A 122,113-nucleotide genomic window follows, 5' to 3' on the forward strand; every position below is an offset into this window, starting at 1 on the left:
TGAGGCAGGAGAATCCCTTGAACCCAGGCGGCGGAGGTTGCAGTGAGCCAAGATCGTGCCAACTGCACTCCAGCCTGGGCAACAGAGCGAGACTCCATCTCAAAAAAAAAGATGTGTTTGGCAGACAGGGACAGGAAGGGCAGCACATGAAGGAAAGGTGCTCAGGCATGATACTACAACTGCAAGGCATATTTAGCCAGCTGCAAACAACATGGCAAGAATGGAAATGACAATGGATGGGCCATTAGGGGAGAAGGTTACCCAGCAAGACCAGGCTGGAGAGGTCAGGTAAGGCCAGATTGGAACCTATGCAAGACAGTGCCTGCTCAAGTTCTACCTCCTCACAAAATTACAAGCATGAAATAAGACATAGATACCCAGCTGTGGCTTAGTCCATATCCCCAGCCATGTCATGACCCATATACGCCCAGTCCAGGTCAAGGGAGAGCACGGGTTGGCTGTCCTCAGCACTTGACCCATATCACATCTGGAGTATCATATTTAGGGCCTCAGTGACAAATTAGGGGGCATTGGTGAGGCAAAAGAGTAAATCTCATCCCTGTTACTCTGTTTTGGCCACAGGCAGATGTCTAAAAGTACGATTTCCGGCTGGGTGCAGTGGTTCATGCCTGTAATCCCAACACTTTGGGGGGCCAAGGCATGGAGATCACTTGAGCCCAAGAGTTTGAGACCAGACTGGGCCACAAAGTGAGACCCTTTCTCTAACAACAACAACAACAAATATTTAAAAATTAGCTGTGTGGGCCGGGCGCGGTGGCCCACGCCTGTAATCCCAGCACTTTGGGAGGCTGAGGAAGGTGGATCATGAGGTCAGGAGATCGAGACGAGCCTGGCCAACATGGTGAAACCGTGTCTGTCCTACAAATACAAAAATTAGCTGGGCTTGGTGGCATGTGTCTGTAGTCCCAGCTACTTGGGAGGCTGAGGCAGGAGAGTCAGTTGAACCCGGGAGGTGGAGGTTGCAGTGAGCTGAGATTGCACCACTGCACTCCAGCCTAGGTGATAGAGCGACACACCATCTCAAAAAAAAAAAAAAAAAAAATTAAATTAAATTTTTAAAAAATTAGCTGTGTGGTGGTGTGCACCCATAGCCCCAGTTACTCAGGAGGCCAAGGTGGGAAGATTGCTTGAGCCAAGGAAGTTGAGGCTGCAGTGAGCCATGATTGCACCACTGTACTTCAGCCTGGGTTGACAGAGCAAGTCCCTGCCTCAAAAAAAAAAAAAAAAAAAAAAAAAAAATTGTGATTTCTCAATTGAAAAATGTAAAAATTGCCGGGCACGGTGACTCACGCCTGTAATCCCAGCACTTTAGGAGGCCAAGGCAGGCGGATCACAAGATCAGGAGTTTGAGACCATCCTGGCTAACACAGTGAAACCCCGTCTCTACTAAAAGTACAAAAAATTAGCCGGGCGTGGTGGCGGGTGCCTGTAGTCCCAGCTACTCGGGAGCCTGAGGCAGGAGAATCACTTGAGCCCGGGAGGTGCAGGTGGCAATGAGCAGAGATCGTGCCACTGCATTCCAGCTGGGTTACAGAGCAAGACTCCGTCTCAAAAAAAAAAAAAAAGTAAAAATCATATAATCATATGCATCGCTCAACTCAATTCCAGGCAAAGCCAAATGACAATGCACCAGTGAGTCACCAGTGAGATTGCATTTAAAATCCAGCAGCCTCAGAGCCAAGACCAGCCTTGTGTAAACAGAGTTCAAGGAGGTGTGAAGACAGTGGAGTGAGGTGTGCCGAGGCCAGCCGGCCTCTGGGCTCAGGGTGGGCTGTCCTCTGGGGGGCCGAGTGCATCTGCTGGACTGAAGGCAGAGTAATTTTTTCATCTCATCCAGGAAAAGAAAGAAGATACGCAGCAGAGGAAAGGAATGGAACATTATCCCTCCCCACCTTACACAGGGGAGTGGTCATCTACACTAAAGCAAAACTTCCTTATCATAGGAAGACCATTTTCCTTGACCTTCAGGCGATTTTATAGTCATCTCGAAAGGAAAATGAAACTCAACTCAGGACTTGATTGAACACAGAGAATCCACTAGGATGCAGTATTCCTGCCCACTTCTCTGGGAAGAAAGAAGCAAATGATGTAGGTCTTTTGGCACTGTTTGCTTAATTATAAAGAAATTATTTTGCAAGCTGGATACTGATGCTTTATTTGAAACAGGTGTGGCCGGGCGCGGTGGCTCAAGCCTGTAATCCCAGCACTTTGGGAGGCCGAGACGGGCGGATCACGAGGTCAGGAGATCGAGACCATCCTGGCTAACACAATGAAACCCCGTCTCCACTAAAAATACAAAAAAATTAGCCGGGCGCGGTGGCGGCGCCTGTAGTCCCAGCTACTCGGGAGGCTGAGGCAGGAGAATGGCGGGAACCCGGGAGGCGGAGCTTGCAGTGAGCCGAGATTGCGCCACTGCACTCCAGCCTGGGCGACAGAGCGAGACTCCGCCTCAAAAAAAAAAAAAAAAAAAAAAAAAGAAACAGGTGTTTAGATGGTGGCATTTGTGAATTCTTTATCTTTTGTTCCAAACCAAAAGACTAAATAAATAGCAAGTATGGGTGGAAAAAAAAAGCCTTCGCCGGGCGCGGTGGCTCATGCCTGTAATCCTAGCACCTTGGGAGCCCAAGGAGGGCGTATCACAAAGTCAAGAGATCAAGACCTGCCGGGCGCGGTGGCTCACGCCTGTAATCCCAGCGCTTTGGGAGGCCGAGGCGGGCGGATCACAAGGTCAGGAGATCGAGACCACGGTGAAACCCCGTCTCTACTAAAAATACAAAAAATTAGCCGGGCGCGTTTGTGGGCGCCTGTAGTCCCAGCTACTCGGGAGGCTGAGGCAGGAGAATGGCGTGAACCCGGGAGGCGGAGCTTGCAGTGAGCCGAGATCGCGCCACTGCACTCCAGCCTGGGCGACAGAGCGAGACTCCGTCTCAAAAAAAAAAAAAAAAAAGAGATCAAGACCCTCCTGGCCAACATGGTGAAACCCCGTCTGTACTAAATATACAAAAATTAGCTGGGCGTGGTGGCACGTACCTGTAGTCCCAGCTACTTGGGAGGCTGAGGCAGAAGAATCGTTTGAACCCAGGAGGTGGAGGTTGCAGTGAGCCAAGATTGCACCACTGCACTCCAGCCTGGGTGACAGAGCGTCTCAAAAAAAAGACTTCAAAACAGTATGGAACTATGGAACTGGATGCCATCCAAGAATACTGGAAAAATACACTCTGACTTCTTTATGCAGTAGAGCTAGGCTTTTCAAGATACAGGAGACCAATGAGAAGGGTTTTTTAGGCCAGGCGCAGTGGCTCATGCCTATAATCCCAGTACTTTGGGAGGCCGAGGCAGGCAGATCACCTGAGGTCAGGAGTTGGAGACCAGCCTGGCCAACATGGTGAAACCCCATCTCTACTAAAAATACAAAAATTAGTAATCCCAGCTACTTGGGAGGCTGAGGCAAGGAGAATCACTTGAACCTGGGAGGCAGAGATTGCAGTGAGCCGAGATTGCGTCCCTGCACTCCAGCCTGGGCGACAGAGAAAGACTCCATCTCTCTCAAAAAAAAAAAAAAAGAGAGAAGTGTTTTTTGTTTGTTTGTTTGTTTGTTTTGAGATAGAGTTTCGCTCTTGTCACCCAGGCTGGAGTGCAATGGCACGATCTCCGCTCACTGTGACCTCCGCCTCCCAGGTTCAAGCAATTCTCCTGTCTCAGCCTCCTGGGTAGCTGGGATTACAGGCACATGCCACCACGCTCAGCTAATTTTTGTATTTTTTTTTGAAACAGAGTCTCGCTGTGTCACCCAGGCTGGAGTGCAGTGGCACGCTCTCGGCTCACTGCAACCTCTGTCTCCTGGGTTCAAACAATTCTCCTATCTCAGCCTCCCGAGTAGCTGGGGTTACAGGCACCTGCCACCACACCCAGCTAATTTTTTCATTTTTAATAGAGATGGGGTTTCACCACATTGGCCAGGCTGGTCTCGAACTCCTGACCTCAGATGATCCACCTTCCTCGGCCTCCCAAAGTGCTAGGATTATAGGTATGAGCCACCGCGCCTGGCTTAATTTTTGTATTTTTAGTAGAGATGGGATTTCATCATATTGGTCAGGCTGGTCTCAAACTCCTGATCTCAGGTGATCCGCCCACCTCGGACTCCCAAAGTGCTGGGATTATAGGCGTGAGCCACCATGCCTGGCCTCAAAGTATTTTTATAATATGAACGCAGTAGGTCCTTATAATATCCTTAAAATATGGTAATAATAGCAATGTTTAACATTTGTAATAATAATATTTAACACTTTACATCCTTTGCATGTTATCCTCAGAATAACCCTATGAAGGTAAGTACTATAATCACCTCAAAACTGAGAGAAAGATAGGTTATGTAATTGCCCAAGGTAATTCAGCTAATAAGTGGAGGAGCCAAGATTTGAATACAGGCACTTGGCTTCAGAGTCTGTGTCCTTAAACCACTATGCTATCTGCCTTCCAAATATTATCATGCATTATATCAAAGGAGGAAATTGAGACAGTGCAGTTTGGTGACTTGCCTGACCTCACACACAGTCCCATTACATCATGACTAAGAGACAGAACCCAGGTCTTCCCCTTGAAAGCCAAGCCCCATTAGAGTGTGGCAGTTGAGATTAGCAGCCATTTCTACTTTAGATGGCTTTCCTAATAGGAAGGATTGCAGAGGGTGAGGGGTTGAGTCCAGAGTGGGAGGCCAAAGGCTTGCTGATATTTGCCTTGAGAAGACAATGGCTACCTTTACGTTTAGCAGCAGAGGGTAGATGAAGCTGTGTAAATGGGAGCTGCTTGGTGAGCTGACCCTGGAAGCCAGTCCGCAGGAACAGGGGCTTGGCAAAGGTTGGGCCAAGGGAGGTGATGCTCCCTTTGCCTCTCTATGAAGACACCCAGCAGCATATAGGGAGAGAGGGTGCAAACACATTATACTGCCACCACCCCCCCAGATGCCATCTGCCCCATTCCACTACTGTCCAGGAAAGGGCAAATTCACTCTTCCTGCTGCCTAGATCAGAAGCCCCGTCTCCTGCCTTCCTTTTGGAGCACTCCAAGAGAGCACAGCTCCCGATTTCCACTGACCTATCAAATGGGCTGAGGGCCACCTCCACCTCTGCCAAGCCCTGTTCCACCCAAGGCTTCGCCTCAGAGTCCCCTCGGATGCCACAACTCAGACACTGGACCCACTCAGAAACTCTGGCTCAGAGAAGCAGGACTGTGCTCAAGGTGAGGCTCAGGCTAGGCACTTCCCCACTGTGGGCTGGTAGGGGTTCCACTCACTAGCTCTGGCCAATGAGAACTAACTATTTCATCAAGGCTAGGTCTCCCTCATTTCAGGGCCAGCGGCCTGATCATTTCAGATGTCTTCCCCTCATTGTCCTTAGTGGTCTTTGCTAGGATTCAGAATACTGTCAAGTTGCTTTGTGAACTGGTGGTATGTTATCTGCCCCTAAATATCATGACAGAATGGGGTTGGCAGATCTAGTTCTGGTCACCAGAGAAACCAGAGTTCAAGATGGAATAGGGGGAAGGATAAAACTGTTGCTATTCAGAAATGATGGGATTGTCTATGACTATGTAAACACACTAACGAATCTATGAAAGAACTCCTACATGACTTTGGCACTGTCACAGGATAAAAGGCCAGCAATTAAAAATCAATTGTATTTTTAGCCAGGCACGGTGGCTCATGACTGTAATCCTAGCATTTTGGGAGGCTAAGGCAGGTGAATCACTTGAAGTCAGAAATTTGAGACCAGCCTGGCCACCGTGGTGAAACCCCGTCTCTACTAAAAATACAAAAAATCAGCCAGGTGTGGTGGTGTGTGCCTGTAGTCCCAGCTACTTGGGAGGCTGAGGCACAAGAATCACTTGAACCCAGGAGGCAGAGGTTGCAGCGAGCTGAGATTGCGCCACTGCAGTGCAGCCTGGTGACAGAGCAAGACTTTGTCTAAAAAAAAAAAAATTGTATTTCTATACACTAAAAATGCACAATTAGAAACCAAAATGAAAGGATGGGAGGGAGGAATAAAAGCTAAGATGCTGGCAGTGATCATTTGTATGGAGTTTACTAATTTACAGCATTCAGTACTTTCACAACAGCCTAGGGGAGGGAGGAGGGAACTCAGGAGCTTGGGGGAACACCTGCATCCTCACTCCAGCGTGTTCTGAAATGCCTTTTGGGGATGCTGCTTCAAGCTGTGGGTGTTGGTGAAAGGCTCTTCAGGGGGTTCTGATCACTTCCTGAGGAAGAACCAGCCTGACAGGGAGCCTCAGCATCACCTGGGAACCTGTCAGAAATAAAAATTCCTCCCACTTAGGCGGAAGGTAGGGTTTAGCAATGTGTTTTAACAAGCTAGGTGATTCTGATGCACACCTATATGTTGTTCAAACCAGTGACTTCCTGTGACAAAGGCACAAGGGCTGCTGGAGGTTTGTGGCACCCTCTGCTGGTGACCAACTGCAAAGGTTGACTTCTGAACCAAAAAAAGGTTCTCATAACTCTAGTTTGTCAGCCTGTGCATTAAAAAAAAAAAAAAAAAAAATTAAGCAAAGAAAAGTTAAAAATTCTGCTGCCATTCTATCCAGGGCTGTCTCATTCCGCTGCAGCACTTCTGAGATCATGCTGTATTTTCCTTTGGCTCTGCTGCAGCTTTCGTCTCCTTGCACATCCTTCAATTCTTCCATGCTCCTAATAAAGCACCCAGAAGCACTTGATGAATCCTTCAAGGATAACATGGTCCAGGGCCAGGCAAATTGGCCTACACAGAAAGAGCTGGGTGGAGGAGGCCTTCTTTGCCTTGGCCTACACATGTCACTCCAGCTACAATGGAGATGTGAGGTGGGAATGTGAGTCACTCCTCTGCACAAAACCCAAATCCACCAATGGCTTCCCATGTCACTTGAAGCAAAACTTAAGTTTTCACCAGGACCTTCAAGGACTGTATGACTAGAGCCTAGTTACTTCTCTAAGTTCACGTTCAGTCACTTTTTTTTCTTTTTGAAATGGAGTTTTTGCTCTGTCGCCCAGACGAGTGCAGTGGCACGACCTCGGCTCACTGCAACCTCCACCTCCCAGGTTCAAGCGATTCTCCTGTCTCAGCCTCGTGAGTAGCTGGGACTACAGGTGCCTGCCACCACACCTGGCTAATTTTTGTATTTTTAGTAGAGACAGGGTTTCACCGTGTTGGCCAGCGGGTTGCAAACTCTGACCTCAAGTGATCCACCCGCCTCGGCCTCCCAAAGTGCTGGGATTATAGGTGTGAGCCACCGCACCCAGCCAAAGGTAGGTTTTTAATTAAACTTCCTGCAGCGAGAAAGACTAAACACCTGGAGAGGGGAGGTGACTCTCAGTAAGAGTGTTAGGTGGGGCTGGTACGGGATTTGGGCTTGTGTTAGGTGTTCTTAAGGAAGGTTTAGGAAAGCAACCAAATAGGGTGCTGCTCTGGCCTCAGCACTTTCAGAAAGCTGGGGCAATTCGGAATCTTAATTCTTATGAAGGAACAAATAATAGTTGCCCATATTAATCAGGAGAGGGGTGCATGGCTATTTTTGTGGCTGCACGGTGTCTTTATTGCCATTCAGGCATGATTGTGAGTGAAGAGGATCCATTACAGCCAGGCAGGGTTCTCATCTGACGTCGATACTCTATAGTATTGCTTATGTTCATTAGGAGAATGCCACTCTACCCAGGTCAATTACTAGTTGACAACTGCCAGGAACGCTTTTTTTTTTTCTCATATATGTGTTTATTGTCTAGAAAGTAAGATTCCTGAAGGCCCGGGCTTTGTTTTGTTTACCACTGAACCACTAGCACTTAAACAGTGCCTGGCATAGAATAGGTACCCAATAAATGTTTAATGAATATTCTTTCAAAATGTCTTCCATAGCTCAGATCCTACACATCTAAAATGAAGCCCTCCACAGGTAAAGCTGGGTCTTTGGAATGTCTTCCAGGTGATGGTAGGGCCAAAAATAGCTACTGCAGGCAAACCAGTATCAACATTACTCTTTATAGAACTTTAAAACAGAGAGCAGCTGAGTCCTTTGGGCTTTCCCTTGGACCAGACAGGACTTAGCCTCCTACAGGTACTCAAGGAAGACAATGATCAGAAAAAATTGTTACTTTTCAATGGCAAGAGATGGCCAAAGTAAAGACTATCTTAAAAATTAAACAGGAGAAACACTCCTCAATCTGCTAAATCATCTTCCTGGCTGGGCACAGTGGCTCATGCCTATAATCCTAGCATTTTGGAAGGCCGAGGTGGGAGGATCGCTTGAGGCCAGGAGTTCAAGATCAGCATGGCCAACATAGTGAGACCCCCATCTCCACACACACAAAAAAAGATGAAAAAGTATAATTTGAAAATCATCTTTCTTTTCCCACTCAACATCTTATAGTCATATAGTCTTTAATCTATAGTCATATAATCTTTAATAAAAGTCATAGTTGGCAGTTTCCAGAAAGTTTTACATATCAACCAATTTGTCACCACTCCACCAATTCCTTATCATATTACTATTTTAAAAAAACTTTTTTTTTTTTTTTTTTGGGAGAGAGAGTCTCACTCTGTCCCCCAGGCTGGAGTATAGTGGTATGATCTCGGTTCACTGCAACCTCCACCTCCTGGGTTCAAGCAATTCTCCTGCCTCAGCCTCCCGAGTAGCTGGGACTACAGGCGCACGCTGCCACCCTGGGTAATTTTTTTATTTTAGTAGAGATGGGGTTTCACTGTGTTGCCCAGGCTGGTCTCAAACTCCTGAACTCAGGCAATCCACCCACCTCCCAACGTGCTAGGATTACAGGCATGAGCCACTATGTCCTGCATCTTAAAAACACTTTTGGGCTGGGCATGGTGGCTCACGCCTGTCATCTCAGCACTTTGGGAGGCTGATGTGGGCAGATCACGAGGTCAGGAGATCCAGAACATCCTGGCTAGCACGGTGAAAATCCATCTCTACTAAAAATACAAAAAAATTAGACGGGTGTGGTGGCAGGCGCCTGTGGTCCCAGCTGCTTGGGAGGCTGAGGCAGGAGAATGGCGTGAACCTGGGAGGCAGAGGTTGCAGAGAGCCGAGATCGCGCCACTGCACTCCAGCCTGGACGACAGAGCGAGACTCCATCTCAAAAACAAAAACAAAACAACAACAACAAAAAAACACTTTTGAAGATTACTTTTGTAGCTAGGGAATTAAGATACCATTTTAAAATCTATAAATTTAGGCCAGGTGCAGTGGTTCATGCCTATAATCCCAGCACTTTGGGAGGTTGAGGTGGGTGGGTCACCTGAGGTCAGGAGTTTGAGACCAGCCTGGCCAACACAGTGAAACCCTGTCTCTACTAAAAATATAAAAATTAGCAGGGTGTGGTGGCAGGTGCCTATAATCTCAGCTACTTGGGAGGCCGAAGCAGGAGAATCACTTTAACCTGGGAGGCAGAGGTGGCAGTGAGCTGAGACCGCGCCATTGCACTCCAACCTGGGCAACAAGAGTGAAACTCTGTCTCAAAAAACTAAATAAATAAAATAAAATCTATGAAATTGGCAAACATAAAAAAATTCTGTAATACATTGCTTTGGCAATGGTGTCGATTAAGTAATTCTCCTGCCTCAACCTCCCGAGTAGCTGGGTCTATAGGTGGGCACCACCACGCCCAGTTAATTTTTGTATTTTTAGTAGAGACGGGGTTTCACTGTGTTGGCCAGGCTGGTCTCAAACTCCTGACCTCGTGATCCACCTGCCTCAGCCTCCCAAAGTGCTGGGATTACAGGCGTGAGCCACTGCGCCCAGCCCCTCCTGCCTTGTTAAGATATATTAAGATATTCAATAATAGAAATACCCCCATCTAATCAGAACAGATTCCCACTTCAGTTAAACCTTCCCCAGAAGCTGCGTTAACTCAAGCCTACATCCTATCCTTTCCAACATCTTCCCACTGAGATGCCCCACAACTCCCCATGGTGTGTATTCTCCATTATAACAAACAATAAACCCAACTTATTCAACTAAGGCGAGTCCTTCATCCTTGGCTGGAAGGCACTGGAACATGTTAAGTGAAATAAGGTATGAAACCACGTGCATATGTACATATATATGTATATGCTACAATTGGAGTAAAATAATGTAAACATTTAAAATTTAAAAAATATGTTTGTAGGCCAGGCGCAGTGGCTCACGCCTGTAATCCCAACACTTTGGGAGGCCGAGACAGGCGGATCACCTGAGGCTGGGAGTTCGAGACCCACCTGACCAACATGGAGAAACCGTCTCTACTAAAAATACAAAATTAGCTGGGCGTGGTGGCGCATGCCTGTAATCCCAGCTACTTGGGAGGCTGAGGCAGAAGAATCGCTTGAACCTGGGAGGTGGAGGTTGTGGTGAGCTGAGATCACACCACTGCACTCCAGCCTGGGCAACAAAAGCGAAACTCTGTCTCAAAACAAAACAAAAACAACAACAACAAAAAACCATTAGATACAGACATTCACTTCATAATGTGACCCGGGGCTCCTAAAGCTGGAATATGAGCAGGTCGTGGTGGTTCTGTATTTCTGGCTCTCACAGGAGCCCCATGAACTGAGAACATACAGCATTTAAATGTCATGCTACTCTACCAGAAGCCTTAAAACTATCATTTGGGCATCTTCAAAGTTCCAGCTAAAGGTGGCAACTGAGCTCCTCTGAGGCACTCTCTTACCTTAGCACCCTCATCTTAACATCTCCATGAGCAAGGCTACAGTACTTTCATAAATTGGCCCTTAATACAACCTATGTGGTAGGCACTTTTTTCCACTTAAATAAGGTTAAGCGGAGGTTTGAAGAAAAACTTTGTCAGTGTCAGAAACACAACTCATACCCAGGTCCTCAGAGTCTAAACCCAGTGCATTTTGTACTCCACCCAGCTCCTTGTGGTCTCTTCTGGACTATTTTTCCCAGAGTTCTCAAAAAGACTAGCTGGGCCAGCACTACAGAGGCTACATATTAGCAGTGATCAGGAAGACACGTTCAGTTGTGCGTCAAGCAGATATGGTCCTGCACCTGTGACAATGCTTAGCATTTTAACAACTCCACAGTTCTGGACTAAGTACCACAAATTTAAAGTTGCAGAGCTCAGTCATTTGCTTGTTTTTTGGAGACAGGGTCTCACTTTGTCACCCAGGCTGGAGTGCAGTGGCATGGTCTCTGCTCACTGCAGCCTTGACTTCCCAGGCTCAAGCGATCCTTCTACCTCAGTCCCCCAAGTAGCTGAGACTACAGATGTGCACCACCACGCTTGGCTAATTTTTATACTTTTTGTAGAGACAGAGTTTCGCCATGTTGCCCAGCCTGGTCTCGAATTCCTAGGCTCAAGTGATCAGCCCACCTTGGCCTCCCAAAGAGCTAGGATTACAGGCCTGAGCCACTGCACCTGGCCAATCATTTGCAAAAACTAAATTCATTATATAAAAAACTGAGCAGCTCCATTAATAATGCAAAGACATTTAAATAAGAAACTGCAATCCAACTTTCAAATGTTTTATTTTTAGTGTTTTTAAACATTTTAATACAACAAGGATATAAAATAATATATATTAGTTAAATCTGGATTTAATTTAGAATCAAGATATTTACTTATGTACAAACACTGTGCTTCAAGGTATGGCTACCACAGGAACTTTCACATCTTCAAGTAATACTAGTTTCTCTGTGGATAGAGAGACATTTAGGTAGAATTCACAAAACAAAACATGTCCGTTTTAGTCCAAGCTAATTTTGCTTCTCCCATTAAGTACCAGTTTCCACTTTCTTTGTTCCGTATCAGAAATACTTCATTTTTCTAATAATACATAGATCCTCTGAATAAAACTTAGTAAAACTGAACATTTTTAAGATGACATTACTAACTGATAATATTGCTTGGCTATGTTCAATTCTCCAGACAACCCAGTCCTTCAGATTGAAAGAGACCTGAAGCAACAATGAAATTAACATAGTGTTCTTTCTCTTCCCATATCAGGCACAAACCTTCCTTATGCTGAAATATGAACTACACTGAATAAAAAGTTCTTTGGTTAATTTAGGACAGAATGTATTCTAGAAACCAGAATAGCTGAAATATGGCTTACAGATTTCAGAGATATTTGTACAGAACTTGAAGCAAAGTAATTGGTCACATTTTAGTTATTTGAAATTGGTGGCATTATATACGGGTGGGGTGAGAAGGGGGGTCCAAAACCTAGTTTCATACTAATTTTAGTCATTCAGAGTTACTCAAAGACAGGGAAAAGAAACAACCTACTCGGTCTCTTTCCATTCTTATTCATCACCTGAAGCATTACGACCTTTGATGTTACTAACAATTTTCCTCTATAGCAGTATGGGGTAATTCAGGCTAAACCGCTTATAAACACAAACGGTTAAACTGTCAAGTTGGCATTAAAATGGACACCTTTGCTGGCTTAGAAACTGTCTAAATGAAACCAATACTGTTTAAGAAAGCAATTGGACTATTCTACAAGACAGCTTTCTTGTCTCAAATGCCTGAATACCTTAAATAACTGGCAAATGACTATATTATCATTACCTTTATTATGAAGAAAACCTAAGTCTATAAAAGACTATCAAATAATTACATTTATTAAATTAGAGCGTTTAAAACAAGAATGTGGTTAACATTCTTAGGCAATTTAGATCTAGAATCCTTTAAAAAAGCTTACTATGAAATTAATGGTGAAACTGCCTTTTGTTGAACATAGTCAAAGCAAATTAGTGTTATAAATATGACTTTGTGAATACATGAGTAATACTTTCCAAACAGATGTTTCTAAAACAGACTGTTTCTTATCAGCTATAAAAGAATCTGGCTTCTCTGTTTCCCATTTACAAATTATAGGATTTCTGGAATTCTTAGTAAAAACACACAGGCAGGGACAGGGCATGAAAGACCACTGCTCACAGACTAAAGAGTTACATTCCCTGCAGGTCTCTTGGTCCAATGGGTTCTGGTCTCTCAGTCACTGACTTTTTCTTCTGAATAGCCCACATTATTATTTAATTTAATTAATTAATTTATTTATTTATTTGAGACGGAGTCTCGCTCTGTTGCCCAGGCTGGAGTGCAGTGGCACGATCTCAGCTCACTGCAACCTCCGCCTCCTGGATTCAAGTGATTCTTCTGCCTCAGCCTCCCGAGTAGCTGGAACTACAGGCGTGGGCGCGCACCACCATGCCCGGCTAATTTTTGTATTTTTGGTAGAGATGGAGTTTCACCGTATTGGCCAGGCTGGTCTCGATCTCCTGACCTCGTGATCTGCCCGTCTCAGCCTCCTAAAGTGTTGGGATTATAGGCGTGAGCCACTGCACCCGGCATAGCCTGCATTATTTAACTGACCGGTTCTAAGGCTAAGTTCACTACTTTCTGATTTCAAAGGATACAAATAAATAGAGCTAGAAGTTCTATTTTTGTCCTAGCAATTCTGGTCACAGAACTATGGAGAGGATAGCCACACAAATAATTCTTGCAGCACAGCCACGAAAGGTTCCCCCCAAATTATTTGGTGTCAACAGCAAACCTGTCTCCTTCAAAACCTCTTACTCTCTACCAACTCTTCAATTACCCTTCAATAACACTACCCTGCCTGGTCTTAAAAAAAAAAAAAGGAAAAGGTTAAAAAAGGCAACACTGCTCCCAGGAACATAGAAAATGCATCGAAGACTTGCAACATAACCTCCAATTTGCATCCCCAAACCAAAAACCTTTTGGTTCCTTCTATACTAAAGTCTCTATGATGATGTAAGCCTCTCACAAGTCTGCAACTACAGAACCAAATACAAGGTCAAAAAATATGTAGACCAAAGCCATGTAGCTTCTCTGCCTAGCCACATTCACAGATAAAATGTAAACATAAATACTATCTTCACTGTGGTTTAGATTTTAACCAGAAAAAAAATATGAAGAAAAAATTCTGGAAATTTCTGGACAAAACAAAAAGCAACTAAAATATAGGTTTCATGTTTAGGTAAAACTGAAAATAATTTTGTCTCAATGTTTTCCAAGAAAGAGATGATTAATTTATGTAAACACTGCCTTATAATAGTTAAAACAGTAAGTTATAAACCTAACTTACATTTTTCTCACAACATATATGAGCAAGTGCAAGGCTGAACAGTTATTTTACAATCCCCATTGCAGTCTGTTGTTAGGTACTCTCAATGTCAATAGCTCTGCAAAGTTAGTTGCATTTGATTTTTCTATTTGGTCCTAGAATAGAATTTATATGAAAGAAAGAAGACCGAGGTTAATAGCTATTTAACTTTTTGTTATTGATTGATTGAGACAGGGTCTCACTCTGTCACCAAGGCTGGAGTGCAGTGGCATGATTACAGCTCACTGTAGCTTCCTTGGGCTCAAGTGATCCTTCTGCCTTAGCCTCGCATGTAGCTGGGACCACAGGCATGCACCACCATGCCCAGCTAATTTTCTAAAAAACTTTTTGTGGGGACGAGGTCTCACTTTGTTGCCCAGGCTGGTCTCGTTTACCTGAGCTCAAGTGATCCTCCTGCCTCAGCCTCCCAAAGTGCTGGGATTACAGGCATGAGCCACTGTGCCCAGTCTAACTTGTTTTTTTTTTTGTTGTTTTTTTGAGATGGAGTCTTGCTCTGTCAGCCAGGCTGGAGTGCAGTGGAGTGATCTCAGCTCACGGCAACTTCCACCTGGGTTCAAGCGATTCTCATGCCTCAGTCTCCCAAGTAGCTGGGATTACAAGTGCGTGCCACCATGCCTAGCTAATTTTTGTAGTTCTAGTGGAGATGAGGTTTTGTCATATTGGCCAGTCTGGTCTCAAACTCCTGACCTCAAGTGATCTGCCTGCCTTGGTCTTCCAAAGTGCTGGGATTACAGGCGTGAGCCACTGTACCCGGCCATGTTCTTAAGAGAATGGGTCTTGCTGTGTTGCCCAGGCTGGAATGCAGTAGTTAGTCATAGCCTCAACACACTCCAGCCTAACTCCTGGCCTCAAGCAATCCTCCTGCCTCAGCCTCCTCAGAAGCCAGGACACTACAGCCTTGCACCACTGCACTTGGCTTAACATTTTAACATTAATGTTGTCATAGAGTTTTTTGAACCCTTTCCCAAAAGCCAACATCAGTGCCTCCCTAGCTAAATTCAGTCTGTTCTGTCACTAGAAAAATAATAGTAACACATCTTTTGACCTCAAGGGTCAAACCACTCTAACTGGCATAGGAAACATCCTTTACTTTTCATGATTATGCAACTCCTTTACATGTTGGCATTTTGTTCCTAGCATGTAACAGAATCAGCAATTTAAGATATCAGATTCTGAGGTGTGAGATTTAAAAGCATAAAACTTGAACTGCCTCGCAGCATTTCTCAAGTGAGAAATAAATAATGTTCACAGCAGACACAAATTGGGGTCCTTCAGCACTAGCTGAGACTTGTTTGCATAATTTCCTTTCCTACCCAATTCATTTGGGCTTCTATGTAGCTTATACAGGGGTGGAAATGAGACTCAAAGTGCAAAAATAAAATATTTCACCCAGATAACAAAGGAGCAAGCTTCTGATAAGCAGCCTAATTTTAGGCCTCAGAATGCCAGCACCTTTTCTAAGTTTTTGTTTTAAAATGGAATGTAAAACCTAATTATTATTCCCAGCAGCTAAGCTCATTAGTTGGGGTTTAAATTCCAATTCCATAACCATCCTACTGTCATAACTATTGTAAAAAATCATTAAAAATAAAGTAACAAATGTTATCACAGAGGTGAAATTACTTAAAGTACTATATTTCTAGTGTTGTAAATAGCAGCTAAGTTATATCACTTCCTGACTGCCAAATTAAGACTAAATACAAAGAAGGTATATACACCATTATATTTAAAAGTAAAAACACAACTTTTTTCATATCCAAGTATGTCTGAGACTGTTTACTTCCAACGGCCAAGAATGATAAATTTCAAAAACCAAAAAGTTGTATTTTGCATGCTATAAGTTTCTTTTCAGGAGAAAACAATTCTTTGCATGCATACCTCCCTACTTAACGACAAAAGAACTTTATCTAACATCTGGTAAAACACTCCTATTTGGCTTATTAAATAACACCATTAAAAAAGCATAAAATTGGACTGTCATCTACTATAGCACAGAGTTATTCTGGGTACCTATACTACTAACATTAAGTCCATTTATTTTTATGGATGCAGCCATTTTTCCCTCATGAATACTTACTGATGGTTACACTGAACCCTCAGAACAAAACAGGCACTGCATCTTTTGTTGCATCTTTGGTGAAAAATGCCAGCTCTACATTTGCATTGAGGAGACCAATGGCATCCTAGCCAGTACTCTGTCACGTCATCTATGGCCTCTTTCATTCTCCTTTTATTTCAGGCATCCTGGTATGCTCAGTATACATAAAAGATGGTTCAGAAGGTAAAAACTGTCAGTAAAACAGATCATGTCCCAGCGTGGCATAGTTTTAAACTGACACAGAGATTAGTCCAAAGAACAAGTACTGATCACTTGGTAGGGTTCTTCTAAAGATAGTAAGTAGCTTCAAAACATATTATTTCTTGACTAGAGCCTTACTGGAAATCAATGAAAATTCCTCAATCAGCAAACTGCTCAAGTTGACTTGTTTAAAGTTCAATAAGCAAATACTCAACAGGTAAGGGTACAGCCTAACTTCAATCACAACATTAAGTCTTCCTAAAGAGAAGGGGCAGAAAACATCTACTTAAGCTTTCTGTTCAAACAGCTACATAAGGACTCTTGATTGTTCTTGCTTGCTTTTTATAATCATAACTTTGCTCAGAACAGAAAACTTTACTTTGTCAACACATAAGCCAGGCATCTAGGAACAACCTAGGGGGAGAATGCAAAGTTACTCATTTTCAACAACTATTATATATTTAGTCACAGATTCATTAGAAAGATAGTCTTCATCCAATTAGTCTTTTCATTATTGCTGGTTTTGAAAATGGCCAACAATATTCATTAGGAACTGTGCCATTAACATTGCATTCAAAAAAAGAGAACATGGGAAACCAAATCCTTGCTCTCCTACTCTGCTGATATGCTCTGGTATTGGCCAGAGTATGGTAGTACAAAAAGAGTCTTGTTGTTATATAAAAAGCAATAAACACATCAATGGAATAATGTTCATGGGCAGCCAAGATGAAGAAGATTCCAAAGAGGTTGAGAACCCAGGATAAAGTGTGCAAGAAATTCCAGCTTCTTGGTGTATCTAGGAAAAGGACAGAAAGATCATTTTAAAGCTACATTCCTTCCAATGCTGCTCAGTCACATGTTTCTCAGGTCAGGCTGTTTTGCCATTCTTCACAGGATCTCACACCCTCCCCACAGCCTTCACTGCAGCTAGTTATCTAATATGCATAGAAGCACTAAAAAGATACTTACATTCAGTGACAAAGAAATTCAGCATAGTTAGGACGACTGTGTGGCCACTAAACATGTAATCTCCACATGTGTGAACGCCAGTCAGGGTCATACCAAAGCCACTCCAAATGGCAAAGGCTCGATGTAATTTCTCCCATACACTGCCATATATCTATAAAGAAAAGTTAAGAATTAGTGCTTCAAATGCTTAGGGAGGTGGGAACTTCCCAACATCCATTCCCATTGAAATTCAAATGCTGAATAACTTAGAAATAAGATCTAAGCCAAAGCAGTTAGGTCCTCAGTCTAATGAATTCCAGGCAGACTTCAAGACTGGGTGGGTAAAGCTTGGCTGTACTCAGAAATATTTTGGTAATTAAATGAAATCAGGCTGGGTGCAGTGGCTCACGCCTGTAATCCCAGCACTTTGGGAGGCTGAGGTGGGCAGATCACCTGAAATCAGGAGTTCAAGATCAGCCTGGCTAACATGGCGAAATCCCATCTCTACTAAAAATACAAAAATTAGCCAGGCGTGGTGGCGCGTGCCTGTAATCCCAGCTACTCAGGAGGCCGAGGCAGGAGAATCACTTGAACCTGGGAGGCAGAGGTTGCAGGGAGCCGAGATCGCGCCACTGCACTCCAGCCTGGGTGACAGAGTAAGAGTGTGTCTAAAAAAAATTAATTAATTAAAAATAAGTAAATAAATGAAATCACTGTAACATGAACTCCTTTACTAGGAGTTCCTTTATAATAAAAAGTTCTCTATAACACAAAAACATCTCAAAGTTTTTAATCCAATATCACAGTAGTATTTGCTTGGCTATTCTTGCCAGTAAGACATAGGCTATGACAGACAGAGATCAATGTCTCCCTTTCAACATCCACTCTCCCCTTCTTCACTGGTAACAGAATCCCAAATATATTGAGGCAGCAATGAATTCAGCCACAATATTGCCTTTCCCAACCTCCCTTGTAGCTAGGTGTGGCCACATGACTAAGTTCTGTACAATAAGATCTAAGTAGAAGTGTTAAGGGTTTCTGGGAAGGCTACTTATCAAGGTAAGAGACAACAGTTTTGAGGAAGTCTTTTCTAACTTTCTACCTTCCCTTCTTTTAGTCTACAACTCAGACTCATTCAACTGGAGGTGAAACTCCAGCAACCATCTTGGACCACAAAGTGGCTTTGAGGCTACAAGCCAAGTATTGTGATAGCAGACCAGAAAGACAGAAGAATGATGGGGTTTTTTTGGATGACTTCATAAAATTATCATACCAGACCTGGTGTACCTACCTTCAGACTCTTTTTTGAGAGAGAATAAAGCATTGTGTGTTTACTAAACCATAGCCACTTTGAATTTCCAGTTATCAACAGCCAAACCTAATCCCAACTCCCACATATATGCCTAAAAGAGCAATCCATTTTGAGGAAGACTTTGAGTGATAGCTGCTTTACAAAAGAGGGGCAGTCACTACTTTAAAAAAAAAAAAAAAAAGGGCATACTGCTGGGCACGGTGGCTCACGCCTATAATCCCAGCACTTTGAGAGGCTGAGGCGGATGGATCACCTGAGGTTGGGAGTTCGAGACCAGCCTGACCAACATGGTGGAACCCGTCTCTACTAAAAGTACAAAAATTAGCCAGGTGTGGTGGCACATGCCTGTAATCCCAGCTACTTAAGACTGAGGCAGGAAAATCTCTTGAACCCGGGAGGGGGAGGTTGTGGTGAGCGGAGATTGTGGCACTGTACTCCAGCCTGGGCAGCAAAAGCAAAACTCCATCTCAAACAAACAAACAAACAAAAAACCCCAGCATACTAATATTATAATAATAATACAATTTAATAATAATATAATAATGGTACAAAAAGGTGCTAAAATTTTATGTGCATTTACTATGTGCAAGGCGTGCTGCTAAGTGCATTATGTGTTATTGCATTTAATTTCCACAGCAATCCTATGAAGTGATTTAATTGTACAGATGAGGAAACTGGCTTAGAAAGGTCACATAGCTAGTAAATAACATAGGCAGGATGTGAACCCAGGGAGCCCAATTCCAAAGCCCTGTCTTCAAGATTCTATCAAATATGACCAAAATAAACAACTTCATAGATACCACAATCTCATTAGGAATCTCACCTGCTGATTATACACTACCCAGCTTTCCCTTTCTGCCTCATTTGAGGGAAAGAGAGGAAGAAGAATTTACTGTTAGAGAGAGAGAAAGAGAATACACATGGGTTTGGTTCTTCCGTGATCGCTATGAACATGGGCTTAGAGATATTACTCTTGAGAAAGTAAAAAATCACGTAGTAAATAAAGAGAAGGGACTGCTACGAAAATGATTCAACCAAGGATAGGAAACTAGTGATGCCAGTCAAAAGGTGCCTCTCCATCCTTTCCCATCTTAAATGTCCCATATATTCTTCCAGAAAAATAAAAACTGAAACACAACAGAGCAGAATGAAGAGGATGTTTTGATAAGAGAAGGTGTAGAAATATGCATTAAGTGTTTCTAAATTTCAAAAATAGACATGTTCTTGGTTCTGTCCTCAAACCCCTTACTTCTGGGAATGCAATTTCAAGCAATTAACTTATTATAATGAAAGTACCTTATGGAATTCACTGTAAGGGATTTGATTTCAAGTTACTATCACTTTAACTTTCTATTTATAACAATTGCTGCAAATAATACGGGTCAGTAAGTAGGTTATATTATAATTCAAAGCAATTAGCAGTATTTAGGTCAGATTGGAGGAGAAATATCTATATATAACCAACTGATAAAAACAGTCATTAGAGACAGAAAAAGGGCTGTTTATACCATGGAGGGATGGTATCTAATTTATTTTTGCAGCATATGTTGCAGCCCTATGCACATATATCCCTCTCCTCGGCGGCTGTCCTACAATTAAATCCCTTAGCTATGGAAAATTTTCTCTTTTCAGTGTAATAAGCTTATATTTTTCTTTTTTTTTTTTTTCTGATACGGAGTCTCACTCTGTCACCCAGGCTGGAGTGCAGTGGCGCGATCTCTGCTCACTGCAAGCTCCGCTGCCTCCTACGTTCACGCCATTCCCCTGCCTCAGCCTCCCAAGTAGCTGGGTGCTCGCCACCATGCCCGGCTAATTTTTTGGTATTTTTAGTAGAGATGGGGTTTCACCGTGTTAGCTAGGATGGTCTCGATCTCCTGACCTCGTGATCCACCCGCCTTGGTCGCCCAAAGTGCTGGGATTACAGGCGTGAGCCACTGTGCCCAGCCTATATTTTTATTCTTTAAAATCTGTCCTGGCTGGGCGTGGTGGCTCACGCCTGTAATCCCAGCACTTTGGGAGGCTGAGGTGGGTGGATCATGAGGTCAGGAGTTCAAGACCAGCCTGGCCAAGATGGTAAAACTCTGCCTCTACTGAAAATACAAAAATTAGCCGGGTATGGTGGCGGGCGCCTGTGATCCCAGTTACTTAGGAGGCTGAGACAGGAGAATCCCTTGAACCCGGGAGGCAGAGGTTGCAGTAGGCCGAGATTGTGCCACTGCACTCTAGCCTGGGCGACAGAGAAAGACTCCATCTCAAAAAAAAAAAAAAAATTTAGCTGGGGTGTGGTGGTGTATGCCTGTGGTCCCAGCTACTCAGGAGGCTGAGGCAGGAGGATTGCTTGAGACCAGGAATTTGAGGCTGACAGTGAGCTATGATCATGCCACTGTACTCCAGCCTGGGCAACAAAGCGAGAATCTGTCTTAAAAAACCAATGACTAAAATAAAATAAAATCTCCCCTAATCAACTAGAATACTATTTGGGTGAAACTCTTCACACCATGTACACAGTATACTATTTTGGAGAAACTGTGCACACCATGCACAGAAACAAACCCAAAATAAATTAAAGTTGTAAAATATAAAAAAATAAGACCATAAAAGCATCAGATATTATCTTTCATCAATCAGAATGGCAGTGCTGGCAAGAGGGTAAGAAAGCTGACATACATACATGTTGGCAGTAGTGAAAAACTCATCTTTTCAAGTGTGTATTTTAGCAATATATATCACTTTTCTTCTTTTTTTTGAGATGGAGTCTCGCTCTGTCACCCAGGCTGGAGTGCAGTGGTGTGATCTCAGTTCATTGCAACCTCTGCCTCCCAGGTTCAAGCGATTCTCCTGCTTCAGCCTCCCAAGTAGCTGGGATTACAGGTGCCTGCCACCATGCCCAACTAATTATTTGTATTTTTAGTAAAGATGGGGTTTCATCATGTTGGCCAGTCTGGTCTTGAACTCCTGGCCTCAAGTGATCCGCCCACCTCGGACTCCCAAAGTGCTGGGATTACAGGCATGAGCGACCTCGTCCAGCCCATATCATATTTTTCAATGTGCGTGTCCTTTAATTCTGTAATTTTACTTTCAATAATTTATCTTAAGAGATAACTAAGTGCAAAAGCACAATGTACAAGAATGTTTACTATAGCACTGTTTATAAATAGTAAAATTTTGAAACAATAAAAATGTACATCATTTGGAACCTGGTATCCACAATGGACTACTGTTAAAAAGATGTAGTTCCTTTTAGAAAAAAGTAAACAACATACTATTAAATGAAAAATAGGCTACAGAGGCTGGGTGCGGTGGCTCACGCCTGTAATCACAGCACTTTGGGAGGCCAAGGCGGGCAGACCACGAGGTCAGGAGATCGAGACCATCCTGGCTAACACGGTGAAACCCTGTCTCTACTAAAAACACAAAAAAATTAGCCGGGCGTGGTGGCTGGTGCCTGTAGTCCCAGCTACTCAGGAGGCTGAGGCAGGAGAATGGTGTGAACCTGGGAGGCAGAGCTTGCAGTGAGCAGAGATCGCGCCACTGCTCCAGCCTGGGTGACAGAGCAAGACTCCATCTCAAAAAAAGAAAAAAAGAAAACTAGGCTACAGAACAATGTTTGCAATATAACCCTGTCTTGTTTAAAAAGTATCTATAAAAACTTACATGAAGACCAGGCACTGTGGCTCACACCTATAATCCCAACACTTTGGGAGGCCAAAGTGGGTGTATCACCTGAGGTCAGGGGTTCGAGACCAGCCTGGCCAACATGGAGAAACCCCCTCTCTACTAAAAATACAAAAAACAGTCAGGTGTGGTGGTCCCAGCTACTCGGGAGGCTGAGGCAGGAGAATGGTTTGAACTTGGGAGGTGGAGGTTGCAGTGAGCCAAGATTGCACCACACTACTCCAGCCTGGGCAACTGGGAAAGATTCCACCTCAAAAAACAAACAAACAAACAAACAAGCAAACAAACAAAAAACTTATACGAGTGTGTAAGTATGCTTAAAAACGGTCTGTGTGGCTATACACACAACTGTTAACTGTATTATTTATAGGGTGGGGCAAAAAAGAATCAGGTAAATTTTTACTTTTTAATATATACATTTCTATATAATTTGAATTTTTATAATAAAATATAATTTTATAATTTGCAAAAATTACTTTTCCTTTTTGGAAAAAGAAAAAAAGACCTCAAAACAGCTTTTACCTTAAAAATAAAACATTTCCTTTACATGAAATCCTGTGTCATATCAACCCTTCCCCCTTTCTTACTGGTCAGTCTAAGCCTTCCTAATATCAGGAGAAAGTTTTGTCACCCTTCAGCTCAGGAGTATATTTTTAGCTCTTGATCTCGTTTGGCTGCTTAATCTTCCCTTGTTGGCATTTCAGCTATGATATTGCAGCACAAGAAGTGAACTTGAATGCTGTTACAAACAACATTAAAATAACTACAAAGGTGTTAACACATACATTTATTTGAATATGTGAAAACACAGAATTAAAGCACAGAGGCCTAGAAAAGTAGGGTTCTTTTGTCCAAATTTGTATATAATTTGGACAAAATTATTTGCAAATTTGTATATAGATTTTACCCAATTTTGTACATAAAGTACAGGCGATTTTCAGAGTCTTATTTTGTCTCCATCTGCATAATTTATTCTGTTTAACCAGGAGATGTCTATAGTAAACCAAAACAAAGCCACAAAGAATAAAATGAAAACCAAAAGTCAGCCATTATTTGTTTATCTCAGAAAGAGTAAAGTTTAGAGTGATGAGTATGTCGTCAAACTGTAACTTTTTCTTTCTTTTTTTTTTTTTTTTTTTTTTTTTGAGACGGAGTCTGGCTCTGCCGACCGGGCTGGAGTGCAGTGGCCAGATCTCAGCTCACTGCAAGCTCCGCCTCCCGGGTTTACGCCATTCTCCTGCCTCAGTCTCCCGAGTAGCTGGGACTACAGGCGCCCGCCACCTCGCCCGGCTATTTTTTTTGTATTTTTTAGTAGAGACGGGGTTTCACTGTGTTAGCCAGGATGGTCTCGATCTCCTGACCTCGTGATCCGCCCATCTCGGCCTCCCAAAGTGCTGGGATTACAGGCTTGAGCCACCGCGCCCGGCTTTTTTTTTTTTTTTTTGACACGCAGATTCACTCTTGTTGCCCAGGCTGGAGTACAATGGTGCCATCTTGGCTCACTGCAACCTCCGCCTCCTGGGTTCAAGTGTTTCTCATGCCTCAGCCTTCCGAGTACCTGGGATTATAGGTGCCTGGCACCACGCCCAGGTAATTTTTGGTGTTTTTAGTAGATTGCACCATGTTGGCCAGGCTGGGTCTTTAACTCCTGACCTCAGGTGATCCACCCACCTCAGCCTCCCAAAGTGCTGGGATTACAGGCGTAGACACAGCGCCTGGCCGGCAACATTTTTTAAGGAGTGAGGAGGACAGTGAAGGAACCAGAGCATGCCATATGAGAAACTTTGAAAATGCTGAGGATGGTGGGAAAAGGAAAATGATAATTGAAAGAAAATTTTCTTTCTTTCTTTCCTTTCTTCCTTTCTTTTCTCTCTCTCTCTCTCAATCTCTCTTTCTTTCTTTCTTAGACAGAGTCTTGCTATGTTGCCCAGGCTACAGTGCAGTGGCGTGATCTCAGTTCACTACAACCTCCACCTCTCAGGTTCAAGCAATTCTCCTGCCTCAGTCTCCCGAGTAGCTGGGATTACAGGCGTCCACCACTGAGCCTGGCTAATTTTTGTATTTTTAGTACAGATGGTGTTTCACCATCTTGGCCAGGCTGTCTCAAAATCCTGACCTCGTGATCCACCCGCCTTGGCCTCCCAAAGTGCAGGGATTACAGGCATGAGCCACCAGGAGTACAGTGGCACAATCTCGGCTCACTGCAACCTCCGCCTCCCGGGTTCAAGTAATTCTCTGCCTCAGCCTCCCAAGTAGCTGGGATTACAAGCGCCCACCACCACACCCAGCTAATTTTTGTATTTTTAGTAGAGACGGGGTTTCACCATCTTGGCTAGGCTGGACTTGAACTCCTGACCTCGTGATCCACCCGCCTCAGCCTCCCAAAGTGCTGGGATTACAGGCATGAGTCACCATGCCCAGCAGAAAGAAACTTGTTTTCTATAGCTCCATAACATAGAACAAGTTTCAACAGAAATAACAGGGAGGTAGAATCTGGCTTAAGACTTTTACCAAATTATTTCTATATATTTTTTTTGTAGACATTGCAGATACTAAAAAGCACATTTTAATAGTATAAGCAAAATGTTAGCCCTATTGCATAGTGTGCCATTAACCCACCAAGAACAAGAATGAAAAAGAAGGTAGCAGGCTACCTTTCCAGTACACTGCAGGTGTTGTCCTGGCACGGAGAGGGAGGTCACAAACATGGTAAAGCAGCGAAGCAAGAATACAGTTCCCATCAGACTACAGAGCCTTCGCAGAAGTATTGACCTGTAAACAGATCAACCAAAAACGGGGAAAGATCAGAAGAAAACAAACCAAAAAACCCCAGGTATCAAATATTTACTTCAAGGAAGAGCAAACAGAAAAATCACTAGACTCTTTGAAGAGGACAGAAATCTTAAAGACCATCAAAAGCATCACTGTCCAATAGAATTCTCTACAATGATGGAAATGTTCAATATACTGGCCAAGAAGCTATTTATATACCATGTGGATCTTAAGGACTTGAAATGTGGCCAGTATGACTGAGGAACTGAAGTTTTAAATTTTATTTCATTTTAGTTAATTTAAATTTTGCCATAATGAACAATACAGACCTAAATTAGATTCTAAAAGCATCATTTCAATGATAAGAAAATATGGCTAAGAGTCCAGGCATGGTGGCGCATGCCTGTAATCCCAGCTAGTTGAGAGGCTGAGGCAGGAGAATCACTTGAACTAGGGAGGTGGAGGATGCAATGAGCCAAGATTGCGCCATTGCACTCCAGCCTGGGCAACAACAGCGAAACTCCATCTCAAAAAAGGAAAAAAGAAAATATGGCTAAGAGAAAGTAAAAGAGTTATACAAGACAGAAGACAAGTAAGCCTGGTGTTAGTCCTATTACTGAAAATTGCTCATAAATTATTTATAAGAGATAAAGTTGGCTGGGGGTGGTGGCTCGTGCTTGTAATTGCAGCACTTTGGGAGGCCAACGTGGGAGGATTGCTTGAGTTCAAAAGTTTGTTTGACAACAGCTTGGGCAACATAGCCAGATCTCATCTCTACAAATAATTTAAAAATGATGTGGTGGTGCACACCTGTGATCCCAGCTACCTGAGAGGCTGAGGTGGGAGAGTTGCTTGGGTCTCGGTGTTGGAGGCTGCAGCGAGCTATGATTGTGCCACTGCACTTCAGCCTGGGTTACAGAATGAGACATGCTTCAAAAAATAAAAATAAAAAACAAAAAAAAGGAGGTAAAGTTAAACACCTGTGATTCTAGGGAATTTTTTGCTCATTAATAACTGAAGGCTAGGTGCAGTGGCTCATGTCTATAATCCCAGAACTTTGGGAGACCAAGGCAGGAAGAAGGATTGCATGAGACCAGCCTGGGCAACACAGTAAGACCTTGTCTACAAAAAATTAGTCAGGCATGTTGGTGTGTACCTGCAGTTCTAGCCTGAGGCAAGAGGACTGATTGAGCTCAGGAGGTCAAGGATGCAGTAAGCCATGATATATCACTGCACTCTATCTAGCCTAGGTGACAGAGCAAGACCCTATCTCCAACAAAACAAAACAAAAAAACCCATTGTAAATTGGTTAATGATAGTAGCTATCGAATACTCATTCTAACTTCTCTTAAGCTATAAAATACTAAGTTAAAAAAATTTTTTTATATCAAGTATATATCAAACAAAAATTCTGAATAACTGTCACTTGGGTAATCATGAACTGTACTGTGACAACACTAGTACTGTTAGACTAAGATTCCTGAGGACAGGGACCATGTATCACATATTTTTGAAATGATCCTTCCACCCTCAGAAAAAGCACTGAACACAAGGCTAGGTATGTTTCAAGCATTATGTGCACTCCTGGGATGGAGCCTAGGAATCTGCATTTTAACAAGCACTCAGGTGATTCTAATGAAAGTGGTACAAACACTTTGAGAAACACTTTCTTTGACTAAGTAAACATTAACACTTGGATTTAACAGGTTACCTCTATGCTTTATTAAACCTACCAAGGTTTCCTGAAGGTAAACTCCAGTTTTGAAGAGTAGATAAATTCAAATTCATGAGATCTTGTGAGGCAAAGTTAACCAGAAAGCAGCAATGATACACACATTTTAAAACCACCTCTGGTTTTACGCAATCCAGAATTTAAAATATTGCTACAAAACAGGACAAAATGGGAGAGAATGAGGCTCAATGTGGCCTAAAAGTGTGATAAGAATAGTAACCACCGACCTTTCTTTCCACCTTCAGAACACTGAAATAACTGCTACTTAGGACCTAAAGCTCATCACTGTGGTTTACCTCAAGCACTTCCTGGTGACAAGAAAGGTCAAAACCTCAGGCAACTACCCTTGTTCCTCTCTCCAGTGTTCCAAAAACAATGGACAGCAGAAGCTACAATTTTTTTTCTTTAAACAATCTCAAAAGCTCACATATCTATAATTTTTTTAACCCCCTCAGGAGCTCTTAGGCAATATCTCTTAATTTTGTCTTTAAATTTTTTGCTTACAATGCCTTGTTTTTTTTACTTAAATCCACTAATTCTTCCTGCCCATTAAACTAGGAAAGGAGCCCCCCAGGCCTCCTTTTTTTAATTAAAAAAATTATTCCTTGCTGACTCTGGGCACACTGCCTGTGAGTTAGCCCTGCTCCACAAGAAGCAGTAAAAATAAATAAAATTAAAGTAAATAAATTATTTCCTCTATATTTTTTGGTGAAAGTACCAAGAAGCACTTTCCCATTTAGCAACTTCCTATACCATCTGAAGTAAACCAGAAGTATATATGTGAAGTATATATGTGAAGAAGAAGTATATATGTACATGTTGTGCAAAATAATCTTTTCTTTTTTTTGGAGACAGGGTCTGGCTCTGTCACCCAGACTGGAGTACAGCGGCACAATCTCAGCTCACTGCAACCCTGACCTCCTGGGCTCAAGCAATCCTCCCACCTCAGCCTCCTGAGAAGCTGGGACTATAGGCATGTGCCACCACACCTGGTTCATCTTTAAATTTTTTGTAGAGACAGGGTCTCCCCATGTTTCCCAGGCTGGTCTCGAACACCTGGGTTCAAGCAATCCTCTTGCCTCAGTCTCTCAAAGTGCTAGGGTTACAGGCATGTGCCACTGTGCTTGACGAATCATTTTTTGTTGTTGTTGAGATGAAGTCTCGCTCTGTCACCCAGGCTGGAGTGCAGTGGAGTGCAAAGCTCCGCCTCCCGGGTTCACGCCATTCTCCAGTCTCAGTCTCCCAAGTAGCTGGGACTACAAGTACCTGCCACCATGCCCGGCTAATTTTGTATTTTTAGTAGAGACAGGGTTTTACCGTGTTAGCCAGGATGGTCTCGATCTCCTGACCTCGTGATCCGACTGCCTTGGACTCCCAAAGTGCTGGGATTACAGGCGTGAGCCACTACACCCAGCCAATAATCTCTTTTTTAATGGGCCTCCTCCAAGCAGAGAAAATTTCTTCCATCTAAACATGTGACCAAAGAATGTCCTTGGAAGAGTTTCTATCCTTCTACAGAAAGTAACATTTCCAGTTAGTTTCTAAAGAAAGATAAGGTTTTCTTATCTTTCTTTTTCTTTTTTTTTTTTGAGATGGAGTTTCACTCTTCTTGCCCAGGCTGGAGTGCAATGGCGGGATCTCAGCTCACTGCAACTTCCAACCCAAGGGTTCAAGCGATTCTCCTGCCTCAGCCTCCTGAGTAGCTGGGATTACAGGCATGCGCTACCACACCCAGCTAATTTTGTATTTTTAGTAGAGACGGGATTTCTCCATGTTGGTCAGGCTTGTCTCAAACTCCTAACCCCAGGTGATCCACCCACCTTGGCCTCCCAAAGTGCTGGGATTACAGGCATGAGCCACCGCGCCAGGCCTCTTACCTTTTTTTAGATCAGAGATGAGCATGATCAGGCATAGGGCATCTCTGATCTTTCCTTGCAAAATGCATTCAGGATTATTACTAAATATGTAGATATTATCTTAGGCTGACTCTTACTGATCAAACTCAAAATCCTTTGTTAATAACTATGTCACAATGACCAGAGAAGGAAATTAACAAGGAAATGCAAAGAGAAAGGTAAGATTTTATGGTATTGATACAACAATTAAAATATTTTCAGTATTTTAATGGAGTAATGAGGTACCTGTGCTTGTGAAGAAGAAGAACCAGGAGCCAAATATAGCACAGAATCATGCCACATACTTCCGTCATGGCAAAGGCCCATGGGATTCTAGGAACGCTGCAACAGAAAAAAATGATTTTGAATTGAAGAAGTATATATGTGAATGATGCCACCCTTTTCAGTAAGGTGCTCTTTTAATAATGACCTTAAAATTGGTTTTATATAACTTTTATCCCTTTCAGAAGATGATATTTGGAGAAACTGGAAGAAAAAATCTGTGTCATAAAGTACCCCCACCTATCAGAACCTGTTTCTCGTCCACTGATTCCCAGTCAGGGTTCTCTATAAAGAAGTGACTGACAGCAAATACCAGAGGGGGAAAAAAAAAAAAGAATTTATTAGCTTCAGAGAATTACAAAAAGTTGTACAAGAAAGGAATTTTTTTTTTCTTTGAGATGGAGTCTCGCTCTGTGGCCCAGGCTGGAGTGCAGTGGCGTGATCTCGGCTCACTGCAATCTCCACCTCCCGGGTTCAAGCAGTTCTCTGCCTCAGCCTCCTGAGTACCCGGGACTACAGGTGCCCACCACCACGCCCGGCTAATTTGTTTGTATTTTTAATAGAGACAGGTTTTAACCATCTTGGCCAGGCTGGTCTTGAAATCCTGAGCTTGTGATCTACCTGCCTTGGCCTATCAAAGTGCTGGGATTACAGGCGTGAGCCACCGTGCCTGGCCATGTTTTTTTTTTTTTTTTTTTTTGAGACGGAGTCTCGCTCTGTCGCCCAGGCTGGAGTGCAGTGGCCGGATCTCGGCTCACTGCAAGCTCCGCCCCCCGGGTTCACGCCATTCTCCTGCCTCAGCCTCCTGAGTAGCTGGGACTACAGGCGCCCGCACCGCGCCTGGCTAATTTTTTGTATTTTTAGTAGAAACGGGGTTTCACCGTGTTAGCCAGGATGGTCTCGATCTCCTGACCTTGTGATCCGCCTGCCTCGGCCTCCCAAAGTGCTGGGATTACAGGCGTGAGCCACCGCGCCCGGCCTCTTTTTTTAAATAACTATTTCCCTAGTTATAAAATTAACAGGTCATTGTAGAAAAGTTTTTAGTAGAAATGTCCAAAAAATAAAAAAAAACATCAGTATTCCTGGCACCCAGAGATGACCTATTTGGACTATTTCACTTTGTTTCAGTCTCCTTCCCCTTCCTTTCTTCCTCCCTTCCTTCTTTCCTCCGTCTTTCTTTTTTTCTTTTTTGATACAGGGTCTGGTTCTGTCGCCTAGGCTGGAGGCAGTGATGAAACCTCGGCTCACTACAACCTCTGCCTCCCAGGCTCAAGCCATCCTCCCATCTCAGCCTTCCAAGTAGCTGGGACTTCGAGTTGTACAGCACCACGTCTGGCTAATTTTTGTATTTTTTGTAGAGACCCGGGAGTTGGGGGTGTTCATCATGTTGCCCAGGCTGGTCTCCTGAACTCCCGAGTTCAAGTAGTTGGCCCACCTCAGCCTCCCAAAGTGCTGGGATTACAGGCGTGATCCACTGTGCCCAGTCTCTTTCTCTCTTTTTCTCTCCCTCTTTCCTTTTTCTTTCTTAAAGTGACCTGTCCTTTATTAGTGGGTAATCATAGGAGCTGTTTTGTGAGGAGGAAAAAGGGACAAATGGAAAACAGATTTAAAAAACAGGGTTCCAAAACAAGGGAGGATAGAGAGAAAGAGATAAAACAAAAAACAAATGAAGGGCCAGGCGCAGTGGCTCATGCCTGTAATCTCAGCACTTTGGAAGGCTGAGACGGGAGGATCACTTGAGCTCAGGAGTTTGAGACCAGCCTGGGCAACAAAGTGAGACCACATACAAAAAATACAAAAAATTAGCCAGGCATAGTTTCACGGGCCTGTAGTCCCAGCTACTTAGGCGGCTGAGGTGGGAGGATCACTTGGGCCCTGGGCGGTCTAGGCTGCAGTAAACCGTGATGGCGCCACTGTACTGCAACCTGGGTAACAGGGCAAGACCCTGTTTCAAAAACAACAACAACAACAAAAAAGCATCGAGTTCAAACCCTGATTGTTTGCACTCTGAAATGAGCACTTCACGTGAGAAATGGGCCTTTCTCTCATTGTCCTTTGTGGGCAGTTCTGTATCCAGAGTCTCGCTTTGTTGCCCAGGCTAGAGTGCAATGATGCAATCTTGGCTCATTGAAACCTCTGCCTCCTGAGTTCAAGCAATTTTTGTGCCTCAGCCTCCCAAGTAGCCAGGATTACAGGTGCCCACCACCATGAGCAGCTAATTTTTGTTAGCAGAGAACGGGTTTCACAATGTTGGCTAGGCTGGTCTCGAACTCCTGACCTCAAGTGATCCACTTGCCTTGGACTAGGATTATAGGTGTGAGCCATGGCACCTGGCCGATCCTGCTGGGTTTTTTTTTTTTTTTTTTTTTTTGAGACAGAGTCTTGCTCTGTTGCCCAGGCTGGACTGTAGTGACGTGATCTTGGCTGACTGCAACTTCTGCCCCCTGGGTTCAAGCAATTCTCCCTGCCTCAGCCTCCCGAGTAGCTGGGATTACAGGCACCTGCCACCACGCCTGGCTAATTTTTGCATTTTTAGCAGAGATGGGGTTTTGCCATATTGGCCAGGCTGGTCTCAAATGCCTGACCTCAGATGATCCGGCCAAATCAGCCTCCCAAAGCGCTCCCAAAGGATTACAGGTGTGAGCCACCATGCCCAGCCCCTGCTGGATTTTAAATCTCTTTCATTTTTTTTTTTCCCAAAAGCTCTTTTTCTCTGAATTTTCTTTGGGCCTCTCATTACTGTCATAGAATGCAACATCTCTTATTTCTCTTGAAAACACGAAAGTTTTTTTTAAGTGTTCATCTGCTCCCTATTTTGTGTTTTCCAATTTACTTTCTTTTTTCCTGTTTGTGTTAATGTTTTTCTCAGACGTCTGGTTTCTTGACTGACCATTCATATTTGACAGTAAAGTACTGTGACTTTACATTCTGTGAATGTAAAGTCACAGAATGACTTCACAGAATGTAAAGTCTTCACAGATGATGAGACTTTACATTCTGCACAGATGATGAGACTTTACATTCACAGATGATGAGACATTCTGTGGGCATAGACTGAGCTTTGTCAAGTTTCAGGTTTCTCTGCGCACTCAGAGTGCACAGGGATCTATCTGGTTGATTAGATAAGGATATCCCAACCAGTTATTTACAGTGTTTTTCTCCAGGTTTTCCAAGGAAAGGAATCTTATCCTTCTTGGAAGACTGGGGTTGGGTGGGAAGGGAGATGGGAAATGTCTGGCTACTTAAGGAAGGGAGCTAGAAGTCTCTATGATTGGTATATAGACTTTTAATGAATCCTCTTGAAAACACTGCAGCTCTGTTCTCATCTGGACATGGTATCCCTAAGTCAACAGTGCTTCACATTCGACTGCTCTAGAGAACAGACCACTAGTCTTCTATCAGAGTAGAGCAGGTCTAAAAGCTTAAGTAGATTTTTTTTTTTTTTGAGACAGGGTCTCACTCTGTTGCCCAGGCTGCAGTGCAGTGGGGCAATCTCGGCTAACTGCAACCTCCACTAACTGCAACCTCCGCCTCCTGGGATCAAGCCATCCTCCCACCTCAGATTCCCCAGTAGCTGGGACTACAGCACACTCCACCATGCCTGGCTAATTTTTGTACTTTTTGTAGAGAAAGGGTTTCACCATGTTGCCCAGGCTTAAGGAGATTTTTAACCAATTCTCCCCTACTTAGCTCCTATCTATACCTGGGCTTGAGTGATGCTTGGTACTTTCTGTTTTATCGGAGCTCTGAAGTACAAATAAACTTACCTCTTGGGCAGGGCCACCTTCCACCCCCAACTTCACAACAGGTACTTAGTGTTCCACTTTCCAAACTTTCATTATTAGCACTGTTTTTGCTTTCATGGGATTATACAGTTTCTTCACTCTTTTACTGTCATTTCAGTGGACTGTTGTGAGGAACCTGTCAAATGTGTATTCAATCCCTCGTATTATTTTTGAGCTAAGCTTTTAAAATGCATTATACATGGATACGCCTTTTTTCTGGATATAATTTAATTTTCTTGGCAGGGCGCGGTGGCTTATGCCTGTAATCCCAGCACTTTGGGAGGCCGAGGTGGCAGATCACGAGGTCAGGAGATCGAGATCATCCTGGCTAACATAGTGAAACCCTGTCTCTTACTAAAAAACACACAAAAAAATTAGCTGGGCGTGGTGGCGGGCGCCTGTAGTGCCAGCTACTCGGGAGGCTGAGGCAGGAGAATAGTGTCAACTCGGGAGGTGGAGCTTGAGGTGAGCCGAAATTGCACCACTGCACTCCAGCCTGGGCGACAGAGCAAGACTCCGTCTCAAAATAAATAAATAAATAAATTAATTAATTAATTTTCCTTAGTAGAGTCATCACTATGAACACTGATTATTACACTGTATATGGTAATGACCTCAGAGACTACTGAAAAATGAAGGACAGTTAAGCCCCAGATTGATGTAGTTTTTCCATTATTTATGTTTGCTTTTTATAGTGCTTCTGTTTCCTCCCTTGCTACTATGGTTATCAGCTCTCACTTCTCACTGCAGTAGGTGGGCCTGCCTCTAGAAACATTCCTATTTCCTTCTAATTTTCTGTTTCTATGTGGTGAACATCTTGGATTTGTATAAAGTAAGTTTCAGAAGCAGACCCTGAAACAAACATCAGTATGAAAGTCAATTACAGGGAAATGTTCTCAAAGAAAGCCCACAGGGCAGTGGGTTATGAGATTAGAAGGCAAGGAAGCAAAGCAAGGGTGAGACATCAAGCAAAGCCCCGTGGAGAACTCAGGAAAGGGTAACTTTGGCTTAGGCTTATGGGGAATTTGGGACAGTGTAGGTCCAATCTAAATGTCGTCCCAACCAGGGCAAAGAGAAGTGAGTCACTGGTTAAGGACAGCTGCTGGTGGGAAGTAAATTTCCAAGTACTTTTTGGCTTTCTCTTCAAGGAGGCAAAGTTGCTCCAGCAGCCCAAGAGCAGCCCTCCAACACAGACATATCTGCTGGATGTTGGGAGTATCCATGTGCAAGAAAATGGAAAAGAGATCTGAGGGGATATAGAAGGAACACTGACATCATCTGCTACCATTCTCCTATGAATAAAGTTTAGATGTTTAAGACCATGGAGTTTCAGTGAGTGGCATAGCATGTAAAAAGAGTTAGGCAAAATTTGGTTTGAAATCATCACTGCAAATTGATAATATATGTCCTGCTGGGCGTGGTGGCTCACACGTGTAATCCTAGCACTTTGGGGGGCCGAGGTGGGCAGATGTCTTAAGGTCAGGAGTTCGAGACCAGCCTGGCCAACATGGTGAAACCCCTTTTCTGCTAAAAATACAAAAATTAGCTGGGTGTGATGGTGTGTGCCTGTAATCCTAGCTACTCAGGAGGCTGAGGCATGAGAACTGTTTGACCCAGGAAATGGAGGTTGCAGTGAGTTGAGATCACACCACTGCACTCCAGCCTGGGTAACAGTGAGACTCTGTCTCAAAAAACAAAAACAAAAACAAAAAAACTTTGCACATGAATGTTCATAGCAGCATTATTAATAATAGCCAAAAAGTAGAAACAACACAAACACCTATCAACTGATAAATGGATAAACAAAATTGGTACATCCATACAGTGGAATATTATTTGGTATTAAGAAGGAAGGTAGTGCTGATACACGCTACGGTATGGATGAATCTTGAAAATGTTGTGCTGAGTGACACAGAAAGACCCGATATTGTATGGTTCCACTTATATGAAATGTCCAGAATAGACAAATTCATAGAAACAAAGTAGATTAGTGGTTGGTAGGGTCTGAAGAAAGGAAGGAACAGCGTATGACTGCTAATAGGTATGAGTTTCTTCCCAGGACAATGAAAATGTTCTGGAATTAGTGGTGATGGCTGTACAACTTTGTAAATACACTAAAAACCACTTAATTGTATACTTTATTTTATTATTATTATTTTTTTGAGACAGAGTCTTGCTCTGTCACCCAGGCTGGAGTGCAATGGTGTGATCTCGGCTCACTGCAAATTCCACCTCCCAGGTTCAAGCAATTCTTCTGCCTCAGCCTCCAGAGTAGCTGGGATTACAGGCGCATGCCACCACACCCGGCTAATTTTTGTATTTTTAGTACAGACAGGGTTTCGCCATGTTGGCCAAGCTGGTCTTGAATTCCTGACCTCAGGTGATCCACTTGCCTCGGCCTCCCAAAGTGCTGGGATTACAGGCATGAGCCACTGCACCCAACCAGTATACTTCAAAATAATAAAAGCCTCATTGTTCTACTGGACCATTTCCTGCTCTCCTACTATGCTTTGTTTTTTTATTTTTATTTTTTGCTTGTTTTTTGTTTACTATTTTTTCATCTACCGCATATCCTTTACTTTCTTCTTTTTTTCTTTTCTTTTTTTTTTTTTGAGACAGAGTTTCGCTCTTGTTGCCCATGCTGGAGTACAATGTGATCTCAGCTCACCACAACCTCCGCCTCTCAGATTCAAGCAATTCTCCTGCCTCAGCCTCCCGAGTAGCTGGGATTACAGGCATGCACCACCACGTTGGCTAATTTTGAATTTTTAGTAGAGATGGGGTTTTTTCATGTTAGGCTGGTCTCGAACTCCCAACCTCAGGTGATCCACCTGCCTCAGCCTCCCAAAGTGCTGGGATTATAGGCATGAGACACCGCACCCGGCCTTACTTCTTTCCTCATCCATATCAGTCCATGGTCCCTCATTATAACCACTCCCTTGCCACTTTTCCCTTCATTGTACTGCCTAGCAAAACTCAACCCTGCTTAAATCCAGTTTTCCACCTATTCCATACCTGTATCTGTTGTTGAATGAGGCTGGTAAACACACATAATGCTAATGCGACTACTAACCTCAAGGAGACCATTAAATGCTGCTACTGCATTACACAAGTCTATTCACTCTCCTACTCTCCTAGATGGCTAATTTTATACATCTTATCCTTCCTCCTCAAACCTCCATCCTCCTCTCCATTCTCATTGTCTTTACACAGAGAAAATAAAAACCATCAGGACAGCACTTCCTTGTGCTCCACCATCACATATGGCAACTCTCTACCTGTTTTCCTATTTTCTATCTTCCCCTCTGTTATGAAGGAACAGCCCAAGGGCCTAAGGCCAGCCTCTCCCAGCCACAAGGTCCCATTCCTTTTCATCTACTGAAGGGCACTTTCTAATATTGTACCCTCTCTTTCCTCTGCCATCATTGCCCCCCCACATTAAGTCATTCTTATTATTAATACAACAAACATGCTATCATATAGCCAATCAAAAAAACAAAAACGAACAAACGCCCTCTTGACACTAGATCCTTCCCCACTCCTGCCCAAGCTACAGCTCCATTTCTCTGCTGCCCTTCTAGGAAAACTTGCCCCTACAGGAAAGACTTTTTCTCCAATTTCTCTGTTTCCATTTTCTCTCTCTCTCATTTCTTTGCCTAATTCTTTTAAGTTGAAAAATTCTGATCCTACAAAAAAAGTTAAAAGAATCAACACTATATTTTTCACCTAAACTCATCATTTACAATAAATAACATTTTGCCACATTTGCCTTCTTTCATTCTTTCTATACATACCTACATACATATACACACATACTCTTTTCGGGGATGTGAACCTCTTCCCGAAGTAAGTTGCAGACATTATGACACTTCTCCCCTTTGTTTCTCTAGGAACAACGATATTCTCCTCATAACCCAATACACTATCACACCTAGGAAATTGTAACACTGATTTAGTATCATTTAACATGCAGTCCATATTCCAATTTTCCTAATTGTCCCAAAAATGTCCTTTATAGCAGTATTTTTCTTTTCTTGATATAGGATCTAATTAAAGTTCATGTTTCTCTTGGTTGTCTCTTCAATTTCCCTTACATTTCCCCCTGGATTTTGCCTGCCATGACACTGACATTTTAAGAGTCCACATCAGCTGTCTTGTAGAATATTCCATGTTCTGGATTTGTCTGATTGTTTCTTTGTGATTAGATACAGGTTAAAGTTTTTTATTTTTGGACAAGATGATTACAGAGGTGATGCTGTGGACATCACGTCCAATGCACATAATGTCTGCTTGTCCCACTGTGATGCCACATTTGATCATTTGGTTAAGGTGATGCATGTCAGATCTTGCCACTGTAAAGCTACCTCATTCCCTCTGTAATTAAGTAATATGTGAGATGAAACTTTCAGATCATGTGAATAAGCTCCCCCTCAGTGGCCTTTCACCTAATAATAGATTTTACCATCTACTGATGACTTGCCTGAATACACTCGAGGAGGCAGAATAATCATGCCGTCCACATTTATTTGTTCATATTATTCTTGAAGAGCTTCCCCTCTCACCCCACTATTTTTGTTTGTTTGGTCTCAGCCCTGGTCTGGTTCATTTTAGTGAGGAATGGTATGTATTTATTTGTTTACTTACTCACTTACTGAGACAAACAAAAGGTGTCGCTTTGTTGCCCAGGCTGGAGTGCAGTGGCATGATCACAGCTCACTACAGCCTTGATCTCTTGGACTCAAGTGATCCTCCTGCCTCAGCCTCTGAAGTAGCTGGGACTGCAGGCATAAACCATCACACCTAGCTAATTTTTAATTTTTTGTAGAGACTGGATCTCACTATGTTGTCCAGGCTGGGCTAGAACTCCTGGGCTCAAGCAATCCTCCCGCCTGGGCCTCCCCAAATGCTGGGATTACAGGAGTCAGCCACCGTACCTGGCCTGGGAATAGTATTTTAAAACCATGATCTGTGTGCTCATAGTGCTACTGTTGCTGAGTTTTTCCTGCAAATTGTTTTGTATCAGTTCACAGAAATTGTCTTCATTCTTTTCTATGATTAAATAGTATTCCACTGTATAGATGTATGATAGTCTATTCAACCAGCTCCCCATGGGTAAGCATTTAGATTTATAATATTTATAATTATTACAATTAATGTCACAACAAATACTGTTGCACTCATGTTGTTTCATATTTGTGGAGTACTTTCATGTAAATTCCAATACATCTCACATTCTCTCCTGAACCCATTATAACCCATTTTGCCCTTATTAACTCTTGTCATAGTCACTGATGACCAACATGTTGCTAAAGCCAATGGTCAATTATCCTCATCTAACTTGACCTCTCAGCTGCATCTGATACAGCCAATTGTTCCTAACTTCTTTTTTTTTTTCTTGTTTTTTTTGAGATGGAGTCTTGCTCTGTCACCCAGGCTGGAGTACAGTGGCACAATCTCAGCTCACCACAACCTCCGCCTCCCATGTTCAAGCAATTCTCCTGCCTCAGCCTCCCGAATAGCTGGGACTACAGGCGGGTGCCACCATGCCCAGCTAATTTTTGTATTTTTAGTAGAGACAGGGTTTCACTATGTTGGCCGGGTTGGTCTCGAACTTCTGACCTTGTGATCCGCCCGCCTCAGCCTCCCAAAGTGCTGGGATTACAGACGTGAGCCACCGCGCCTGGCCTCCTAACTTCTTAAAATACTTTCTTTTTTGGCTTGGCTTCTGGCATACTATTCTCTCTCTCCGCCCATTCCCAAATCTTAGCCTAGATTTCTGTCTCAATCTCTCTGAACTTCTGCTCATATTTCTATCTCTTACTTGACATCTGATTTTGCTATAAAACATATCTCAAACCTGACATGTCGAAAACCAAACCCTTGGCCGGGTGCGATGGCTCAAGCCTGTAATCCCAGCACTTTGGGAGGCCGAGACGGGCGGATCACGAGGTCAGGAGATCGAGACCATCCTGGCTAACATGGTGAAACCCCGTCTCTACTAAAAAATACAAAAAACTAGCCGGGCGCGGTGGCGGGCGCCTGTAGTCCCAGCTACTCGGGAGGCTGAGGCAGGAGAATGGCGTGAACCCGGGAGGCGGAGCTTGCAGTGAGCTGAGATCCGGCCACTGCACTCCAGCCTGGGCGACAGACCGAGACTCCGTCTCAAAAAAAAAAAAAAAGAAAAAAAAAAGAAAACCAAACCCTTAATTTTGCCTCCAGGTCAGTTCCTTCCACAGTTTTCCCATCTCTGTAAATGGCAACTCCATCTTTACAGATGCTCAGGTTAAAAATCTTGGAATAGGCTGGGGGTGGTAGCTCACGCCTACAGTCCCAGTGCTTTGGGAGGCAGAGAAGGGAGGATCACTTGAGGCTAAAAGTTTGAGACCAGCCTAGGCAACATAGCAAAACCCCATTTCTACCAAAGATTTAAAAATCAGGCAGGTGTGGTGGCACACACCCGTAGTCGTAGTGACTCAGGAGGCTAAGGAAGGAGATCACTTGAGCCTAGGAATTTGAGATTACGGTGATCTATGACTGCACCACTAAACTCCAGCCTGGAGAACACAATGAGACCCTGTCTCAAAAAACAAAAACATCTTGGAAAAATATTTGACTTCTCTCTATTAATTCATCAAATCCATCAGCAAATTCTGTTCTAATTTCAAAATATATATAGAATTTGACTCTTTCATACCACCTCTACCACTGTTCTCATCCAATCTAACATCTTTATCTAGATGAATTTAATAAATTCTTAAATGATCCCTAGCTCCCCACCCACACTCCCAGGGTATTCTCAATACAACAACAAGAATGACCTTTTAAAATAGAAGTTAGATCCCTCAACTCTTTTCCTCAGTACTTTCCAGTGGCTTCCCTTTTCATTTAGAATGAAAGCTGAAGTCCTTACAATGGTCCTCAAGTGCTTACACAACCTGGCTTCTTGTCTCCTCTCAGATCTGCTCTTCTCATCTCTCACTGGTTGTTCCTTAAACCTGCCAGGAACACTCCCAGTACAGATTTTTGCACTCGGCTGTTTCCTTTCTCTAAAGTACTATTTTCCCCAGACAGCCACATGATTTCTTCCTTACTTCCTTGGGGTCTTCTGTTTACAGTTGGAAAAACTGTATAAAACAGGAGAGGAGATACAGGGATATAACAACTTCTTAAACAGCTTTCAATAAGTTCTCCTTACTGTAGTATCACCCCTTCACCTCCAGTATCCAGATCCTTGAGAAATCTGCAATATAAACTGGGTTGGTTCTCAGTTTTCCCCATTGCTCAAATTTTATAATTAGGTTAATTTTGGGTTTGCCAATTGCCACTCATCCATCTTCCAACTTCCAAATATGTATGGCTGTTTTCTCCTATTTTATCCACTCCATCTTGTGGGCTTACTTAAAAAACAAAAACAAAAAACTCTTTACTATAGTTCGCCAGGCATGGTGGCTCACGCCTGTAATCCCTGTACTTTGGGAGGCCCTGGTGGGTGGATCATTTTAGGTCAGGAGTTCGAGACCAGCCTAGTCAACACAGTGAAACCCTGTCTCTACTAAAAATACCACAAAACTAGCTGGGCATGGTGGCACATGTCTGTAATCCCAGCTACTTGGGAGGCTGAGGCAGGAAAAGAGCTTGAACACGGGAGGCAGAAGTTGCAGTGAGCTGAGATTGCGTCACTGCACTCCAACCTGGACTCTGTCTCAAAACAACAAAAACAAAAAAAACCTAGTTTTAGTTGGGGTTTGACAGGGAGCAAAATGAGATGTATACATTATTCTGGCATGGTAACACAGACATTTTAAATTCATTTCATTTTCAAATACAAATACTACAAGGCAGTTTTATTTTTTTTATTTTATTATTATTATTTTTTTGAGACAGAGTCTAGCTCTGTTGCCCAGGCTGGAGTGCAGTGGCCGGATCTCAGCTCACTGCAAGCCCCGCCTCCCGGGTTCACGCCATTCTCCTGCCTCAGCCTCCTGAGTAGCTGGGAGTACAGGCGCCCGCCACCTCGCCCGGCTAATTTTTTTTGTATTTTAGTAGAGACGGGGTTTCACCGTGTTAGCCAGGATGGTCTTGATCTCCTGACCTCGTGATCCGCCCGTCTCGGCCTCCCAAAGTGCTGGGATTACAGGCTTGAGCCACCGCGCCCGGCCAAGGCAGTTTTATTTTACTTTATGTATGTATGTATGTATTTTTTTTGAGATGGAGTCTCGCTCTGTTGCCCAGGCTGGAGTGCAGTGGCACAATCTCGGCTCACTGCAAGCTCCACCTACTGGGTTCACGCCATTCTCTGGCCTCAGCCTCCCGAGTAGCTGAGACTACAGGCACCCGCCACCATGCCCAGCTAATTTTTTTGTATTTTTAGTAGAGACGGGGTTTCACTGTGTTAGCCAGGATGGTCTCAATCTCCTGACCTCATAATCTGCCCGCCTCGGCCTCCCAAAGTGCTCGGATTACAGGCATGAGCCACCGCGCCCAGCATATGTATTTTTTTTGAGACAGACTCTCGCTCTGACACCAAGGTTGGAGTGCGATGGCGCGATCTTGGCTCACTGCAACCTCTGCCTCCCGGGTTCAAGCAATTCTCCTGCCTCAGCCTCCTGAGTAGCTGAGATTACAGGTGTCCGCCACCACATCCAGCTAGTTTTTGTATTTTTAGTAGAGACAGGGTTTTACCATGTTGGCAAGGCTGGTCTCGAATTCCTGACCTCAGGTGATCCCACATGCCTCATCCTCTCAAAATGCTGGGATCACAGGTGTGAGCCCTAATGCCCAGCAAAAGCACTTTTATAAGGGCAAAATGTTTTATAAAAAACAAACAAGCAGCCAGGCGCGGTGGCTCATGCCTGTAATCCCAGCACTTTGGGAGGCTGAGGTGGGCAGATCATCTGAGGTCAAAAGTTCGAGACCAGCCTGACCAACATTGTGAAACCTCGTCTCTACTAAATATACAAAAATTAGCCAGGCGTGGTGGTGGGTGCCTGTAATCCCAGTTACTTGGGAGGCTGAGGCAGGAGAATCACTTGAACCTGGGAGGCGGAGGTTGCAGTGAGCTGAGATCATGCCATTGTACTCCAGCCTGGGTAACAGAGCAAGACTCCATCTAAAAAACAAAAACAAAACCAAAAATTAACAAACAAGAAAGTAATACCCAAATTTTTAAAAGATTTAAAAATCAAAAATGTGAAAATAGTTCTGAATACTTCTTTACTGTTTTATTATTATTGTTGTTGTTGGAGACAGCCAGGGTCTTGCTGTGCTGCCCAGGCTGGAGTGCAGTGGTGCAACTACAGCTCACTGTAACCTCGACCTCTTAGGCTCAAATGATCCTCCCACCTTGGCCTCCTGAGTAGTTAGGACTACAGGCATGTGCCATCATGCCTGGCTAACTTTTAAGTTTTTGGAGAGATGGGGGTCTTGCTATGTTGCAAGTCTTGAACTTGTAGGCTAGTCTTGAACTCCTGGACTCAAGCAAACCTCCCACCTGGGCCTCCCAACATGCTGGGATTATAGGCATGAGCCACCATGCCCGGCCTACTGTCCTATTCTTATCTTTCATATGTTACACATATACAATATTTTTTATGTATTCAGCATGTAATAAAACAGCATGCTATCACTGAATCCATTTGTCCTCTTTGTGATAGTTCCAATTCATTTGGTGATATGACACCACCAATATTTTTGAAAAAGTAGAACCCTATTCTTCATTATAAAAAAAGGCAACCAAGTTCCATTTATTACAAACATCATTCCAGGATACCCTCTTAAAATCTAAAGTACCTGGCCAACCGCAGTGGCTCACGCCTGTAATCCCAGCACTTCGGGAGGCCGAGGTGGGCGGATTTCCTGAAGTCAAGAGTTCGAGACCAGTCTGGCCAACATGGTGAAACCCCGTCTCTACTAAAAATACAAAAAAATTAGCTGGGTATGGTGGCATGTGCCTGTAATCCCAGCTACTCTGGAGGCTGAGACAGGGGAATGGCTTGAATCAGGGAGGTGGAGGTTGCAGTGAGCCAAGACCACACCACTGCACTCCAGCCTGGGTGACACAGCGAGACTCGTCTCAAAAAATCTAAAGTACCCAAGGAGCTATAACTACACAAAAATAAATTAAGCAGTTCAGGCCCTGATGGCTCATGCCTGTAATCCCAACACTTTGAGAGGCCAAGGTGGGAGGATCCTTTAAGCCCAGGAGTTCGCCCAGCCTGGGCAACCCAGTGGGACTCTATCTCTACAAAAAACTTAAAAATTAGCTGGGCGTGGTGGCACATGTCTACAGTCCCAGTTACCTGGGAGGCTGAGGTGGGAGGATTGCTTGAGCCCGGGAGGTTGAGGCTGCAGTGAGCCATGGTCATGCCACTGCATTCCAGCCTGGGTGACAGTGCAGTGTGAGATTGTCTCAAAATAAAAAATTAAATTAAATTAAATTAAAATTAAATTAAATTGAAAAATTAAAAAGTTAAGCAGTGGTTTTTCTCACTCACCTAGGTTAAAGGCCTAATTTAAGTGAAAAAGGTAACTTCAAAGCATATCTTTTTATACCAGCAGATAAAGCAAATGGAAAGTATACATCTACCACAATAAGAAACAATATAATTATCACAAATATAGTATCACTGCTGTTAATTATAGCAACCTCCTACAAACTTAGCAACCAGAAACAAAACTTACCTATCTAAGAATATATCTGGGAGTGGTGGATAGGTCTGCATGTCAGGCACTCGCTCATGGACTATAACCATAATGAAAGATGTAAATCCAAATACTATAAAAACATATATACAACTCAGTATAGTCTTCCAGTATTCTGGGTCCAATCTTCGAACAGAATGTTTGTTTTTACCATTCATGTACTGGTACTGATCAGAATTCAAGTCAGTGATGGGTCCGTCACAGTCATGGGAAAGCTCCCCATTACAGAGCCAGTCTGTACTCTGAAGAGCACTGATGAAAGGGGTCATGGAACCCATGGGACTGTCACTGTTGTAGCCCATCTCTTCTAAAACATCAATATGTATTTTCTGCAATTTTCGGACCGAGAGCATTAACCTTTTAATGTCCCCTAAGACTTTGATTTCCAGAGGAGGAGACCGGAGATCATATTCAGTCAATGTTAGCAATGTGATTCCATCAAGTCGGTGCTTATTGCATAAAATGTCCACATATTCAAAAAAGCCTTCATCCTTCAGCCACACAGCTACATGCTTGGTAGTCCAGCGGCGAATGCAGAGTTGATTATGACCTGCCATTTCCTCCTCCACTGCCTGTCAGGAGAAAACAGGAAAACAAAACAAAAGCTTCAGTGTGTCCTAACAATTTCTTCAAAGACAAACACACATAAATACACCAGAAACAGGCCAGGCACAGTGGCTCATGCCTATAATCCCCAGCACTTTGGGAGGCTGAGTTGGGAGCATCACTTAAGCCCAGGAGTTTGAGACCAGTCCTGGCAACATAGCAAGACCCTATCTCTACCAAAAAAGAAAATTTAGCCTGGGCATGGTGGTACGCCTATAGTCTCAGCTACCTGGTAGGCCGAGGTGGGAGGATTACCTGAGTCTGGGAGGTCAAAGCTGCAGTGCACCATGGTTGTGCCACTGCACTCCAGCCTGGGCAACAGAGGGAGATTGTCTCAAAAACAAAAAATAAGCTATATATATATAAATACACACACCCCCTCCCCCAGAAACAGTAATTTAGCTACACCATCCTGTTGGCTTCTAGAGTAAAAGAAAAATTATTCAATAACGAATGGTTTTCAATAGATTAACATACTAATAATTTTATGCATATGACTCCAACAGCAGAAGAAAATTTAATAACCAAATATTTCTATAGAAAGACATTTTACAAACGGCTTTTCCACTACATCAGTCATAATTAAAAAGTCTACTCGAGAACTAAGAAAAATCCCATTTTAATACTTTTCATAAAATCAAGAAATATAGGAAGATTTATTATATTTTTGAAAGTCAAAGAAAAGAGAGAAAAAAAATCCAATTTCTGAAATCTCCATGTTCATGGAAAATGTATCTCCCCACCTGGGGGGAAATAAACATAAAAGAAAAGTAGATAACTGTAATTCTAGGAAACGTTTTAGATTAAGCATATTTTTTTGTTTGTTTGTTTGTTTTGAGACGGAGCCTTGCTCTGTCACCCAGGCTGGAGTGCCGTGGTGCTATCTCGGCTCACTGCAAGCTCCGCCTCCCGGGTTCAGGCCATTCTCCTGCCTCAGCCTCTGGAGTAGCTGGGACTACAGGCGCCTGCCACCACGCCCGGAGAATTTTTTGTATTTTCAGTAGAGACAGGGTTTCACCGTGTTAGCCAGGATGGTAGTGATCTCCTGCCCTCGTGATCTGCCTGCCTCTGCCTCCCAAAGTGCAGGGATTACAGGCGTGAGCCACCGCGCCTGGCCAATTAAGCGTATTTCTAACTACTATATACAAAATGATTTCTATAACAGATATGAAGCCTTTAAACTAGACATATATTTGAATCTCAATAATAACTCAGTTCTTTCTACAGCTTTGAATATTACATTATAGAACTGAATAGGGCATTTTATTCTTAAACTATCATGGACTTTAGCCATAAAATTTTTAAATTTTATTTAAAATTTAAAATAAATTTAAATTTTAAAACTGTCATTTCAATGTACTCACAAATTTGATGACCCAGACTTTATACTGCAGAATAAAAGGCCAATAATGTGCTATGTTTTAAAAAGTACCAATAATTTTTACTACCTTGATTTCACACAGCTCTATTTATGTTCTTCTATTGTAAAACATTCAGTTACTTGGGCCTCCTCAGGTTTATAAAGTATATCAGATACACAGGAGACAAAGGTCTACATGGAAAAAAACACTATTTCTCAAAAGCACTTTCTCAACTATTAAAGCCTGTAGGTTTTTTGACACTTTCCAGACCTCTGAAGATTGTATTTCCTCCTGAGATAATTTTTTTAAAATGGTAGGCAAACTTTAAAGCATAAAAGAATAAAATGATACAACGAACACCTATGTGCCTACTACCCAGCTTGGAAAAAAAAAAAAAAAAACTGTCATAATACAAATGTTCTTTTTTAAAAACCTGGGTATTAGTTATATGGGTTTGTTCCTTTTGTGAAAATTCATTAAGCTATATAATTGTGATCTATACTTTCTCTATATATGTTAGGTTAAACTTTATTTTCGAAGTCTTGAAAAACCAAATAAAACAGCAATACAAATGAATATCCTTCTATCCTGAAGGATAAATGAATGAGGACAGCATCCTCTTCCTCAATGTAATAATTCTTGATTTAATGATTTAGTGATATAAATGCACTGTGATATAAATGCATTTAGTGATATAAATGCACTGTTAGCTATGAAAAACTTTCTGTGCTTCCTTACAACAAGAAAAGTAAAAAGCTGGTACTACTCTGAATTCTTTACCCACATAAACTCTTGCCACGAAGACTTACAGTTACTTGGCAAAGGCAGACATTTTAACTACATGAGTACCACTTGTATCATCAAAACTATTTAGAAAACAATAAGCTTGATAAAATCCACCCATAGATGAATGTCAGGGAAATGTCAGTTAATCAGTAAGTATTTATTTCTTTATTACTAAAAGCAATCTTAATTTTTGGAAGGCTTAAGTCATATTTTGTTTCACAAAATAACTTTTATTATCGACCCACCTACTTTCCCTGTCTTTGAAAATTACTATCACATCCATTTACAAGGAGTCTATATTTTTTACAAAGTTGTCTAATTCTTATGCATTACGGGATAACAAAAACTCTTAACTCTTTTTAGCTATAGCATATCATCACCACCTCAAATGTCAAAGAATTATGATTTATTCACTTTAACACATGGAACTTACACATTTATGTATTATTTTATATCACTTATTATATCACATATACAATTCCATTAGAAGTATGATTTTGCTGTTTTTGTTCACATGGATAACTAGATGCTTTCACCCTACCTACTATACATACCTTCTTTTACCCAAGGTATGCTCTGACTAAATTACTTCATCCTTGGATATCCAACAAGCACATGCTATAATCTCTGTAGCAGTTATGACATAGCGAATCTGAGAGACAAGTTTCTTTCACATAAAACAAAGCCAGCCAGGCACAGTGGCTCACGCCTATCCCAGCACTTTCGGAGGCTGAGGCAGGTGGATCATGAGGTCAGGAGTTCAAGATCAACCTGGCCAAGATGGTGAAACCCCGTCTCTACTAAAAATACAAAAAAATTAGCCGGGCGTGTTGGCAGGCGCCTGTAATCTCAGCTACTAGGGAGGCTGAGGCAGAGAACTGCCTCAACCTGGCAGGCGGAGTTTGCAGTGAGCAGAGATCGCACTACCGCACTCTAGCCTGGGCAACAGAGGGAGACTCCGTCTCAAAAAAAAAAAAAAAAAAAAAAAAAAAAGGCCAGATTTCTTTAGTCACATTATTTCTAGTCTGTTAACATTCCCCTTTCTCTAACAGCTTACCACCAATGGGTTCCACGTCACTCCCATTCTTGAAGAATTATTCGTTAGGACAGTTTCCTCTCATACTCTGTTCAGAATGATTCTTCTCTTAGTTTTTTCCCCTGTCTTAGCTCACGAGCTCTTTACAACCTCAATCAGGCTAACAGGCTTTGATGCTGACGTTGTAGCTGCTAGAAAATATGAGTTATACATGGAAGTCTCTTGGAAGTCTTTGAGCCTGCTGTAGGAATGCCCTAAAAGCATGACACATTTCACTGTTCTGCTTTATCAGGTCAGTGCATGCCCTTTAATTGTATGCTACTATATAATAGTTAAGAGGCCCATACTAAATCACTACTTAGCTAACACTGTGAAAGCCTACATGAAAGAGGTATATGAAAAGATGATAAAAAGCTTTAGGGCCCATTTAATATTTATGGTATACCAAAGGAATTACAGGGAACAGGAGACTTTGAGTGATAAATACAAATTGAAAAATAAGGAAATTAGATTAGTAAGTGTTTACAGATATTAAGAATTAAGATTTTATCAATAATTAATACAAATAAATGATCTGTTAAAGGACATGTGCTTCTGACCAAGATTTACTAACAAGAACCAGATTTATCCTCTGACCTGAAACAACCAAAAAACAAACAAAATGTATGGGGAAAAAAATTTTCAGCCAGGTGTGGTGGCTCACGTCTGTAACCCCAGCACTTAGGGAGGCTGAGGTGGGTGGATCACCTGAGGTTGAGAGTTCGAGACCAGTCTGGCCAACATGGAGAAACCCTGTCTCTACTAAAAAGTACAAAAAATTAGCTGGGTGTGGTGGCAGATGCCTGTAATCCCAGCTACTTGGGAGGCTGAGGCAGGAGAATTGTTGAACTCGGGAGGCGGAGGTTGAGGTGAGCTGAGATCGCACCATTGCACTCTAGCCTGGGCAACAAGAGCAAAACTCCGTCTCCAAAAAAAAAAAGTTTCAAGACACTGGACATCAGGAAGATCCCTGAGAGCCAGGAAACAAATAAAGTGAACCCTACCGCACCAGGTTATGGCCTTGAGTTTCCCAGCCGCAAGAGGCACAGGATGGGAAACTCACATGAGGTCTGGCAGGCTCAATGAGTTGAGGAGATGGAGCTGAGAGTTGGGGGGGATCAAGATGTCTAGTGTTTATGGGGCACAATACTAAAGAGGAGATACACAGACGAGAACTCCAGAGATCTGCGGGTCTCTCTTGAATATTTAGCTGAATGCCTATCAGCACATGTATGTAAGGAAACTAACCAAGACCAAGGAAAGACCACCCAAATGAATTCCCAGCACTCACATGAGGCCAAGAAAAGTGCCTATTCCAAATAGCCAGATTGAAAAAAGGTCTCATGAGCAGCTTTGGGTAGAGTACACAGAAAGATCTTGCCATGGTAGTGAGGCAAAACTAACCCTACGGCAGCAACTCTCAACTGGGGGCAATCCTCCCCACTTCCTGGAACATTTGGCAATGTCTGAAGACATTTTTGGTTGTTACAACTTTGGGGGGGAATGCTGTTAAACATTCTATAATGCACAGGACTATCCCCTCCCCCAACAAAGAATTACTTGGCCCCAAATGTCATGGTGCTGCTATTGAGAAACCCTACCCTTGACTAAACATGTCTCTGGGTTCATCCTAACAAATCTTAAAAGGAAGACTCAAAGGGATCAAACTGTGTTCAAGTAGTTGAACAGCATCCCACAAAAAGCTCAAGAATATTAATAGAAATACCAAAGTATCTAGAGTACAACAATGAATTCATAATGTCCAACAATGAATTCATAATGTCTGGCATCTAGTCAAAGATTATCAGGCATGCAAAAAAGCAGAAAAGTATCACTTACAATGAGGAGAACAATCAATCAATCAAGAACTTACACAGATAATAAAATTGGCAGATAAGGACATTAACATAGTTATGATAATTGTGTAATACATTTGTCCAAAAAGTTAAATGAAGAAATAGACACACAATGGGCAGGCGGGGGCTCATGCCTGTAATCCCTGCACTTTGGAAAGCAAGGCAGGAAGATCCCTTGTGGCTAGTTCAAGACCAGCCTGAGCAACAAAGGGAGATGCCCCCTGCCCTCGCACCATCTCAACAAAAAAGGAAATAGATACATTAAAAAAAGACTAATGCAACTCATAGAGTTCTAGAGATAAAATGACATTATCTGAGATGAAAAATACCCTGGATGGCACTAACAGCTGATGAGACACTGAAGAAGGTAAGAGCAATAAATGTAACTAAGTAACAATAGAAACAATTCAAAGGCCCTGGTTGCAATCCCAACACTTTGGGAGGCTGAGGTGGAAGGATTGCTTAAGCCTATCAGTTCAAGACCTGCCTGGGCAACATAGTGAGACCTCGTCTCTATAAATAATTTTTAAAAATTAGCCAGGCATGGTTGTCCATGCTTGTAGTCCCAGCTACTCAGAGGTTCAGGTGAGAAGATCACCCAAGTCCGGGAGTTCAAGGCTGCAGTGGGCTGAAAGCGTGCCACTGCACTCCAGCCTGGGCAACAGAACAAGAGCCTGTCTCAAAAAAAGAAAGAAAAGAAACTATTCACAATAAAACACACACACACACACACACACACACACACACACACACACACAAAAGGGAGAGAACTTTAAAAAAGAGAATATTATTCAGCCTTAAAAAGGAAGGAAGTTCTGGCACATGCTATGACATGGATGAACCTTAAAGACATACAAAATGAAATAAGCCAGTCACAAAAGGACAAATACTGTAAGATTCCACTTATATGAGGTAACGAGAGTAGTGAAATTCACAGAGACAGAAAGTAGAATGGTGGCTGTCAGGGACTAGGAGGAGGGAGAATGAGTCATTTTTTAATAGGTATAGAATTTCAGTTTGGGAAGATTTTTTAAAAGTTCTGAAGATGGATGGTGATAATGGTTGCACAACACAGTAAATGTACTTAATGCCTCTGCACTATATAAAAAATGGTTTCGGCCGGGCGCAGTGGCTCACACCTGTAATCCCAGCACTTTGGGAGGCCGAGGTGGGTGGATCATGAGGTCAAGAGATCGAGACCATCCTGGCTAACATCGTGAAACCCCGTCTCCACTAAAAATACAAAAAAAGAGCCAGGCATGGTGGCAGGTGCCTGTAATCCCAGCTACTCCGGAGGCTGAGGCAGGACAATCGCTTGAACCCGGGAGGTGGAGGTTGCAGTGAGCTGAGATCGTACAACTGCACTCCAGCGTGGGTGATAAAGTGAGACTCCAACTCAAAAAAAAAAAAAAGTTTAGATTACACATTTGGTTGTATATATTTTACCACGCACACACACACCAAAGAAAGAACGTCAGTGAGAGGTGGAACAACATCAAACAGCCTCCAAAAGACAAGAGAGAACAGAAAAAAATATTTGAAGTAACAATTGCCAAAAATTTTCCAAATCTGGTAAACATGTGTATCCAAGAAGCTCAACAAACTCCAAAAATAAGAAACAAGAAGAAAGCTATACCAAGGTATATCAAAATCAAATTACTTAAAAACAGTGACAATGAGAAAATCTTAAAAGCAAAAGAGAAAACAGACACATTAGGAACAAAGGTAAGAATAATAAGAGATTTCTTACTGGGCACAAGCCAAGCTAGAACACAGTGAAACAATATCTTTAAAGTACTGAAAGAAAAAAAAAAAAAAATCAACCTATAATTGTATGCCCAGTGAAATATCCTTCAAAAGCAAAGGCAAATACTTGTTCAGACACACAAAAGCTGATTTCATCACCAGCAGACATACACTACAAAAATTTAAAGTCCTTCAAGCAGAAAGAAAATGTTACCACACCAAAATATGAATCTACACAAAGAAATGAACACCAAAATGGTAGCCACATGCATAAATATATGCATTTTTTCTTATCATTTTTGTTTGTTTATTTATTTGAGACAGCGTCTCACTCTATCACCCAGCCTGGAGTGCAGTGGCACGATCTCTGCTCACTGCAACCTCTGTCTCTGGGTTCAAGAGATTTTCCTGCCTCAGCCTCCCCAGTAGCTGGGATTATGGGCCGATGCCACTGCACCAGGCTAATTTTTTTATTTTTAGTAGAGACGAGGTTTCACCATGTTGGCCAGGATGGTCTTGAACTCCTGACCTCAGGTAATCTGCCTGCCTTGGCCTCCCAAAGTGCTGGGAGGCACCGCACCTGGCCTTAAGTTTCTTGAAGAGATAATTTAGGCCGGGCGTGGTGGCTCACGCCTGTAATCCCAACACTTTGGGAAGCCAAGGTGGGCAGATCACATGGTCAAGAGATTGAGACCATCCTGGCCAATATGGTGAAACCCCATCTCTGCTAAAAATAGCAAGACTTCATCTCAAAAAAAAAAAAAGATAATTTACAGTTTAAACAAAAAGCAATGTACTGTGGGATTTATAACATATGTTAAACATACGTTAACAATAGCACAAAGGTTGGGAGAAATGGAAATCCACTAATATCAGCTAAAATAATGCCACGAAGAAGCTAAAGAGAAAATTAAACTCAAAGCAGAAGGAAATAATAATGATGAGGGCAGAAATCAATAACAAAGGCCGGGCATGTTGGCTCACATCTGTAATCCCAGCACTTTGGGAGGCTGAGATGGGCGGATCACCTCAGATCAGGAGTTCAAGACCAGCCTGGCTAACATGGTGAAACCCCATCTCTACTAAAAATACAAAAATTAGCCAGGTGTGGTGGTGGGTGGCTGTAATCCCAGGTACTCGTAAGGCTGAGGCAGGAGAATTGCTTGAACCCAGAAGGCGGAGACTGCAGTGAGCTGAGATCGCGCCACTGTACTCCAGTGTGGGCAACAAAGTGAGACTCTTTCTCAAAAACAAAAATAAAAATAAAATTATTTTAAAAAGCGAGTATAAGGAAAAAAAAAAGATGCAAGGCAAGATCATCACTCTCACCACTTCTATGAAACATCAGAAGTTCTGGTCAGTGTAATAAGATAAGAAAAAGAAGTAAAAGGCAGGCCGGGCATGGTGGCTCACACCTGTAATTCCAGCACTTTGGGAGGCTGAGGCGGGCAGATCACGAGGTCAGGAGATAGAGACCATCCTGGCTAACACGGTGAAACCCCGTCTCTACTAGAAATACAAAAAATTAGCCGGGCGTGGTGGCAGGCGCCTGTAGTCCCAGCTACTTGGGAGGCTGAGGCTGAGGCACGAGAATGGTGTGAACCCGGGAGGTAGAGCTTGCAGTGAGCCAACATCGTGCCACTGCACTCCAGCCTGGGCAACACAGGGAGACTCTATCTCGAGGAAAAAAAAAGGAAGTAAAAGGCATACAGATTTAAAAGGAAGAAATAAAACTCTATTTGCTGACAACTTGATTATTTATGTTGAAAATTCAATAGAATCTACCAAAAACAGTTACTAGAATAAGTCAGTTTAGCAAGATTGCTACGTATAATATCAACGAACAAAAATGAATTGTCTTCCTTTTTTTCTTTTTTTTGAGACAGGGTGTCACTCTGTCACCCAGGTTGGAATGCAGTGGCATGATCTCAGCTCACTGCAACCTCCACTTTCCAGGCTCAGGCCATTCTCCCACTTCAGCCTTCCAAGTAGCTGGGACCACAGGTGCATGCGCACCACACTTGGCTAATTTTTAGTATGTCTGGTAGAAACAGGGTTTCGCTATGTTGCCCAGACCCGTCTCAAACTCCTGAGCTCAGGAGATTCACCTGCTTCAGCCTCCCAAAGTGTGGGATTACAAGTGTGAGCTATCACACCCAGCCATCAATTGTATTTCCACATGCTAGCAACAAACAACCAAAAATTAAAATGTACAAAATACCATTTGTAATAGCATAAAAATACGAAATACTCAGGGATAAATCTGACAAAACATGGGCAAGACCTACATGCTGAAAACAACGAAACGCTGCTAAGACAAACACCTAAAAATGAGAAATGAGTAGGTCAGAAGAATCAATACTGTAAGAGGACAATTTTCTCCAAACTTATCTGTCCATTCAACCCAATTCCAATCAAAATCCCAACGGGCCTTTAATTTTGTAGATATTGATACATTTCATAAACAGCTGATTTAAAGGCTCATTATACAACTACCTGTATTTGTTTTCTATTGCTTTGTAACAAATTACCATAAGCTTACATTACTGACCACTCGAATTATTTACTACATGGTTTCCTCTTTTCCCAAAAATCAGCAGCTTCTTCTGTGTTGAATTCCCTCCCCTTGTACTTGGATTAATTCTCCAGGAAAAGCCCAGTCCCTTTTAAGGGTTTGTCTGATTAGATCAGGTCTACTGCGGATAATCTCCCTTTCTTCGTCACCATGGGAGTCATATCCCATGATTAGGTGGGATTACAGGTCCCTCCCATTATACAAGAGCATAGGTCATTAGGGGTCATTTTAGAATTCTGCCTATCTTGGCAGGGCGGGGTGGCTCATGCCTGTAATCCCAGCACTTTGGGAGGCAGAGGTGGGTGGATCACTTGGGGTTAGGAGCTCGAGACCAGCCTGGTCAACATGGCAAAACCCTGTCTCTACTAAAAACACAAAACAGCCCAGCATGGTGGTGCTTGCCTGTAGTCCTAGCTAATCAGGAGGCTGAGGCAGGAGAATTGCTTGAACCCAGGGAATTCTGCCTATCTCAGTACTCAAATCAAGACAAAGTGGTATTAACATAAATCAAGGAAACAGAATATAGAGTCTAGAAACAGACCTATATATATATAGATATCTGATTTTCTACAAATGTGCAAAAGCAATTCAGTGGAGAAAACACACCCTTTTCATTAAATGATGCTGGAACAAATGGATATCCATATGTAAAAACCTCAATTCATACTTCTACCACATATAAGGATTAACTGAAAATAGATCACAGACCTAACATAAAATCTAAGACTAGAAAATTTCTAGAAGAAAACATAGGAGAAAATCTTTCTGACCTGGGTTAGGTAAAGATCTCTTAGATGTGACACCAAAAACAAAATTCATATAAAAACAAACTGATGAACTGGTCTCTATTTCTCTAGGTTGGGGTCTGAGTTTTTAGGATTTTTAGTCTGCAAGTTGCTGCATGGTTTGAATCTTTTATAATTAAGTATCTCTATAATAAAAAGCCAAATATATAGAAGCAATATATACTCATTGAAGAACAGAAAATTTGAAAACTAATTCCTAGAGAATCACTCCTTATAATTTATTATATCTCTCACACGCAAAATTGTCTATAAAGAGAAAACACATCATACATAATTCTGTATCATTTTGCTTAACATTACTGCATGAGTCCTGTCTAATGCTATTACATGTCTTTTGAAAAGATAGTTTTAAAACATTCCATTGTATGACTATACAATAATTTATCCATCTCCCCATTGTTAGCAATTTTTCACTATTTTATTATTATTATAAATGGCATTGCAGTGCCTTAGGTTAAATTTCTAGAAGTGGAATAACTGTATCAACAAATCTGATTTAAATACTAACTCTTGTTACACCATTAAAGCGTGGTCCACCTTAAAAAGCATTTCATGCAAAGCTTGGTACTTGTCCAAAATGTTAATGGGTAGTGATCCACGCCTATAATCCCAGCACGCTGGAAGGCCGAGGCGGGCAGATCACTTGAGGTCAGGAGCTCAAGACCAGCCTGGCCAATGTTGTGAAACCCCTGTCTCTACTAAAAATACAAAAAAAAAAAAAAAAGAAAAAAAATTAGTCGGGCATGGTGGCGCATGCCTGTAATCCCAGCTACTCTGGAGGCTGAGGCGGGAGAATTGTTTGAACCTGGGAGGCGGACGTGGCAGTGAGCTGAGCTTGCACCATTGCACTCTAGCCTGGGTATCAACAGTGAAACTCCATCTCAAAAAAAAAAAAAAAAAAAAAAAAAAATTACTTAAGCATCAAAGGTCAATACCTATCAAGGTGCTGAGAGAACAGTCATTCCTGCAGAATTTGATTATCAACAGGAATTATTCAAACTTAGTTTTAAGTCATAGATAACAGATAAAAACAGCTGACTGTTCTAGACAATATGAAATATCTTTTGGATGACGTCACCTCTGGTTAGAATTTTTGAAAACTGTTTTTAAGAAGTGCAATTTTCAGCAAGTAAATGCTTTACTAGTAAATTTGTTTCTTTTCTCTCCAAACAAATTTAGTTCATACTGATTAGAGATTTCGGCAGCCTAAGAGCAAAAGAACTCAGTATATTTTCTATTATATTCTTATCTCCATACTTGATGAAATGAAAAAAGCTTATCATAAACATAACAACCTTACATTTGGTACTCCTAAACATTAGCTCAGATACTCTTTAGTCAATGAGTCTTTAATGCATACCATTAGAACGACCCAAATCTCTTTACAATAATTTAAATACTCCAAATGTTTTGCACCACATTAAAACTGCAAATACCATAGCACAATCAGCCCATTAACTGCAAAAAGAGATAATGACTTTTCCCCACCCTACCTCTCCAACTTATCAGCTGCAGGACATTCTCAACACTATTGGAAATGGCGACCTGACTAAAAGGAGTGCTGCCATCTATGAATCGCCTCTGACTCAGTGCCTGTGGCAGATATGACGAGGTAGCACTCAGTATCCTTTCCAGTCTCCCTCTAGTTGTTTCCTCCTACTACGGAGTCTGAAAAGCTAATCATTATTCCTCAGGGTCCCTTGAAACTAGGATTCAAATGTGAATTAGGTTCAGTCAACTAGATGCTCATGAGATGCTCATGAGACAAGATGTGGAAAGCAGATGGTGAATGAGAGTCGTTTTACTGAAGTTTTGGCTATCCACAAGGATTAAGGAAATGTTGGCCATGTGCACATAATTCTCCAGTTTTCAGTCACTAACTCTGTAAGGGTCATGAAGCAGCTGCGGTTGTGGGGCAAGTAGTAGTGGTTTCCTAATACCTGCATAACAGATATATGCTCTTTTCTGTGTGTGTGGTTAACTACACATAAAATTTACCATTTTTACCATTTTAAGTGTTATAGTTCTGTTTCCTTAAATACATTCAACGTTGTGCCACAATTACCACTATCCATCTCCAGAACTTCATCATCACTCCAAAAAAAACCCTGCAACTATTAAGCAATAACTCACTATCCCCCTCATGCTCAGCCCCTGGTATCCTCTAACCTACATTCTGTTGCTATGAATTTCCCTATTCTAGATATTTCATATAAGTAGAATCATGCAATATTCGTTCTTTTGTGTCTCACTTATTTCACTTAGGCTTCAAGGTTCATCTTCTGTATTGTTGTGTATGTCAGAATTTTCTTTCCTTTTTTTTTTTTTTTTTTTGAGACAAGAGTCTTGCTCTGTCGCCCAGGCTCAAGTGCAGTGGCACAATCTCGGCTCACGGCAAGCTCCGCCTCCCGGGTTCAAGTGATTCTCCTGCCTCAGCCTCCCAAGTAGGTGGGACTACAGGCACCCACCACGACACCCAGCTAATTTTTTGTATTTTTAGTAGAGGAGGGGTTTCACAATGTTGGCCAGGCTGGTCTGGAACTCCTGACCTCAAATGATCCACCCACCTCAGCCTCCCAAAGTGCCGGGATTACAGGCCCAGCCCAGAATTTTCTTTCTAAGGCTGAATAATATCCCCTTTTATGTGTATATCACATTTTGTTTACACATTCATCCATCCATGGACACTTAAGCTGCATTCATCTTCTGGCTATTGTGAATAATACTGCTCTTAACATGGGCATACAAATATCTGTTCAAGTCCCTGCTTTTACTTCAGGTATACACCTAGAAGTGGAACTGCTGGCTTGTATGGTAATTCTGTTAAATTTTTTGAGGAGTCACCATATCATTTTCCACAGCAGCTGTACCACTTTACATTCCCACTAGCAATATGCACAAAGTGTTCTAATTTCTCTATATTCTTGCTAACGCTTGTAATTTTCTGTTTTTTTCTTAATAGTAACCATTTTTATGATGTAAAGTAGTATTTCATTGTGATTTTGATTTGATTTCAGTAATGATTAGCCAGGTTGAATATCTTTTCATATGCTTAATGGACATTTGTATATTTTGCTTGGAGAAACACCTATTGAAGTCTTTTGCCTATTTCTTTACTGTTTGTTTTTTTTTTTTGGTATTGAGACGGCCGTGTTCTCAAACTCAGCAGTTTCACGTTGGCCTCCTAATACCAACCTTCTGACTGTAGCAAAGGTAGCATTTCTCTGACAGGCCAATTTAAATATTGTAGAAGTCATTCCTAGCCCAGACCAGAGAAGTTTCTCTCTCCTGCAAGTGAACCCTGACTGATTACCAAAGGCCCTTTAGTCCTCTGAATTGTCATCTTTCAGAGCAAGCTAAGTACCAAAAGTTCAAGGTTTCAAGCTGTCTCATATAAGGTCCACATTCTGGTCCAATTCTAAGTAAGGCAAAGTAAGTTTATGTTTTTTTCCCTTAGTTTCCTGGGAAACTAAGCAGGATATGTTTTTCAGCTCTCTTCTCATTAACTATATGTACTTTTGCATTCTTTGGAATGAATGACATGTTTTATTTCAAAAAGCTATTCAACTATTTTTTCTCAACCAAGCACTTAGTGACGGGGAAAAAGACTTGAATAGTAAAATAACCTATTAGTAACTTACACAAAACAAAAGCTCTGATCTGGCTACTTCATCTATTAAGTAGGTTCAATAGCAGTAAGAACATGAAAGCAGGTAAGTACCACACTACGAATGAAAGAAAACGAAAAGGGAGGAAAGGCAAAATGAGAGTGTGTCTAGCCAAAAAAAAAAAAAAGAAAAGAAAAGTAGCACATAGTGCAGCAGAAGAGCTTAGTGGGTTTTTATTAGGTTATTTTTGTTTCATTTTTAGGAAAGATGGTCAGAGTAACCAAGATTACTAAGGCCTATATGATTAGCGCATGGTAGGTTCTCAATAAGCATTTATTAAATAAATGTGCAGAAAACAAAAAAGTAGCCATCAAAATATTAATTCATTCAATTCCCCAATGTCCTTCTAAACAAGATCTTTTTTTTTTTTTTTTTTTTTTTTTTTGAGACGGAGTCTTGCTCTGTCGCCCAGGCTGGAGTGTAGTGGCACGATCTCAGCTCACTGCAAGCTCCGCCTCACGGGTTCACACCATTCTCCTGCCTCAGCCTCCCAAGTAGCTGGGACTACAGGCACCTGCCATCACACCCAGGTAATTTTTTGTAGTTTTAGTAGAGATGGGGTTTCACCATGTTAGCCAGGATGGTCTCTATCTCCTGACCTCGTGATCCACCCACCTCAGCCTCCCCAAGTGCTGGGATTACAGGCGTGAGCCACCACGCCCGGCCATAAGATCATTTTTAAAATTACAACTTTATTTATAATTGACACATAATTGTACATATTTATGGGGTACAGGGTAATTTTTTTTTTTTTTGAGACGGAGTTTTGCTCTTGTTGCCCAGGCTGGAGTGTAGACACATGATCGCGGCTCACTGCAACCTCCACCTCCCCAGTTCAAGCGATTCTCCTGCCTCAGCCTCCTGAGCAGCTGGGATTACAGGCATGCACCACCACCGCCCAGCTAAATTTGTATTTTTAGTAGAGACGAGTTTCTTCATGTTGGTCAGGTTGGTCTTGAACTCCCGACCCCAGGTGATCTGCCCGCCTCAGCCTCCCAAAGTGCTGGGATTATAGGAGTGAGCCATCACACCCGGCCCAGTGTAATATGTTAATACATGTATATACTGTATAATGATCAAATCAAGATACTTAGCACATATATCATTTTAAACAGTTATCATTTCTTTTTTTTTTTTTTTTTTTCCTAGAGACAGGGTCTTGTTCTCTTGCCCAGGCTGGAGAGCACTGACACAATTATAGCTCACTGAAACCTCAAACCCCTGGGCTCATGTGATCCTTCCACCTCAGCCTCCTGAGTAGCTGGGACTACAGGCATGTGCCATCATGCTTGGCTAATTTCTTTTTTACTTTTTTGTAGATACAGGGTCTTGCTATATAGCCCAGGCTGGTCCCAAACTTCTAGGCTCAAGTTATCTTCCTGCCTCGGCCTCCCAAAGTGTTAAGATTACAGGCATAAACTACCACACCAGTCACATCTATCATTTCTTTGTGGTGATAACATTCAAAATCTTCTAGCTACCTTGAAATATACATTATTATTAGTAATAGTCACCCTACTGTACAACAGAAAACCAGTTAACGCTTCTCATCTAACTATAATTTTTTTGGGGGTCGGGGGGAATAGTCTCACTCTGCCACCCAGGCTGGAGTGCAGTGGCGCAATCTCGGCTCACTGAGCCTCCACCTCCTGGATTCAAGCAATTCTCCTGCCTTAGCGTCCCGAGTAGCGGGGATTACAGGCGCCCACCACCAAGCTAGGCTAATTTTTGTATTTTTAGTAGAGACGGGGTTTCACCATGTTGGCCAGGCTGGTCTCGAACTCCTGACCTCAGGTGATCTGCCTACCTCAGCCTCTCAAAGTGCTGGGATTACAGGCATGAGCCACTGTGCCTGGCCTGTTATTTTATTTTAAATTCCAGGATACATGAGCAGGACATGCAGGTTTGTTTACATAGGTAAACGTGTGCCATGATGGTTTGCTGCACCTATCAACCCATCACCTAGGTATTAAGCCCCGCATGCATTAGCTATTTATCCTGATGCTCTCCCTCTCCCGGCACCCCAACTCCCGCGACAGGCCGCAGTGTGTGTTGTTCCCCTCCCTGTGTACATTTGCTCTCACTGTTCAGCTCCTACTAAATGCCTTTTGTCCCAGCAATCCCATTACTGAGTATATACCCAAAGGAATATAAATCATTCTATTATAAAGATACATGCATGCGTATGTTCATTCCAGCACTATTCACAAGAGCAAAGACATGGCATCAACCCAAATGTCCATCAATGATAGACTGCATAAAGAAAATGTGGTACATATACACCACAGAATACTATGCGGCCATAAAAAGGAACGAGATCACGTTCTTTGCAGGGACAAGGAAGGAACTAAGTGTAATTTTGTACTTGCTGACCAACCTCTCTCCATCCTCCTCTCCTATCCTTTCTCTCTAGCCTCTGATAACTACTATCCTACTTTCTACTTCTACAAGATTAACTGTTTTTTTAGATTCCATATTTGAGTGAGATCATGCAGTATTTGTCTTTCTGTGCCTGGCTAATTTCACTTAATATAATGTCTTCCAGATTGATCCATGTTGCTGCAAATAACAGGACTTCATTCTGTTTTATGGCTGAATATGAATATAGAGCACGCCCACAGACACACACACACACACATTTTCTCTATTTACCTGCAGATGGACACTTAGGTTGATTCCTTACCTTGGCTACTGTGAATAGTGCTGCAATAAACACAGAGGTGCAGATAGCTCTTCGACATACTGATTTCATTTCCTTTGGATATACATCTAATAGAGAGATTGCTGGGTCGTACGGTAGTTCTATTTCATTTTAGTTTTTGAGACAGGGTCTCACTGTGTAACCCAGGCTGGAGAGAAGTGGTGCAGTCTTGGCCCACTGCAACCACCACTTGCCAGGCTCAAGCAGTCCTCCCACCTCAGCCTCCCAAGTAGCTGGGGCTATAGGCATGCACCACCACGCCTAGCTAATTTTTGTACTTTTTTGTAGAGATGGGGTTTTGCCATGCTGCCCAGGCTGGTCTTGAACTCCTGAGCTCCAGCAATCTGCCTGCCTCAGCCTCCCAAAGTGCTGGGATTACAGGTGGGAGCCACCAGACCCAGCCTCTCTTTTAATTTTTGAGGAACCTTCACAGTGTTTTCCATAATGGCTATATTAATTTACATTTCCACCAACAGTCAATCAGGATCATTATAAACAAAACAAAAACCTGCCTTTTTCTTTCTTTATTGATTGACTGAGACAAACTCTTGCTCTGTTGCTCAGGCTAGAGTACAGTAGTGTGATCACGGTTCACTGTAGCCTTGACCTCCCAGGCCCAAGGGATCTTTCCACTCAGCCTCCTGAGTAGCTGGGACCACAGGGGTGTACCACCAAGCCCAGTTAGTTTTCTTATTTTTTGTAGAGACAGGGTCTTCCTAGGTTGCCCAGGCTGGTCTTGAACTTCTGGGCTCAAGTGATCCTTCTGCTTTGGCCTCTCAAAGTGCTGGGATTACAGCTGCGAGCCACCATAGCTGGCAAAAAAAAATCTGCCTTTAGACAGCTGATTATTTCAATCTTAAGAGTATACAGGAAAGATGTTATTACATATTTCTCTTTATTTGTATTGTTATTAAAATACTTTATTACAAACTCTTCATGGCTTCAGGGAGTTTTATATCCATAAATTTAAAATGTCCAGCTGTCAAGAGATAACACAGGGCCACTAATTTGGTAAATTTTCCAGGAATCAGGATCTGGTATTCACCCTTAGAGATCAAAACTTGACCCTGTCAGTTTCCCAGAGTTGGTCAAACCAAGAGAGACTAAAAAGCAAACTCACAAGGTACTAATGGATAAATTAGAGCACCAATTCTAGGCACTCAAGTGTCTAAAAGGAATGCTCAAGCATTATCTCAGGCACATCCTTTTGTAATTCTGAAGTGTCTAGGAGGCTGATTTAATAATCAGAATGCTACTTGTAGAGCAAGTAATCAGGGCAAAGAAAAACAGATCATCTTGGGCCAAATCTAATCCAACTTCCTGTGAGATGTAACGTAACATCAGTGCCACAGAGCAGAGAGTGCCTGTCTAGAAAAGGTTGTTCTCATCTCCCAGTTTCAGTCTCTCTCTCTCCTAGACAGTGTAGGATATAAAAAGCCAATTCTCTTTGATGACTCCTTTGCGTAGGCTTCTAAGGAAACTACATGTACAAAGGTTTTCAATCCTGGCTATACATTAGAATAATCTGAAATTTCAAAATGTATTTGTATCAATGTCCATGCCTCATCCTAGGACAACTGAATCAGAATCTCGCAGAAGAGACAGAAATTTTGTATCTGCATTTTTAAAAAAGCTCCCCATGTGATTCTAATGCACAGTGAGGCTTGAGGTGCCAAGATGTTTAGAGTATTTAAAGTCATCTAGAGAGTTAATATTGGAGTTGAAATTAAACTCCAAGAATTTGGACAATGAATTCAGTGTTCCTTCCACCACTTCATGCTGCTTTTCCGTGGAGCTAAAGGATGGGTTGAAAATAGTGCTACCAAGTTCTAACAGAGATTTAAAGATTTATTATAGATTTTTAAAAAATATTCTTACCATATTTTGGAGGCTCACTTATTTCTTTATCAGAAATTTATAAATTGTAGATAAATTCGATCGTTTATTTTTAATAATCAAAGTTCTGTTTTCTGGCTATTAGATTTTGATATTACAGACAGATTCTAAGCTTCCAATTAGTATATGTTTTAATATAAAATAACCTACAATTTTTCTTAATATTATATATTTGCAGTCAACCCTAGAGCGTGATTTTTCTTTTCAGACAGTTCCGTGTATATGCTTAAAGTATATTTTATTCAACTGCATTATGTAGTAATTAGGAGAGGTAACAAGTCAACATCAAATCAAGATGTAATAGATGAAATCAGATGTGTGGAAAGGCATCTCAAAGACTCAATGTTATGCAAACCAGAAGTAGAGAACAAGCAGAATTACATTGGATGGTCACATAGTGCTCTGCAAGCCTTAGATTAAATAATACTATAAAATGAGGAGGGAAAAAAGGGATAACAGAAGGAAACTAACAATTATGAATACCTACTACAGGTCAGACCCTGCAGGGTGATTTCATGTGTGATCTCATTTCCTAATTATAACAATTCCTACTTGATCTTTGCCTAGTTGTTTTGAGGGTTCTGCCTGCCTGGACTTCTGTTTTATATTTTCTGTCTCTCGAGTCTTCCAAGCGCTCTTTAAAGTAATAGATAATAAAATAAATATAAAACAGTAACAGCAGCAGCAGCTACATTTGTTGAATGCTCAGGCACTATTCTGAGCACTCTATCTTTATAGTATTATTTAATCCTCACAACAGTTTTATGAGATAGATATTACTATTATCTTCATTTTACACATGAGACAATGAAGGCACAGAAAAGTGAAGTGAAGTGACCAAGGTCCTACTTGAAATTGTCTAAGCCAGCATTCAAATTTGGGATTCAAACATTTTGCCACAGTTGCTTTACACAAATTATTTAAATTATTATAATTTAAATTATTTAAAGTCACCTAAAGAGTTAATATTGATGCTAAAATTAAACTCCAACAATTTTGACAACAAATTCAGTACTCTTTCTACCACTTCATGCTGCTTTTCCTTGGAGCTAAAGGATGGGTTGAAAATAAAGTTACTAAATCCTACCAGAGATTTAAAGAATGATCATAGTTTTTTTTTTTTTTTTTTTTGAGATGGAGTTTTGCTTTCCTTGGCCAGGGTGAAGTGCAATGGCATGATCTCGGCTCACTGCAACCTCCGCCTCCTGGGTTCAAGCAATTCTCCCGCCTCAGCCTCCCAAGTAGCTGGGATTACAAGCGTGTGCCATGAAGCCCGGCTATTGTTTTTTTTGTTATTTTTAGTAGAGACGGGGTTTCTTCATGTTGGTCAGGCTGGTCTTGAACTCCCAACTTCAGGTGATTCGCCTGCCTCGGCCTCCCAAAGTGCTGGGATTATAGGCGTGAGCCACCGCGGCTGGCTGATCATAGGTTTTATTTTAAGAATTCTCATCATGTTTTGAAGACATTGCTTAACTGTTTAATATGAAGACATTATGACATTCACCATAAATATTTCAGCATCTAGATGTTATTCATCTTCTAACAATAATGACAACTTCCTATATAAGTACAATACACATTACCACACCTAAGAAAATTAACCATAATATCACCCCAATTGTCCCTCAAATATTATTTTATTTCTGTTTCCCCCCAAAAACAAGGATTCAATTTAGGATCATGCATTACACTTGGTTAGCACATCTTGTTAGTGTCTTTTAGTCTAGAACAGTGCCCTAGCTCTTGTTTCTTTTTGTGGGGAGGAGGCGAGTTCAGGGTAGTTCTTTTGTGGAATAACCTGTATTCTAGATTTACCTAGTTGTTTACTTCCTCTACTCTTAACCACTACACTATGATGTCAAGGTTTAAGATCACAGCTAAACCTAACATAAATCTCCAATAATATGTATTCGTGTAACAACTCAGATGGCTTTGGGGTGTTTCTTAAAACATTAATGGCTTTGTTATGTATCTAAGGCTGTATAAACAAACCATTTTCTACTATCCCTAAGATTATATAACTTCTTTTTCCTACATAGATGACACATTCAAATCTGAAGATGCCAAATGAAACTAGCTAATCATTTTAACTTTGAAGAAGTCTAGGCCGGACGTGGTGGCTCACACCTGTAATTCCAGCACTTTGGGAGGCTGAAGTGGGCCGATCAGGAGGATGGAGACCCTCCTGGCCAACATGGTGAAACACCGTCTCTACTAAAAATACAAAAATTATCTGGGCATGGTAGTGCGTGCCTGTAATCCCAGCTACTTGGGAGGCTGAGGCAGGAGAATCACTTGAACCAGGGAGTCGGAGGTTGCAGTGAGCCGAGATCATGCCACTGCACTCCAGCCTGGTGACAGAGTGAGACTCCATCTCAAAACAAACAAACAAACAACCCAGAAGTCCAAAAGAGTCACTTGAGCTGGGGACTTCCAGGCTATAGTGAGTTATTACTGTACCTGGGCAACAGAGCAAGACCTTGGTCTTAAAAAAAAAAAAAAAAAAAGAAGAAGAAGAGAAGGAGGAAGTACAAAGAAGATATAACGAATATCTTTAGAATTAGAAGAAAAGCACACTGGAAAAAAGATCCAGTTGAGATGGTTTTTTTCGGTGATTCAGAATACAGAAAGAAGTATGGAGGAAGGTAGGGCTTCTATATTATGAAAGTGTCAACTTTTGTTAAAAGACCCTTTTGCAGAAAAAGTAATACCATTTTCATCAGTATGTGTCTAAAATTTTGCTACTTAAGTACTAAAACCAGGTATATGCATGTATTAACAATGCAATACAAACAGCTGGATAAAAAAACAAATCTTTTCATCTCAGGCTTCCAACCATTCACTTCCTTTACTTTGTAATCAACCCAAGGCACCAGCCCAGTATCACTGTGTACCACTTCTAATCAATAATCCCCTTCCCCACCCCCTGCTGCCCACCTCATGGTAACCACAAACCCATCTTCCTGATAATCCCTTGTTTTTCTTTATAGCTTTACTACCTAAGCATCTATACATAACTATATTGTTATGTATCCATAAACAATATAGTTTAGTTTTCCCTGCATTTGTACTTTATATGAATGGAATAATACCATATGTATTATTTTAATCTTATACAAAAGTAGATTTCAGAATTCACCTGTTATTAAAAATAAGCTGGGCCAGGCACGGTGGCTCAAGCCTGTAATCCCAGCACTTCGGGAGGCCAAGACGGGCGGATCACGAGGTCAGGAGATCGAGACCATCCTGGCTAATACGGTGAAACCCCATCTCTACTAAAAAATACAAAAAACTAGCTGGGTGTGGTGGCGGGCGCCTGTAGTCCCAGCTACTCGGGAGGCTGAGGCAGGAGAATGGCATAAATCTGGGAGGCAGAGCTTGCAGTGAGCTGAGATCCAGCCACTGCACTCCAGCTTGGGCGACAGAGCGAGACTTCATCTCAAAAAAAAAAAAAGAATCTAAGTTGGGTGTGGTGGCTCACATCTGTAATCTCAACACTTTCACTTTGGGAGGCGAATTCGGGAGGACTGCTTCAGCGAAGTTCAAGACCAGCCTGGGTAACATAGGGAGATCTTGTTTCTATTAAAACTAAAAAAAAACAGAAGGGTAGGTGCGGTGGTTCACGCCTGTAATCCAGCACTTTTGGAGGCCGAGGCAGGTGGATCACTTGAGGTCAGGAGTTTCAGACCAGACTGGTCAACATGGTGAAATGCTGTCTCTACTAAAAATACAAAAATCAGCTGGGCGTAGTAGCAAGCACCTATAATCCCAGCTACTCAGGAGGCTGAGGCAGGAGAATCGCTTGAAACCTGGGAGGTGGAGGTTGCAGTGAGCTGAGATCACGCCACTGCACTTCAGCCCAGGTGTCAGAGCTACTCTGTCTCAAAGAAAATAAAAATAAAAATTAAAAATTAAAGAAGAAAAAAAATCAAAACCAGATTAATTTTAGAGGGCTGTTAAAAGAGTTTTACAGTTCAAAATAATACAGGAGCCGGGCGTGGTGGCTCATGCCTGTAATCCCAGCACTTTGGGAGGCCGAGGCGGGTGGATCACCTGAGGTCAGGAGTTCGAGACCAGCCTGACCAACATGGAGAAACCCTGTCTCTACTAAAAAAATACAAAATTGGCCGGGCATGGTGGTGCATGCCTGTAACCCCAGCTACTTGGGAGGCTGAGGCAGGAGAATCGCTTGAGCTGAGGAAGCGGAGGTTGCTGTGAGCTGAGATCACGCCATTGCACTCCAGTCTGGGCAACAAGAGTGAAACTCCGTCTCAAAAAAAAAAAAAATAAAAATAATAATAATAATACAGGAAACGTTAAATAGCCATTTTAATTTGTCTGTGAAGACCCGTAAAGGGTTTATCACCTAGGAAGAGTTAACTGCACTAAATGGGAAAGTATATTCAACCAGAACAAATAAAGTTTGTTATTGTATCCTTCAATGGAAATACAGTGAACAAAAGTACATGTTGTTCCTTGGTATGAACTAGTTAACCCTTTCTGACTTAAAATGTCTCAAGAGGACTTGTTCATTTAGCTGTTACATGCTGAGTACTGTCTGTGATGTAACTGGGATTATCAGCTATCCATTCAATACCTAGTTAAAATAGTAGGAAGCAGACAGGACGTATAGCTAGAGGATATGTGATGTCAGCAGAGCGCTATTCCTTAAAAAGAATATACACCCTAACTCACAAACTCAAGTTCTGAACCATGTTCAGTGCATTTTCAGGAAGTAACAATAAATTAGCTAACATTTATGGCATTTACAATGTCTGAGGAATTGTTCTAAGTGTTTGATTTATATGTCCAAATAATCCTCACAACTATATAGAGTAGGTACTATTAATTTCCTCATTTTATAGATGTGATAACTAATATAACTGGGTTAAGTTCCCTAAGATCAACTTGTACTAGCAAGTAGTACAGAGAACTGTTCAACCTAGGCAATCTCATTTTAAAGTTCATGTTCTTACCCATGACAGTATACTGCCTCACACGAACTGAGGGCTCTTGTACTTTTTTAAGAACTAAATCTCAAAAATAAAATACTAAATATTTCCTAGTTATCAGCAGAAGAATGTATCAAAGTTACATTACATAATGAAGACTTTTTTTTTTTTTAAAGACAGAGTCTCGCCCTGTGCCCAGGTTGGAGTGCGGTGGCATGATCTTGGCTTATTGCAACCTCTGCCTCCCAGGTTCAAGCGATTCTCCTGTCTCAGCCTCCCGAGTAGCTGGAACTACAGGCACAAGCCACCTCTCTCTGCTAGTTTTTGTAACTTTTAGTAGAGACACGGTTTCACCATGCTGACCAGGCTGGTCTTGAACTGTTGACCTCACGTGATCTACCTGCTTCAGCTTCCCAAAGTGCTGGGATTACAGGTGTGAGCCACCGCGCCTGGCCTAATGAAGACTTTTTGAATCACAATTTTGCACTGTTCAGTCTCAAACATTTACTAAGTGTCTACTATATAGAGATGCCAGACACTAAGGCACTGAGGATATAGTCAGGTCAACCCCGTAGCTCAGGCCTATAATCTCAGCATTTTGGGAAGCCAAGGCCAAAGGATTGCTTGAGCCCAGGAGTTTGAAATCAGCCTGGGCAACATAGGGAGACCTCATCCCCACAAAAAAAAAAAAAAATTAGCCAGCGTGGTGGCATGTGCCTATAGTCCCAAGTCCTCAGGAGGCTAAAGTGGGAAGACCATTTGAGCCTAGGAGGTTATGGCTGCAGTGAGCCATGATCATGCCATTGTACTCCAACAAAAAAAAAAAAGCAAAGGCACTCATGTTACATTTATTCATCTATTAAATATATTTATTGTGTACATACTATATGAAGGGTATTACACTAGGCAATGTGGCATTTATCCAAATGAATCTGAATCAGATCCTGTCCTCAATGATACTACAGTCTGGAAAGGGATATTAAAGAGAGTCATACTTAGTTCACTCAATCCTCAAAAGACTAATAAAGTGGATGCTTATCTAATTTGCTAAAAATTAGAAAGTTAAAGGAGTTGGAAAAAGAGAAGTTATTTCCAGTTGGTAAAATCAGAAAACAGTTCTTGGAAGTGACTTTTGAGCTAAGCCTTAAAGGAGGGGTGAAACTATATGGAAAGAGATGAATAAAGTACAATAACAAAAATTTAAAAATCAATAAATAGATCAATAAATAAAAGTACACTAGCAGAGGAAACTGCATGACCAAAATATGAAGGCAGGAAACAGTGGTGAACCATCAGTATGTAAAAGGCACAGGGGAATAATGGATAAAAAGTTGAAAATATAAACTGGGGCCAGATCATGAGAACCTTTTTGTTTTTGTTTTTAGTATAATCTCCATTTTATTTTTTTCCAGAAGATAGTTTTTCTTCAGTCCTTAAGGAGTCAGCTCCTTATATGGGCTTTGGTGGAGGTCATGGGGCAGCACTCAAAAGTCTAAATCAGGTGGACGTTTGGTCTTCGCAGGCTTCACAAGAGCGATTCCTGACTACCTTTCTGTGAATGGCACAACTCATGTAGTTATGCAGCTTCACCTACAGCTTTGGAAGCACATAGGTGCCCAGGTACTTGTTTCAGAAATATCCCTGATAGCTGTGGGCTCGACTGTGTTTCAAATAATGAACTTTTTTTTTTTTTTTCCTTTTTTTGAGACAGGGTCTCACTCTGTCATCCAGGCTGGAGCGCAGTGGCACAATCTTGGCTCACTGCAACCTTTGCCTCCTGGGCTCAAGTGATCCTCCCACCTCAGCCTCCCAAGTAGCTGGGACCACAGGTGTGCACCACAATGCTGGGCTAATTTTTGTACTTTATTTTTTTGTAGCAACAGGGTTTTGCCATGTTGTCCAGGCTGGTCACAAACTCCTGGGCTCAAGCGATCCTCCTGTCTCAGCCTCCCAAAGTGCTGGTACAGGCGTGAACCACCGCACCAGTCTCAAATGATGAATTTCTTAATAGGCTTGTCCTTGGGCATACATTATACACAGTTCATGCAGCAAATAGGCTGCATATGGCAGTAGCCCTTTTAGACGCAACAGTTGTTCCTTCTTGGAAATGAGGACCTGAGAGAGCCATGGAAACCTTTAATTGTCAAGTTAAAAACATTCTACACACAATGGGATTCTCTGCAGATATCTGAAAAAGAGGATGACATAATCAGAGTGTGCTTTAGAAAGAATAACTGGCCGGGTGTGGTGGCTCATATCTGTAATCCCAGCACTCTGCTAGCTGGAGGCAGGACGATCACTTGAGGCCAGGAGTTTAAGACCAGCCTGGGCAACATGGTGAAACCTCATCTCTGTAAAAAAAAAAAAAAAAAAAAAAAAAAAAAAAAATTAGCTGGGTGGGCTGGCATGTGCTTATACTCCCAGCTACTTAGGAAGCTGAGGTAGGAAGATGGCTTGAGCCTGGGAGGTTGACGCTGCAGTGAGCCATGACTGTGCCACTGCATTCCAGCCTAAGTGACAGAGGGACACCCTATCCTAGGGGGGAAAAAAAAAGGAAAGGAAAAAAAAAAAGAATAATTGTTGTAAGAGTATAAAACAGGTTGTGAGGCAGGATGGAATATAATGACAGACATGAAGACAGAATGAAGCAAACAGCTTCTAAAAAGTGGAACAGAAGAAAAGAGCTACTCTTCACTATGTGTACCATTTTACTCTCTAGATTTTTCTGACAGGTACGTTTTTTGTTTGTTTGTTTTTTGAGACGGAGTCTGGCTCAGTCGTCCAGGATGGAGTGTGGTGGTGTGATCTCGGCTCACTGCAAGCTCCGCTCCTGGGTTGAAGCAATTCTCCCACCTCAGCCTCCCGAGTAGCTGGAACTATAGGCATGCGCCATCACGCCCGGCTAATTTTTATATTTTTAGTAGAGACGGGGTTTTACCATGTTGGCCAGACTGCTCTTGAACTCCTGACCTCAAGTGATCTGCCGGTCTTGGCCTCCCAAAGTGCTGGGATTACAGGCATGAGTCACGGTGCCCAGCCACTGACAGGTACATTTCTTAAAATACATGGATTTCTGCTTATAGGAAGATGGAGTAGACATACTTTTTCCTATTACTCCATGGACATTATATACAAAATAAACATAAGACGACTCTGAAAAATGAAGAGGAAGCCTGAATGGCCAGGCACATTGGGACCCACGGAACGACACAGTAGTGAGCTCTTTGGGTGTTTTGTTTGTTTGTTTTGCCACATATATCCCAAAGTAGATACTAGAGAAGATAGCAACCTGGAAGTATCAAAGGTGCAGATAAAAAAAGCTCCAAGAAAAACCAAAGGACTGGCTGGGTGCGGTGGCTCACGCCTGTAACCCCAGCACTTTGGGAGGCTGAGGTGGGTGGATCACCGGAGATGAAAAGTTTGAGACCACCCTGGGCAATACGGTGAAACCCCGTCTCTACTAAAATACAAAAAATTACCTGGGCGTGGTGGCGCGTGCCTGTAGTCCCAGCTACTCTGAGGCTGAGTAGCTACTCTGAGGCTGAGGCTGGAGATTCGCTTGAGCCCTGGAGGCAGAGGTTGCAGTGAACAGAGATCATGCCACTGCACTCCAGCCTGGGAGACAGAGTGAGACTACACCTCAAAAAAAAAACAAAAAACAAACAAAAAAAAAAACCAAAGAACCAGAAAAAGACACAGCCTAGCAAGACACAAGACTTTTAGACAATAACCCGCTCTATTCCAGCCAAACATCACATAAAAAACTAGCCCCATTTCCACTCCCACCCTCACGAGGAAAGGCCAAATGGAGAGCCTTGATTTTTAACCCTGTCAGGTTACAATCCGGCCGTAACTCTCTCCACACCAGGGTGGTATCAGAGAAGGCCAAGTAGGGAGCTGGGATTGGCATCATTGTCTAGCAGTAACAAGTCTCTCCCCTTCTGTTAACATGCTGTCAGAGGAAACCATTTGGGGAACTTGGACTTCAAACCCAAACAGCACTTATGAGGCACCCCTCCTGCTCCTTGCCGAGGTACTACCAGAGGAGAGGAGGCCTGCTGGAGAGTTAGGAGTAACACCACTCAGTGGTAAATCAGAGGTAACAAAGCCACCCACAACCCTCAACTCCTCTACCCCCCAACCTCCTGCACAGGGTGGGGTGGGGTGGGGTGGGGTGGGAAGCAAGCATGAGGTGTCCATTTCCTTCCCAGCAAGCAAGGTACAAAACCTAACCCTTCTCTACCTGGCACTATGAAGATGGTGCCTGTAGAACACTACAATAGGAGGGGCCAATATCCCTCAAGAATATAGATACAAAAATACTTAATAAAACATTAGCAAACAGAATGCAGCAATACATAAAATTAATTATATATAAATAGAGGAGGATTTTTTGGGGAAGGGTAAGAGACGGGGTCTCGCTATGTTGCCCAGGCTGGTCTTAAACTCCAGGGCTCAAGCATACATCCGCATCAGCCTCCCAAAGTGCTGAAGTGCTGGGTTTACAGGCAAGAGCCACAGTGCCCAGCCAAGAATTTGTGTTTTTTTTTGGCCTGAGACAGAGTCTCCCTCTATCATTCAGGCTGGAGTGCAGTGGCATAATCACAGCTCACTGCAACCTCTGCCTCCAGGGTTCAAGTGATTCTCATGCCTCAGCCTCCCAAGTAGCTGGGATTACAGGTGCCCCCACCATGCTTGGCTAATTTTTCTATTTTTTTCCTAGAGACAGGGTTTTGCCATGTTGACCAAACTGGTCTCGAATGCCTGATCTCAGGCGATCCACCTGCCTCGGCCTCCCAAAGTGTTGGGATTACAGGCATGAGCCACTGCGCCCGGCCTAAAATTTTAAAAGAAGCACAATGTCCTAAAAAATAGCAAATATGCCATATGTATATATTTTTAAATAAATAAATATCAAACTAGTAATATTTACTCCTTGGATGGGCCCTTTCACTGCCTACATTAAAAATTTCTAAAATTTCTATATTCTATACAATAAGAATGTAATACCACCAGAGAGAAAAGGTTTTTTTAAGAAAATAATGTGATATGATTTTAAAAAGAAAGAAAATGAAAGCAGTATTATTTTTCACTGTTTGAAGCAAATCTCATTTAAACAGATATAAAGAGAAAATTAAGAAAGTCACCGGGCATGGTGGCTCACTCCTGTAATCCCAGCACTTTGGGAAGCTGAGGAGGGTGGATCACTTGAGGTCAGGAGTTCAAGACCAGCCTGGCCAACATGGTGAAATGCTGTCTCTACCAAAAATACAAAAATTAGCTGGGCATGGTGGTGGATGCCTGTAATTCCAGGCTGAGGCAGGAGAATCGCTTGAACCTGGGAGGCAGAGGTTGCAGTGAGCCAAGATCCCACCACTGCACTCCAGCCTGGGCGACAAAGTAAGACTCTGCCACAAAAAAAAAAAAGAAAAAAAAGAAAATGAAGAAAGTCAATTAAATTCAATTATTAATCCAAAATTTATGCATATACACTCTAAGTAAAAGTAAAATCATGAGGCAACCAGCAAAACCAAGACGTCCAAGAAAAGATCTGATCCAGTTCCACGACCCATTAACAGTGTGATGTTGGAAACAGCTTAACCTTTATCTCATAAGGGATCCAGAGATTATAAACAGAAAGTAATTTGAAACATTAAACACGATGTGTTTTGTAAACCAGGATGACACAGTTCTTAGGTTAGAAATGGAAGTGACCTGAGAGATCTAGTACAATTCTTCAATTTACAGCTGAAGAAACTAAGACTAGAGAGTTAAGTAAGTTTCAGATAAATAAGCTATTCACCAACAGCGTCTGATACAAAGCCCAGAAAGAAAGAGTGCTGGCTCTAGAATTAAACTGCCTAGGTTCAAATTGTGGATTTACCACTCACAGTTATGTGACCCTGCAGAAGTTACATAACCTTCTTGGGCCTCACTGTCTTTATCTGTAAAATGAGGAGAATTCCTACTTCATAGGCTTGTTGTGAAGATTACATGGAATAATACACATAATGCACTTATAATAATGCTTAGCAAATAGAAACTGCTCAATAGGCCGGGCGTGGTGCCTCCCGCCTATAATCCCAGCACTTTGGGAGGCCAAAGTGGGTATATTACTTGAAGTCAAGAGTTCAAGACGAGCCTGGCCAACGTAAAACCCCACCTCTACTAAAAATATAAAAATTAGCCGGGTGTGGTGGTGCATGCCAGTAGTCCCAGCTACTTGGGAGGCAGAGGCAGGAAAATCACTTGAACCTGGGAGGCGGAGGCTGCAATGAGCTGAGATTGTACCACTGCACTCCAGCTTAGGCAACAGAGTGAGATTTCGTCTCAAAAAAAAAAAAAAAGATGGAAATTATTTTTCAGCAGAATAACAATGTAATTAAGCTACATAAACTGAGAAACAATAATACAAAATAGAAGTTCTAGTTACTCAATGCATTGTTCTACACATCAATATGCACTGCTCATATAAAGACTTAACAAAATTAATAAATATTTCCAGAGGAGCATACCACTCGCCAACATTTTAAAAAGTATGTCAGTGATGTAACTGATTACTGTTGATACCTAAAAGCATTTCTGTACAGTTTGGGAACTGGGGAAACTTCCTAAAGTGATAGGCACTAAAAACTAGAAAGACACAAGCTATTCCACTGGGCTTAATTATACCAACACACAAGAGACCAAAACGGCCTCTAATCTATCACTGGACAATCTTTACTTTTATTGAGACAGTGTCTCACTCCATCACCCAGGCTAGACTGCAGTGGCACAATCCGGCTCACTGCAACCTCCACCTCCTGGGTTGAACCGATTCCCTTGCCTCGGCTTCCCGAGTAGCTGGAATTAGAGACACACGCCACCACGCCAGGCTAATTTTTTTGTATTTTTAGTAGAGACGGGGTTTCACTATGTTGACCAGGCTGGTCTCGAACCCTGACCTCAGACAATCCGCCCACCTCGGCCTCCCAAAGTGCTGGGATTACAGACGTGAGTCACCATGCCCAGCTGGCAATATTTAAAATACAGAGGATATATCAACAAAATGAAAACTTTACAATATGCTTAATTTTACAGAACCAATGTCCATATTCAGATGGTGATTACAGTGACTTAAACATGCTGAATTTTTCTTGTAGTTTCACTTCTCACGCATGTGCACGTGTTTGTGCGTGTGTAGAAAATAATAAAAAATATTGGAGTATAACCAGCTGAAGCAACTGTCCTCTATTCTAAATTCTGTGATTGTATTTAAAAGCCCTACATTCAAATGCCCCTAAAGGAATTCACAACTGATAAAACTTGATTAATAAATACAGTATGTGCTATTTATATAAATTATTATTGATTCACGCCTGTAATCCCAGCACTTTCGGAAGCCAAGGCAGGCGGATCACCTGAGGTCAGGAGTTTGAGACCAGCCTGACCAACATGGGGAAACCCCGTCTCTACTAAAAATAAAAAAAAATTAGCCCTGCATGGTGGTGCATGCCTGTAATCCCAGCTACTCACGAGGTTGAGGCAGGAGAATCACTTGAACCAAGGAGGTGGAGGTTGCAGTGAGCCGAGATGGCGCCATTGCACTCCAGCCTCAGCAACAAGAGCAAAACTCCGTCTCAAAAAAAAAAAAAAAATTATTACTGATTTAGTTTACGAAATTTAAAAGTTAAACAGTTTCCAAATGATATAGAAAATGTAAAAAATTAAGATCCATATCCCTAGACAAACACTGAGGAAGAGATTTTTAAAATTATATAAAGTTAGAGTTAATAAATTTTCCTTAGGGCAATTATATATTATAGATGCACTGACGCTAAAATATGGCTAAATCAAATACATTTAGCTTATCTAATATCCACATAATAAAGACTAAAGTTTGCAGATCCATAAACCAGAACATAAAAACAATTCTTATGAAAGCAAAAAGCCTAAACTATGATGTAGGAGGATAAGGTTTAATTTGGGCATTTATGGCCAAACTTTGTGATTAATAACTGTAGTTTATAGTATTTGGGATTATCCAACTTTTTCCATCCCATTTTAAAATTTTTACCATAAATGAAAACATTTTCATTCAGCAAACAAAAACTACTCTTTTCTCTTTATACTTATCGAAAGATATTTTTCTTCTTCTTTTTTGAGACAGAGTCTTGCTCTGTTGCCCAGGCTGGAATGCAGTGACATGATCTCAGCTCACTGCAGCCTCCGCTTCCCAGGTTCAAGTAACTCTCTTGCCTCAGCCTCCCCAGTAGCTGGGACTAAAGGTGTACACCATCACACCTGGCTAATTTTTGTATTTTTAGTAGAGGCAGCATTTCACCATGTTGGCCAGGCTGGTCTCGAACTCCTGATCTCAAGTGATACGCCTGTCTCAGCCTCCCAAAGTGCTGGGATTACAGGTGTGAGCCATTGCGCTGGGCCTATTTTGCATTTTCTTAGTAAGCACAGGGTATTGTTTCCAAAACATCGATAAAATCTGTAATAATTACAAAACAGTCTCAAAGACCTTGCACTAATTCCTACCACCCATTTTGAAACACTTTAGTGGTGATTTTCTGTTTTACTATGTCCCACTTCTAAGCAGTAGAATTAAATGAAAAAGAATTAAATTCCCTCCTCAGTTACATCATAATTCTCTTGGCTGCACTTCAGTTCTGGGACTTTTTTGCTGCCCTAACCATGAACTCTTATAATTTTACTCAAAAAAAAGCTATCATATATACCAAATAACACAAACTTTTTCTGACTCCAAATAGCCTTTAAACTAACTTCCACTATCAGGCTGCACCTAATTATCTACACCAAATCCAGAACTGTCTCCCCTCAATGAGTAAGAATCTGACAGATACTACCGTCCATTTTATATCCTCAGTTATACCAAAAGTTTTTACATGATGACAGGAGTTTATTGATAAATTTGGTAAAGGGTTCCTGACCTGGCTGCAATGACACAGCAAACCAGTAAAGAAGCCAAGTATCTAAAATTCTAATTTTTATTCTAACCAGGCTAGCAGTTTAACATATCAATTTGGTAAAATCTTTTTTGTTTGGTTTTCTGAGATAGCGTTTCACTCTTGTCACCCAGGCTGGAGAACAATGGTGTGATCTCGGCTCACTGCAACCTCCGCCTCCCGGGATCAAGCAATTCTCCTACCTCAGCCTCCCAAGTAGCTGGGATTACAGGCACGCGCCACCATGCCTGGCTAATTTTTTTGTATTTTTAGTAGAGAAAAGGTTTCACCATGTTGGCCAGGGTGGTCTCGAACTCCTGACCTCAAGTGATCCACCCACCTCGGCCTCCCAAAGTTCTGGGATTACAGGTGTGAGCCATCACGCCCACCCTTTTTTTTTTTTTTTTTTTTAAGATAGGGCCTCACTCTTTATCCAGGCTGGAGTGCAGTGGTGCAATCACAGCTTATTGCAGCTTTGACCTCCTGGGCTCAGGTGATCCTCCCACCTCAGCCTCCTGAGTTCTGGGACTATAGGTGCACAACACCACGCCTGGCTAATTTTTTGTATTTTTAGTAGAGACGAGGTCTCACTATGTTGCTCAAGCTGGTCTCGAACTCCTGGGCTCAAGGGATCCACCTACCTCAGCTTCCCACAGTGCCGGGATTACATGCATGAGTCACCCCACCCAGCTGGTAAAATCTTTATTTTTAAATATGCTACACTGCCAGGGCGCGGTGGTTCATGCCTGTAAACCCAACACTTTGGGAGGCCAAGGTGGGCGGATGCCTTAGTGAGACCTCATCTCTACTAAAAATACAAAAAATAAGCTGGGCATGGTGGCACGCGCCTGTAGTCCCAGCTACTGGGGAGGCTGAGGTGGGAGAATTGCTTGAACCCAGGAGGCGAAGGTTGCTATGAATTGACATCGCCCTACTGCATCCGGCCTCGGCAACAGAGGGAAACTCTTATCTCTAAATAAATAAATAAATATGCAACATCCAAAATCTAATCAATTTAATGGAAAATGAGAAACTGGCTCAAGATTTCAAACTCCATTACATACTGTTAAAACTGACTGGATTTGGAGCCAAATTTTAATGTATGGTTTTGGAAATCTCTGGCTTTCAAGCCAATATTGACAGAACTGACATCCATTCCATTTAATCTCAAAGTTCCAAACAAAAACAGATTTGCAAGTATTTCCAAAAACTCAGTGACACCAGTTAACCTACAGGAAGACCCTAAATTAGCAGAATCCATGGTTCTCACCTCCAACTAGAATTTACTTGTCAAGAATTTCAAGACAACAGAACAATTATCAAGATAATAGATACTTATATTACTACCTCTCTTGTCCCCTGCCACAACTCATAAGCTTAACTAAATGCACAACAAAAATTTAAGACACTCACACCTGTAATCCCAGCACTATGGAAGGCTGAGGTAGGAGGATCGGGAGGCCAGGAGTTCTAAACCAGCCTGGTCAACATAGCTGATGCCCCATCTCTACAAAAGAAAAATTTAAAAAATTAGCCAGGTGTAGTGACACACGCCTATAGTCCCAGCTACTCAGAAAGCTGAGGCAGGAGGACTGCTTGAGCCCAGGAGTTCCAGGCTGCATAAGTCACGATCACGCCACTGTACTCCAGCCTGGGAGACAGAGTGAGATCCTATCTTTAAAAAAAAACAAAAAACAAACAAAAAAACCTTTTAGATAAATATAAATATAGTTAACTGCCCTGCCCCACAACACTCTTTTCTGAGGTACATATCATAAAACATTGTTTTATGGTGAAACCCTGTGGTGAAACTATTATAACCAAATTTTTCTTAGTTAATAGTCTTACAGTATGTTACATTCTATAATATTGTGAGGGCCCAATACAGTGAAGGAATAGAACATTTCAATACGGAAACATGAAGTCACTAAACTCAGCTAAAAGGTTAGGCTTCAGATCTGTGATGATGGTGCTGTGTGTATGGGAGGAGGGGGTGCAGGAATATTCACACCACAGGTCTGTTACAAATTCATACCCACACATTCAGATGGCAAGTTACCAGGAAGCAACAGTGGTAGCATGTAAACACTGATCTGTTTTCCCAGTGTGCCTGGCCCATGCTCTCCTATTTTTAGTTAACATCTTGATTTCTCAAGGCCAAGAAAACCACAAGAACTAAAGTAAGCATCACGGCCCTGTTGATATCTGTTGTAAAATGGCTTTCTCTGTTCTTGCCCTACTATTAACCCCTCAATGTGTTACATCATACCCTTAGAGCAAAACAAAAACAAGAAGTAGAACTGGTTCCAAAATAATTCCCAAAACCACATGTAAGCAAGTATTAAAGATACAGCATTTTGCAAATAAGTAACACTTTATTTATAAACAAATACAACACATGAGAGAAGTGAAAATAATCAAGGCTCTCCCCTGTCATCTCTGCAAAAAAGTAAAACACTTAATCCGGGAATGAAATGGTACATTCCTCCTCTATAACCTAAATCCATTAAAAGAATTATGATTAGCTCATACTGTATTTTTTCATCAAATACCACAATCATTCAAAAGAGCTTCATAAGTAATTTAGCAGAATATGGAATTGTATTCATATCTCATATAAATCAGTTTTATGTCCAAAGAGAATCAAAGCTACAGCAGCTTTAAAAGTAAAAAGTGAATTCAATCTTAGTTCACTAATAATCCACTGGCATATGAAAAATGAAGGGGGTAGAATGTGAAGACAGGAAAGACTTCCATCCATAAATTAACGGGCATGTTAGGTACACCCAACAATTAACACCATATATTACATCAGGCCTGGAAGTAAAAATCTCGAAAGAATAGCTCGTTAACATGGCATTCTTATAAAACAATAATAATACTATTCATGGAAACGTCTGTGATTTAAGTGTCTCAAAAAAAGTGTTCAAATTTCAATTCTTAGAAAAGCCATGAAAATGTCTTAATCAGTAATAGCAAAATTTTGAAGAAGTATTGAGGATCTAATGATTAACAAAATTTAAAAAAATGTTTACAAGCAACTGTGCAATGTGAATAAGCTTTTGCAGAAGGAGGGGTTATGCTACTGAAATCAAAACTGATTTACCTAAATACGTCTGCATATTCTGCCATCGCAGTCATGATGGCTTCTTCTGCCTTAGAGAAACTGATTTTCTTTTTTCTTTTTTTTTTTTTTGGAGACATATCACTCTGTCGCCCAGGCTGGAATGCAATGGCGTGATCTCAGCTCACCATAACCTCTGCTTCCCGGGTTGAAGTGATTCTCCTGCTTCAGCATCTTGAGTAGCTGGGACTTCAGGTGTGTGCCACCACACCTGGCTAATTCTTTTTATATTATTAGTAGAGATGGGGTTTTGCCGTGTTGGCCAAGCTGTTCTTGAACTCCTGACCTCAAGTGATCTGCCTGCCTGGGCCTCCCAAAGTGCTGGGATTACAGGAGTAAGCCCAACCTAAAACTGATTTTCTTTACTCAGTGAGTGCGAGAACTGACAAAGGGAAACAAAAATTTTAAAAACTATTAGACATGCTAATATGTTAACTGTACAACTCCATCTAACAGTTTCTCTTTAATTTTGCAATAACATTAAGATGTAATCTGAATAGAGTTCTTATATTGCAATTCAGCAAATTTTTACATGGCCATGACTTTTATTCAGAACTAAGTATGAAGACAAGGTCTCTAGAGGATCTCACTCTAGAGATAAAACCAACAAACAGTAATATGTAAACTTCAACAGAAGATAATTTGTATTAAGTTAAAGGGAATTAATACTTTTAACAACCACAGCGCTTTTAGCTAAGAATTCGCATTTCCTTTGAAGAAACAATTACTATTCCACTGTGCATCTGAGGGTATGTCCCATAGCCCATACACATAAACTAATTTAAAAGCTGTTGCCAATCAATAAATTATCATCTCATGAAGATTAAACAGTAGATATCTATTCAGATTTAATCAAGCATTTAGAAAACGCCTGATGCTAACAAAAATTAGCCAGGCCATGGTGGCGCCCGCCTGCAGTCCCAGCTACTCCCAGCTACCTGGGAAGCTGAGGTGGGAGGATCACTTAAGCCTGGGCAACACAGTGAATCTCTGTCTCAAAAAAAAGAAAGGAAGAAGAGAAAAGAAATGGCCAACAACTTTACAAACCTATAATCACATAAAAAGTTATAAAACATATGAGACGTGGCTAAAGTCAAACAAAGACTTCATAGAGCCATGTTATGACTTAACAATCACAAAAGGAAGTGAATTTATCTCTACTAAAGTGAATATAAATATTGCAATCATTCTTTTTCTGGCATAATTATGTTTTGGAACTATGTCTTCTATAAAAAGTATCTGTGTACCCACCTGTCCCAGTTGTGTTGAATGCCAACTACAAGCATCCTCTGTCCTTATTTTCCTAAATCACTCTACTAAAAATATTATTCACACAATATCTGCAAAATAGTATTTCAATGTTGGTTTTGCAAATCAGTCAAAGGTATCTCTCCAATTTTCAAGAGCTAACTCCAATCCTGGGGTTGTCAGTGAGAGGAAGATTTGGTATTGGCCTAGACTGTGGCAACTTCACTGTGTCCCCTTAACCCAGAAACTTGCACTGACCAAATTTTTACTGTGTGGCAAATACATGTGTCAACTTAAAACTTTGGAAGTGGAACCAGTACATGTTGAGTATCTGTAAAATTCGAGCGTCCAAATTCTTGTTTCATGTTTAACTTTTAAAATCCGAGTGTCCAAATTCTTGTTTCAAGTTTAATTTTTAAAATCTGAGTATCCAAAGTCTTGTTTCAAGTTTTTAAAACTTAAAGGTAATGTAGTAAATCTTTTTTAGGATCTTAACACGTCTGGTATTTAAACTTATTTACGAAAGAAAAATACGATGAAAAAAAGGAGGACATCATTACTGTCAACAAATCCAAATGATATCATGTTCAGAATCACGTCTTTCACTACCTTCTTCAAACATCACTTCCTCTCCACTACTTCCCCCAGTCCTTTAGGCAAATCAGTGATTCACACCGCCCCTTCCACCCAAGATTCTTAAAAGGATCCACTGTGCACGAACGAGAAAGTCCCACTATCCAAGTACATTGCCCTAGTGATCTTTGATGTTTTAAAAGGCACCTGTAAAAATGCCAAAACCCAAAATTAGATCCCCAAGGGCTCCTTTTCTTTCTTGACCACACTTCTCTTTTTCAATGCCTCCCTCACCCCTAGAGGCCAGACAATTTCCCATCCAATAGCCCTCCTCCTTCTAATCAAACCTAAATCCTGCCCTCCATCACCACCAGCCCCACCCGGGTAAGAGGCTCCAGTCCCTGCCCCGATCGCCCTCCCTCGTCCTGGGAAGGGAACACCGGCCCAGGTCTTGCTCCTCTGACTCTTCACCCCCGCTGCCAAACCCAGAGCATCTCTTCCTCCGGGTCCACATTCCCGCAGGACCCCTTCGATCTTCTTCCCCCACTGCGCAGCTTTCAAAAGCCCCCAAGCTCTGGGCTCTTCAAGCCTCCCCCTCCCGCCCCCTCCCTCTCGTTCCTCGGCCTCCACTTACCCCTCAGGCCCTCGGTTCGACAACCTCCATTTCCTTCAGATTCCATTCCAGAGCTGACTCTCCCGGCTCCCTCAACCGTCTCCCCGGGGCCCCTCCGGGTCGCGGTCCCTCGGCAACCCCCGGCTCCATCCCAGACTCCCTACTCACCCTTGGCAGCAGGCGCCCCCCAAGCTCCCCTCTCCTCAGCCTCAGCTCCCGCTCACCTCCGCGGTCCGAGTCGGGCTCCCCGGACCCACCTCCGAGTCGGCGTCCGAGCCGCCGTCGGAGTCCGGGGCCCTGCCCGCCTCGCCGGAGTGCAGCGCCTCAAGCGGCGGGGGCGGAGCCCGGGGCGGGGAGCCGGAGTGGAGGCGGGGGCGGTGGCGGCTGCGCGCAGGCATCGTCCCGGCCGCCGTCACCGCCGCGCCGGCAGCTGCTCACAGCCGAACCGGAACTGCTTCGGGAGGCGAGGCCCTACCGGCCGGGAACGGGGTTCTACCGGCAGGGGGCGGGGCCCACACTGGAAAAGACGCGAGGCTCCAGATGGGACCGACTGGAGAACCGAGAAGCTGCCGCGGGGGAGCCAGAGGGCGCATGCGTCATGCCGAGGGCCAAAGCGAGAGTAGGAAGCGGGGCTAGCGGAGCGGGGGCGGGGCCTGTGGGATCAGTAAAAGGGGTTAGGGCCTAGAAGGAGGTAATCCTAATTCCTCTGGAGAGAGCCCCCTCTTCTCCAATAGCCAGCCACCAATGATAATTGTTATAATTTATTGCCCACTTCCTCTTTGACAGCGTCTATGCCAAATGCCATATAAACATCTCATTTAATCCTTGTGCTAAGGCCAGGCGCAGAAGCTCACGCCTGTAATCCCAGCACTTTGGGAGGCTGAGGCGGGTGGATCACCTGAAGTCAGAAGTTCGAGACCAGCCTGGCCAGCATGGTGAAACTTCATCTCTACTAAAAATACAAAAATTAGCCGGGCGTGGTGGCGCATACCTGTAGTCCCAGCTACTCGGGAGGCTGAGGCAGGAGAATCGCTTGAACCCGGGAGGTGGAGGTTGCAATGAGCCGAGATCACGCCGTTGCACTCCAGCCTGGGCGACAAGTGCGAAACTCCATTTCAAAAAAAATAAAAATAAAAATCCTTGTGCTAACTCTGCAAGGGGGATCGTATAGCACAGAAAGGTAAAGAAACACATTGCCTGACATATTGCAAACTGATATTCCAACCCAAATCTCTCTAACATCTGATCCTATATTTTCCTCACTCCACCATGCTGCGCCACCCTGAGGGAAGGTCTCCTCCCAAGCCAGGTCTAGCATAGGCATAAACCAAGTCCAGACCCAACTGTAACCTGGACACGAACCCCTCCTTGGCCTTGCCTCCCCACACAGTGCCGGGCTGACTTCAGTGGTTCTGAATGGGATGGACATGAATGTAGACTGCTTCCATGGGATGCCCTGGTGTGGCCTTTCCCTTCAAACTGGTCTTAAGGCCAAGGACAGCTGGGAACCTCCCCACCGCAGCCCATACCCTTCCCAGCTCCATCAGGGCTGCTGAGAAGTCACATGACAGAGGGCGAGACATCTCATCTCTTTTGCTGATAGCCAGCTCTGGCAGAAGGACAGGTTGACCTTTCTCAGTTTCTATTTTGGGACCCAAAGCCCTTATAGACAGAGGAATCTCCCTCCCACCCTCAAAATGTTTCTGATGACAGTTGGCCCCTTTGGCTCTCAAAGTCTAGGGCAACACTCACCTCCCTTCTCCCTGTTTGACATACAAGGCCCTCTTCAGCCTTCTCTTCTGAGAAGTCAGCTATGTTCATTACAGGACCATTGTTCAAACCTTCCCCCACTGGCCCGGCATGGTGGCTCACACCTGTAATCCCAGTACTTTGGGAGGCCGAGGCAGGCTGATCACTTGAGGTAGGAGTTCAAGACCAGTCAGACCAACACGGCTGACAAACCCCGTCTCTACTAAAAACACAAAAATTAGTGTGGCATGGTGGTGCACGCCTGTAATCCCAGCTACTCAGGAGGCTAAAGCAGGAGAATCACTTGAACCCGGGAGGTGGTGGTGGCAGTGAGCCAAGATGTCACTGTACTCCAGCCTGGTGACAGAGTGAGACCCTGTCTAAAAAAACAAACAAACATACAAAAAACAAACACTTTCCCCCTTCCCCCATGAATCTTGTGGGCACGCTTTAAAAATGAAGCTCTCCATGTCTCTTATCCGTATTTCTCTGACTCTACAACTCAGAAAACTGTCCCTGACCTCCATAATTCAGAGACTCATCCAACAGACATCCAATCCAGCTCCTACCCAATTTGTGGCCCACCTAGACTGTACACTTCTTTCAGTTCTATCATTCATCCTTGGAACCAGCCACCTCCTCTGCACCCTGGATCTCTACTTTAACTCAGTCCTCATAACCTAATAGCCTTAGGCAGGGCTCTACATCTACTAATTCCACAGACGTTTCTAAGTACCTACTATGTATCAGACCCAGCACGTCTTTTGTTTCATTTAATCCTCAAATTCTCTGAGGTAGGTGTGATTATCCTTACTTTACAGATGAAGAAACTGAGGTTCAGGGAGGTAGCTGACTTGCAGAGGTCTCTCTGATTCCATGTTCTCACGGAGTTTGGGGGTGGGGGGAGGCTTAGGGAGGAAAAGGTCTTGTCTGCTCCAGAGGCCCCTTTGACTTGCTGAGTCACTTGCTCCTGTCCCACCTGTCCCTGTCAATCTCTGGGAAGGAGAAATGACACTGGAGAGGCAGAGAGGAGTGACCGCAGAGGCAGAGGGGTGGGCGGGCTGGCCCATGGCTGAGACCTCGCTCCCAGAGCTGGTGGGAGAGGACAAAGCCACGCCTTGCCCCAGCATCCTGGAGCTGGAGGAGCTCCTGAGGGCGGGGAAGTCTTCTTGCAGCCGCGTGGATGAAGTTTGGCCCAACCTTTTCATAGGAGATGCGTGAGTGATAGCTGGCCAAGGGTCATGGGGGTGGGGACAAGGAGAGGCAGTTCTTGGTGGCTTTACCAGACACAGGAGGGTAGAAACAAGGAGAAATAGCTCTGCTCTGACCATCCCAGGCCAGGGACCTTCTCCAGGACCCCAGGCTGCCAAGGACAGTGCAGTGACCAGGTATGGCCACGAGGGGGAGCAGGGACTTCGCCTGCCTGAAAGCAGGGAGTCTCCCAGGAGTCCTGGGAAACATTTCCAGGACAACTGGCAAGTGTAGAGGTACAGGCCTGGGAAATAGTATTTGCAACATGAGATGAGGTAGACAGAGAGCCCCCTATTTCTGGACCCAGCCTCCCTCCTCTGGATACAGATGGTGGAGAAGCCTGACTGAAGGTGAATCAGAGAAGGTGTTGCCTCTCAACATTTGTAGGCTAGAAGCAGGTATTAGGTGGTAGCCGGTAGAGGACGGATGTGCGTGGGAGGACATGAGGCAAGAAGGGAGGGGCAGCCAGGTTCTAGGGTTGAAGCAATCCCTTCCTTCCTGTCCTGGCCAAGGCAGGAGCAGAGGCCTTGAGGAAGCAGAGAGGGTCTAAAGATCCCCCAACACACGCATACCACCAGTTCTGCCACCAGAAAGTGTGGGGCTCTGGGTATGGGGCTGTGGAGTCAGACCCCACTTGGAGCTTGCTGGGGTTGGATTCTCTTTGGACCCTGATGGCTCGGTCCCTCTGCAGCAGGGGGCCAGGCAAAGCCTCCCTCCTGGTCCCATGGCTTGGCTGTTATCCAGTGCCCTTCCTGCCCTCCCCAGGGCCACAGCAAACAACCGCTTTGAGCTGTGGAAGCTGGGCATCACCCACGTGCTGAACGCCGCCCACGGGGGCCTCTACTGTCAGGGCGGCCCTGACTTCTACGGCAGCAGTGTGAGCTACCTGGGGGTGCCAGCCCACGACCTCCCTGATTTTGACATCAGTGCCTACTTCTCCTCCGCGGCTGACTTCATCCACCGTGCCCTCAACACGCCTGGGGGTAGGACTTGGGGTCCAAGCCCATATCCCATCTTGCTCATTCCTGGGGAGGATGCCTCATTTCTTCTCAGTCATCAGTGCCCTCCCATCCCTGGTTTTTAAAAATCCTCTGCTTAGGCCGGACACAGTGGCTTATGCTTGTAATCCTAGCACTTTGGGAGGCCAAGGTGGGTGGATCATCTGAGGTCAGGAGTTCAAGACCAGCCTGGCCAACACGGTGAAACCTCATCTCTACTAAAAATACAAATATTAGCCGGGCATGGTGGCACACACCTATAATCTCAACTACTCGGGAGGCTGAGGCAGGAGAATTGCTTGAACACGGGGCAGGGGGAGGTTGCAGTGAGCCGATATCATGCCACTTCACTCTAGCCTGGGCAAAAGGGTGAAATCCATCTGCCCCCCCACCCTGAAAAAAAGTTCTCTGCTTAGTGCTCCAGCATTTTATCAAACCCTATTCCTTCCCAGATGGGGAAACTGAGGCCTGGAATACAAGGCCATGCCATGAGTTAGGAGCAACCCTAAGGCTGAAAGCCATTTCTCCCAAACAGCAGAATAGCTCTTTCTCTGCAACACGCAGCTTTGGGAAAGCACCATTTGGTACCTAGATGTCTGCCCCAAAGTACTTCTTTTATTCCTTTTTTTTTTTCTGAGACAGAGTCTCAGTGCTACCCAGGCTGGAGTGCAGTGGCACGATCTTGGCCCCTCCATCTCCTGGGTTCAACCTCTGCCTCCCGGCTTCAAGCAATTCTCGTGCCTCAGCCTCCCAAGTAGCTGGGACTACAGGCATCTGCCATCACACCCAGCTAATTTTTGTATTTTAGCAGAGACAGGGTTTCACCATGTTAGCGAGGCTGGTCTTGAACTCCTGACCTCAAGTGATCTGTCTGCCTCGGCCTCCCAAAGTGCTGGGATTACAGGCATGAGCCACCGCACCCGCCCCTCAAAGTACTTTTAACTAGAAAGAAATGTATCTCAAATACTCAGGATACAGCATAGGAGTCCAGGGAGGCTGGTGTCCTGGCTTTGTGTCCATCCTAGAAGACAGCTGTGTCCCTCACTATGTGACCCTGGGCAAGCCAGTGTCCCTCTCTGGACTTCAGTTTCCTCATCTATGTGACAAGAATGACAAGATTACAGCTCACATGACTTTTTAGTATCCAAAGCACTTTGACATTCTTTTGTTCTTTGTCCATTCATTCACCAGCTATTTACTGAGTATCCACTATGTGCCTGGCACTGAGTTAAATAAATACTGGGAATCCAGACTTTAAGAAGCAGGGTCCTTGCCCTCTTGGAACTGGTGGAAAGACAGCCAAATTGTGAATAGTATAGTGAGAGCTACGCATAAGAGTGGGCCAGTGTGGAGGGCTCTGGGAGCACACGGCGGGGGTGCTGAGCCTAGAGGATCAGTAAGATGGGGGGACTTCCCTCTACAAAAGTATTCATGGGTCATATGCAAAAAAGATGAGCTGCTCTGTGATTCAAGCAATACTTTGAGCGGTCAAGAAAGCCTGTGGAGGAAGCCATGTCTCAGCCGAAACCTGGTGGATGAGTAGTAGAAGTTAGTCAGACCGAGACCAGGGGAAACAATTTGCAGGTATTTGGAATAGCATGTGGTAAGGCTGGAGGTCAGAAAACATGGCAGCCTCAAGGAACTGCAAGTTCCTCCATTTTTCCTGGAGCTGAAGGTGGGGGAGGGACAGTCTAAGATGAGGCGACAGGGGCCAGCTCTTGAAGGGTCTTAACAAGCTATGTTAAAAAGGTTAGGAGGCCAGGAGAGGTGGCTCACACCTGTAATCCCAGCACTTTGGGAGGCCAAGGTGGGAGAATCACTTAAGTTCAGGTGTTCAAGACCAGCCTGGGCAACATAGTGAGACCTTGTCTCTACAAAAAAAAAAAAAAAAAAAAAAAGGCTGGGCGCGGTGGCTCAAGCCTGTAATCCCAGCACTTTGGGAGGCCAAGAGGGGCAGATCACGAGATCAGGAGATCGAGACCATCCTGGCTAACGCGGTGAAACCCCGTGTCTACTAAAACATACAAAAAAATTAGCCAGGCCTGGTGGCAGGTGCCTGTAGTCGCAGCTACTCGGGAGGCTGAGGCAGGAGAATGGCGTAAACCCGGGAGGCGGAGCTTGCAGTGAGCTGAGATCCGGCCACTGCACTCCAGCCTGGGCGACAGAGCGAGACTCCGTCTCAAAAAAAAGGCTGGAGTGCAGTGGCACGATCTTGGCCCTCCATCTCCTGGGTTCAACCTCTGCCTCCCGGCTTCAAGCAATTCTCGTGCCTCAGCCTCCCAAGTAGCTGGGACTACAGGCGCCCGCCACCTCACCCGGCTAGTTTTTTGTATTTTTAGTAGAGACGGGGTTTCACCATGTTAGCCAGGATGGTCTCGATCTCCTGACCTTGTGATCCGCCCGTCTTGGCCTCCCAAAGTGCTGGGATTACAGGCTTGAGCCACCGTGCCCGGCCTCTAAAAAATAAATTTAAAAGAAAGGAAAGAAAGAAAAGAAAAAAAAATTCGGACCCTATCCCAAAGGCAGGCAGAACAGGTATTGATCTACCCATTTTACCGATCAGGAAACTGAGGTTCATAAAGGCTGAGTGACTTGCTCAGGATCACAAAGTATACCCAAGGCAGGGTAGGAAAGGAACTTGGGTTCCCATCCCAGCCCGTGGGTGGGCCGGCTGGTGGGAAAGGGTTTTTCACCAGGATGTCTTCCTCAGCCAAGGTCCTGGTGCACTGTGTGGTGGGCGTGAGCCGCTCCGCCACGCTAGTCCTGGCCTACCTCATGCTGCACCAGCGGCTGTCCCTGCGCCAGGCGGTGATCACCGTGAGGCAGCACCGATGGGTCTTCCCCAACCGAGGCTTCCTGCACCAGCTCTGCAGGCTGGACCAGCAACTGCGGGGTGCCGGCCAGAGCTGAGGGGCCAGGTGAGGCCTCGGGGGGCGAAGCTGGATGTGGTTGGCAGGAAGTTGTCTCTGTGGACATAGGATTGGGTTCTTGCAGGATTGGTTGGCAGGGCTGCATGTGGCTGGAAGTGAGGATTAAACGGGGCCTGGCCCTCTCCCCAAACTGCTGGGTTCCCTTCACCTACCCAAGGCCTCACCCAAGGGCCCGGCCGAGGCAGTTCTCCTGTAGGACCCCCAACCCGTCTCCCCCACCCTACCTGGATCTTTCAGACCCCAAAGAGAAGAGGAGGACTAGGATGTGAGGGCGTGGAAAGCGTAAAATGGAAGAGGGGAGACTTTCCTACCTGGTCTTGAGGCCAACCTGCCCTGCCTCAGCTGAAAGCTTGTGGGGGCTCCCCTACATCTCACCGAGGCATCTGCATAGCCAGCCTGGACCCTCCTGAACCTCCACATCCCCTTCCCCCTAGGTCTGGACCCCAGGTACAATGCCGCAGAGAAAACCTTCCAGACTTAGCTAATTCTCATCAGTGAGCTAAGGCCCGGCCTCCACGGCGGCTCCCCACCCAGCAGGGCCTGCCTCCACCTCTGCTTCCCCTACAACTCCTTCCCTGTCTCGCCTCAACCCTGTCTTTGGCTGTCCCCACCACCCCACGCCACAGACAGGCTGCCATTTGGGGGTGGGTGACTGGCCTGGGCATGCTTGGGAGCTGGAACAGCAGCAGTTTTTTCCTCCCAGAAGCCTCCCAGGGCAGGGCCTGACTCTCTCCCTGTCTCCCACCCCTAAGAGTGGTTCCTATCTCTGAAGGCATAGCCAGCCCAACCAGAAGGGAGGCCCTTCAGCAGCATTGACCCCTTCCCACGGGCTGGCTGGAGGATGAGCATCTTGGGGAGGAGAATTAGGGAAGGATCAAGGGCTAAGTTTAGAGTTTGGGGGTGAGCGTGATAAGAAACTTTGGGTTATAGCTGGGCTTGAGATTGGCCTGCCGCCAAGCTGTGGCATGGAGCTCTATGGGTAGAAGGTCTGAAGGGGGCATGTTTCCCGTGGAATGGCAAATTCCCAGCTTGCTCTCTCTCCTCTAGACAGGACCCCGGAACCTGGCAGAGCAGCAGATCTCAGACCATGCCCAGTCACCCCTCTCCCTCAGCCTGGGGCCTTAGGCTCCCTGACCTCTGACCTCAGCATCTTTCCCATCAGGCAACTGACTTTGGGGGAGTTGGATAGGCAGGGGTATAGCATTGCACAATTCATGGAGGTGTCATCCACCAAACTGTGCAACTGGAGGCCCCAGGAGTTATGCAGTGTGCAGCCTGTGCAGCCGTACACAGCAGCTCTGGGTCTGGGGACTCTGAAAGATAAGGGGCCGATGGGGAGAGGTCATCTCTGTCCCTAAGCCATGGATATCAAATCTACCTCCTCATCTCTCCCAGCAGCTGCACTCATTGACCTTATGCACAGGGCTTAAGGCAGAAGCAGGTTTAGGTGACAGCTCTTACCCCTGCCTCAACAAGTCCCAGCCAGCCTGGGCCTTGGTTCACCTGCCTGTAACACAGAGCTCATCTCTCTTCCAGAGCTGGTCCTTACTCCCTGCCATGGGGCTCTGCCAATTTGCCACCCTGGCACTGGTCCTTCTGGTGCTGCTGGAGGCTCTGGCCCAGGCGGACACACAGAAGATGGTGGGAGCCCAGCGTGGAGTCCGCCCTAGAGCCTGCTACTCCATCCGGCTCCTCCTGGCGCCTGCACCCCCTCTCCGCCACTGTCTTTGGCCTCCACAGGTGGGAGTGGGCTCCCCTCTCAGCTAAGCCCTCAGGCGTCTTGGCCAGGGATCCCAGGTTCCCTGGGAAAGTGGGGAGGGCAGGAGAGAGGAAGGGGGTTTCAGGTATTTGTGACAGCTGTTGGCCACAGCTGCCTCCAGCAGCTCCCCTCAGGGTTCAGGGAGCCCCAGGAGGGGCTGAGCCTTAGCTCCCTGAAGCTCAGACCTCAGAGCCCCAGCGCAGGTGTGGCTGCAGGCATGGGTGTGCCCTGTCCCCATCATCTGGGAGTGCAAGTGGGAGAATAGTATCAAGGTATGGGTGTATGACAAAGGTCTGTGGATGACAGAGAAGGTTCCTAATGGGCCCAGTTGAAGGTCCTAGCTGACCACAGTTAGCAGAGGAGAGACCTAAAAGACCATCTCTCTGGCCTCAGGGGACAGCGGGGCCTGGGTATCCCTGCCTTTTGGGTTGGGGGAGGAGCTTGGCAGAGGGTAGGAGTGGCCCTGGACACATTGCTTCTGCCTGCAGCCCAGGGCTGTCTGAAGACCTGCTCTACACCTGTGTCTGTGTGTGGGCCTGCGCCGCTTCCCTCAGCCTGAGTCTTCTAGGTCTTTATCCTGGACCTGTCCCATCAGCCTTGGCCCCTAACTGAGGGCCCCTGGACCTGGGTTCTGCTGTTGGCAATGCCACCAGTTTACATGTGATTTTTGGCTAGTCTCTTCACTGTCCTCCTCCACAGAACATCTTTCCAGCTTGAACTTTCTGCCCTTCTTCCATAATACCCTTGAAGGCCAAGGGAGAGGGTCTCACTCCAGTTGCGTAGCCTGGAGTGCAGTGGCATAGTCAGGGATTAGGGCTCACTGCAGCCTTGACTTCCTGGGCTCAGGTGATTCTCCCACCTGAGCTTCCTGAATAGATGGGACTACAAGCATGTGCCACCACAAGCAGCTAATTTTTTTTATTTTTTATTTTTGAGATGGAGTCTCGCTCTTGTTGCCCAGGCTAAAGTGCAATGGCGTGATCTCACCTCACCGCAACCCCCGCCTCCTGGGTTCAAGTGATTCTCCTGCCTCAGGCTCCCGAGTAGCTGGGATTACAGGCATGCGCCACCATGCCAGCTAATTTTGTTTTTAGTAGAGACAGGTTTTCTCCATGTTGGTCAGACTGTTCTCGAACTCCCAACCTCAGGTGATCCACCCACCTTGGCCTCCCAAAGTGCTGGGATTACAGGCATGAGCCACCGCGACTGGCCCAACTGGCTAATTTTTTGTATTTTTAGTAGAGACAGGGTCTGGCCATATTGCCTAGACTGGTCTCGAACTCCCGGACTCAAGCAATCCTCCCACCTCAGCCTCCCAAAGTGTCGGGATTATAGACGTTAGCCACTTTCGCCGGCCAAGAGACCTTTTAAAATGCTTTATTTGATCTTCCTTCTCCTACTGTCAACATACATGTACACAATATGCCACAGTCAGACCTGGGCTGAGCTGCCTTGATTCTTAGCAGTGCTGGGACAGAGGCCTGGGCCTGGAGGGAAAGGTGCCTGGCTAGGCTTGGCACTGGTCATGCCATGGAACCAGTGGACAAGTTGGGAGTGGCAGGGGAGGCTGGAAGAGGGGAGTAGACAGCATGCTTTATAATTAAACTCAAATCAAAAAATAGAAACAGCATCAAGTGTGCGGAGACAGGCAGCTGAAAGCCGGCAGCACAAACTGCCCGTCAGAGAAGTGCACAGCCTGGGCCAGATACTCCCACAGGTGGGTGAGTGCCCCTAATTTGGGGGGGTAGGGTGTGGTCTCTGAGCATGCTGGGTAATGAGGGCCAGGACACTTGTGCCTGTGTGGGGAAGGGTGGGGGTTGGGTTGGGTAGAGAACTGACTGGGTCAGAGATGAAGGTGCAGACAAAGTAAAGTCAGAAAGACCTGGGCTTGAATCCTGACTCCCACATCAATTGGCTGTGTGACTCTGGATGTGTTGCTTAACCTCTCTGAGTCTCGGTTTCTTCATCTGTAAAATGGGGATGATAATATTGCCTGTTCCATAAAGGCACTGTGAGGCTTCAGTGAGAAAATGTAAGCGCCTAGCTCTGTCTGACACATCCTTGATGAGTGCTAAATAGAACAATTATTGCTGGACAGAGAAAGAAACATTAAGAAATACAGAGACAGAGAAGAAACCTCACTGTCCCGTAGGGAAGTTACCCTCCACCCAGGATATGGCTGGGGCTAGAAAGGGTAAGAGTAATTATAGTAGTGATAATAATAGTAAGATGCACCATTTATTGGGCATCTACCATGAGACAGACCCTGTGGGAGGTGCTTTACATTAATTATTACATGGAATTCTCACAGCATCCTCACTGAAGAAACTGGCTCAGTAAAGACCACATAGATGCAACTACCAGACCTGAGAATTCTGCCCAGGTCTGCCCTCCCCAAGGTCCGCAGGCTGAGCGCAGAGACCCACAGCTCTTCCCCACTGGTGCCACACACCACCCTTCTGCAGGCCTTCTTCCCCACACTCCTCACTGGTCCTGCCCTGAGATCTCCAGCCCCACGTGGCCTGTGGCCACACTCCTGTCTGGCCTCCCTGGAGTGGAGTCAGAAAGGATGGGCAGGAAGAAAGTCCAGGGGACCATCTGAAGCTGCAGCTGAGAGGTGGATGGCAAAGAGCTGCCCCCTGCCCCAAGGAAGCCTGTGCCTCTGCCTGATGTCGTGGGCACGCAGAGCAGTGTCATGGGAGGCTGCAAAGGCACATGAGCTTCCTGGGGGGGATGGGAGACAGAGGCAAATGGGGGAGCTACCCAGGGAGGAGAGATGCAAAGACAGAAAACAAGTGCATGGACTTGCAACCAGCAGCAGCACAGGAGCAGGCCAGGAAAAGCCCTGCCTACAGAGGCAGCTGCTCTGCTGAGCGGGGGAGGCAGGAAGAGGGAGAAGAGGAGCACGAGACCAGGGAGAGAAGGAGGGCTGCAGGGAGTGGGAGGGGAGCCCGGTCAGGCCCTGGCCCTGCTGGACATTGGGCCTGTGCCTCACCTGGCTGGGGCCGAGGAGACATGGAAGGTAATGTCAGGTGGGCCCCTCCGAAGACCGTTTCGGGTCTCAGAAACCGGCGGAGCTGCCACAACCACCGACTTCCCCTCCCTGGGAGGGCCTGGGGCTTAAAGGACGAGTCCCTGGGCGGGTGTCTGGGCCTGACTCTGACAGGGGCTGGGCTGGGTCCCAGTGGGTTAGAGTGGCCAGGCGGGGCAACACCCTGAGCATTGGGAGCGAGGCATTAGGTGGAGCCTGACCAGGAGTAGCGCTAAGTCCAGGGGAGAGCCCTGTTCTTCAGACCTGGGCCTAGGTCCCCTCGGAGGAAGAGGCACGCACTGTGGCCTACCAGCCCCCAAATCCTTCACCCCTCTGGAGCCTCCTGGGGGTGGGGCTTGGCTGCCTGCTCCCTGGCACGGCTGGGCTGCAAGACACCCATTGGCCACAGGGGGGCAGCCTCACCCCATGCCAAGCTCCGCAGGCCTGAGTCTGGTGCCCGTCCCACTTCCCAAAGCCCCATCTCCCTACCTGAAGGCTCCAGACCAGTGTGGCTGTTGGACTCCCCTGGGGCCTGAGGGCTTCCCCCACTCCACCACACTACACTGCCCTCTGCCCTGCAGTGACCGCACATCCAGACCCTCCTCTGTCATTCTCGGGTCAGACGCCCAGAGCATCCTGAAAGTTAAGTTCAGTATCCCTAGCAGGGGAAGATAAACTGTGGTCCAGATCAGGGCAAAGACTTGCTTGTGACCACAGAAAGTCATGGCAGAGTCCCGGGGAAGCCAGGCTCTCCTCGCTGCCTCAGAAGTTCTCTTCCCACCTCTTCAGGTAGCCTCCCATCTTCATGGGGGGTTATGGAACCAAGGGTCTTCAATCCCAAAGAGATACCAAGCAGAGAGGAAACCTGGGCGTTTAGAGGGACTGGAGAGCCCACCGCAGTCCACAAGGCCTCAGTCAGCTCTCAGACCCCACCCCCATGGGCGCCCCAGCCAGCACCTGGAATTCTAGCCGCTTCACAGTGTTTGTGTTCTGGGCGGAACCTGCCCAGCCTTGTTCCACTCAGGCAGAGTCCTGCCCCTGCACCCACTCCCCCATTCCTGGCCCCAGACCATGCCCCAGGTAGGTGGCAGGCCACTCAGCCGCCTGGAGAGGTCACAGTGGGGGATGAGGAGGACACCTGGGTCTTCACTTCCGCCTTGCCCGACAGCCTCCCACTGGGTGAGCCTGGCCAAGCCGGAAGCCTCCTGGGTGCCCATTTCTCTTTCTGGTCCTGGCACTGCCTACCAAAGGGAAAAGATGTTCTTCCCAGTATGCACCTTCCCTAGTCACTGGTCCAGGGGATCAGGGGCAGTTAGCAAAGACAGGTCCCCCTCTCCAACACGGCACCAGGCCCATATTCTGGTGCCGCTGAAAATCCAGCTCCGCAGGGTCCCTGACTCCTTCAGCCAGCAGATGCCTGAAACAAGCCACCTGACCCGGGTGGGGCCTGATATCCAGCGCTGGCCTGAGTCGTGGGGGTAAGGAGGAAAACCCGGGGCCTATAGGCAGGTGTGTGGTTCAGCAGCACCAGGCCCCCTTGAGAAAAAAGGGGGGTTAGTGACCACTCTCTGGAGGCCCCAAAGATGGTAACTGAAAGGCTTGGGGACGGACTAAAACCCCAGCCTTGCTACTTATGAGCCGTATGGCTTTGGGCGTCACTTTAAAACATTCTGAGCTTTAGCTTCCTCCTGGGTAAAATAGGAACCGACATCCCACGAGTGAGACATCAGGTTTTTTGTCGTTGAGACGGAGTCTCACTCTGTCGCCCAGGCTGGAGTGCAGTGGTGTGATCTCGGCTCACTGCAACCTCTGCCTCACAGGTTCAAGAGGTTCTCCTGCCTTAGCCTCCCGAGTAGCTGGGACTACAGGAGTGGACCACCACACCTGGCTAATTTTTGTATTTGTGGTAGAGACAGGGTTTTGCCACATTGGCCAGGCTGGTCTTGAACTCCTGACCTCAGGGGTTCTGCCTGCCTCGGCCTCCCAAAGTGCAGGGATTACAGGCATGAGCCACTGTGCCCAGCCAGAGGCATCAGGCTTATAAGAGGCATTAGCTCATTCCATGTGGAGATGCTAACAAATACCAGTTCACAGCCCTGGCCTCTTACCTGGAGATGGGCTCTGATCTCCGAGTCCCTGAAAGTGGGAGGGGACAGGGGTCTGAGGATGAGTACTGGAAGTAGCAGGTGAGGGGGCTTGAGAGGTCACAGTGGGGGATGAGGAGGACACCTGGGTCTTCACTTCCGCCTTGCCTGACAGCTGCCTAGGTTGGTGGGGCGGGGGGTGCCCTGAGAGCCACAGCCATCTGTGCCCTGAAAGCCACAGCTTTCATCCCTACAAAGTCCAAGCTGACTTCGGGGTGAGATCTGCACTGACTAGTGCCACAAATAGGGAACTCCAAGGGCCCCTTGGCCAAAGCTTCATACAGCTGCAGCTCAGCAGAGGGCAGGAGAGAGGTCTGCCCAGCTCCACAGCAGTGACAAAAGATTGATTCCCTTGTTCCCTAGGGAAGGGTTCTAGGCCCAAGCCCCAGCTGAGCTTGTTAATACCTCATGTGAAATAGCTGAGGCCCTTCCGGCAGCATCCCCGTGGCACCTGGGTACTGCACCATGGGCTTCCCCATCAGCTGGATCCACCCTCCAGGAGCCTGCCTCCAGCCACTGCGGTGTCCACTCTGTTCCAGGATGGACTCCCTGCAGAAGCAGGACCTCCGGAGGCCCAAGATCCACGGGGCAGTCCGGGCATCCCCCTACCAGCCGCCCACGTTGGCTTCGCTACAGCGTTTGCTGTGGGTCCGTCAGGCTGCCATGCTGAACCACATCGACGAGGTCTGGCCCAGCCTCTTCCTGGGAGATGCGTGAGTAAGACCCACATTAGGAGTGGGGGTGGCAGAAAGGTGTGAGGTTCACACGGGAATGAGGGCATGAGCCTCTCCCAGAGCCCTCCCGGGCAGAGGTGGCACCCTTACCTCCCACCGTCTCTTTCCCTATTTTTCTTTCCTTTTATATTATTACTGCTTTTAACTGTGGAACTAGAATGCACATAAGAAAAGGGCACAGGGCCGGGTGCGGTGGCTCATGCCTGTAATCCCAGCACTTTGGGAGGCCGAGACAGGTGGATCACTTGAGGTCAGGAGTTCGAGACCAGCCTGGCCAACATGGTGAAACCCCGTCTCTACTAAAAATACAAAAATTAGCCAGGCATGGTGGTGGAGACCTGTAATCGCAGCTACTCAGGAGGCTGAGGCAGGAGAATCACTTGAATCCGAGAGGCGGAGGTTGCAGTGAGCTGAGATCGCACCATTGCATTCCAGCCTGGGCAATAAGAGCGAGACTCTGTGTCAAAAAAGAAAAAAAAAGGAAAAAAGAAATGTGCACAGAGCATGTATGAACAGCTTCATCACCCAGTGAAGAAAAAGGATATTACTTGTCTCCCAGAAGCCCCTACTGAATCTTTCTCATTATAACTTTTCTATTCTCTGTGGTTAATCACTGTCTGTTGAATTAATTATTTCCCTGTTTTTCTTTAAAGTTTTACCACCTATATACCTAAACAGTGTAGTCAGTTTCACCTGCTGTTTAAAATTATACGAGTGGAATCATATTGTGTGTGTTTTGTGCCTGGCATCTTTTGCTCAAATTTGTGAGTTGTTATGTGTATCTGCAGTTCATTCATATTTTCACTGCTGGAGATTTCATTATATGATTATGCCACAGTTTATCCATTTTACTGAATATGGACATTTGAATTGTTTCCACTTTTTGACTATTATGAACAATGATCCTAGTAATATTTCATCTTTTTATTTATTTATTTAGAGACAAGGTCTCTCTCTGTTGCTTAGGCTGGAGTGCAGGGATTATCATCATTCACTGCAACCTCAAATTCCTAGGCTCAGCAGTTCTCCTGCCTCAGCCTCTCAAGTAGCTGGGAATACAGGTGTGCACCACCACACCTAGCGAATTTTTCTTTTTTTTGAGGCGGAGTCTCACTCTGCCACCCAGGCTGGAGTATAGTAGTGCAATCTTCACTCACTGCAGCCTCAACCTCCCAGGCTCAGGTGATTCTCCCACCTCAGCCTCCCAAGTAGCTGGGACTACTGGCATATGCCACCATGCCTGGCTATATTTTTGTATTGTTTGTAGAGAGAAGGTTTTGCCATGTTGCCCAGGCTGGTCTCGAACTCCTGAACTCGATGAATCCTCTTGCCTTGGTCTCCCAAAGTGTTGGGATTATAGGCATGAGCCACAGTGCCTTCCTGAAAAGGAGTCTTTTTTTTTTTTTTTGAGATGGAGTCTAGCTCTGTTGCTCAGGCTGGAGTGCAGTGGCGCAATCTTGGCTCACTGCAATCTCCGCCTCCTGGGTTTAAGTGATTCTCCTGACTCAGCCTTCTGAGCAGCTGGGACTACAGGCGCCCACCACCACGCCTGGCTAATTTTTGTGTTTTTAGTAGAGTTGGGGTGTCACCATGTTGGCCAGGCTGGTCTCAAACTCCTGACCTCAAGTGATCCGCCCACCTCAGTCTCCCTAAGTGCTGGATTTATAGGAATGAGCCACCGCACCCAGCATGAAAAGGAGTCTTAAACTCCAACTGGAGGAGCCCCTTCACCCTGGGCCGATTTGCAGGCTCTTGTCTCTTCCCTTGGTGGGTGGTGGGCAGGGGTGTTTGCAGACTTCAACCCAGCCAGAGCTGCCACAGTGAGATCTACCGCCACCCTCCTAACCCCTTGTGCCCTCCCCTCCAGGTACGCAGCCCGGGACAAGAGCAAGCTGACCCAGCTGGGAATCACCCACGTTGTGAATGCCGCTGCGGGCAAGTTCCAGGTGGACACAGGTGCCAAGTTCTACCGTGGAATGTCCCTGGAGTATTATGGCATCGAGGCAGATGACAACCCCTTCTTTGACCTCAGTGTCTACTTTCTGCCTGTTGCTCGATACATCCGAGCTGCCCTCAGTATTCCCCAAGGTGCACTTCTGGGTCTGGCATGGTGGAGGGTGGAGGGTGCGCTTTAGGACTCTCCATTTTTCCAGTAGCCCTGGTGGGTGGGAGTCCAGAGAGACAACCCCTTTCAGCAACCCTCCCACTCCATGGGACAAATAGCTACTACCATTCAGTGAGTGTCGCCTTCAGGGACACCCTCGAGGCTAGCAATCACGGACATAACTAAGATCCAGTGTAGTCATCAGCATCACCACATCCCTCCATAAGAGGCCAGGCACTGGACAGAAGGTATAGGACCCAGCGAAGCTCTTGAGCAGGCTCCTCTACGATGAGTCCTTGGCATAGAGCTGCAGGGGCAGGCTAGATGGCAGAACTCAGGGGAGGTAGGTGGACACCCCCTATAATCTGATGCAAACCCAGGGAACTGAGGAATTCAATAAACCCCCTTCCCCTGGCCCAGAGTTGCAAAGAATGCCTGAGGAAGCACCTGGACCTGAAGAAGGAAATCCCAGCTGCTAACCTAAACTCTGCCTCTAACTTGCTACGTGACTTTGAGCCAGCCTTCTCTCTCTGGGCTTCAGTTGCCCCATTTGACAGAGTAGACAGTGTCAGTATTGCAGGATGCTGTAGAGGATGGCCATGGGTGTCTCTTCTTCCCAAAGGGGTGGGTGGTTCAAGGGCAGGTAGCTGATGTTAGCTTGGTTCTCCCCACAGGCCGCGTGCTGGTACACTGTGCCATGGGGATAAGCCGCTCTGCCACGCTTGTCCTGGCCTTCCTCATGATCTACGAGAACATGACGCTGGTAGAGGCCATCCAGACGGTGCAGGCCCACCGCAATATCTGCCCTAACTCAGGCTTCCTCCGGCAGCTCCAGGTTCTGGACAACCGACTGGGGCGGGAGACGGGGCGGCTCTGATCTGGCAGGCGGCCAGGATCCCTGACCCTTGGCCTGACCCCACCAGCCTGGCCCTGGGGACAGCAGGCTCTGCAGTTCCTAGTGACCCTGAGATGTAAACAGCAAGTGGGGGCTGAGGCAGAGGCAGGGATAGCTGGGTGGTGACCTCTTAGCAGGTGAATTTCCCTGACCCAATCCAGAGATTCTTTATGCAAAAGTGAGTTCAGTCCATCTCTATAATAAAATATTCATCATCATAAAGACAGGCGATCTTTTGGTGGTCTGTGGGGCCGTGGCTTACTCTCGGGATGGTCACAAGGTTCCAGATGGCTCGCCAACTCTGATTCAGTGGGATGGCAGCCTTGGGGAGGAGGACAGGTGGGAATAATTTGTGATATCTGCCTTGGGTGCAGGAGGAAGGAGTGGGGGTACAAGTGTGAGGATTAGATGACCTCGTCCTCATCTTGTCCTCCTCATATCCTCACCCAGGAGTTAGGTTGTCTGATGAAGACCCAAGTTCAATGCATCACCATTCTCTCCATGCCCATCCTACCCAAGGCTGAATATCAAAAGTCACTGTGCACAAGTAGCATCTCTTGAAACCAGTCAGTCTTTTCACTGACACTCTGCTTTCAAAAATGGACTGCTTAAAATTAGACACCTAACAAATTAAAGCATTAAACAAGAGGATGATGGGATTGGGAAGGAGACATACCAGAAATACTAGGCAAAGAACAGTTATATGATGGAACAAAACAGCTCTGAGTTTCTTGGTTCTTATCTTAGCACAACATAAAATAAAACAATAAAGAAAGGCCCCCCCTCCCAGCTTCCTCACATGTAAATACCTCATAAAAACCCAGGGTATTTATAAGGATTAAATAGGCAGCTTTCCTCTACCTCTCTGGCTGCTCTTAGTGAGGTCTTGTCTCCTCTGTTTTTGTGTGTGTGTATTTGGGGTTTCTGGTTGTTTTGACATAGGATCTCACTCTGTGGCCCAGGCTGGAGTGCAGTGGCACAGTCAGCTCACTGCACTCTTGAATCCTGCACCCTAGCTCGAGCAATCCTTTCATCTCAGCCTCCCAAGTAGCTGGGACCACAGGCGTGAGCCACCACACCCAGTTAATTTTTAAATTTCTTTGTAGAGATGAGGTCTCACTATGTTGTCCAGGCTGCTCTTGAACTCCTGGACTCAAGTGATTTTTCCTGCCTCAGTCTTCCAAAGTGCTGGGATTACAGGTGTGAGCCACTGCACCTGGCCCCTTGCCTTCTTTGGCTGGCCCTTCAATATCAAGTTTTCTCAGGGTTCCATCCTCTGCCTCCTCTCTCCTGCAGTGTTTCTGCTCTCCCAGTTCTCTGCAACACTTGGTCCCAATCCCACGTTGCTGTTGGCTGCCTCAGGTGCTCTCTGAGTCTTTTCCAGAGGGCAGACATATGTCTTAGGTGGAGGATGGCGGGAGGACTGGTGCTGCTGTGTCCAGCTTAGTCACAGGGCCCAGCCCCCACCAGGCAGGTGCAAACACTCCTGGGCTCCCCACCCTAGGAATGGAAGACTGTTCTCAATTCATCCTGGGGTTGATGGAGTCTATGACTCTCTAGAGCAGACAAAGCCCGTCCCAGTTCAGTAGCCCCACCTCCCCACTCCCAACTCCCTTGGGTCCCTCCTCCACCTGACAACTCAGTGCTTGTTGCTGTTTCTTACTCATGCACCATCAGTGGGACCCAAGGTAGTGGCTCCAGAAGCCAGTCATCCTCATCTGAGTACGGGCAGCCTGCCCCTGCTGGCTGGGGTGGATGCACTGCGGCTGCGACAGAGCCAGACTCTGGGCCTGGGGCTTGGGTTCCAGCAAGTCACCTTCTTGGAGCTCTGTGGATTGGGTGCAGAATCTGGGGCTGCAGGGGGAGACTGAAAGAAGCCATGAGGAGGCAGGTGGAGGGAAAGCCAAATATTCCCCAAGTACTGAGGAAATCAAGGCTGAGCTCTAGGCTGGCACCTCCTCTGGGATAACTTCCTGCCTGCCACTCTCACCCAGGGAAGGCTGTAATAACATATCTCCCTCTTGTATAGAGCAGCCTTGTGAAAGAAGTGGTGTATTGTGAGGAGCATGACTTTAGAGCCAGACTCTTTGGGTTCAAATCCTACTTCTTCCCTTTGTCAGATGGATTATCTCAGTTAATCTCTCCATACCTCAGTTTCCCTATCCATAACATGGGATTAATGACAGCCACCACATAGGATGGCTGTAAGGATTAAGTGGGGCATATAGAAAGTGCTTTGCACAATATGTGGTGAGTTCCCAGAAATGGCAGCTGTGGCCAGGTGCAGTGCTTCACGCCTGTAATCCCAGCACTTTGGGAGGCCAAGGCAGGAGGATCACCTGAGCCCAAGAGTTCGAGACCAGCTTGGGCAACACAGCAAGACCTCATCTCATTTATAAAAATAATAAAATACATAGATAAATGATAGCTGTGATCAATCATCATCACAGCACATAGTACTGGCGCGCCAGTCTTGGACTGAAAGCTGGCAGCATTCTCAGTGCATTGAATGAATGGATGAATGAGTAAAAATTAGCTGACTTAAAGGCAAGATGGTGTCCTGGATTGGATCCTGGGGGTTTTTTTTTGTTTGTTTGTTTGCTTTTGTTCTGAGACGGAGTCTCACTCTGTCACCCAGACTGGAGTGCAGTGGCACAATCTCAGCTCACTGCAACTTCCACCTCCCAGTTTCAAGTGATTCTCCTGCCTCAGCCTTCTGAGTATCTGGGATTACAGGTGCCTGCCATCACGCCTGGCTGTTTTTTGTATTTTTTTTCTTCTTTTTTTGAGACAGAGTCTCACTCTGTCGCCCAGGCTGGAGTGCAGCGGCCGGATCTCAGCTCACTGCAAGCTCTGCCTTCCAGGTTTACGCCATTCTTCTGCCTCAGCCTCCCGAGTAGCTGGGACTACAGCCGCCCGCCACCTCGCACGGCTAGTTTTTTGTATTTTTTAGTAGAGACAGGGTTTCACTGTGTTAGCCAGGATGGTCTCGATCTCCTGACCTCGTGATCCACCCATCTCAGCCTCCCAAAGTGCTGGGATTACAGGCTTGAGCCACTGCGCCCAGTTATTTTTTGTATTTTTAATAGGAACAGGGTTTCACCATGTTGGCTGGGCTGGTCTTGAACTCCTGACCTCAGGTGATCTGCCCACCTTGGCCTCCCAAAGTGCTGGGATTACAGGTGTGAGCCACTGCGCCCAGTTATTTTTTGTATTTTTAATAGGAACAGGGTTTCACCATGTTGGCTGGGCTGGTCTTGAACTCCTGACCTCAGGTGATCTGCCCACCTTGGCCTCCCAAAGTGCTGGGATTACAGGTGTGAGCCACTGTGCCCGGCATATTTTTTATTTATTTATTTATTTATTTATTTATTTATTTATTATTATTTTTTAGTAGAGACAGGGTTTCACCATGTTGGTCAGGCTGGTCTCTAATTCCTGACCTCAAATGAACTGCCTGCCTCAGCCTCCCAAAGTGCTGAGATTACAGGAGTGAGCCACCGCACCTGGCCTTGGATTGGATCCTGGAACAGAAAAAGGACGTAAGTGGAAAAACTGGTGAAATCTGAATAAAGTTTGTGGTTTAGTTAATAGTGTTATAGGAATGTTAATTTCTTTGATAAATGTAGCAAGGTTATGTAAGAAGCTAATATCAGAGAAAGCTGAGTGGACACACAAGAAATGTCTCTTGCTATCTTTGTAAGTCTGCTGTAAATCTAAAATTATTTCAAAAATAAAAAAATTAGCTGACAATTACCAACTGTTTTGCATATGCCAGCACTGTGCCAAGTTCTTTAGAAACAATTTTTTTTCCAAATTTCATCCATAATGTTTTATGTCTTTTGAAAACACACGAATCAGAGCCCAGGAGGTATAGGCTACAGTGAGCCAAGCTGTGATTGCACCACTGCATCCAGCCTGGGTGACAGAGTGGGACCCTGTCTCCAAAAAAGAAAGGAAAAAAAAAATCACATATCAAATACAGCAAAATGTTAAGATTTGACCATATTTATGGAGTTATGGGAATATAGGTGTTTATTACATGATTTTTTATATTTTAAAAAATACTTCATTACCTTAAAAATTAAAAATAAATGAATCTACTAACTTCTAAATTAGGAACATCCTACTCTATATTTAGGTTTGGAAACCATCAAGTCAAATGGAGTTTAGGAAGTATTCTGGGCTGGGCGCGGTGGCTCACGCCTGTAATCCCAGCACTTTGGGGAGCCAAGGCAGATGGATCACTTGAGGTCAAGAGTTGGAGACCAGCCTGGCCAACATGGTGAAACCCTCTCTCTACTAAAAATACAAAAATTAGCAGGGCGTGGTGGCGCATATCTGTAGTTCCAGCTACTTGGGAGGCTGAGACACAAGAATTGCTTGAACCTGGGAGGCAGAGGCTGCAGTGAGCCAAGATTGCGCCACTGTATTTCAGCCTGGGTGACAGAGCAAGACTCGGTCTCCAAAAAATAAATAAATAAAAGTAAAACCTTAAAGAGGCTATATTACAAATAATCTTGCTTAAGAAAAAAGGTAATGATGACTCAGTTGGTAGTATTTAGATAAAATGACCGTGTTGAAGAGAAGCTAAGCCAGTGAGTCATACTCTCCATCATTCCTTTCACTCTTCACAATCCTGTAGGGTGGGTCGTGTGAATACCATTTTATGGGTGAGAACACATGAACAGGGAGATTAGGCCTGAACAGCAGCTAGCAGTGATTGAGAACTTTATTATCTACCCGTGCCTTAGTCAGTCAGCCTAGGCCAATGGCTCGGACAGCCCCAAAACCTCATTGACTTAAATTCAACAATACTTTTATTTATCGATTAATATTTTTATTTTTGAGATAGCGTATCACTCTGGTGCCCAGACTGGGGTGTAGTGGTACGATCACAGCTCATTGCAGCCTCTTCTTTCTGGGCTCAGGGGTCCTCCCACCTCAGCCTCCTGAGTAGTTGGGACCACAGGCACATGCCACCATGAGCAGCTGAGTTTTTGTAGAGACAGGGTCTCCCTATGTTACCACACTGGTGCCAAATTCCTGGGCTCAAGCGATCCTCCCGCCTTGGCCTCCCAAAGTGCTGGGATGACAGGCATGAGCCACTGCGCCTGGCCAGGCCGTGCTTTATTTTTTATTCACAACACAGGTTGATGGAGGGCTAGGAGAGTGAGCATAGAGGAATGGAGGCCAGGTCTACCACTCCCCCTCAAGTTCCATGGGCCAGAACCAGTCACATGGCCACACCTAAATGCAGGGGAAGCCGGGAAATAGTCTAGGGTGGTGCCTAAAAAGAAGAGGAAACTGCAGATATTGGTGATCATGAGCTTTCTACAGCGGGCATTAAAAAACACAAAAACAGGCTTTGCAGATGCCACCGCCACTGCCGGGAGCCCTGTACCATCAGCCACGGTCAACCCCACCGTGTTCTTCGACATCGCAGCGAGCCCTTAGGCTGTGTCTCCTTCGAGTTGTTTGCAGACAGATTTCCAAAGACAGCAGAAAACTTTTGTGCTCTGAGCACTGGAAAGAAAGGATTTGGTTGCAAGGGTTCCTGCTTTCACAGAATTATTCCAGGGTTTATGTGCCAGAGTGGTGACTTCATACGCCATAATGGCACTGGTGGCGAGTCCATCTACAGGGAGAAATTTGATGACGAGAACTTCATCCTAAAGCAGACAGGTCCTGGCATCTTGTCCATGGCAAATGCTGGACCCAACATAAACGGTTCCCAGTTTTTCATCTGCACTGCCAAGACTGAGTGGTTGGATGGCGAGTGTGTGGCCCTTGGCAAGGTGAAAGAAGGCATGAATATTGTGGAGGCCATGGAGGGTCCAGGAATGGCAGGACCAGCAAGAGGATCAGCAGTGCTGACTGTGGACAGTTCTAATAAGTTTGACTTGTGCTTTATGTTCACCACCGGACCATTCTTTCCGTAGCTCAGGAGAGCACCCACTACCCCATTTGCTCACAGTATCCTATCGTCTTTGCGCTCTCGCTGCAGTTCCCTTTGGGTTACGTGTTTTCCTTGTTCCCTTCCATGCCTAGCTGGATTGCAGAGTTGGGTTAAGTTTATGATTATGAAATAAAAACTAAATACCAAAAAAACCAAACAAAATATGTACATACACATACACACGTGTAATGTATATGTATTTATAATTTTTACATTTATATTAATTTAGAAATTATATATATGTATATATAATTAAACTCTCATAAACCCTAAGAGGTAGATATTGTTGTTATTCCCTTTCTACAGATAAGAAAACTGAGGCTTAAAGAGCTTAAGTAAACTTCTCGGGTCACTTAGCTAGCAGGGTAGAATCATATGACCAACTCGGTCAGTGAACCTGTGTTCTTAAACACTTCCTGAGCCTCCATTCTAGATCGGCCTTAGTGACTTGCTGGCAGGGTGAATTCAGCGGAAGCGGCATTCTGGGGCTTCTGAGGCTGTCATAAGACACTTTGTATCTTCTGCCTGGGTCACTTGCAATATGCTCTCTGGGAATCCTGAGCCACCCTGTGAGAAGCCGGCCTGTGCCCCACTCTGCCATGCTGGAGTGGTCATGGGTAGGCCAACTGGTTGACAGCCTCACTGAGCCCAGACATTAGACATTTGAGTGACCCTTTCTTGGTCACTCCAGACCAGCACATCTGCCAGTGAAATACCACAGAGTGACCTCTGTCAATGCCACACGGAACAGCAAAATTGTTTACTGAACCCTCCTGAATTACTGACCGAAAATGAGGTATCAGAGAATGCTCTTGTTTGGAGTCACTAAGTTTTGGGGGTAGTTTGTTATACATCAGTGGGTAACCAGCACAGGGGCAGAGCCAGGTCTGACCAGCAGCCCTGGCTTGTAGCCACTACATTAGCCTCCAGAGGAGCACGTGTGTGATGAAGGGACAGGGTGACCACATGCATCTTCCCATGCTGAGTGCATGCAGATGAGAGGCCCTGTGTCTCCAGAGGAATGAAGATGGCAATAGAGCCCCACTGGAGACCAGGAAAGATGTTAGGGGCCCAAGGGGGATATTGGTGGCAAAGGCCTTGAGATGGGGAGGGTGGAGAGGCTACCAGAAATAAAAACTTTCCTTGCTCCTCATCCATACCCCCAGCTCTTTCCTAAGCTCCAGCTACCCTACCTTCCTCCCAGGGCAATAAACTTCTGCTGAGAGTCCCGAGACCTCCTTCCTGCCCTCGGCAAGGCCTCCTGGGGGTTCTGCTGGCCTCTAGCTCAGAGCCAGGCCTTGATGGCTGAATCCTCTGCTTTCTGCCCCGGGGTGGGGAGGCCAGCTGCAGTGTGGACTCTGTAGCCGGGGAGGCCTTAGGGGAAACTTGGTTGCAGAAAACTCAAGGGGAACTGGCCCACCCCATGATGTCCTCCCCAGGTACTGCCCTCCCTACCAAGCAGGAGGAACCGCCACCATTATTCTCCTTTGCCTCAGATCACTCTGCTTTTCTCAGCTCATTCCCCCAGGTGTCTGCATTCATCTCCTCATCTGTGCTTCCTGAGCCTATGATGTCAGGTCAGCCTGGTCTCTCTCCTTGGGAGCTGCTAGCATTTCCCCTCCTCTGAGATTTTCTGCACTCCGGCTGCTACTTCAGAGCCTTCCATCAGCCCATTCTTCCCCACCCCCACCCTCCCACTCCCTCCTCAGAGCCCTTCCCCTTTCACACCTGTGCAGGTGTTCGGGCTTTGCCTCCTGGACTCTCTGAGCCTGTGATGGGGCTCCTGGGACCCATGATTAGGACCCCATCAGACTAGGCTTGTGGGCTGCAGCTTAGTGATAGTGATTGCTAGGACCGTCCTGACTTTGATAGTGATTGTGAGGGAGGGCCCAGGATAAGGGGCACACTCTAAAAGGAATGCAGGAGAAGGCATCACTTTACTTGAGTGATGAACTTGCAGGCAGCAGTGCTAAGGGGGAAGCTTGGGAGTGGGATGAAGGGACTCTCCGGGTTCCTTCTCAGCCATGCCACATGAATATGAATGAGCACTCTGTCCAGCCTGTGCAAGGCACCCACCGTGCCAGCACCCCTTTCTGAGGGATTCCTGGCCTCACAAACTCTTTACAGGGTGGATCTGTTGTCCTAGCCAGAGATGGCTGCATCAGGATGGGCCCTGTTAAAAAAAAAAAAAAAAAAAAAAAAAATTAGTGATGCTTTTTAAAGCACAGAAAGGAAGACTTCAGGACCAGTGAGATGGGTGTGGGGACCACGGCAGTGGGATTTTGCAGAGGGAAGAAGAGATTGGGCTCAACTCTGAATACAGCATGGGCAAGCGGGAATTTATAGACAATGAGAGGGGTAGAATTAGTGGAAGGAAAATTACCAAGAGGAAATATCAGGACTAAGAGGCTATTGGCTAAACCAGCCTAACAGGATTTTTGCTGAAAACAGGCCAGGATGGCTGGATATCACCTGAAGAAGGGTGGATGAGGAGATATGATCAGATATGCAGGGGAGCAGGGGCAGGGAGGAGTTCCTGATAAACGGACTTAGCGGGGTTGTTGCTAAAACTTGATTTTACCAGGAAGTGCACAGATGGGCCTAGGAGAAGGTTAGGGAGCCTGACTGAAGTTGGTCAAGCCAAGAATCTTTGTCTGGAGCTGGGTAACGATTTCTGCTTGCCTCCCAATATTCATTCTCCCCTTTACTTTGGCAAAGAGCCTTGAGTGTTAGCTGGGTGGCCGTGAACCCAGCTAAAGTAGAACATCTCCCAGTCTCCTTGCAGGTGTGACCAAGTGACTACATTCTGGCCGATGAGATATAAGCGGAATTCTTGTGTGGAACTTCTGAAAAGTCTCTTTAAAACGGAAAGTCTAGGCCGAGGCGGGTAGATCACCTGAGGTCAGGAGTTCAAGACCAGCCTGGCCAACATGATGAAACCCTGTCTTCACTAAAAGCACAAAAATAAGCCGGCCATGGTAGTGGGTGCCTGTAGTCCCAGCTACTAGGGAGTCTGAGGCAGAAGAATTGTTTGAACCCTGGAGGGGGAGGTTGCAGTAAACTGAGATGGTGCCACTGTACTCAAGCCTGGGTGACAGAGGGAGACTCTGTCTCAAAAAACAAAAACAAACAAAAAAACCCTTCATGGTGCTGTCTGGAGTATGAATGTGAGTGCGGGGCTCCCTGCTCATCCTGGACCGCCTCTGCCCTCCAAGCGAGAGATAAATGATTATCTGGTTTAAGCCACCATTTTTCAAGTCTCCGTTACTTACCCCAAACCTATTCTTAACCATTCTGTCTCCTGACCCACAGGTAGCCAGAGACCTGTGAAGCCCTTTCATGTAAGAGCTGCCATTGACAGGATGGGGGATTGCCCACCCAATGAGGCACTCTCTGGGAGAGTTTGAATGGGAGATGGAGTCAGAGATGGCAGGTTGGGTGGGGAGGGGCATGCAGAGAGAGATCAGGAAGCAGGAGCCAGGAAGGCAGCAGAAAGAAGTCACCAAGAACCAGAGGCAGGCAGCTGCAGCCACAGGAACCTCAGAGCCAAAGCAGAGGAGAGCCGAGTCCCCGTAACTAGAGTGCTGGGAGGCAGAGCAGTCTGCACTTGAGAACCCATGCAGAGCCGGCCAGGGAGCCACGGGCCATGCCGGGAGGCACTCCCATTGCCCAGCAGAGTCCTTGCTCTTAAGTGTGTTACTCATGAATCTTTGAGGTCACTTGAGTGGGGGTCCACCTTGTGGCATCTGAAAGAACTTCATCATTCACTTATTGAAACTTGATCAGACCACGGGCACCACCTGAAGAGAGGGAGCACCTTTGGGAGGATGGCAGGTCAATGGATCCAGGTCTGTCCCAGAAATGGGCACCACACAGAGGTATGTGGCCCAATCTCACTCACTCTCCATCCAGCGTTGTCCCTCTTGAAAAGCAGAGACATGTCTTCAGCAAGGAGATCATAATACACCCCGCCACCTGCACACCGCCACCACCAAGCTGCACCACTGCCTGGGGCAGGAACTGAAAGGTAGGAAGAACCAGGCCTTGGACGCGAGTGGACTTGGGTTTTCACTGCGACTCCTCCTGAGACTAGGAGCTGCGACCAGGAGCTGCGACCATCATGTGACCAGCTGTGTGAGCCTGAGGAGATATTGAACTCCTCTGAGCTTCAGGTTCCTCAAGTGTCAAAGTGAGCAGGATTAACAGCCTTGCGCAGCCCTGCTGGGAGGGTGGAAATAACGAAGCAACTCAGTGCCTGGCATATAGTAGGTGCTCAGTACAAGCTTGAGCATCTCTCCTTCTGCTGAGACAACCAAGGGCACAGAAGGAAGACCTGTATCTCCAATTCCCGAGTGGGCGGTGGGAGGGCTCGTCACACAGACCCCAAGAGAGGTTGTCTTTTCCTGCAGCTTCTCAGAACAGCAGTAGGGGAGAGGTGCATGGGTGAGGCAGGAGGACATAACAGGGCCATTACAGTCAGCCAGTTTCTAAAAGACCCTCATCTGGCTTTACTTCACATTCTTTTAAATATATGTATATGATTTACAAACTTTTGCCAAGCAGTTTCACAGAGATAACAGGCTCTGCATTCTATTATAGATTTCCTAACTGTGGTTGTCAACTTCCATTAGGATATTAGGCTGTCATGACCAGTGCAGCCCTCCTACGTAACACTCAGATTCTCCAACTACTACAGTATTTGCTTAATGAAAAGATTCTTGCAGGCTCTCCAGAATCCCTACTGATCTTTATTCTGATCCTTAATTTAGAGAAAAGGAGAGAAAAGTAAAATGCCTTCCATGAAACCTCCTCACTTTTTCAACAAAGACTCTGGTGTGGTCTGGCCAAAGTATATGCATGTTCATACATGCACACACACACACACACACACACACACACACACGCATGCATGCCTGAAGCAGGCTTATGAGAAAAATCTGGAGTGTCTTGGAATTTTTTTTCAATTATAGCTCAATAAAAATGTCCTCATAAAATCCTAGGTAAGCAATTGCTTTGCCTACAGGATGGCGCTACCCACAACCCAGGGAACTCTGCCTGGTGTGATTGGGGGAGGAAGGGCAGAAAGCCAGAGTTGATTCCTCCATCCTCCCCCGAACCCCACCCTCCTCACACACAACAGACATAATGGGCTCCTCTAAGGAACTGAGAATAGCCCATGCTAGGGGGGAAGGTAGGGGGAAATCTCCTTCTTTCTGAAGCCTGTCTAAGTCTGTCCAGCCAAGAGGCCAGAAGGCGGTAAGCCCTGTATCAAGCATAATATTTTGAAAATACTGAATGGCTGTGCTTTTCATTCCTCTCCCTGACAATTAAGTTCTCTAGAAGTAGGGTTGCCAGATAAAATACAGGACACCCAGTTAAATTCGAGTTTCAGATAAGCAACAGATAATTTTTTTAACATAAATATGTCCCAAAGAAGCATGGCACAACTTAACATTAAAAATGCATTTGTAGGCCGGTGCAGTGGCTCATGCCTGCAATCCCAGCACTTTGGGAGACCGAGGTGGGAGGATCACTTGAGACTAGGAGTTCAAGACCAGCCTGGGCAACAAAGTGAGACCCCCATCTTTACAAAAAATAAAGGAAAAAAGTAGCCAGGTGTGGTGGCGCATGCCTGTAGTCCTAGCTACTCAGGAGGCTGAGGTGGGAGGATTGCTTGAGCCTGAGAGGTCGAGGCTGCAGTCAGCTGTGATCATGTGTAGGGTCCAGCCCCACAGGGTTGGTGGGTTTTTCTCCCCGTGTGCAGAGACAAGAGATTGTAGAAATAAAGACGCAAGACAAAGAGATAAAAGAAAAGACAGCTGGGCCCGGGGGACCACAACCACCAAGACGCGGAGACCGGCAGTGGCTCTGAACGCCAGGCTGCGCTGACATTCACTGGACACAAGACAAAGGGGCAGGCTAAGGAGTGTGAGCCATCTCCAGTGATAGGTAAGGTCACGTGGGCCACGCGTCCACTGGACAGGGGGCCCCTCCCTGCCTGGCAGCCAAGGCGGAGAGAAAGAGAGGAGAGAGAGAGAGACAGCTTACGCCATTATTTCTGCATATCAGAGACTTTTAGTACTTTCACTAATTTGCTACTGTTATCTAAAAGGGAGAGCCAGGTGTATAGGATGGAACATGAAGGCAGACTAGGAGCATGACCACTGAAGCACAGCATCACAGGGAGATGGTCAGGCCTCCGGATAACTGCTGGCGGGCCTGATGTCAGGCCTTCCACAAGAGGCGGAGTAGAGTCTTCTCTAAACTCCCCCAGGGAGAGGGAGACTCCCTTTCCTGGTCCGCTAAGTAGCGGGTGTTTTTCCTTGACACTGATGCTACCACTAGACCACGGTCTGCTTGGCAACAGGCGTCCTCCCAGATGCTGGCGTTACCACTAGACCAAGGAGCCCTCTAGTGGCCCTGTCCAGGCATGACAGAAGGCTCACACTTGTCTTCTGGTCACACTTCTCACTATGTCCCCTCAGCTCCTATCTCTGTATGGCCTGGCCCTTCCTAGGTTACAACTGTAGAGCAAGGATTATTATAATATTGGAATAAAGAGTAATTGCTACAAACTAATGATTAATGTATTCATATATAATCATACCTATTATGGACATCTAGTATAACTATTTTTATTTTATATATTTTATTATACTGGAACAGCTCGTGCCCTCGATCTTTTGCTTCGGCACCTGGGTGACTTGCCGCCCACAATCATGTCACTGCATTCCAGCCTGGGTGACAGAGCAAGAACCCTATCTCGAAAAACGAAAAACAAAAAACCCATTTATTTGTAAATCTTTCAACCCTACCTGGAACTCATTTTGTCATTATTGTCTCAGAAAAATGGGAAAGGAAGACCACATCCAGTAGGAGGAGGCCAAGAGGAGAAGATATTCTGGTAAGAAAGGAAAAGAAAGAGGATGCTTGAAGAAGATGGGAGGTGAGGAGGGGCAGCGACAGAGGTCTATGAAGACCTTCTTCTCTAAGAAGGACCTCCCTTCTCTAAGACAGTGTCCCAAATGTAGGTGGGGGTGCCATATAGAACGAGGAAGACACTGAAAGAGGGGGACTTTGCTCTTTACTCAGGCTTCTAGAAGATCATTTTGCACCAACATAGGTGTGCAACAGTCAGACTCAAGGTGCTCACAGCATCAAGGCCTTCTTACCACCTTGCTTCTTGCAATAAACCTTGATGTCGGCCGGGCGCGGTGGCTCAAGCCTGTAATCCCAGCACTTTGGGAGGCCGAGACGGGTGGATCACGAGGTCAGGAGATCGAGACCATCCTGGCTAACACCGTGAAACCCCGTCTCTACTAAAAATACAAAAAATTAGCCGGGCGTGGTGGCGGCGCCTGTAGTCCCAGCTACACGGGAGGCTGAGGCAGGAGAATGGCGGGAACCCGGGAGGCGGAGTTTGCAGTGAGCTGAGATCCGGCCAGTGCACTCCAGCCTGGGCGACAGAGCGAGACTCCGCCTCAAAAAAAAAAAAAAAAAGAAAAAAAAAAAAAAAAAAAAACCTTGATGTCATCCATAATACATCTTGGGCAGGAGAAGGGAATTTGAAGTGCTTGAGGTGTTGTTTGTTTGTTGCTGTTGTTAAGACAGGGTCTCATTGCTACCCAGGCTGGAGTGCAGTGGTGCGTTCACTGCTCACTGCAACTTCAACCTTCTGGGCTCAAGTGATCCACCCACCTCAGTCTTCTGAGTAGCTGGGACTACAGGCTTGCACCACTAGAACTGGCTGGTTTTTTTTGTTTTGGTTTGGTTTTTGAGACGGAGTTTCGATCTGTCACCCAGGTTGGAGTGCAGTGGCGTGATCTCTTCTCACTGCAAGCTCCGCCTCCCGGGTTCATGCCATTCTCCTGCCTCAGCCTCCCGAGTAGCTGGGACTATAGGCGCCCGCCACCAAGCCTGGCTAATTTTTTTTGTATTTTTAGTAGAGATGGGGTTTCACCGTGTTAGCCAGGATGGTCTCGATCTCCTGACCTCGTGATCTTCCCATCTCAGCCTCCCAAAGTGCTGGGATTACAGGCGTGAGCCACTGCGCCCGGCCTGGCTTTTTATATTTGTTTTTTGTTTGTTTGTTTGTTTTTTGTTTTTGTAGAGATGTTGCCCAGATTGGTCTTGAACTCCTGGCCTCAAGTGATCCTCCCACCTTGGCTTCCCAAAGTGTTGAGGTTACAGACATGAGTCACAGCACTCGGCCCCCTTGAGCTTTTAACTGCGAAGGGACGGTGGCATTGTCATTTAGCAATTTAAATGTCGTCAGTTCCCAGCAGGGTGGGGCCGGTCATGTGGGGAAAGGTAGAAGAGCCAAAGAAAAATAGACACCTCACATTCTTTGCATATCCCAGTGGAAAGAATAGCAGCAACATGAGGGCAGTGCACAGCATCTCTTGTTGGTACTTTTCACTCAGATTCTAGTGTACTTTTCAGCTCGTGATAGGCAATGGGTCACTATTTGCTGTACAGGAATGGGTAGAGGGAGTGAGTTTTTGACTGGTTTCAAGCCCAACTGCAGCCATGAGGGTCTCTCAGGTTCCTGGGTCATGCCCGCAGACATCCTTCCCTCCTGAAACTGGCCTCAGGGACAGTCCCAGACCTTGTGTCCAGACCCCAAAGTAGTGAGTTGCTTTGCTAACCCAACCCACCAGCGTCTTGTGGGAAAAGCTACAGCAGCGGGATTAGAAAGTCTTTCTTAAAACAACAATGGTTATGTGCTAGGGCCTGTGTTAAGCACTGTGTATTATTTCATTTATTCTTGAACATACAAACCCCTCAAAGTCAAAATCATCGGACAATCCTTTATAATCCACCATCAAAACATATCCAGAATCTGATTTACGTCTCACAACCTCTGCTGCTACCACCCTTGACCAAGGCAACTAGCAACTCTTGTCTGGACATCTAGAATAACCTCCTCACTAGTGTCCCAGCCTCTACTTTTGTTCGCTGTATTCCATTCTCCACAAACCAGAATGTTCTTTTTCAAATGCAAATCAGAGCGTGTAAGCATCGCTCCCTAGAATAAATTCCAAACTCTTTACCTTGGCCTACAGGGCCCTATGGGATCTTGGCCCTCATCTGCTAACACTCATACCCTGTCTCACCCTATTCCAGCTGCATTGGCCTTTCAGCGCATAAGGGCACCGGCCAGTTGTTGTAACAGAGACTCCAGAATACAGTGGCTTAAACAGACAGCTGCTTATTTCTCCCTCATGTCACTGTACAGAGGTAGGTGGGCAGTCTAGACTGGTAAGGTGACTTGGCTCCACAAGGTCATGCAGGGACCCAGCTTCCTTCCACCTTGTTGCTCTGCTGTCCCCGAGAATGTTGTCTTTATCTGCTGGATTGAAGCTGGGGCACAGCCACATCTGTATCCCATGGCTTTCCACTGTTGCTACTTCCTGGGTGCTGCAGCATTCCTTGTTTATTCCCTTAACCCTGTTCACACTCCATATGTAGTCCCTTCATTAATATTTTATTGTTTTAAAGAAACCCTGGTGAATTCTGTTCCTTGCTGGTTCCCGACCAGTACAGGATTCTCTGCACAATTTATCAAAATCAACCCCTTCCTAAAACTGAACTCAGTCCAGCCTATACATTATCATCTTTTTTCTCTTCAAGATAAAGCCCCTGAAATTTAACTGGGGTTGGCTCAAGGTACCCGTCATGACGAAACTATCATGGGTTGGCTGGGTGTGGTGGCTCGCACCTATAATCTCAGGAGGTGTAATGAAAATTGCACCTATAATTTTGGGAAGCTGAGAGGGATGATTGCTTGAGGCCGGGAGTCCAAGACTAGCCTGGGCCACAAAGTGAGACCCTGTCTCTACAAAAAATTAAAAAACAAAAAACGAAAAACAAAACAAAACAAAAAAAAACCACTTAGCCAGGCATGGGGTGCACATCAGTAGTCCTAGCTCCTGGGGAGGCTAAGGCAGGAGGATTGTTTGAGCCCAGGAGTTCAGGGCTGCCATGAGCTCTGATCACAGCACTGCACTTTATCCTGGGCAACAGAGCGAGACCCTGTCTCTAAAAACAAACGAACAAAAAACCAAAGAATCACGGATTGGCTAATGTCTATCTCTGAACAAAAGGCCCATGGCAGTTTGGAATACTATCACTCCTGTGCAACAAGTATTTGACTTGTTGAGTGCCCACTGGGTTCATGGATGACCAGCACATTATCACAGGACACTCCCATCCAGTGCCAAACTGGCCACTTCCGAGCAGTCTTTATGGAATCTCCCGGCTCTATGGGACAGCCCTTCCCCGTGTGCACCCCCGGCATAGCCCACATCCACTGAGCCACCAGCCTGTGCTCAGGAGTCCATTTCCTCACCAGACTGTGAGTTCACCCTGGACGGGTCCCGATTTCCTGCCTCCCTGGCCTGCTGGCTGCTTCTAGAACAGGGCCTGGACACAGAGTAGGGCCTCACCTGGGTCAACTGCTGAATCCAGGGGGAGATTTCAGCCCCCATTCATTTGTCAATTTAATCCTCTTTAGGGATTTCTTAGTCCAATCAGAGCTAAGACAATGAACCAGAGTTGAGGGAAAGGAAGAAAAAGCACAGGAGTGACTGGCACAGATTGGTTGCTTAGGACAAGCCAAGAGCTTTATATGCATTTTCTTATTCAATCTGCACCATAACGCTAGAGGTGGATCCTGTTACTGTTCCTGTTATGCCCAGCGTAAAGACAGATGAGCTTGGAAAAGTTAAGGAATTTGCAAAAGCTCAGAGGTAAGTGGGAGAGGCAGGATTTGAACCCAATTCCTTACGTTTGAAAGTGCACGTCCTTCACTCCTCTGCTCTCCTGCCTCCCCCACACAAGCAATCACCCTGTCAATCCTCATCGGTGTCACTTTGATGCACTAACAGGCCGTGAAGAGGAAACAGCCATCTATCTGTAAAATAAACAAGTTTTGGCATGCAGACAGAGGTGCTAATAGAGACACAATTGACCGATTTGCTGATATCACTGACAGGCTTGAGTAAAGCATTCATCCCTTGGGAAAGGCAGAATTTGGTGAGGACCCCTACCCATAGCCCCTGCTGTGGGTCCTAAGTGCTTCAGAGCCCCCCAGTAGAAGACTGACAGCAGCTTTCCCAGTGTTTTGACAGCCAGGGAGAGAAACAGAGGTATCGATTTCAGAGAAATATCCTTGGCCCTTAGGCTTTCTCGCCAAACACAATGTCCTCACATAGCTCAGTCATCAGAGTCAAAAGTGACAGCTTCACAGCAAATGTGGCCAGGCCAGCTGTTGGCAAACTCCTTCGAGAGCCACTGAAACCTCCAAAGGCACCCACACCTAGACTTTAGGAACTGTGGTCAACCCAGGCGGGCAGGAGGGAAGGTTTGTAAACACCTGAGGAAATTGGTCCTCCTGGTGGGAAGAAGGTAGGTCAGGCCTGGGCGGAGGACAAATGGAAGTCCCCACTCCATAGTCCCATAGTCCCGTCACCACACTGACTTGTCCCATTCTCACTGATCTAGACCTGGGCTGTCCAGCATGGGGGCCACCAGCACTGCGGGGCTGCTAAGCTCTTGAAAGATGGCTGGTCCAAACTGAAATGTGCTGTAAGTATAAAATACTTACAGATTTCAAAGACATAGTGTGAAATAAAAAATGATGTCAAATATCTAGTTTTTCATATTGATTACATGTTGAAATAATATTTGGGACAGATTTTGCAAAATGTATTATTTATTTATTTGTTTGTTTTTGAGATGGAGTTTGCCCAGGCTGGAGAGCAATGGCATGATCTCGGCTCACTGCAACCTCTGCCTCCCTGGTTCAGGTGATTCTCCTGCCTCAGCCTCCCGCATAGCAGAGATTACAGGCATGCGCCACCATGCCTGGCTAATTTTTTATTTTTAATAGAGATGGGATTTCTCCATGTTAGTCATGGCTGGTCTCAAACTCCTGATCTCAGGTGATCTGCCCACCTCGGCTTCCCAAAGTGCTGGGATTACAAGCGTAAGCCACCATGCTCAGCCTTGTAAAATGTATTGTTAAAATTAATTTCACCTGTTTAATTTGTATTATTTAAAATTAATTTCACCTGTTTAATTTAGGTTTTCTTTTCTTTCTTTCTTTCTTTTTTTTTTTTTTTTTTTGGAGATAGAGTCTCACTATGTTGCCCAGGCTGGACTTGAACTCTGGGTTCTAGTGATCCTTCCACCTCAGCCTCACAAGTAGCTGGGATTACAGGCATGTGCCACTATGCCTGGCTCTTTTTACGCTTTTGAATGTGCCTACTAAAAAATTTAAAATTGTATACACGGCTTGCATTATATTTCTATCGGACAGTGCTGCTCTGTAGGATCAAAAATAAAATGACTCATTGAATTCAAAGTGAAAAAAAGAATGAACATATTCTTTATCAGAACCAAATTAGGCCGGGCATGATGGCTCACGCCTGTAATCCCAGCAGTTGGGTGGATTGCTTGGGCTTAGGAGTTTGAGACCAGCCTGGGCAATATGGTGAAACCCCGTCTCTACATAAAGATGCAAACAAAAATTAGCCGGGCATGGTGCTGCGCAGATGTAGTCCTAGCTACTCAGAAGGCTGAGGTGGGAGAATTGCTTAAGCCCAAGTGACGGCAGTTGCAGTGAGCTAAGATTGCGCCACTGCACTCCAGCCTGAGTAATAGAGCAAGACTCTGTCTCAAGAAAACAACAACAACAGCAACAACAAAAAAAAACAAATTAAATAAAAACAATAAAAACCGAAAATGATTTTCATATAATTTTCAAGAGTTCTTTTCTTTCTAGGATATTCAATGTTTCTATTAAAAATAAAAAGAAATATAATCATTGACTATCGAAGTTTTAAGATAAAATGATCTAAATGAACCTGAAAATCTTAACTCATTTTTTTGAAAATTTTGTTAAATTTCACAACATTTTGTTATAGGCTGGGTGTGGTGACTCATGCCTGTAATCCCAGCACTTTGGGAGGCCAAGGTGGGAGGGCTGCTTGAGGCCAAGAGTTCAAGGCCAGCCTTAGCTGGGCGTGGTGGTGCACAGATGTGGCCCCAGCTACTTGGGAGGCTCAGGTAGAGGGATCGATTGAACCAGGGAGGTCGAGGCTGCAGTGAGTTATGATCACACCATTGCACTCCAGCCTGGGTGATAAAATAAGACCCTATCTCAACAAATATAAATAAATAAATAAAATATTATAAAAATGAAACTATTTACAAGTCTAGTGGCCAATGTAAAGAATTGTCATTATGGGTTAACACTCATTACATCTAGACCTATGTATATACGCTTTAAAGAACACTGTGGGGCCGGGTGCAGTGGCTCACGCCTGTAATCCCAGCACTTTGGGAGGCCAAGGCAGGTGGATCACTTGAGGTCAGAAGTTCAAGACCAGCTTGGCCAACATGGTGAAACCCCATCTCACAAATTAGCTGGACATGGTGGCGGGTGCCTGTAATCCCAGCTCTTTGGGAGGTTGAGGCAGGAGAATCATTTGAACCCAGGAGGTGGAGGTTGCAGTGAGCCAAGATTGTGCCACCATTGCACTCCAGCCTGGGTGACAGGAGCCAAACTCTGTCTCACCAAAACAACAACAACAACAACAACAACAACAAACAACAACAACAAAAACACTATGAACTGTGTAATATACCAAAATATTTCTCAGCTATTGCAACTGTCAGAATACCATGCTAATTCTGGAGGCCCCCAGAACTGTGAAGTGAAACAGACATTATGACGCTTAGCGCTACCAGGTCCTTTATACTATCTGAGTAGATGTACTTGACAAGTAGAATAAGCTCCCTTTCTTCACCGGGAAGCTGTTCCACAGCTCAAATCCTCCTAGTACTCCAAAGCAGTGTCCACCTCCAAGGTCAGTGGCAGCACGGCCCAGCAACCTTCATGCAATTCAGGTTTAGTTACCTTTGGTTTTGAGGACACAGAGCAAGACAAAGGGAAAAGCATTCTCTGTGGCCTGTGGATGGTTTTAGTTACAAAAGTGGGTAGAGTTACAGTCACGCTTTGCCAGTGCTGAAAGCCAGATCCCAAGAGAACAAAGCACCTACATATTCTTCTTCTTCTTTTTTTTTTTTTTTTTTTTTTTTTTGAGACGGAGTCTCTCTCTGTCTCCCAGGCTGGAGTGCAGTGGCGCAATCTTGGCTCACTGCAACCTCTGCCTCCCGGGTTCAAGCAATTATCTTGCCTCAGCCTCTCAAATAGCTGGAATTATAGGCACGTGCAACCATGCCCAGATAATTTTTGTATTTTTTAGTAGAGATGAGGTTTCACCATGTTGGCCAAGCTGGTCTTGAACTCCTGACCTCAGGTACCCACCTGCCTCAGCCTCTCAAAGTGCTGTGATTACAGGCATAAGCCACCACGCTCAGCCACATATTCTTATTTTAAATGTGTATACAACAAAATCTACTCTTCTTGGTAAGCAGGTTTATTGACAAATGCATATAGTTCTGTATATACCTTCATGAGCAAGATTACAGAACAGTTCCAGCACATCCAGAATTTTTGTTTGTTTGTTTGTTTGTTTTGTTTTGTTTTGGTAGGGACAGGGTTTGCTATATTGCCCAGGCTGGTCTCAAACTCCTGGCCTTAAGTGATCCTCCCACCTCAACCTCCCAAAGACCTTGGGATTACAGGTGTGAGCCACCATGCCCTGCCCTGAAATTATTACCAGCACTGGGTATTGCCAGTTTCCTGTTTGTTTGTTTGTTTGTTTGTTTTTAGCCACTCTAATAGGTGTGTAGCAGTATCTCAGTGTGTTTGTGTTTGTAACCTGTGGGTTGTCTAAAAAAACACAAGGACAGGGGTTCTTATTTCTAGGGTCTAATGATGGTACTGTTTAGAAGAGTTAAAAAAATTCCCCTCTTGGCCTGGCGCGGTGGCTCACACCTGTAATCCCAGCATTTTGGGAGGCCAAGGTGGGTGGATCACTTGAGGTCAGGAGCTCGAGACCAGCCTGGCCAACATGGTGAAACCCCATCTCTATTAAAAATATAAAAAATTAGCTGGGCATGGTGGCACATGCTGGTAATCCCAGCTACTTGGGAGGCCGAGGTGGGAGGAGGATGGCTTGAACCCAATAGGTCAAGACTGCAGTGAGCCGAGATTGCGCCACTGCACTTCAGCCTGAGTGACAAAGACTCTGTCTCAAAAAACTAAAAAAAACTCCCCTCTTGAATAGGGAACTTCTCCAGGACAATGCCTGGGTCAGCTTGTTGGATAAGAATGGAGGCACCCTAGGCTTAGTCTGCCTGGGAGGTTGAGACCAAGAGGGAGCTGAGCTGCTCTGCATGGCAATAGGAGGACTCTCGAACCTGTTGAGGCTCTCGGCTCTTGAGAGGAGGTGAGAGATGACAAATGAAGAAAAAGGAAGGCTGTGACAATCGCATGTACAGAGAGGAGCTTCATGAACACAGTAGTACACAGGACGTCCTTGGAGATGCGGCCCAGTCAATACTTTTCAAAGAATGGGGAGGCTGAACCTTGAATGTGGAGTTGTCTCCTGTTCTGTGCTGCAATCCCTCTGCCCCACATAATCCCTTGGGCGAGTGATGGAGGAATGATAGAAGACAGTGGTGTCAAGCTCAGAATGAGGTTGCAGGAGTGAGAGGCCAGAGGGTGCCAGCGAGGGTGGAGGGGCCACAGCAGAACTGACTATGGAGAAATGAGAGCCATCCTACTATTCCTTTCCTAGGGGAAAACAGTCCTCTGAGATGTTGGAGAGGGCTTTGGACTTCCTGCAGAACATGGGCCTCAGTTTCTCTTGCTTTGATTTGTTTTTTTAATATGAAGGAAGAGAGAGCCCTCTGGGAGAGCGGCAGACTTACAGCCATTGGATCTGGCTTCTGGGTGGGCAGGGAGGCCTCTCCCCTGGGCTCCATCCAGCTGGACTCGGCCTCCATACATATTCAAGTATCCACAGGGCACTAAGAGCCTCTGGATCTTCTGAACCCAGAAAAGTTTGGGTTCAGGATGGCAAACTTCATATGTTAGTATCCCCTGTCGGCTGCTGGTTTCAAACTCTTGACCTCAAGTGATCTGCCCGCCTCGGACTCCCAAAGTGCTGGGATTACAGGTGTGAACCACTGCACCCAACCAGTAACAGTTTTTTCTGCAGGATTATACTTGACCTGCACAAGTGGAGCTTGCTTTTTCACAGAATCCTGGGAAATCTCCTTGGAGTTGGGAACAACTGGACACATCTCTCAGTCCAGCTGATGCTTACCTGGCTCGCTCCCATCTCGATGGGATGGTGTGTTTGCTTCATCTACATGAGGCAGCTCTTGGGGTATCTGCCAAGGTCCAGGTTCTGCCCTTGGGGTTGTGCAGAGAATGTTGGTGTTTCCCCTTAGCTCCTCAAAGACTGATCAGGTGTCCTCTACCACCACCACCACCCTTTTCTGAGAAAACCTTCCCAGGGCT

General features: G+C 44.9%; 2 protein-coding genes across 14 annotated transcripts; one reads left to right on the forward strand and one right to left on the reverse strand.

The window, feature by feature from the left end:
• Positions 1–11,531: 11,531 nt before the first annotated feature.
• On the reverse strand, positions 11,532–84,775 carry SAMD8 (sterile alpha motif domain containing 8). 4 transcript variants are annotated; one of them, XM_050803477.1, is made up of 7 exons: positions 84,682–84,751; positions 83,110–83,207; positions 43,558–44,150; positions 29,057–29,152; positions 25,066–25,183; positions 17,446–17,596; positions 11,532–17,272 (listed from the first exon to the last, which is right to left on the reverse strand). In XM_050803477.1, the coding sequence occupies exons 3-7, from the start codon at positions 44,133–44,135 to the stop codon at positions 16,968–16,970; spliced, it is 1,248 nt and encodes a 415-aa protein (XP_050659434.1). In that variant the 5' UTR covers positions 44,136–44,150; positions 83,110–83,207; positions 84,682–84,751; the 3' UTR covers positions 11,532–16,967. The 4 variants fall into 4 exon arrangements, with proteins under 4 accessions (XP_050659434.1, XP_050659436.1, XP_050659433.1 ...); XM_050803479.1 differs by lacking the exon at positions 83,110–83,207 and having other exon boundaries at positions 84,682–84,775; XM_050803476.1 differs by lacking the exons at positions 83,110–83,207; positions 84,682–84,751 and adding an exon at positions 82,343–82,549.
• A 101-nt stretch (positions 84,776–84,876) lies between these two features.
• Positions 84,877–99,937, forward strand: DUSP13 (dual specificity phosphatase 13). 10 transcript variants are annotated; one of them, XM_050803484.1, is made up of 7 exons: positions 84,889–85,084; positions 88,827–89,034; positions 90,583–90,786; positions 92,428–92,522; positions 96,520–96,693; positions 98,582–98,802; positions 99,493–99,937. In XM_050803484.1, the coding sequence occupies exons 1-7, from the start codon at positions 84,936–84,938 to the stop codon at positions 99,693–99,695; spliced, it is 1,254 nt and encodes a 417-aa protein (XP_050659441.1). In that variant the 5' UTR covers positions 84,889–84,935; the 3' UTR covers positions 99,696–99,937. The 10 variants fall into 10 exon arrangements, with proteins under 10 accessions (XP_050659448.1, XP_050659441.1, XP_050659446.1 ...); XM_050803486.1 differs by lacking the exon at positions 88,827–89,034 and having other exon boundaries at positions 85,062–85,084; XM_050803488.1 differs by lacking the exons at positions 84,889–85,084; positions 88,827–89,034 and adding an exon at positions 85,171–85,255.
• The last annotated feature ends 22,176 nt before the right edge of the window (positions 99,938–122,113 follow it).

Source organism: Macaca thibetana, chromosome 9 (assembly GCF_024542745.1).
Source record: "Macaca thibetana thibetana isolate TM-01 chromosome 9, ASM2454274v1, whole genome shotgun sequence".
In the NCBI taxonomy this organism is placed as follows: Eukaryota; Metazoa; Chordata; class Mammalia; order Primates; family Cercopithecidae; genus Macaca; species Macaca thibetana.

What these genes read in the sequence shown, in the direction of transcription:
- SAMD8 (XM_050803476.1), bottom strand. Translation starts at nt 82,516, where the DNA reads ATGCCTGCGCGCAGCCGCCACCGCCCCCGCCTCCACTCCGGCTCCCCG. An exon ending in GCCCGACTCGGACCGCGGAG is followed by an intron (nt 44,151 to 82,342) that starts GTGAGCGGGAGC and finishes TTCTCCTGACAG; the next exon opens with GCAGTGGAGGAGGAAATGGC. An exon ending in ACCTGCAGTGTACTGGAAAG is followed by an intron (nt 17,597 to 25,065) that starts GTAGCCTGCTAC and finishes TTTTCTTTATAG; the next exon opens with ATATATGGCAGTGTATGGGA.
- DUSP13 (XM_050803484.1), top strand. Translation starts at nt 84,936, where the DNA reads ATGGCTGAGACCTCGCTCCCAGAGCTGGTGGGAGAGGACAAAGCCACG. An exon ending in AACCTTTTCATAGGAGATGC is followed by an intron (nt 85,085 to 88,826) that starts GTGAGTGATAGC and finishes TGTCTTCCTCAG; the next exon opens with CCAAGGTCCTGGTGCACTGT. An exon ending in ACTGTCTTTGGCCTCCACAG is followed by an intron (nt 90,787 to 92,427) that starts GTGGGAGTGGGC and finishes ATCAAAAAATAG; the next exon opens with AAACAGCATCAAGTGTGCGG.